The sequence below is a fragment of the Microchirus variegatus genome (assembly GCF_963457635.1).
Source record: "Microchirus variegatus genome assembly, chromosome: 17".
Taxonomy (NCBI): domain Eukaryota; kingdom Metazoa; phylum Chordata; class Actinopteri; order Pleuronectiformes; family Soleidae; genus Microchirus; species Microchirus variegatus.
Genome location: NC_139818.1, coordinates 10,145,316 through 10,252,958, shown reverse-complemented (window position 1 = coordinate 10,252,958; position 107,643 = coordinate 10,145,316). Strand labels below are relative to the sequence as shown.

The window sequence follows — 107,643 nt, the reverse complement described above, 5'->3', positions numbered from 1 at the left end:
TAACCTCAGCCTATAACCTCACAGGTCCATCTGCGCGAGGAGCAGATGATATTGTGACATATGGAGCACGTGGGGCTCGACAGACCCACCCACTCCCACTCTGATGACATTTGAGGCCCCTGATTTAATTAACTGCTCAAACATGCGCAATGACATCCTACTGCTCATCATAATTTAAATTAATTGGATGTATATTAGGTTCATTCATTTATTTCTCTTCACCCACTGGTCCTTGAACGCTTTTCATTAAAAAAAAAAAAAAAAAATAGACTGTGTTTTATGCATTATTGTATGTGTGTTTTGTGATATTTATAGTTATATATTAACATATCAGCTTATTTTCCTGTGATACTGTGTAATAAAGTGTTTAAAGCTGTAGTATGTAACTCACTCATCTTCTGCCACTTTATCCTACACATGAAGGTCGCAGGGGGCGCTGGTCCCAATCTCAGCTGACATAGGGCAAAAGGTGGGGTCACCCCTGACAGGTCACCAATCCATCACAGGGCCACACAAAGACAAACAACCATTCACTCTCAACCCCCACCCCTCACTTCACCTCACTTGCATGTATGCATATGATCACTCAGTAAAATATCATTGATATTGTTTATAAAAACTGATAATCGTTAGGAGTAAGCACTGGAAGTGAATGTGTATACAATTGAATGCATAATTTTAATCATTTAAATGGTAAACAAAAAAAATGGTGCATAAATTGTAAATGTGGTAGCCCTCCATATTACCCTTCAGGTAGCGCTCTTTGCAACTCAGTAACATACATTTTTCTCTTTATTCACCCGTTTAAAAAGGTGGATGTACCAAATGTTTTCCTGTTTTAAATACAAATACATTACAATTACAATCCATTATACCAGGGCTCTCAAACTCAAACGGCCTTGGGGCCACGGAGCATTTAGTCTGGGCAGTAGGCAAAAGTACTATTCAGTGGTGGTGGGCAATGATATTCTATCATGATATCAAAATACACATATTATGATCATAGATATTTTGGTTCTATGTTATAATTTAGTTTACAATGATAAAAAAAAAGCAACCAAAACAAAAATACAGAAATAACTCCATTATAACTTGACATTAAGGGGGCGGGCCACATGTGGCCTGTGGGCCGGGAGTTTGGGACCACTGGCTTAAAGTATTGTCAAATGCGTTCACACAATGTTGGTTAAGGATTGCGATTTAATCATGTGTGTGTGCTGCAAGGAAGTTGTAGCAGTTTAATGTCATGAGAGACATTGGCAATAGCAACTTTTCACTTGGAAAGTGAGCTGAAAACAATAAAAAGCTGCCAAGAAAAGGTTCAGAGGTGAATTCTACTGCTCAAAATCCCCCAGTTGTTCCACAGTTTGACAGAATAAAAACTCCTCTTGACCCGCTCACTCCTGCTGTCCACAACAAATACTCTCACCCTGACCATATGCTCTCCAAAAAGACCCAATTCAGACCAAATTTTTTGAATTGGTTATACTTTTATCATAATATGAGAATAAAATAATGAGTTTCAAAACTTGGTGGGTTTATCTTACGTTTTAGAGTGCCATCCGCCTATTAGGAGCAATTTAAGATTACATAAGAAAAGTGTAAAAATGCAAGAAAGGTAAGTATAGCTTTAAGTGATCCAGGTTCAATTTCACCCACAGTCCTTCACTGTGTTTTCCCCTTTCTCTCCCCTGCCTTTCACACTTCACTATTATCCTCCACCGCCAGACATACTCCCATACTTCTTTGCATTTACCAAAGAATTTCATTACACATGACACAAATATCAGGAAACGTTCTGAACTGAAGGAGGGATTCTTTTCCTTTTGTGTGATAAGCAGCTGTGGTTTTGTCCAGAGCCACTCGCACACAAAGTATCATGTAATTACAACAATCTATAGCATATAAGGTTATGCAACACGGCCTGGAGATTAGATATCAAATATTGTTTGTGTCAGCTGAAACCTCCGAGCCAAACGGGAGACAATGACCCAGTGTTGCCCTTGCCTCCCTATTTGGCTCTCACATACTCTACAGTGTCAGCATTTATTAAAGAAATGTGGGGGGAAAAAATGGTTCAGCATCACTTCAAAAGTTCTATTTTTGAAAGCATCGAGCAAGAAATGTGTAAAGATAAAACCATTTATTTAAAAATAATGTACAAGTTTTCACTTCAAATTTTCCTGATGTTTCTCTTTGCGCGATACCGCGTCGGTGATGTCATGAATTCAAAAAGGTGCCGTTATTTCGTTAGTATGCGATGAGTCTTTAAAAGCAACACTATGCAACTTTTGCTGGACATTCTCTCGCCGTAGCAAACATGCCACAATGGAAGCAAACGTTTTAAAAGATGTTTATCCTGAGTTTCTTAACTTTTTTTGATAACTGCCCCTCGACAAAACTTATATTTTACTCTGCCATCATCACCATGTGACCACATAAATACCGCCTGCTCTTCTAGGTTTTCTTCATTTTTGAAGATCTCCAAGTGTTGGCTGAAGGACAACATGAAAATGGAGGTGGTCAGAGAGAATATGAAATGTCAACAAACTAATCACCATGTTTTGCAAAATATGACAATGTTTTCACAGTACCAACAGATATTCTATAGAAGCATGACATGAGAGGGAAGTGTCAAGTGAGTAAGTAAGTGTACATTCACAAGAAATCAGGCTAAAGTGTCTTTAAATGTCCTTGCTGGGACTGATTCTCGCTGTTTAGACCATCATTAAGTGACACATCTCAGTGTTCCTGACCAGTGACTAAACTAACACAGTGCATTAAGGGTGCAGAGTGGGAATAACATATGCTTCTCTCCCTATTACAAGTAAGGGACCCACCAAAATAATGATGTAAAAGGTTAAAAAAAAAAAGTTGCATAGTGTTGCTTTAATGGTAACTGTAAGTGAACTTACAGATCAAAAACGGACAGACCATAAACCCCCCTTCAGCTGCTGTGCACGGACTAATGATCAAAAACAAAAGAAAAGAATCAGACAATGTTTGTCTCACAGGTTGTGCGAGGCTTCCTCTCCATCAGTACCTCGTCTCGTCCCCGTTTGACCATCAGCGCTGGTGCAGTTGGGATCTGATCCAGAAGATGCACTTACACTAATTGAGTAATGCCCCCTTCAGAAAAGCCTCATTAAATACTCAGCACGACCGTGTGTTCCCGGACATGGCTGCTGAAAGACCTCAGTCAGCACAACATACAGATATTGCTCGAGTTCTGTGCACCAAGAAGAGTTGGGGGATTGAAAGTAAACGTGATAATGGATTCTCTTTAAATTCATAAGCAACGTCCAACATGCACTTACTACCACAGAGAATAAAAATAAGCTTTTCTAAAAACAGCTGAGTATTACATTTTAGTTTGCACTAAATTTTAAATATTTATTCAACGTACACTTCAGTGGCTTATTATTATAGGGTTTAAGTGCTGCCCATTGCTTCTTGATGTGGGAAACAGCTGAAATGCCCAAGACTTAGTACTCCATTGTGTGCCTTCTATCTGTGGTTCTTCCAATTATTTACTTTACAAAAAAAAAAAAGATCAGTGCTGAACTTCAACAATCTGCACCACCGTCCTGGAGAACACTGACGGGTCCATTTCTATTGATGTTGCTGCCGTTGGCTGAAGGACAGTGTGCAGACACGACTCGTAGCTGGTGTCGTGTATCCAAGTGCATGGCTTGTGGAGGAGTTCCTTGTTAAGCTCGCCGCTCTGCTCAGTGGGCGACAGAGGTGCGGCTGAGGCCGTGTCCAGCCGCGACAGCAGGTCACAATCCCAGTCAGAGTCTGATGATGATGGTGAGAACATGGCCAAGTCTGGGATGATGGTCGAATCGATGGACACCGAGGTAGAGTGGGACAGTGAATGTCGAGAGTCTTGACTAGAAAACCCACTGCGACATTTTCCATTCTTGAACTGCAGCGGAGGACGAGAAGTCTTTAACTTTGAGGGAGAAACTGTGACAGACGTGCGACTATGACCCAAAATGTCCATTGTCTGCACAGAGGGAAGATATGATGAGGTGAAATCCTGTTTTAAATCATATGCTAAACAGTCGCCAGACTTTGCCATATTGTCACTTTCTGGCTTTTTATATTTATGCTCTTGTTCAGTCCATGTACATTCGTTAAATTTCACTCTTGCCCTCCTCCTCTTGCTGTGGGCACGATCAGAGCTGGCAGATCGACAGCGTTTTTTGGGATTTTGTGCTGTAGTCGACGAGCGAGGCAGAGATGGTGATCTACATGAATCAGGTTCCTTGTGCTTCACACCACTGCTAGAACTTATGATAGCACTTAATAAGGAAAAGCGATCCTGGTTCATTTGTTCTGCACTGGTCACACCCTCAGAGGAAAGAAGTGGGATGGAGACAGCTGGGAAAGACTCAGACAAATTCTCTGCAGTGTCCATTTCACAATCAACTCCTTCCACAGTTTCTTCGGCAAAGTATGGTTGAGGACTGAGGACAGGAGGGTCTGAGTACAGGCAGTTTGTCTCCATAATGTAGGAGGAATAAGGGAGTTGTGGGCTGAGGACTGGGGGTAGAGAGTAAGGGTCAGGGGATGAACAATGAGTTTGCTGCCGGTTGGCTGAGGTGTGGGCTGGTGGTTCAATATCCAATACAGGCATAGTGGGGCTTGAAGCACGAGGCTGGATATCAGGGAAATGGTATTCTGTGGGATTGATGTCAGCAGGTGGTGTGGCTGGCTTTGGGATGGGACACTGATCTCCTGGTGATGGGATGACAGGGGCAAGAGAATGAAGACCCCCAGTAAAAGTATTGAATGATAAACTTTGCATGCGCAGGGCTTGAACAGCACGCTCCGTCTCACCATCAGTGAGAGGCTCCAGCTCACAGACATCCGGGATAGGTAAAGGAGTCAGTGGTCTAGAAAAAAAAAAAAACTCTCAGTTTCAACACAAAGACCTACAGAAATTCTGATCAAGTGAAAGTTCCACTGCACCCACCTGAGCAACAGTTCTTCTAATTGTTGAGATGGACTGGGGTTGAATCCTGGAACCATTTCAGCAACAAGTTGATCGACCACAGTGTAGTTGGAAGGATCCAGCACAAACGCGCGGTGCTGATCAGACTGCAAGTGCTGCAGGGACCGACAAAGACTCAAATAAAGGCTCCGTCATGTAACGCAAAGTGAAAATGACACGATAATCTGTAATCATTTTGAAATTCTTTTTACCTCCTCCAGATTAGTGAAAGGTTGATGACAGCATTCACAGTACGATGTGTCCTTTTTGCGAGGCCGCCACGGTGAGGGGTTACAGTTGAGTGGGGTTTGGGACTTGTCCTGAAGACTACCTTCAACACTTTTCTTCTCACTAATAAACAAAGAAAATAACACTTGTGAGAAATGTTTATTTTTTATTAAATTATTATTATCATTGCAGCATCAAGTTTACCATCCTTACCTCTTAGTCACTCCTTCCTCCTCTGTGTGTTTTTCAAACCGGGGAGGAGGAGGGGATTCAAAAGGACTGAATCGGCCCAAGTAGCAAAGTGAGGGGAAAGTCACAGCCTGCATATACAAGGGCTTGTATTTCCTGGTGCGAAAACAAGAAAGAAAAACTGTATTGTTAAAAAAGTTAAATACTAAATATAAAGAGCGATCATTGTAACTATTATCATAAAAGCCATAAAAGGAAAATGCGTAATTTTTAAAAAAGCTCTGACACTTTGTCTAAAATGCCTAAAGATGAGGAAATAAAGTAGAGAAGAAGAACAGGAAGAGGAGCAGGCTCTGCAAGTCCTGATAAAGTAGCTCTGTTCATGTGCAATGTTGTTATACTACCCCTACAATGGTGAAAATGTTTCTTCTATACATGTTTCCGGAAGGTTTACGTTAATACTTTACCATTTCAGTGGAAAACAATTAATTGCCCTAATTCTGATTCTGCAAAAGTGAATATGAGATTGCATTAATGACTTTGACCCCAGCTCGCCGCAAATTCAACCGTTTCAGGTGACATGGGCTCAGTTTCTCTTTGTGGTGGCCCGCGCATTTAGCAGAGCACTTTCAATCAAGTAAATAAGAGGGCAAATGAAAAGACCTGTTAGCACACAGAGATCCCCTGCAGCAACTGGCACTGAAGCTTGTAAAGCCTCTCCCAGCAGCAATCGTATCCACCTCAGTGCTCGGCTCCTGGGGAGCAGCATCACCGCAGAAGGGGGGCTTGTCATGTTACACGATGTGGCTCCTAAACAGGCTCATTTAAGAAAACTATCTGTACTGAAAAACAAACCGGCAGTGCTCTGTAACACCCAGTGGGGTATGAAGGGCAAAATCAGATGGCTGGTTTCTTGGTTCACTATCATTATGCTTCAACTGCCAAAACATTTAATCTGATAATTATATAAACCCACGCAGAACTAAAACACACCTTCCAGGTGCTTTGAATGGAATTTAAAACAGAAACATAATAAAGATAAGGTTTGGATTGAACTGGAGAGGATGCATACATGGATTCTAATCACACTCCTTTGCTTGAGAGTAAAAACAAAAAACAAACAGCACTGAACGGGAATGAAGGGAAGAAACTCACTTGCTGAAGTCTTCGATCTTCAGATATGGAGTCCTTAAAGCTGCAGCTGTCACCCAGGAGGAGAGTAACATGCACAGAAAAAAACAGAAAAACCAATAAAATATTCATTCCAAATACTTTTACCAACAGAAGTACAGTTTTGGGGGAAATAAACAAACTGCAGCACGAAAACAAAAACCAACCTTTGACAGCAGGAGAACCTTGTTGTTTACTGCAAGTCCGCTGCAATGAAAAAGTTGACATGCTCATTCAGATGGACATTACATTTAGATCATTTTGATAGTTTTTAATGTTATTACTAATAACAAGTTTAAAAATGTATCATCCTAAAGACAAAAAAAATGGCACCCAGTAATGTACTTACTAGTAATACTATACTAATACTATAAGTATAAAATATCTTAATTTTGATGTCTGGTGAACTCTTACCTCTGGCCTCTTGTGTTTCACACTGAAGCTCTCTCGACTCACTTGTTTCAGATATAGAAGCACATCTGATAACACATTAAGGAACAATGAAAAAGGAACCAAATGGTGTTCTGTGAAATGTGACATTTCTGTGCTGGTGCACAGCAGACGTCATCAGATCATACAAACAATCTAACGCTGAGCAATGAGAATGAAAATAAGCACTTGTATGGCGCCATCTACTGTGAAAAAAGCTTCACAGCAGTACAAAGGTCTGGAGACCCAAGTCTGATAATGTGAGATTTACTGTATATCAAGTCATTTTATGATCCTGTTCATTTTAGACAAAAGGATACCGTCCACGTACAGAATCTTCACGCCCCATGATCGAGCATTGGCCAAAACATTGTTCCCCAGCAGTCGTTCCTATGACAAAGATCCATCGAAATAAAGTCAAGATTAGAAACCAAATCACTCTTAAATGCTGTTTTCTCCTTAAATGGTCGCATTAACTTACATTGTTGCGAATGGCTTTTTCAAGCAGAGCCTTTCCTCGACTACCACAAGCCTGAAGAGACAAATACACCACAGATATATTTCCTTCTTATAGTTCAATGGTAATATTCAGTTACAAGTTACAAATAAATTAACTAAATAATATTAAAGTAACATTTTGATTGTACATCAAGATAATAAATATAAATCGACATGCATACATACATGAGTTTCTTTAAAATACAGGTCAATTATTTTGTCTTATTTTTAAATACAAACAGCCTTTATAGCTTGAGAAGTGGCTGTCATAAGGTTTTTACTGTAGAGAGTAGCGATTAGTGTAGTGATTGATGAGACATACCACTGGTCGAGGGGTTCCTGGTTGCGGTTGCCTTCTTTCACTGCTGAGGATACACTCTCGCCGCTTAATAGGATGCTGGACTTCCCCATTTGTCCCCTTTGCCTGTCCTTTGGGATCAATACACTTCTCTTCCTTCGGACCCTCTTGACTTCCAGTCACAACAAAGTTCACATCCTTGTGTAGGAAACTCTCAATTCTCTTTAGTAAGGAAAAAATAAAGCACATACATTAGTTTTTAGTTAAATGTTGAGAAATGTCATTTATTTTGGCATGCAATGGACCAAGAATCCAGCGTTAGTGTGGATAATTGTAATTTTTTACTTAGAAGAGCAAACTTTAAGCCGTTAAAGTTTTCTTTTTGTGACCAGCACAACCAAAAAGGAAAAAGAGAAGGTGATGCTGAAAAGGAAACTTGAAACATTTGGTGGACATCTCAGCTCAAATTGTGTGATTTTGAGTTTATTGCAACACACAATCAAAAACTACTAAATGTCACACAGGCTAACATTTGATGCTTCATTCATGTTTGAAGAAAGTGGTGTCACATTGATGGTGTATGTAGTATAAAACAGAGCCTTGTAACACTTGTATCACATTCGAGCAACATTATAGTTTACATGCTTACCCCTCCTAGAAGAGATATGGCCTCCAAAAGCAGTGCTGTTGGGCGTTTCTTCACATTATCCAGATAGAAGGTCTTACCGGCCAGCTTCCTCTCCCCAGGACAAAGCTTGCCCAGAAGGCCTTTCCCCTCTGCACACTGCTGCTGGTGCATGATCCTGGGGCAGGATCCTACCTAAATAAAAAACAACAACAAATAAATAAATGAGATGTCAATGAAAGTGGGTCAGTCTATAATAAGGATAAGGATCATTTAAATCAATACGATATTGTATATAGTGCCTATAAACATTTGTTCTACTAAGAATTTCTAACTATTCTCCTATATCCTCATTCAATTCCGTAAATGTATACATGGTCAACAACATAGTGAACATTTCCCAGTTTTGTACATCCATCCCTCAAGCTATCTACATGTTTATCAAAACACTAATATTCAGCAAGTTACAGGCACAATTGAGGTAATAGTTAAAACACGAGAACAATTTTGCAACATAGAAATGTTCTACAGAAAAGGGAATGTTGCACAGGCCAACACAAACATTAGCATAGAGAAATCGCATTGCTTGCTTGGTTAGCATTGCCTGACGTTTGCTAGCTTAGCCTTTGACATGCCGGTGACGCTAGGACAACTAAATGTGCTTTCGGTTCATTTATATGAGGATTTCATCGGCTAGTAAACTTGTTTCTATCCAGTCGGGTAATTAAAAGTTCCAGAAAACAGAAACTTACGTTCTTTAATAACACTGAGGGGCTGCGGAAAAGAAAAAGTAGCTATCCATTCATGAAAAGGTGGAGAAGCAACCGCCGCTTTTTAAAAACACTGGCGTATACGTCAGCGTAACGCCTGCGTCACTTCCGGTTAAATGCTGGCTTCAGTATTAAAAAAATAAATTAAAAAAAAAAAAAAAAAAAGATAACGCTTAGTCTTTATCATTCAAAATACCGATGTTTTGTGATTTAAAGAAAAATAGATTATCGGTCATAGAAATAGAAAGTACTTTATTTGTGTCCACTATTTGTGATGTTTACACACACATACAATTTGACAATTTGAATTTGACAATAAACGCAAACCAAAAATAAATCTGACGAGCGCTCACTCACTGAACACAGATCAACCCACCTGAAGCTGACTTTGAACGCCATCCTTACGAAGGCGTTTAGGGTAAAAAAAAAAAAAAAAAAAAAAAGCCATAAGAATATTGACATCTGGTTTTTCAAAATAAAACACCGAGAGCATTGTATTTAGGGTGTGCGTTTAAAAGCACATAAAACATCCTTTATAATCCGCAATATGTTTCAGATACATTATATATATAGTTATATAGAGTTCTCTGAACTAGACTGATATGATGTGTTCAGCACATTGACATCCAGCATAGTTAAAGTCAGACATTTCTACTGTACAGAAATGAAATGTCCCATATTTGCAGTTCTTACTCAACCATAAGTTCTGGACAAGACTGACTAAGTTATTTTCAGGACATCTTATTTTATCTAGTTAAGGCATTTACTACTATATAATAATACTACAATATTGTTTTGTATATTTGTACATGAACCTACTCATTTAAACACCTTCAGGTCTTTTTCTATCTCGTGGAGTCGAGGTATTGGCCTTGAATGTATCCTCATTAACCTCTGATATTTCTAAGTCTCATGGTTCCAGTGCTTTCACCATAGCGTCCTCTCATTGAGTGTCTGCCTGCGGTCCTGACTCTGTTCATGACAGCAGCAGAGTCTGTGGACAGCAACAATATGGACATCAACCTGTGCCCCTCCGACCTCCTTGATACTGTTGCTCCAGTTTCCAATATAATTTGATGACTCAGAAAAAGACTTTGAAACTCGGGTGATTTCTTCAGCCACAATAAAGCTAGCTTTCACTGCCACTTTGTTTTTGGTGGGATTTTGCTGCGATCACGGTCTCAATCTCAATTTCACTTGTCGCGTGATACATATACAATGATGCACTGCGATCTAGTGGCGGGGATGCCGTCACTTTGCGGGTAACGCGATCACCATGCATTTTGGGAAATTTAGTTTATGGTAAACGCACGCCTTAAAGCAGCATAGAACTATTTTCACACAGATTTTTAAGACCAATTAATCACTCGTGGGCCACATAAAATGATGTGGCGGGCCACATCTGGCCCCCGGGCCTTGAGTTTGACACATGACTTGATAGGTTGTAAACCAACAAAGTGTATCGGTTCTGATGATCGGTTACAAGACAGGAAAATAAAGATTGGCTATGTACAAAAAAGTAGTGATGTTACGAGAGCATGTAGTCGAGTAATGAAGGGGCCGTTTCCGCAAAGCGCATATCAAGGCTTGCTTCATTTATGGGAGGAGCCAAAAATGATGAGTCCGAAGCCTCGCTGCCTGGCTGTACCATGTGATTGCTTCAGGAAGTGGTTCAGATTTTGCTGCAAGGTTTTACAGCTATATAGACCCCTCAGGCTCCATTCAAAATGTAGGTTTTTGAAGGAGAGTTGCGGTCAGTTTAGAGTTTGGATAGAGTTTGGATAGAGTTTTTATAGTTTGGAGGGTTCTTGTTGGCTAAACAATATTTATGCATAACAGCCTCATCTGTTCCATGTGAACGGGTTTTTTCAAAAGCTGGAGAAGTTGTCAGCAAAAAAATTAATTGCGAGTCCAAAAACAGTGGAAAAACTATACCATGACAGTCTGAGTTACACAAGCACAGTCCACCTGCACCTACTTTTTGTTTCTTAAAGCACACCCTCCCTCAATCCCAGATACTAGTCAGCATAATAATAATATAACATAATAATATGTCTACTGAATCAGCGGAACATATATTCAGTGTTTGTTGTCTACCATTTCACCACTAGATGTCACTGAAAAGAACCTTTGAATGAATTAACCCATGTTCAATACAATTGACAAAGTGGTTCAATACTGCTTCATTGCTTCATTTGAGCATCAACTACAAAAAAGTGCTTTGGTAAACAAAGCTTTGATAACAATACTTTGATGACAATTAACTTTAACACAGATTAAAGTTGCTGAAGAACTGTGGAAGGAGTTGTTACTAACATTGATGTAACCCATGATATCTTTGTTGATCAAAGCCATTCAAAGGATCAAAGCTTGGTACCCAATCAAAGACAAATTCATCTTCTACCGCTGTATCCTCCACATAAAAGTCCTCTATATTCGAATGTAGAAACAGTTCTGTCTCTTTATTTCTCACTGACACACAAAAGGAAGCAGAAACAAGGAACAGTAAGTTATTTATTTAGCTTGTCTGTGAATGTTTTATTAATGCATATACTTGCACAAAAGTAAACCATTTCTGTTCTTTGATTGACTGCAGTTTCTGTGCCACTACCATGGCTTGGGCTCTCCTGACCCATCTGCTGGAGGAAAGCCAGAACCACTCCACATTTGTGGGCAAGCTCTGGCTAACTGCGCTCATCGTGTTCCGCATCGTTCTGACAGTAGTAGGAGGAGAGTCTATCTACTATGACGAGCAGAGCAAGTTTGTCTGCAACACACTGCAGCCGGGCTGCGACAACATGTGCTACGACGCCTTTGCTCCCCTCTCGCATGTTCGCTTCTGGGTCTTCCAAATTGTCCTGATAACCACACCTGTATTGGTTTACCTGGGATATGCTATCAACAAGATTGCACGGCGGGAAGAGCACGTGGACGGCAAAGACGTGAGAAAATCCAAGACGCACTCCTGCATGTTGTCTAGAAATCAGCATCGGGGATGTGAAGAGGCTGAGAATGAACATACGGAAGACCCAGTGATCACTGATGGAGTAGAACTGGTGATTGATGGTGCTGGACCACCAAAGGGAGACAGTGGTCACAGTCAAACGAATGCTAGGTCGCGGCATGATGGGCACCGGTACATCAAAAAAGACGGTCTGATGTGCATTTATGTGCTTCAGCTCTTGGTCCGCACTCTGCTGGAGGCTGCGTTCCTGTGGGGACAGTATTACCTGTATGGATTTTCAGTACCTCACACCTTTTTGTGCTCAGTCGAACCCTGCCCTCACATTGTGTACTGCTACGTGTCTCGCCCCTCTGAGAAAACCATCTTTCTGCTCATCATGTATGCGGTCTCTCTCCTCTCTCTGTTACTCAATATATTGGAGATGCTTCACTTGGGCATCAGAGCGATCTGTGACATCACTGGCTCCTGCTGCGTGAAAGCCCTTGATGAAGAGGACAGTTTGACACAGGCAGAGTTGACTATTGAGGATACCAACAGATGCTCCAGTTCTCGTAATATATCCTCTTCATATCGGGAAAACATCGAGCATTGTGTGGTTTTTACAAGAAGCTATGACAAACAAGTGCCCATGACTGATCTGGCTAAAAACGAAAATGACATGCGGACAGAACCACATGAACATAGTCCAAGGGGAGAGACAGCAGCACACCATATATACAGACATCCTGGGCAGAGCAGGATGGGAATGTGACCCCCAAAGTATTAGGAATGATTTAAGTCAGAGCAAGAAGAAGAAGCCGCGAGCCGACTCTCAGGTGTTCTGTGAATCGCAGGGCCACAGTAACAACAGCAGGGCTCACAGAGAACATGAACACCAGTGAGTCAGCGAACATGCCTCCAATGCAGAGAGCAGTCACAACAACTCAGAGTGGGTGTGAAGTACAGCAACTTTTATTAGTATTAGTATTAAGAACTTCAAACTGTGATTCAGAACGTTGAACTGTGGAGGGCAGTGTTTCACCTCTCAGGTTACAGACGACCAGAAACTGTCATGTACAATAAATCTTCAGTTCATTGTGTGTGTGTGTGTCTGTGTCTGTTTATGGTCTTAGTTTAACAAGCAGCAGCTTGTATACAGTTTTCTGTATAAAAAAAACATTTCAGGATAACAGTATTGTTAGGTTTTTCATTCAGTTTGTACGCATAAGTAGACGTTTGACATTTTAAAGACCATCTAAAGCAAATTGAGCATCTCAACGTCTCAGAGCAGAGAATGAAGCTGAATTTTACATGAGTTAAAACCTTATTTTCAAACACATGGCAACATTTACATCACTTTACTGGGACTTTTAGTGCTGAGATATTGCACACTGACGTCTGCATCACTTCATATTTAGCTGTTCTCTATTGTTTCTTTTTTACGCAATGTGAATTAAGAGAAGCCTGGTGGACGTCACCTGAACTCATTAAACAGGGTTGACGGTGATATTTACACCAGAGACTGGAGGAGACTGAAGAATCACATAGACATGTCTTGTTTAGACAAACTGTGTTTTCATTAAAGGGATGTAAATACTGGAATAGACAGGAATACTGTACATGTATGACACATACAGCTGAAGCCAAACCCTGAGTGTGATCACTTTAACTGAACATAATAATTAATTATTATTTGTATGTATTATATCAGGTTTTTTTTTTTACTTTTAGTTTACCTACTATGCCCCACAAGAGAAAGTATGTTATAATATAAAGGAAAAAGGCCTCTGGTCAGGTTTCATAACACTGCTACAGCTTCGACTCATTTTCAAGTTTAAACAGTGTTTGAACTGTATCTGCATGGCTCTGAAACAAAGACACTCCTGTCTCTCCAGGCCTCCTTTGTTCTCCCTCCTCTGCGTCTGCCTTCGCCACAACAACAACAAGTCACTCAGTTTAAAGGGAAGAATTAATGAGACCTCTTCCCCGAAATAACCCCCCCCCCATCTTCAGAGGGAGAGTTGTTTCAGCACTCTAAACTATTGCACATTCCACGTCAGACAGCTTATCTTCCATTAAACTGCAAAGGTCACATACACCACACCATGTAAGTTCCTTCCACTCCTGTGCTGACACTGCTGTTACAGTACTACCCTCTACTGAGGAGGTTTGGAAATGAATTCACTTTGAAATGGTTTTGTGTTGTGAATGTGGAAACACCCCAATGTCCACTAGTCAGTATTCTAGGCACAATGGAAGAAAAACACTTGTTTTTATGATTTTGTTTTTGATGCTTTGGAAAGAACATAAACCAAATAACTTCAGTTTCAATAACTGGCTGAAAAGACTTAGATAGATTAATTGTTAATGAAGGGTAACCATGGAAGTAAGTGATGGAGTATGATTATCAATAAACTACTTGTCTGTGCGTCATGTGTTTTGATTTGTCTGTACGTGATGCTGTGTTCTATTATCTTCTGTGCTGATGTTGTTTACTGATGCAAAAACTGTCAATAAAATATAACTCACGCCATTGACTTTTCAAATCTTGTGGCTCCTTGACCTTCTGATCAATCTCATAGTGAACTGTTTTACTTATATCACATGACGTGCTCATTTCAAACACGTAAACAATTTATTATATATATATAATAAATTGATAAATATATGTATATATGTATTTATATAAATATATATACATATATATATATGTAAGCAAAGATAAGCTGTCTTATTGGGTATCTGTGCTACTGTTGATCTACTCAAAGAGACAGAAGAGAAAACCAAATAAACACATTTAAAATAAAATGTTGGTTTCCCAACAGAATAGGATTTGACTTTTTTTTCCCCACCTACGTACGTCTGCTGAATCAGGTGATTTACAGTGAGATAATCTTCTTCTGTGAGCTAGAAGAGTTGTGAAAGCAATTATGTTTATGAAGGGTTTCTGTCTGTGACCCCAAATATGGCTGTTGTTGCACTGGATCGACATCCAGCACTCCTGATAATATTTAAAAAATCACTGGCATCGTGACAGGACATGATCAGAACACATGGGGTGAGTCATCAGGGGCTTTGTCACACCTTTCACATCTATTTTAGAGTTGATTATAGATAATCTTGCTTGAGCATGATGTAAAACTGAATTATTCTCTGCACATGAGGTTCTGTTATTCACTCTTCAAGTGCACTATTCCATTTCCTCCTCTAACTCATTTGCCCTGGTCTTTGTTAGGGTCACATTCTTACCGGAGGAGACACAGTCATAGATGATTAAATCCTGATGATGATCTTTCTGACAAAAGCCAAAATGGGGAAGGTTTAATTTATGTGATAAATTGATACAATTTGCATACAGACACTTTGGGTTCACGTCTATACATTTGGCCACAGTCTTAGCAAAATATTGAATATTGGCTCTAATCTCGCTGCAGGAAAAGGTGACGATTGTCTACAGTCGATGGTTAGACGACCTTTGAATCCAAAGTGTGAGGCAGAGTCTAAGGTCGTCTTGTTTGTCTGAAATATGGAGCCTTTAAATGATTTTTTAAATGATTTGCAGCCCAGTAATGATAACAAATGTTTAGAGAAGCTGTGGTTTAGGCCTCTGCAGTAACTTCATGTGTACTATAGAGGTCATGCTATTCCATATAATAATAATATATTGTAATTGTCGCGTTAAAGCGGAACACATTAAAGACATTTGGGGGTATATTGATATTAATGCAATTCACTTTACATGCAAGGAAGTGAAGTGTATTCCGTCCCTTTAGAGCAGGGGTCTCAAACTCAAATGACCTGGGGGCCACTGAGTGTCTAGTTTGGTCAGTAAGGGGCCGCTGAAGTAAAAAATAGGCCTTTTTGAGAAAAATACATGGAAATAATAATATTTATGATATTATTTGACATCATTTCACATTAAAAGTGATGGTTTTGATATGGAACGAAAAAAAGGTTGACAATATAAACGTATTTGTGACATAGTAACGTAGTAACAATAACTCATTTAGAGCTGCAACTAATGATGTTTGTCAAACCTGGAAATGACAACGTTCTCTAATGTTTTGTTTTGTCCACAAACCAAAATGATTCAGTTTTTAACGACTTCTTTGTTATGTGGAGCAAAGAAACAAAGAAAATATTCACATTTAAAGGTGAAGTAAGTAGTTTATAGTGCCATCTAGAGGAGAGGCTGAAATTTACAACAAAGACATGCTCCTCTGCTCACCCCCTCCCTTCCCTGAGCGCTACGGTATCCGCAGCTGGTCAAAATTCGTCCTCGTTGTCTTTCTTCGTGTCAGCAGATGAGGTTCGTGAGGTGAGGGAGAGGGCGAGACGAGGCGGAAAGAGTGGAGGCGGGACTTCCGCTACAAGTAAAGCGACGCTTGATTTGTTCTCTTGCGTTTGTCCTTACAGGCTCCCGTAGAAACATGGCGTCTCGCTGCTAACAGTGGCTATGCAACCGCGGCCCGCGACCATATTATTTTACATGACTTTTTGAAACACTACGAAAATGAAACAAAAACTATTTTACAACGACTAGAAAATGCAGAAGCACATAATATGTATAAAAAAGTGGATTTTGGGTTATATAAACAAACAATCTCTATCAAAATAGCTGATGATTAATTTAGTAATGAATTAATAATCAATTAATCGATTAATCACTTCAGCTCTAAACTCATCATAAGTTGATATTAATTGGTGGCCCACATGCAATTGATTTGAGGGCAGCATGTGGCTGAGACCCCGGTTTTAGAGCTAGTTTGACCTATTAAAATAAAAACCAAATACCAAGTCATATCCAAATATTTAAAACCCTTTCTTGATATTTGAAATGGTGAAATAACAAGTTAATTTTATACCCAGAGAGAGAGAGAGATTCAAATCTTTGCAGTGTATTAGTAATATGACACTTACATGGCTTATTTCTATGTGCCGTTATATAAAGACCTTTATTCATATATGAGTCATATGTGTGTTAATACCAGTGAGTCACAGTCAGGAAGCACACAGCAACACCACATGAATTGGATAATGGCTTTATATTCCTGTTACATCGATGCATTAATACATTTTTTTTTTCTTATTAGAAACCCAAACAAACAAAACAGCTGAACCATAAAAGGAAAAGCCAAACGTATAATATGAATCAATCAGAGTCTCATTGTAACAACACATGACCTTTCATGACCGTCATTTCGAAAGGATACTAAAACACTATCGTTTGATGATGTGGGGGGAAAAACATCCACTGTACTGTCATTAAATCTCTGTTCAATCACGTCAAGTACACTACATGGAATTATTGCACAAACCTCCTGGATGTCTCACCATTTCACAGAAAAAGGAAGCGGTCTAAGGGTTCCTGCAGCTCCGGCATCAGAGCGAGTAAAAGCTCACGCAGCATCACTCTCCTTCTCAGGGTCAAACTCTTTGTTCCTCGAGCAGCAAATCTAGTTTTTTATAAATATATTACTATTCTGTTAACTTACAAGTACTCTCTGATATTCTCCCTGAGAAAATGACAACACTGCTTAAAGGAAATATTTGCTTTTTCAAGGCTCTATGTTTCTTTGAAAAGATGCACATGGGTTCATGAAACAATTACGATATAAAATTAATATAAATATACTCTTTTTTTTTATCTGGAGTCACTTGACAAGAACTGTGATTGTTCACTAATGTGCGCACATGCAGGGGAAACAACCTTCAATAGACTATTAGTGTGTACATGAGATTAAAAATCATGAACATGAATTAGAACAAAAAAAGAATAAAATGCTGAAAATAATCTCAAAGTGTTTCCTCCCTTATATGTTATAGAATTCATTTCCCAGTCCCTGTCATGAATTTCGTGAGGTTATGTGTTGAGTTAATTATGCAAATATAACAATACTGGCTGATACTGAGTGACACCATTCCTTCACAACACTCTACTTTAACTGCATTCAAACATAATAAAAGAATTCTCTTCCTAAATATAACAAATATGTAATTATTATATGGTTAAATAGGATAGAAGTTGACTTAGTTCTAAATACTGGATTTAAAATTTGCACCATGCTTTTGCCAGCGATAGTGAGGGCAAAGTGCAGGCCTATGGCTACGCTGTCCTCTTTGGATCTCATGCTGGTGTAGATTACTGCTCTCGTCCTCAAGTCCCAGATTACGTATCAGTACTGAGAGTGGGTGCAGGTACAGGTAGTTTTGCCTGAGTCTCTGTCACCGTATCCCCGCTCTATGCCATCCTTGTCCACGTCCGATACAACACATCTTTTGTCCCAGGTATTGCTATAACAACTGATCCTGCTTCCGTGAGTCAGACACAGAGACACTCCAAAGATGGATTCGATTAATATATCTCCACAGTTGCTCTCTCTCGCCTCTCACACAGAGTGAGAGATTCGTGTGCCAAGTCATTTAAATTGATGACGAAGAGGGTGATGTGTTAAATGAGCTCACTGTGTTGGATTAAGTTCCCCCAGAGCAAACTAGACCTTCAGCTTTTTGATCAGAGGCAAAGGTTAGTGCACCATCAATACTGCATATCTCTATTATTGACTCTGTTAGTGTCAACAGGGTTATTCATTTGCAATACAAGAAAAGTCTATTCATCACACTGCAACAGATACACGACCTACACGTCACATTAATCGAGAGAGTCGCTATATATTCACACGTTGGGGGACTATGCTTCATTTCTGTCTCATCGACTGACTCTCATCACACTTTTATGTGTCAGACTATTTCTTGATCAGAAAGGAGAAGCTTTAGGAGTCTACTGGATTCCTAAACTGCTCACTCTTCCACACCAAAGTCCACAGGAAAAAAAATCTGTGATTTCACATCATGGCACACAGGAGTTTTTAATCCACTGCTGCCTCCACCAGTCAGTGTTAGTCAATGTGTTATTTATGACTTTGCTTTGGTTTGAAATGCTATGGGATTTTACAAAGCAGAGGTAGACCAGCAGGTCTTGTGTCCCCTTGAAATAAAAACGCTAATTTTACTCCATGCTCTTTGGTTTAAGGGAGAGTAAGCAGATTACAAACTCAGGTTTTTATAAGACAAAATGGAAATCTTGAGATATTATAGAATCCAATAGCATATATTTTATAAGGTGAGGTGTGAGCTGGCTAGGGTTAGTTTCCTTGGTCTCCACTTGAGGCCATTTGTTTTCACAGTCTGTGTCTCTAAATGGGAGTCAATGCTGGGTATGCTCATGGCTCAGTCAGTGCTCTTCCAATATGCTGAACTATCCCTTTAATGAGCATGAGTGTTTGTGGTAAGCTAAGCTAGCCATGCAGCTGATGTTCTTATGTCCCCTATAAGAATGTGAAGACAGTTTCACCAGACAGATGTCACCTGCAACCAGGCAGCTATTGGATGATACCAGCTGTCAATCACACAATCACATGTGTGTTGTGCGTCATTGTCCATTTTCCTCTAAATATGAACATACGTAACAACACTGACATCACGTTCCATTGCAGAAGAGCTTGAAACTAGTGACCGAGACCATTAACTGACGGTTAACTGATGTCATTAATCAAGTTCAAGATCATTATTCCATGGACTTTCATTTCATTGCATTTCATTTACGGTCCATGCTCTAGTTTTAGAGCATTTAGTTTTATTTTTCTAAAATCATTTTTCCTATTCCTTTTAAAAATTGAGCTTAAAATAAATGCACGTCGTTTTGCAACATCTTTAGAATTTGTACCAGGCGTTGCTGAGATAAAATCATCTCTCTCTATCTCATCTCTCGCTGATTATGTTCTTCAGGCAGTCCACAATGTCCTCACCACTGGTCCAAGGCACCACATTTGCCTTGAACGTGACTTTTTGAGACTGCTGTATCCCCAGCAGCAGCATGTGCATGGGGAAGTCCCTCCTTGGGAAGGCTGTGTCCCTTGGCCCCAGAGCCAGAGAGGGACACATGTCATTGGAACCATCGCCGATATAGAAGACCCTCTCGAAGGGTGCACCGCCGCGCTCCTTCTGCCGACTCGCCAGATACTCCCGAAGAATCACCTGCTTGCACATGTTTTCAGGACAGCGGGGGCACGAGTGGGAGTGGAAGGGCTGCAGCACAAGTCGACCGCTCTCATCGAAACTGGCCGGGTTGGTGAAAATCTTTCGAAAAAGGTGGCGCACTCCGGCGCCCTCCAGCCACTTCTCGATGAAGTACATGTTGGCGTCGGAGACCACGACTAACTCAAAGTCCTGCTGGTGGTTTTGTAAAAACTGGACCAAGTTCAGGAGGCCAGGCGTTGGTGGGATCGTCGCTACTGCTGAACGGATGGAGTCCTCGGACACACTCTGATCCGCCAAGTAGGCCAGGACCTTCTGCATATACTCGTTGTATCGGCCGTCCCTGAAGCTGTTTTTCAGCCAGTCGGGAAGCTGCGGGCACGGCAGGGCACACAGCACGGCGTCGTCACTGTTATGGTTAACGAGGGTCTCGTCGAAGTCAAACAACGCCAAAAAGCGCGGTTCCTGCGGCGCTGCATAGGTGAGATTTGAGGGGGCAGACATCTTTGGTGTGTGGTCCCGCTCTAGGGAAAGGAGGTGAGAGCTGTATGTCAAAGGAAAATAAAACACTGGCCCATACGTGTGCACTCATACAACCATTTTTACCTCCCACCTAAACATGTACACTCTCTAAAAACTGCTATTAATGATTATATGTCTTATGAGCAACATCAAACTTAACCATTTATCTAAATCATGAGGATTCTTTTTTTGCATTTTAACCTTTAAATGTTGCTTTCTTCAAATACAATTACATAATTTTAACATATTATACATGAAGATAACATTATGTTACTTACTTTGGACGTATAGCTCTGCTGAGGACGTGTGACTGAATATCAGCAACCGTGTGTAGTGTCACTTTCTCTCAGCACTGAAAATGTCCCATCTGTACAAAGAGAAATTAAACAATTGTTATTTTTCTGATTAAAAAAAACCAACGAAATTAATTAATTTTCAGTATTTTTCTGCCCATAAAACACCCAGAATTAATTAATTTTCCGAAATAAGCCTCCACTGTCCTGCTGTTATACAACACTAGGAAATTTACACCAATGCCAAAGAGGAAAATGAGTCAAAACGATGACAAATAGTATAATAAATAAATATAAATCTGATGCCAGGACCTTAGAATGAAAGGACAATAATACGGGATGCATGATTTTATGTTCTAATGACGTATGGTGAAGTACATAATACATGTAATACATAGTTTTGCACACTGTATTATAGTCAAAGTGAAGATTTGTCAATAAAAATAATGACAAACATTTGTCAAATGTCATGATCCAAAAATCAACATAAATAATGATGAAATGAAAATACATAAAAAGACAAAACCTCAATTTAAATGGTGACCTTGAGTGTAATGAAAGGCGCCTCCAAATATAATGCATTATTATCATTATCATCATCAATTTAAATGTTGTTCATAGAACACATTTAAAAACAACTAAGGTTGACCTGCACAGAATGAAGTCAATAAAGATCAGTGTTATAGAAAAACGTAAAAATGTAAACATAAAACAACTGCATGAGTTCTCCTTATTAGGCCAGAGATTGTAGCGGCAGTAAATGTTTATATGAGTAAAGGAAAGTATTTAAACATGTAAACTCAGTGACAGAAAACAATGTGAAATGGCTTTTTATCTTGCTGAAAGTACAAATCACATGATGATGATCTGCAGCACATAGTTGAGCATTTCCTAACCCTAATTACACTCATTCCTGTAGGTCTGACTTTGGGGGAGGAAAACTCTATTTACATTTATGTGGCGCAGATGTGAGATCATGTGCCAGGTCCATATTTACAGATCCATTTATTGCAGGGTTTTCTTGCGGAGAAAGGCATGCTGTAACTTGAGTTGTTATGCTACAGCATATTTGCACCATAAGTGGGACAAACAGGGGGCACTGAGGACAAACCAGGAGTGGTTTAAAAAAAGACATTTACCTCCTGCTCTGCTGGACAAATCCACTCACTGCTTTTAAGGAACTTTCAATACCTTTTTAAAGCATCTTACTGAATGGATTAGGCTTCTTTCTTTATCTCTTATCTTAGGTGTTTCTACTAGAATGAGCACAATGAGTGTATTTTACTTTTTGACCAAGTGTTGACCAACTTATTTTTTTCCTTTCTCCCTCTCTAGAGGTCCCCCACAGCAGATGATCCACATATTAGATTTTTTTTTTTTTTACGCCGGATGCTCTTCCTGACGTAAACCCTCCAGGATTTATCCAGGCTTGGGGCCAAATCAAGAAGTACACTGGATGTACCCTAACCCCGTGGCTGAGTGTCCGCTTGACTACAGGCTGCCCTTTCTACGTTTTAACCAAATAATGTTTGCAAATAAACCAAATGATTACATCACAATTGGAGCAAAAAAAAACTGGTGACCTGTCTAATCTGTTTCACCCTATGTGAGCTGAGATGACCCTCACGTGGACGATACAGTGGTAGACAATGAATGGATTTGTTGCCAAATAACGATGTAATTGAGCATTTTAATAACTAACAGTGTTGGTTTAATATCGCAGCAGCTTAATCTAATCAAAGTGATAAATGACATGGTTCTGCCAACGGTCATTGCACAACGTGTGATGTTACATTCACTTTCCCTTTGCACTCAGTGGCTGTTTTCAGCCTATTAAACACGTTGTTGTGTGCGCAGGTATGTACTATAAACACACAGATGGGGAACAGATGTTTCACATGCTTTGGTGAAAAGTAGCTTGGAGCCTTTTAGTGTCAATCATCTACGTAAATAAATCACACTATCACAGGATATAGATATCTGGGGCCAAATCAGTTCAATGATCAAAACAACCTTTGTGCAAAATTAATTAAAGCCTAAGAGACGAGTTTGTTTGTTTTTTTTGCCTTTTGGGAGACATAGTTTCATATACAGTACTGATGCTTAAATTGATTTATTTAGAGATATATTTATGTTTAAGGGGCTTTAAATTATTTAAGGTGAAATTTTGGAATCATCCAGACCGCTTAGGTCATCGATTTGTCCTCCTAGACTCAAAGACAACATGGAGAAGCAGTGTTCAGTTTCTGTTCTGGAACCAAATCCCACACAACTGCAGGTCAAGACATAAAGACCTTCATTTCAAACACAGCATTTTATGAAATTATTACATTCTGCTATATTAAAGTAACACTAAAAGAGTTCATATCAACGCTTTTGAAAAATGTATGACACAAACACGTTTCATTCAGATAAAGATTCAGATCAAATCTATAATCTGGTTTTCAAAATAAAACGTTTTTCCTCGCACACCATTTTTATCCAGTGACAGTGTCATCTGATTGACAGTGGATGAGAGTCAAGCTGCTCCAAATGTCCGGTAAAAACCCGCAGTTTGTCCGCAAGGACGCATTAAGCCAAGTGAGTCCTTCACTACCACACAGCGCCTACATTATTAATAGCACACATTTAACACCCTAACTAAGCTGTCTAAATTTAACCCGGGAGAGCTATTCCCATATGAGAGAGGTGACCAATCAAAGTCATCGTAACGCGCCTCATCTCTGTCAGAAGACCTTCGCCACATCTGACCGCGTATTTCTCTATGACAATAATGAGAAACGGTTCAAATGCAAAACGGTATTAAAGCGCACTGAAGGAATCAGACAGTGAAATAAAAAAAGCCGGTGCGGGCTAAGACAGGAACAGGCCTACCGGTGCTGCAGCAGCTGTCAGGCGGGGATGGTGTCGGCTCTGCCCGGCTCCGGCAACCGCATACCAGTCACCATCAAGATTTTTTTTTTTTAAAGGAGACTCCTTCAGCAGCACAGAGGGTATTCCCGTTTAAGACACGGTGTCAAGCTTACACGCGTGAATATAAGTACATCCGCCGCGGCTTTTCAAATTAAAAGCACAGCAAGGGGAAAGGGGGTTGTATGAGAAACTGATACTACATTTACTCACGTTACTGTAATTGAGTAGGATTTAAGTTAAGTAATTGAAAAAAAAAAAAAAAAAATTAAATGTTACTTTTTTTTGAAAGTAGTACTGTACTTTGCTACATTTTAAATCACATCTGTTACTGAGTAAAACAAATGTTGAACTGGATTAAAAAAATAAATTCATGCAAATAAATTCATTAATTGCACGAAAGAACCCCAACCTTGTTAAAAAGTAACTAAGTAACTTTTAAACAACCTACTTTTTTACTTTAACATTTAGACCAACACACATACAGTGAGGCACAACACAAGGAAAAACTGATTTTTGCAACTTTTTTTTATAAAGGCTCATTTATATATATATATACATATATATATATATATGTATATATATATAAAAGTCTCTGCCTGTTTACTCTTTGACATCTTGTGAATGTTTTTACCTCGTCAAACTAAAAACTAAAGGACCAAATGACTAATTCTACCGCTGTTCACGTCGACCCCTTCTCAAGTTCTTGCCTGTGTAAACCGCTCACTCCCTGCACCAAATCCAATAGATAAATTGGATAGATAAATCAATAATGTTACACCACAGCAAAAAGCAGTTGTTGATCCACTGCCGCCTCCAACAATTATTGTCCTAATGTGTTCTTTTTTATGGAGGACGAGACCTGACATATAAATAAATAAATAAATACAGGAATAAATAAATAAATAAATAAATGAATGCACACATAAATAAACAAATGCTTTACATTAATTTCTTTCTGTATTTATTTATTTATTTATTTATTTATTTATTGATATGTCAGGTCTCGTCCTCCATACTTTTTGACTTTGGTGTTTTACATTTTTAATCAGATCTGACAAAAAAGTAACACATTACACATGTGAGGCATAAGTCTGTGCAGCGTCTGTGTCCTGTCCCTGCAAGTTAAATATGATAATTTTCTCTATGGTATTTGGTTACAGGAGAGTGAGCTGTATACAAACAACGTCAGTTTATAGTGCTAAAAGGCTGTCTAACTTCAAGAAAAAAAGAAAGAAAGAAAAAGCAGTTCATATTTATTTTTAAGACATTGTTGACTTAACTTGGAACATAGTTTATTAAGTGAGCCTCCATTGTGTCAGTACCTCGTACAACCACACTCCAGAAACACGACCAATCCCTGTTTAAGATGTTACATTAATTATATTCAAGTAGATCTAACCAGCTCTTTGAGTACACTGGTAGTTAACTGCTAATACTTTTGTGTTTAGGGGGTGTTTTCTTACGCACAATGCAAAGCATTATTTTACTGAAAATGAAACTTGTTATACAGTGGCGTTGTTCAGCTAATAACTTTTAACACAACAAATTAGAGCAAAGAGTAGCTTTTTTTTTTTTTTTTTTAAAGAAAAGAAAAAAAAGCCCAACCTTATTTCTTTTTCTCCTGTGATTTGTTGACATAGAAACAGATTAAACACGGATATTAGCACAGATTTAAAAGTTTTTCTTTGGCAAACATCCATCAGTCTTTAAGCTGTTCCACCACATGTTACTGGACACTGTAATTTAGTACAAGGTACCTCTGACAAAGGTTCAAACACATTTGTCACTTTGTCTCACGCTGAATTTCTCCGTCTATAAATACACTACGGCTCTTCTTCAAGCATGAGTCAGCAACAGTTAAAGGTCTGGCATCCAGTGCACTGCAGCTGTGTGTTACACAAGTGACATGTAACAGTTTCCCAAGACATGTAAGAAGTAAACTCTTTTAGTGAGGTAGCGATACGATAAACACTCGCAGTTACAGAGGAAGGCTTTACTGAGCATAATCTTATCACTGCAGACCATCTCAAGCTCCTCCACCCTTTGTAAACACGCTGCAGACCGATGTTTAGTGCAGCACTCCCAACGATCCTCGTTCATCTTTGAGAGCTGAATAAAACCACACATCTTCAATTTATGTTCAATCAAACTGCTCATCTTTGACGTGACACTGATCAAGGGTGGAGATTACCAGTAATCTGCGTACAGATTAAAGTGTTGTTTAGGTTTGGAATCATCTAATTGTTTTCATTTTATGGCATTTGTAATTCAGACCTTTATACAAAGGTCCATGGATGAAAAGAAAGGTTGTTTATGTGTCAAATGCAAAGATCAATCAGTGCACATGTAAATGGTCTTAAGTAACGCCTCTCTAGATCGATGACCACTCAACCACTTTGGCCATTCACCCATTCAATCACACATTCATACAGAACTTTTCCTATCACACATCGTTCATACCCATTCAAGCATAGACTAGCGCAGCGTGTGAAACTCCTTTGTTATCCAAGCATGTCAGGGAATCAGATGGGCTAAAATGCAAAATACACAGGAAATGCATGGCTGCTAGGTCCATTAGCTGCTGTAGAAACATGGCAGCGTAAGACGGTGGCCTCCATTGCCTAAAATACATATAAAATGTATATCTATAGAAAAACCTTCTGATTATACACTTATCTAAACATACTTATGGGTAGCATATTGAATTTCTGCAAATAAATCCTCCTTATGTTACACAGTGGACATTCAAACTAACACCTAAACATGGATTTAAGTGTATATTTTAAGAGTGTGAGGGGAAACATAGTTTTGAGCCGAATTACTTTAATTACAATTCTCAAGATACTTAATTGGTTAACTTAAAATACTACTATTTATATGGTTTATGTGTTTTTTTAGGGCCCACGGTTGGTGTAGTGCATTGGTTCTCAAAGTGCGGCCCGGGGGCCAATGGTGACCCGCAGAAACATTTCTGGCGGCCCACAATGAATTATAGTTGACAGTTTTAATCCAGGAGCTACTAAGCTTGTTAAATGTTTATTGGACATTACTGGAAACAGACCAATAAGTGTAAACAAAAATACTGGGTATTTACCTGGTTTGTATATGGTGAATTTTAGTGTATTATGGGTTATAAACTGGTAATAAGCAGGTAGCTACAGCCCCCAATTACTAGCTATTCACCCAGTAAATATATGGTAACAGAAATGTGTTACTTGGTATTAACCTGTAATTAGAAGGTAAGAACAATGGCCAAAATACTGGGTAATTACCCAGTAAATTATAAAGCGTTATTATATTAACGCTTATATTACTTAACGCTAAACTGTAGAACTGCAATCTGGTCATTAAAATGATTACAAATGGGATTTCTTTCTGGTTTTTTTTTCCTTTTTTTTTTCCTTTGGTGGCCCTCAGTCCAATGTTGGGTTCCTAAATTAGCCCTCAGGTATCAAAACTTTGAGAACCCCTGGTGTAGTGGTGAGCACTCTCGCCTTTGCAGCAAGAAAACCCACGTTCCTGTGTTGGAGCCCTGGGTGGAACAAGGGCCTTTCTGCATGGAGTTTGCATGTTCTCCCCGTGTGTGCGGGGATTTTCTCCGGCTTCCTCCCACAGTCCGAAAAAAACAATATCGGGATTGGGTAAATTGGTCACTCTAAATTGACTGTAGGCATGAGAGTGAGAGTGAATGGTTGTTTGCCAGATGGACTGGCGAACTGTCCAGGGTGCACCCCGCCTATCGCCCTATGTCAGCTGAGATTTGGTATTGTTTCCCCTCTTTTTCATTTCCTTTACTAATTATGTATTCATTATTTGTATTATTTAGCTCTATCTGTTTAGCTCTATGACGCACTGTTCTTCTATAATTGGATGAAAATGAGTTTTATGCTGACAAAAAACAACAACCTGGTTTTTGTTTGGCTACTATGATCAAACCTTCACTATGCCCCTCACTTGTGTGCTGGCCATGGGAACAATCTTACGAGGAATGGTTTTCTCATGCAGCACATGAAGATAAATGAATGAGAGACGCTTGAGCAGACATGTCGAGGTCAGACAAAGCCAGTGACCCCGTACATTGTTAGTGTTGTCCAGGAAGATCTGATTCTTCTGCCAGTGACTCATAGGATATAATCATTTGTAGCTTTAATTTCTAAATAAACAAACTGTGACGCATTCCAAGTACTCTCCAAAAGCTGGCATTTGGATATAATTTAGTTGTAGAATAAAATGATTTCAATTTATTTTCAAATGCTGCACTGACTACAGTGTGATGATAAGGTGAAACAACATGATTTAAAAATGTAATTGTTTGGGACAACTGTTCCTAACTACCACGCTCCCTCACTGGAAACCTCCTTGAGATGAACATAGCACTTTGGAAAAAGGTCATCCTGACCATGACCGTATCACTAGTCAAAACACGAACGCTGTCCAAAAGCCTTAATTGCACAACAGCTTTGTTTATCTTCAAACTGTTTGCCAATAATATGGTTAAAACACTCATTAGTTGGTACAAAACACATCAGATGTTTCCAGTCCTTAAGTTACATCCAAACGTGCTGGTTCCCAGACATTTTGACCTTCTTTCTAGAATATCTAAGTAGTTAGACATCTCCATTTGTCTTAATCATCTTTGCAATGTTTCTACACCTGGATTTGTGTTCTTTTGGTATATCAACACATTAGAAAGGATTTAAAAGGCTCATAACAAAATCCAAAGATTCTCATTCACTTTTCTTTGGAACTTGTCTCTCAACATTTTTCCTGGGTGTGCACCTGAACATCAAGGTAAAAGACATACTGTACACTTCATACCATCTCAGCTATTCAATGTTTTTCACTTTAATCGTGACAAAGCAAAGAACTAGTCTAACCTGTCTCTTGTTTCACTGAAAAAATTATGGCAACATTTCTATTTGTTACAATGGGGATTTACAAGATTATTTTCTTTATTAAGTTGAGCGTAAGGCTGTAATGTTGCTAAAGAGTGCACTGTACATATGGGGACATCTGCTGGTTGCAATGCATATTTCAACCAAATGGAGGCTGTTGTGCAGGGTTTTTGAATCAAAATGTTACTTTGGATAGAATGTGATCACTCTCAATTAGAATCAGTCATTAATAAAACAGTAAGCTAAAGGGAATTGAACTAAGCATCTTGTGATTTCAGAGTTTGTAACCTGGTCAGAATTGTGTAAACCATGGAGCTTAAAATGATGTGACCGTGAAGATAAATCCTCTTGCAAGAGTCGCTAAAAATCATCTCCCTGAAAACATGGCTGCCAACGGTGACATAAGAAAAAGCAGCTTTTAGCCATATATTAAAATGCTCTCCTAATAAAGATCTATGCCTGCTTACATCCATGATATCTTAAGAAGATGTTTACCTCTTTATCTAGATATTGAACAATTTTCCAACAGGAAACTGGTTTGTGTTGCTTTGCAAACCACTCACTCCCTGCACCAAAGGCTGTAGAAAAAAAAATTGGGATGCTTTTGGGATTTTTGGGACTTAAGTGACACAGACTTGTAACAAGGCAGCTGTAGACCAGCAGCTCCTGTGTCTGAATATTTAGATTTTTTATGGACTTTGGTGCAGGAGATTGAGGATTAAATGCTAAATCTCTTGACAGCTTTGTCCTGACAGGGAAGTTATGACATTTTCATAAGTTCCCTGTCAGGACAAAGCTGTCAAACTACAAGATCGAGTGGCAAACACACTCTTAAGATAATTGTAAACTCAAGCTGGCCTGTGTTTGATTAGGTTTTGAGTTTTGTTGCTTAATGGCTTCAATCTGTTATCTTTTGTGTGCACCGGCAGCCATGTTTTCAGTGAGAGTGAGCTTCTGAGTCCAAGTCTGACTATTGGCACAGGGAACTGTTTGCACCATGTGTCATTACCACCTGATACAACCACCTTTCAGAAAACCTGAGCTATTTTTAAGCATTATGGGAAAGCAGTACTTCACAGCTTAGATGAAGATTTGGTGATACTTTAATAACAGAGGTGGAAAGTACTCGATTTCATTTACTCGTACTGTAATTTGGTACATTTTAAATCACATCCACATCCGAGTAATATAAAGTGTCATACACTGTAAACTTGATGAGGAGAGGTGAACGATGAGGACAGGTGAAGGATGAGGACAGGTGAAGGATGAGGGCAGGTGAAGGATGAGGGCAGGTGAACGATGAAGACAGGTGAAGGATGAGGACAGGTGAAGGATGAGGGCAGGTGAAGGATGAGGGCAGGTGAACGATGAAGACAGGTGAAGGATGAGGACAGGTGAAGGATGAGGGCAGGTGAAGGATGAGGGCAGGTGAACGATGAAGACAGGTGAACGATGAGGACAGGTGAAGGATGAGGACAGGTGAAGGATGAGGGCAGGTGAACGATGAAGACAGATGAACGATGAGGACAGGTGAAGGATGAGGACAGGTGAACGATGAGGACAGGTGAAGGATGAGGGCAGGTGAAGGATGAGGACAGGTGAACGATGAGGACAGGTGAAGGATGAGGGCAGGTGAATGAATGATGAGGACAGATGAACGATGAGGACAGGTGAACGATGAGGACAGGTGAATGAATGATGAGGACAGGTGAACGATGAGGACAGGTGAATGAATGATGAGGACAGGTGAACGATGAGGACAGGTGAATGAATGATGAGGACAGGTGAACGATGAGGACAGGTGAACGATTAGGACAGGTGAATGATTAGGACAGGTCAATGTTGAGGATTCCAATGTTTTGATAACTGAATTGGAATTTCAAAAGTTGTAAACAAGGGGAAATGTTTTCTTTCTAATTTGGAGTCACAAGAGAATCCATGAATTACTGCAATAACTGTATAAAACACACATATGTTGCTTTCAATACAGTACATTCTGCTCATGGGCAACATTATATTATACAGCGTGAAGACACAGTTTGTAACTGGCCACTAGATGTCCCTCACTGCATTAGTGATTCTTAATCATTACTGACAGACTCAACATAATTGTTGTTTCACATTTTAGTCTTTTAATTTTAATTTTCCTGTTAAATTCAACAGTGAGCAAACTAGTATTTTTGATTTAATACCAAAAAGGAAATCTTGAGTCTTATCAATGAGTCATAAAAAAAAATCTGGAGAATTAAATCACTTGTACAGAAACAAACTCAACATGTTAAACTTGCAATTTGGTTTCCAGTGAGTTTGTGTGGGCTTATGGTTCATCAGTGAGTTTCACCCAAAAATTTACAATTATAAAAATAGAATCTCATACATAAACTCACACAGGGAGATTTATGACAAAATGAACACACAGTTCAGACTCCACTCCAGGTCTTACTTCCTCCTACGCGAAGAATACCTGGCAGAATACTCCGAAACTCCTCCAAGTGTCACAAAAGTAAATAACATGAAGAATGTTATGTGAATTTGTGTTATAAATAAAACAATTTATGCAAGAGAGGGTGACAGGAGATAAAAAGCAGGAAAAGCGTAGAGGGAGGAATGTAAGGAGGTGCTGTGATGGAGGACGGACGGACTGACGGAGAGGAAACTCTGGTGCTGTTGTTTTCTATGTCGCAGCATTAAATTACAGCCGCAGCTGGACTAAGCATTTAAATAACTCAAACTCCACCACTGCAGATGGAAATGTAGCAAACCTGAGATTCAAAATGAATAGTAACTGAGCACAGGAGCATTAGGTGGATGACAACAGTAGTTTTGTCCCAGTTTAATTAACGTTTTTTTTTTTTTTTTATTACCTACAGTACTTTCTGTATACAGTGTAGAAGTGGAAACATTAAGGAGGCCCAGGAAGTACATTTTTGAGCTTAAAGAGCCTATGCAGGCACAACATTGGTTAGGTTTTTATTTAAAAGGAAAGATAAGAGCAAAGGACATTTAAAAAAAAAAAATATAACTGCCTTGAAGCAGGTGATAAAAAATTGGGAACAACCATATACACCCAACACCCATTAAGAGGTATTAACAACAGAACACAGTTTAGCGATGGAAATACTAACTTTAATAAATAAGGAACAAATACCTATTTGGTATTAGTTATACTGTAAAGAAAGGCTGATAAAAAACAGTGGAAATATTTAATCAAATATAGATACATGAACATGCATACATGCACCACCTTATTTTCCCATTAATTTATTTTATTCTATTGTTATTATTTATGTATTTATTTGGGAAATACCAGTTTGCCTCATATATATTTGTCTGTTTACTTTACGGTTTGTTATTTACTTTGTGAATATATACCGGGGGGGACAATGCAAGGTACAATTTTGCAAAGGAAATGAAATGACTGATTATGTATGTGAAAGTAAGAAGCCTTGCAATAAAGAATTAAAAAAAAAAAGAAAGCAGCTCAACAACAGGACAAAGTTCAAGGAAACAACTCTGCTACTACTGTGAGTGTGTGTGTGTGTTGTTCCTCATCACAGTTTAATCTCAAGTGCATGACATTGTTTAGAAGAAAACCCAGGAGCCTTTGCCAAGGCGGGAAGTTCTGCTAAATGTTTCCCTCAGTTGACTTGGTCAACGTTGTAAAAGGCTGAAATTCAACATAAACATGTGAGAAAAGAGCAATGCAGACGTGATCATTCCCTACAAAGACTATAGAGTCTGAAAACAACAGAAGAGTAAAGCATGTAAATATGCTTTCTCTGTGTAAACACTGATAATTAAAACACAAAGAGCAGTTAAAGTACTTTTTATTTACTCATACAGTCTTATATTTTCATGTAGACAGAGGCAGAGCCAGTATGAATACACAGTGTAGTTATATGTATAAAAGATACTACGAGTATATTTTTGTAGTCATTTGGCTTTGATTTAGACAAATAAAAAAAAGCTCCTCTCCTACAAAAATCCTTCTAAAGACAAGAAAGTTAATTAGTGCAGCAAGAATCTTATCAAATGTTTGGATTATTATCTTCTTATTAAAATGCCTCAAACTACATAAAGCTGATAGTAAACCCTTTTAGGAAATCAGAAATGTTTGGCAAGACTTAAAAACATTACTCAATACATGAACTAACTTGGGAATAACATTACAAAAAGCAGATATTGATATTGGCAACATCACTTTCAGCTAAATGTCTCGTGTCAAACGTGTGTTTTCCTGAGCAGGGGCAACAATATTTCACACCTCAGGTGATGTGATAGAAAACAATGAGCATTTATTTAAAATCTTATCTAAAGCATTACAAACACATTCTTGACATAATATTGCACGACAAAACTTGGAAAATACTGATTCATGGCATCTCGCTCGCCTTCTCATTTCTCTCCCCTTTCCATGAACATTTTAAAAACAATGGGATACCTCGGTGAGGAAGTGTAACGCAGATTAAGAACTCTTACTCAATCATTCTCTGCTTTAACTTCCTGTGCGACCTTCTCCTTCTTGTTGTTGGCGGCAGTTTCCGTTTTCTCCACACGTTCTCCCAGCTCGGCTTTGGACTTCTTGGGTTCAGGAAGGAGGATGACTTTCCCAATATTTTGGCGCTCATGCATGCGCCTCATGGCATTGACGACCTGAAGAGAAGGGATGTGCATTAAAGGTGACTTTCCACTCAAAATAAGAGCATAGCTCTCATTCATATAACATAATGTGTGCACATTATAGCCATTACAGATGTGAAAAAGCAAAAACATGAGAAGTTAATTAATGAAAGTGTTTTTTACCACTGTTAAAAATGTCTTTTGTGCCGTTATTGATCAATACTTCCATAAAAAAACATTCAGCATCATGTAAATCAAGTGACCTGAGAGAGAACAACACATCTGCACCTCATCTGGCCTAATCACAGAGCACTGACTGGCCGTTCCGCATCCAGCAAAAATGATTGCTACTGCAGCAAAGAAACTTTCTATGATGCAAAAACTACAAAAAGAAAAGAGTTTAAAAGAGGGCAGGGTTCACACACCTCGATTGACATCAAATTCAGGGAATTTTCTGGACCGATTTCCTCAAACAACGCAATAAAACACATGTCACTAAGGTCAGAGAGTTACAGAGATAACGAGATCTAATCTGTCATATAAAACAAGCATGTGTGCCTATCTGCGTATCTGATGGGAGGAGATCGCGACGGAGTAGTAGTAATCCTCTTATTAATATCTATCTATAAAGCAAGTTGTGTCTGTCTGTGTGTCTGTGTCAGGCATATTATTAGTCAGATCAACCTAAGACTTTGGATATGGATTGAACATGACCCGATGGTGTGCATCCTTGATTTCCAAATTTTTTGGAGGAATTTTAATTTTCACGGATTTATCACGCTACACCAGGGAGGCAGCGGCTCATCAGCAGGGGAGGTGGGAGTGAAGAGGCTGTCCTCACGGTGGGTGAGACATTTTCACACGGTTCACCACAGAACATGGTGTAATCCTGAAACAATGAAGTGTCCATTCACCAATACGCGGGCACATATTTATTTTGCATTAGCATGCTACTACTTTGGGGCTAACTTGGCGAAGCTGTTTCCAAAGGTAAGCTAGCGAGGCTATGATTAGCATTAGCGTAGGGCTAACATAATACGAACACTGTGCAACCTCATTAGGCACAGCGCAAATGTTTTCGGTTTTGATTAGCATTAGTGTAGCTAGCTGTTGTGGCTGTCAACCATGCCAGTGGCTGAATTGCACAGTGTTTGCATTATGTTAGCCTTTATGTTCCTTATCATGTATTACCATAACTGAAAAATCTTCAGCTCCCATTATAGGAATGCATAGTTCCTACGGGCACTGTACTAGTATAATATATATATATAATAATATATCACAGCATATGAACTATGGAAGAGGGGAATACAGCAGTAGTGCAGCAGATTGTCCATTATACACACATACATATATGTGTGCAGCAAATCATATACAGTCTAAATTAGTGGAGGTAAAAAGCCAAACAGTTCTGTCTTTCATGCTGCTATACAAGTAGCTACTTCATATTAGAAATGTAGAACATCAGGCGAATTGTTAATTGTTAAATTTGACACCTACGTCCTCAAAGTGATGGCACGAGTCAATGTGGGGCTTGATCTTTCCCTGATTGTACAGCTCCAGCACCTTGGCCATCGCTCCGCTGAAAAGTTGGTCATCAGTTATGTAACCGAGGTGGAAGCCACCAATGGCCTTGTTGGTCGTCATCAGTTTCAAGGCGGTGAGAGAGAGCTGGTTGTACCAGATCTTTGCCAAGGCCAGCAGGCTCCTCTTCTGACCTGTCACGCAGTTAGCTGCACCTGGAATGACGCGAGAAAACATCTTGTTGTGGTTATAGCCCATTGGAAATCAACAGTCATTAAAGTGTCTTCTTTGACATAGTGTTTTAGCAACACAGATCACCACCAATCCAGACCTGGAACCAGCTTTTCAAAAACATTAGCACTGCACATGTGCCTGATTTTTATCTCTGCACTTTCTGACCCACAGTGTGTAACTGGATGTAAATGATGTGTGATAAAAAACAAATGCAACATAGAGATGTGCTGTATGAACGTGCATGAATGGGTCTAACGACAAAACTGTCACTTGTCACGCGTGTAAAGTGGTAAAACTGTTTTTTTAACACAGGAAAATTAACTTTAATTCTAGTTAACAATTCTAATTCACAGCCTCCAAATTCTGTTTACGTTCAAATGCTGGAAAAGGGGTATACGTTAAAAAGTCTAGACATATTGTAAACAATGACTGATACAGAATCACAACTTAAAGGGACACTGTGTAGTATTTATGGGTTTATATGACCCAAAATCCACTTTTGTATACATATTATGTGCTCCTTCATTGTCTAGTCGCTGTATAATAGTTTTTGTTTCATTTTCGTAGTGTTTCAAAAAGGCATGTAAAATAACATGACCGCGGGCCGCGGTTGCATAGCCACTGTTAGCAGCGAGACGCCATGTTTCTACCGGAGCCTGTAAGGACAAACGCGAGAGAACAAATCAAGCGTCGCTTTACTTGTAGCGGAAGTCCCGCCTCCACTCTCTCTGCTTCGTCTGCTACGCCCTCTCCCTCACCCTCACGAACCTCATCTGCTGACACAGAGAAAGACGACGAGGACGACATTTGACCGGCTGAGGATACCGTAGCGCTCAGGGAAGGGAGGGGGTGAGCAGAGGAGCAGTTCTTTGTTGTAAATTTCAGCCTATCCTCTAGATGTCACTATAAACTACTTACTTTAATTTTATGTTATTTAAAACATTAAAATTTAAAAAGCCTTGAGTTTATTTGGCAACCCCCCCTGCCAAAATAAACCTACCATAACCCATATGTGGGTATAACTGAGACTGAGAAACACAGGAACCAACACTGCATGGCTGTCGGAATATAGAAATGTGCAATACAACTGTGGGAAGTCCGACATAAATACAAATAAATGCATGAAACGTGCTCTCATGTCTCTCAAATGTCTTACCAAAAACTATAAGTGATCCCATGGGTTTTAACAGATTAAAGGATTTCTGGGTGTCTGAGCCACCAAGTGGGTCAAGGACAATGTCCACACCTGCAGAGAGACACAAATAAGGGGTGAGAAACTGATGCCTGTGTGTGTCTCCAACAAAATATCATCTAAGATCTAAGCAGTACATTAAATGAATTGTGTCTTTTCTTACCCTTTGGGCTAATGTTGCGTACTTCCTCCGCATAATCTTTGTTACGGTAGTCAATGGGGTGAGTAACCCCGCCTTGGGAAATGGTCTCGTGTTTGGGGGCCGATGCCGTGCCGAAAACAGTCACGTCTGGCACCGTCCGACACAGCTGGGTGGCAGCGATTCCAACACCACCTGCAGACATGAGAACAGAGGCTGTGACTGCAGGTTCAAACTCTGTCATCTCTCACTTAAAATTATCCACAAAACAAACCTGGATTGAAATGCTGATTTAGCCCAAGCCAAATTAACACATATAGGGCTTTGACATACAATTATCTGCACATCATTTCAAGCAAATACACTTGTTTTACTTTTATGAAAAATGTTTGCTTCATCCCATAATAAGAAACATGTAGGCCAATTAGCTGGCCAGGGTTTTAATGACCTGTTATGACCTAAGGCAGCCATTCCAAAACTTAAGAGTGACGGGGCCCGTGTTGAAATCTGAAAATCCTCTGAGGACCAAACCATAAATCACTTTCTGATCTCTGATCAACAAAGAAGACTAAGATAAATAATATATTATTGTTTTCATGTGAACGCAAACATTCAGCACAGATGAATAGTCAGTTGCATATCTTTAAACAGATGCATGTGGTTATTACAGCTGGACTCCATGTCATATTCAACAGATTACTCTAAGTCATTATCCGTCAACATAAATAACAATTTAACATACTAAAATGATAGGCCTGTGTGTTGACTGGCTGACACTGGATACTTACACATAAAATGTCACAATATTAAACCCCAAATCAAAACACAAAGAAGCCATGGAGAACCAGAACATAGCATTTGAATGTCTCAAACTCAAAATTAAAAACATATTTATTTATATTTAAATATTTAAAGGTGCATTATGTAATAAATCTAAAGCAACTGGCCATAAAATCCTCCTAAAATGTCACAGAGACTCAGGAATAATGTTCATATAACAAACTGAACTCACCAACAACAACATTACAGCCAAAATATTTGCATTAAAAAAAAATGTTTTGCAGACTGCAAATCATGTTTATGTTTTGAAATCATGTTTTGGCATGTGGCGCCACCTACCGCCATCTACCAATCATTGCAGTCAGTAGAGTCTCCGCTGCCGAGCAACCACGGGTTGCCAGTTACGAAACCTAAAAGACCTTGGTATTTTGAATTTAAATGCAGTAACCGTTTTTGGCCACATTCTTACATATGGCACCTTTAATGACCTTTGTGCCGTGGCCCACACTTTGGGCATTGCTTACATAAGGGAACCATGTGCATCCTTGTAACACAAACCCCTAGTGGCATGGAAGAACAATTACATAAACAGAGGAAATTTGGCTCACACTCCTGCTCATGCATGACCTCGTACCATTGTACTATCCCTTCCTGTCCCTCGCGTCATATTAGCCTTGCGTTGTGTTGTGTTGTCAGCTGCAACTCGCTCAAGGCCTGACCTCTATGTTCAATAGTCATCTCACTTTTAACAGCATTTCTTAATGCTTTAATCGTGTCTTTAAGAGAAAGAGAAGACATACACGCTACAGGCTTCTCTGCCGTAACACAAGACGACAAAGCAGGCTTTTATTTTGGAATGTGACAGTTAACCACGATCACCCTTTTGGACATTCTGTACATTCCCAGCCACATCTTAATTATTATTCATTTGGACCTTTAGCTATTTTAAAAATGTGTCACCGGCTGTGTGATTGTTACACCCTCAAATGAGAAACATCTGAGGGAGTGTCTCATTATACTATGTTATGATAAGAGTGAGATACAAGGTTAATCAGAGACATTAAAAAAAAGCAAAAAACAAAAGAACTCAAATTAAGTTTCCCCTTAACTGCCGACTGGGAGGGGACAAATCTGTGTGCCAACTTCAGCGTCGTCAGCTTGTTTATTTTACATGCTTTTATTGTGGTGTGTGGGCGTTCTCTGGAGTGGAATGAGCGAGCGAAAGTTCATGAGAAAGTTGAAAATGCAATGCTGCAGGTAAAGCCCTCAGGGGTATTGGAAGGACCAGATATAGTGTGTGTCCTGGTCTGCTATAATTACCTAATCCAGGGTTCCCACACCTTGGTTGACATCAAATTCAAGGACTTTTCCAGGACCAATTCCTTCAAATTCAAGGACCAAATGTGCTCAAGATGGGAGGGCAACTTGTAAAAGCTGTTTCGCCGATGACGTCTTGGCATGCATGCTCTACATCTGGACAAGCGATTGTACTTGGGATCTTGGTCACAGTCAGTCTTTGTAATTTTGTTTGGTGAACCAGAGATCTTGGAATTTGCATTTCCCAGACATCACGTAATTTGCTCTCTCTGGCTTAACGCTACTCGCTCATTGTTCTGCGCGGGAGCTCACATCAACGGTGGAGAGAGACAGTGGATGGTGTCCACGACACAGCAAGAGCACATGGAACAGTAGGTGGAGCCACATTGGCGGTGGGACACTTTTACGTAAATATCAACTTGCACTTTCAATGACCCATGTCTATTTAGGACGATTAAAAAAAACAAAAAAAAACAAAAAAAAAAACCTTTAAAGGATTTCAAAGACACATGGGAACCCTGTTAATCTCTGTGGATTTAAAGTGCACAGTGAACTCTTAGAGCTTGAAACTGAGTCACATGCTCTGTATTACTACTTTATTCAACCATGTAAAGTACTGTACGCGTCTCACCTGCGGCCATGTGTATGAGCACGCTCTTGCCTGGCTTCAGGTTGGCCATGTCAAATAACATCATGTAGGCTGTTAAGTAGTTCACAGGAATCGCCGCCCCTTCATCAAAGCTCATCTGGTCGGGCATGAGAAAGGTGCGCTCATTGGGCACAACAACAAACTCCTGCCACATGCCGCTGCGGCTCATTGCAATGACGCGATCTCCCACCTGAGAGAGGAGAGAGGGGAGGTTACTCTGGGGATCAAACATTACAAACACACTTCCTTTGTAGCAAGAATGTGGATCACATTTTGGTACATGAGAAGTTACAATTCATCAGTGTCTGGGAGCCAAAGCATGCAGCATAATGTTTGACTGAGATCTAACAGCGCTCGTGATTGGATGTCTCGAGGCATGCAGGAAGTTACGAGCAGAGACAGAAGAAAAAGACATGTGCATAACACATAATATGTTGTATTATATTCAATACCCAGCAATAAATGAGAGTGATTTCTAAAATGTATACTTTAAAATACTTTACACACTGATTAAGACTGTCACAAAAAGAGCCGTGAATGTCAAAATATACTACATAATGCATATTCCACAGACGATTCCAAGAGGCATCATGGGAAATGTTGTTTCTGCCTTGTGTGCACTGTTTCCTTCCACTGCAAGACATTGTAACACTTGCCAAAAAAAAGTGAAGCTCACAGGAAAGTCTGATCTGATTGTGAATGCTCAACTGCTTCCTGTCACATACACCCATGAAAATAGATGTTGTTGTTTTAACAAACGTGCATGCATGCAACGGCAAACCTACACAAACGCAGCAGCATCATTTCATATTTTGATTCTGTGAGTGAGGTTTATGTTTAACTATCTCCACACTCCACTCTGCATGATATCTCAAAAGTGTGTCAATAATGTGACAATTTGAATCAACTTCTGGTTCAACACGATTGATCGTGCAGTTTTCCTGCAGTCTGGATCGATGCCTTTAAGAACATTAAACACAGCGACACAATGTTTTACACACTTGTTAAAAACAGACGTGAAGTAGACGTGCACAGATATAGCAATGAAAAAATACTCTACTGCATTCAGAATCCTAATTTATTGAAATGTTTAACGTAGTAGTTCAGGTTTCTAGGTGTGGCTTGGAAAACAACAACAAACAGGAGGAACAACAAACTCAAATGCAAAATCATCTTTTTTAGCTTGCGTGGACACAGAAGTCACTATTTTGAACTTGCTTAAGAACTAGGTCGCATGATAAACCTTGGAAGCCCCCGAATACTAACAAGCCAAAATGGGATGTTTGGCCCCCGAGCAGCGCAAAGGTGGACACACTTCATTCGGTAAATCTGTTCTCCACTTGTGCTTGCATACGGAAACAAGGGCAGTAATCCAGTCGAACAGCATAGTTGAGTTACAATCATAGCATGACTTGCCTGGAAATTTACTGCAAGTTCCGGGCTGGTGCTTAGTGCACGAGGCTGTGTTTCACATATCCAAGTTACCCTCATTGCTGTCATAAGTTCCATAATGAGGAGTCATGAAGTAGTGACTAGATACAGCGTATCACTAAATGTATCTTGTGGGTTGGAACAATGATATATTGCCATATCAACAATAAAGAACCCGTAGGTGACGTCTTGTAACCAAACCAACAGCATTTCGGCAGGAGGTGACAATGTTTTCATCCATAGACATGTATAACATGTATATAAAAGTGAAGATGGTGGGTAGCTGTTGTGCACCAGGATGCTTAGATTGTTAGATTATTGTATTCCTCATGTTATTTCTTAATAAAGTATTCTGATTCTGATATATAAATCCAAACAAATGCCCAAATCTCCAGAGTGCTGGGATGTAAAATCTCTTACTTTTTTTGTGGACTTTGGTGTGAGGAATGAGCATCACAAACTTCCAGTCAGAACAAAAACAAATAGGCAAAGTAATTCTTAAAGGTGAAGTAAGTAGTTTATAGTGCAATCTAGAGGAGAGGCTGAAATTTACAACAAAGAACTGCTCCTCTGCTCACCCCCTCCATTCCCTGAGCGCTACGGTATTCTCAGCCGGTCAAATGTCGTCCTCGTCATCTTTCTCCGTGTCAGCAGATGAGGTTCGTGAGGCGAGGGAGAGGGCGAGCTACCGCGGCCTTAGGAGCAGACGAAGCGGAGAGAGTGGAGGCGGGACTTCCGCTACAAGTAAAGAGACCCTTGATTTGTTCTCTCGCGTTTGTCCTTACAGGCTCCGGTAGAAACATGGCGTCTCGCTGCTAACAGTGGCTATGCAACCGCGGCCCGCGACCATGTTATTTTACATGACTTTTTGAAACACTACGAAAATGAAACAAAAACTATTATACAGCGACTAGACAATGCAGGAGCACATAATATGTATAAAAAAGTGGATTTGGGGTTATATAAACCCATAAATACTACACAGTGTCCCTTTAAGATGTCAATGATTTGCACATGGATGTAGATTTTATTATTGTTAGCACTCTTGCCGTTGCAGCAGCTTGGGATCACAAACTGTGACCCCAAGTCCCGCGGTAGATAATGGATGGATGGATTGGAATTAGGCAAATTGGGCACTCTAAATTGTCCGTGAGTGTGTGGTCCGGTGATGGACTCTGGACCTGTCTATCGTGTTCTCCGGCTTTCGCAGTATGTCAGTTGGGATTGGCATCAGTGATCCATAAAATCCATAAAATATGAATTTATGGTCTTTTGTTGGTTGGCTTTAATCAATTTCGCCGTTGTTTTCAGTGAGAATGAGCCTCCAATTGAGCAGACGGCAAACACTGCTCTGAAATAACGGTGAGACAACATCGTTACACATCACATCCTCTCATCACATACCATAAAGGTGATGAAAGACCACTTATGTGCAGAACAGATGGCGCGTCACTTTCCAAGCCGTCCACCGTGGGTGAATCCATCACAGAAATAACTGCTTTTAGCTCCACATAATATCATTCAAGGTGTCGGGTGTTGAAAACAGACTGCGCTCAGTGACAGGGTAATGCAGCGTCTGGGATCTGAACACACTTACTGCAACTGGATCCTACAGAACACATGTGCTCTTGGCTGCTGCTTCCAGCAGACTCTTAGAAAACATCCACACCCTTTTGTGCTGAACTGGAGAAAACCACGCTGCTCGGTCTGACCGGTCAACCTCTGGAAACACCGTGGCTTCCTTGTCTGTTCCTGTTTGCTGCATCTAACTGCAGCCCCACCCCACACTTTGGATTACACTAAGCCAAAGTACACATCTTTAATCATAACTGTTTTATTATACCTTTTAGGCATTTAAGATTAGTTGCCTGAAACCAGCCTGGATCTTTCAGCCCATGCTCTATTGAGTCTGGTGTTTTGTTTTTAGAGAGCACCGTTCCTCCTGTAAGATTCTTGTCCTCTGAAAATGGAGACATGGATGGAGGGAGGAATGAGAAGTGGGTGGAATAAGTGACAGAGGAGGAGAATTCCATACTGATGCTGAGAGGGAGGACAGGGAGGAGCTTCGGTAACACACACAATGTTAAAGCAATGATATCCTATAGTGCAATATGATGTAATCACTGTCAGAAAAGACTAGTTAGATTGTAAAAAGACTGGCGTCCGACCTCAGAGTTACACAGAGTTACATAGCCAAATATGGCTTTTGTTTAGTGTGTTAGGGCTCACTGCTTAAATGAACATTAAACTGGGAGCAACAAATAGCAATAAAACATCCTACTTGGAACAATAAGTCATAACAATACAAAGTGCAATGCTATAATGCACTAAAAAGAGTTTGCTTACTTGTATGGATAAACATAGCTGATGTCACAGAGCTCAGCATCTGAATTTAGTTCATGTTGGACAAACTGAGCAAAAAGTGACAGGTTTAAAACATTTTTGTGAAACCGACGGCAAAGCTCTTTGACTTGAATGTATGCTTTGTTTGAAGGGTCAGGACACACAAGAATAAACTATGAAAAACGCTTAGCCAAAAACACAGGCGAGGATAACAGATCATGGTTGCACATACTTTGATCCACAAAGATAATGTGCTAATGTGTTTGACAATGACATAAATAAAACACCAGCATTCCCCTAGGTTTCCTGGCTCAGAGTCTAACGTGGCTGAGATCTTATCATCCCAGTGGCATGGCTGAAAAAGCCATGTTGATCACTCAGAGTTGAGCGTTTTCCATCTGTATATGCAGGAGTGTACACACACACACACACACACACACACACACACACACACACACACACACACACACACACACACACACACACACACACACACACACACACACACACTACACTGAACTCACTGAAAACAGAGCTGCCAGTGGGGACATGAAGAAAAACAGATGTTTGCCACATAACAATAGGCTCATCTAATACAATTACGATATCTGATCTGAGCCACTTTATCTCGCCATTAAACAGCATAGTATGGCTTCAAACCTGTTTGTAAACTGCTCACTCTACTGCACCAAAGTCCATCGAGAAAATCTGTGTTTTTAGCTCACAGGGACACAGGAGGTGCTGTTATACTGCTGTCTCTGTTGATGAGTTTATGCCACTTAGGGAAATCCTACAGTGGCCTGAGGTGCAAAAAAAAAAAATAATCAAAAAACACAAACGAAATTCAAAAAAACACAAAAACAAAACAAAAAACACAAACTCAAATAACAAATCACAAATGATAATCAAAACCAAAAGACACAAACGCAAAACAAGGAACACAAACGCAAATCAAAAGACGCATATCGAAACACATTTGCGTTTGTGTTTTTTGTTTTGTGTTTGTGGTTTTTTTGATTTTCATTTGTGTATTTATATTTTCGTTTGTGTTTTTTGATCTGCGTATTTTGTTTGTGTTTTTTGATTTGCGTTTGTGTTCTTTGTTTTGTGTTTGTGTTTTTTGGTTTTGATTATCATTTGTGTTTTGTTATTTGCGTTTGTGTTTTTTGTTTGTGTTTTTTTTATTTTCGTTTGTGTTTTTTGAATTTCGTTTGTTTTTTGATTTCCGTTTGTTTATTGATTTGCGTTTGTGCTTTTTGTTTGTGTTTTTTGATCTGCGTTTTTTGTTTGTGTTTTTCAATTTGCGTTTGTGTTCTTTGTTTTGCGTTTGTGTTTTACGCCTCAGGGCCACCGTAAAATCCAATGAAAAGTTTTCAAACACAGAAGTGCCAAAAGAACACATTTGAACTTAATGACAGGAATGATGACAACTTTGAGTTTGAACTGTGTGCGTTATGATGTAAAATAGCTGATTTTCTATATGGACTTTGGTGTGGGTAAGTATACAAAGTGACAAAAACTACGTTTTCCAGGAAGAAGTTTCCATTCAATGGAAGGGGGGTGGGGTCGACTTAGGCAGGGGTAGATTGTTGTGATACAGTTGAGTCTTAAGTTATGTTTTTTTTCTTGGGTCGTTGCAGGTTGCCATGTTTTAAAGTTTACACATCTCAAGCTGGGTTATTGGCTAAAATGGCATGCACAATGCAGTCAGCATTGTATGCAGTCAGCATTGTATATCAAACAACCAATCTGAAACTGAACTATCCCTTTAAAGGAGGCATGGAAACATATGATATAAATATCCACCTTTATCAGGCCTAATAAATTTAAACTTCATAAACTTGACCTCTGGAAATCTCTTATCAGGGCAAAGGTAGATCTTGTCTTCGCTCGTGCCAGAAGAAAAACAGCACAAGGACAGAACGTAAATTAAACACTCACCTACTCAAACTGGCACAAGGTTACATTTAACGGACACATAAAAATTTATTTCAGCTTTCATAACAGTCTGCATAGAGAAATCCTCAAAACAATGTCTTTGTTGGTAGACACTGGCTGTCAGTCATTCAAAAAGGAGATAAAAACATCATCTAAATGACTTGTCTCTTGTGTCTTTGAAGAACAATACACTGCTCCAGCTGTGGTTTTCATTTTGAGTCCAATAGTTTTTCTTCATTTCTCTACGACTTTCTCAACAGCAGAGAGGTTTAAACAAGGTCGACAATGTAAGCAACTGCCTGAAGGCCCCGACATGGCTGAGCACAATTCCTGTAAACCTCTGTTTATAGAAATGCTTCTATTAGGGGCAGACCACGGCCAAGCGGAAGGGATTTAGGCTCTTAACTGGAGGGTTGCCAGTTTAAATCCCCATCATATCAAGGGCTGCGGGACCCTTGAGCAAGGAACCAAAATCCCTATTGCTCATTGCTAATTTGACACACATACAGTGTATTTCTAGTGCCAGTTACAAGTCCAGATAAATGGGAACAGTGCATCAGGAAGGGCATACTATAATAATATCTGCCAAATCAAATATGCAAATCATCCGCTGTGGCGACAGCTAGTGAGGGAGAAGCCAAAAGAAGAAAAAAAACAGAAATTCATCCAAGTCATTGAAACATTTGGTTAATATATGTAATGTTGTACTTATAGGGCGGATATCATCAGTAAACCTTTTACCGAGGAGTTAATGGTATCTTGTTTTGCATTTGTCATCCATTTAGAGGAAAATAGACAATAACATGAGTGGATTGACTGGTGTTGCCCACTGGAGCTTTGTTTGCAGGTGATGCAGCAACATCATCCATCCATCCATCCGTTCCTTATCTACTGCTTTATCCTCGCACATGACGGTCACAGGGCTGCTGGTGCCAATCCCAGCTGACCAAGGGCTAAAGGCGGGGTACAACCATTCACTCACACCTACAGGCAATTTAAAGTGTCCAATTAACCTCTGCATGTTGGAAAGAAACCCGGGGGGAGAAAACCCACATGCAAAACTCCGTTACTAGCCACATGTGCCACTGTGTTGCCCGTGCAACAACATCCATTAAAAAAAAATGGCTGCACAGGCCCCCAAGGATACTTTCATCTGGGGCCCCAAACACCTTTGCAACGCCTCTGTACAACAGAAGAGGAAAATTAGACCAGAAAGATCTGGAGAAGTTTACTCACTTTCTTATCCTCCACATCCTTCCCGACCGCCTCTATAATCCCAGCTCCCTCCATTCCCATGATGACCGGCGGGGGTGGGAGGGGGTCGTACAGTCCCTGTCTGCCCATCAGCTCGGCAAAGTTGAGCCCGCACGCCTTGACCCGCACCAACACTTCTCCCGCCTGCAGCTGCGGCGGACTCAGCGGCTTCACCTGCAGCTTCACTTTGTCGTAGCCCCCGTAACCAGTGAGGAGGAGAGAGCGGCAGGAGACGGGTTTGTCCCTGGCTGCAGAGCTGCTGCTCCCGGACGCCTGCGCTGCTGCAGATGGAGCTTCATCCTTCATCTTCTCCTGCACAGGCTCTGCTTTCATTTGTGTCTGTTCACTTGACATGGTCACTCGTCACTTGTGATGCGCGTAATGATCTGCTTGCTCTGTTGGTTCTTTATAGTCCAGATCAACAGCTTCAGTCCTTCACTGGGCGGTCCAGATGACACATAGACACACAGGCAAGAGTGCAAAAATCTGAGAAAAAAAAAGTTTGACAAACAAACAAACTGTTTAAAATGAGGTCAAATGAGATTCCTCAGCAAAGACTTTTCCAAAATGAGATTTTGAACGTGTGGTTTCCTGTGTGCGCTTTGCTCTCAGCTCAACAAGTGACCAGTGTCAGTAAAATACAGTCAACATACAAAATCCGGTCTGGATTTTCACAATAAAACCCTCCAGGCGATGATTTTTCCAACGTTAATTCTGTAATTGTATGATTCTACGTAGTGATTAAAAAATATGCTAATTAACAGAATTATGTTATCTGTGTTTTTTTTTCTTTGTCTTTTTTGTCTCATAAACATGAATGCATACTGTCTATTCAAGGAAAATTGCCTAAATGTTGAGGTTCTTACATCAATGGATTTAATGAAAACAGTGAGGAAAAAATCTGTACATCTAGAACAGTGAGCAACAAACACATTATCGAGTAATGTTTCACATATTCTGAAAAACACAACTCTGACCAATTGTGAACACAACCATGAATTGAATAAACCATGAACCAATTAAAATCACTGTCACTATTAATTGACAAAAACAATACATGTTTTACTTGTCTAAAGATTAAAATGTAAGACATGTGATAGGCCTTTGTAAATAAAAACACTAACATAAATATATCAGAAAATAAAAGTTATGTTGATGTAACCTTGCATAATACCTGCCCTAAAAATCTTCTGTTGTCAACAACGCTGACTCGCAAAAGGTTTTATTTTGAATGTCGAATTGAGGAAGCTTCCTGTAAGTTTGCAGCTGTTGTCAGGTGACTTGACGCAGGTCGCAGAGAGAACGTCCCGCTGTGTTGGCGGAAAGCTCGGAGATGTGAGCCAGAGGCTGCGGAGACTTTGAAACCGCGGAAACTGGAGCAGAGACGGGATCATGTGAGGACACAGCTGGAGGAGGAGGAGGAGGAGCCACGTACACATGTGCTTTTAACGTGAAGACTGTTGTGTTTGGTTCATACAGACAAAAAAGGAGCTAATAATAAGCTTTTTTTTTTTTTTTTTTGCTCTAAGTGCACACATTCACATGTGAAATAACACAAACAATCGTCACAGAAAAAGTAACAATGTCTTTTGTGAATTATAAGTACAAGTATAAGTGGTTGCTTGACAAAATAAAATCTAATAAAATAAAATACAAATATTTATTCATTTATACCAAAATTATACCAAAATATACCATACTACAAAGCAAATCAATATTTTTTAAATGGTCCATTAAGAGAGGAATTATTAGGATATTAATCTGCCAAAATAAAAAGGGATTTAACATAACAACAGCTGATAATAATATGCACATTATGCGCTCACATTTTATGAATTGTGGTTGATTCTGACACACAGGAAGTGTACTTTTCTCTTACCCTGTGCGTGCGTGTGTGTGCACAGAACTGTATACACTGTTAAACACATGACCACACATGATACTCTGAGTAAATTTGGCTGATTGTACTCTGTACTTTTTGTTTGAAATGTCATATTTTTCACTGTGATATTCATAGTTTTAAGTGCCAGTTTTTGCCATTCACCATTTCACACCATTTCACTCACATATTCACAGTCTTGTATAATAAAGTACATGAAAGTGACACTTGAGTAAAAATACAAGTATCTTTACAAGACAATGACTTTGGTAGAAGTTCAAGTCACTTTTTAACGATTTTACTTAACTCTGTAAACTCCAAACCATTAAATAATTGACAGAAAATTCAAATTCTTTGAAACTGGAGCCTTCGTTGGTCGTTCTGAACAAACTGAAAAAAAATCAAATATCAATTTCCATATAGGAGTTTTAATTTGTATCATATTTGATACAGTGGCTCACAATGCTCAAAGATTCTTTTTTTTCTTGAACAAAAAATACACAAACACATCCAACAAAAGCAATGCAGCAATGGAACTGGCAGGGTGGAAGTCTGGAGGACATTACATTTCAGTTATTTTTACTCATTTTGCGGCTCACAACCTTTTTATTTTGAGTGATGGTTGGCTTGAAAAACAGCATTTCTCACAGTACACATGGGCAAAGTGGCCTACGCAGTGCTTGCATATCTGTCAGGTTTATCGGTCGGGTTTCCCATAATTTTATACATGTGAAGCGGAAAAATGGAAGCAAACTGACATATTTCATATCACATTTTATCCCATTTTACTTATCTATAAGAAATGAACTCCAGCGTAACTTAAATACATTTCCATGCTCAGAGTTAGAGTGACTAAATGAGAAAGTGGGTTATTTAACAACAATTTTAGAGAATCACTACAGACACTTGAGGTCAGCAACATGATGTACACAGCAGTCGATGTGCCTATTGTTTGTCTCTGATTACAGTATATTTTCTTATTTAAAAAAGAAAAAAGAAAAAAAAAAAGAATTGGCTTAAGATTAATTATGATTTGATATAATATGATATGAAAAAGATTCTCTTTGTAAAGTGTAAGGACTCCAGCCCAAACTCCTCTGGATTGCCTGGCTCTCTCTGACCAGAGGATGGCGCTATGTCACGTGTCAGAAGTTATGTGCTGCCTGTTCATTGATATGAAAGACAAAACAAACAGGCTGTGATAAAGTGACTTCTGGAGTGAAATGAGCATTTATATGCTACCACACACACATCTCTATACCACACAGCACAGCATGACAATGAGAGTGCATTTGTTTCTCACCTCTGAAGAGAGAATGGAAGATTACTGAGAAAAACATGTGAGTCATTAGAGAAGACAATCACCACACTGATGTGTTAGTATGCTGACTTGAGTCATAATCTTACAGTCAATTATAAGCTATAATGTCTATCTATCTATCTATCTATCTATCTATCTATCTATCTATCTATCTATCTATCTATCTATCTATCTATCTATCTATCTATCTATCTATCTATATAAACATATCATGTATATATTGCTTCTGTGGACTGTTTGGTGTTAATGTTAAAGTTCACTGAGGAGAGAGAGAGAGAGAGAGAGAGAAAAGCTTGTCACCTGAAACGCAGCATGACTATACAGTATAAAGTCAACCAGAAATAGACAGAGCGAGACCGGAAACGTGTAGGTGTTTCCTTCAAAGTAAAAGCATGACACGCAGACGACACGATAGCTACACAGCAAAACAAAGTAACAAAGTGCACAATAACACAGTAAGTACCACTTATAGACTTTCTAATCCTACACCGTGACTTATTTTTTTTATTTAGGACTATTTATTGATGTATTATTTAGTATAATACTTTAAAGTATAATACTTTAGTATAATACTTGACACAGAAAGTGGTAGTTTGTATATTTTGTGTTGATGTGGTTGCATTAGTTCATGTGATATATATATATATATATATGTATATGTATATAGCGCCAAATCACAACATACATCATCTCATAAAAGGGAATAGAGAGCCTGTCAGTCTGACCTTTGCAGTTCTCTCTCTTGGTCCTAATCTTGGACTGAGTGATTGTTATAGTTCAGGTTTAAGGTTTAAATTATGCAGCTCTCTCGCTGCCTGGGAAAAAATAACTCAGCAAATTAAAGTCGCCATGGTAAAGTTAAGTTTGAGAAAGCAGGATTTAAATCAATTATGCATACATTTTTGACCATGACACATCTTTCCTGTTAACAAAAAAGAACATCAAAATTATAAATTAATACTTATGAATGAAAATGTAACTGTACTAACATATTTACATTGTGGCTCTAACATAGTCCTTTGAATAAGGAATAAGAACCTCAATAAATTATTGGGAGGCTGCTCTGCCTTTGACTTTTTTATTTTTTTTTTATTTTGAAACGTCTAACAGGAAGTCAGTGTTGAATTACGCGGGCTTAACAGGTGTCCTCGGTGCCACCGGTGGAGCAGGGCAGCGCAGCAGTGCGCAGAGCGCAGAGCATGTAGCCAAAACCACACGAGAGTGAGCAGCAGGAGTTTCTCTGTGTCTTCAGGAGAACACACTCTTTATTTTCCCCTCACAGTTTTCACGGCGTGTGTGTGTGTGTGAGTGAGTGACAGAGAGTGTGTGTGTGTGTGTGTTATTGTGAGTCTCACCCCACTCTGACCGCAGCTCAATGACAAGCAGGAGTGAGACTCAGTGATACTTGATCATCACGGGGCCACGAGCGATGGAGAGCAAAGGATTACTCCGCTGTAAGATCGTGGTGGTCGGGGACACGCAGTGTGGCAAGACGGCTCTGCTCCATGTGTTTGCCAAAGACTCGTATCCAGAGGTGAGAGACTGTCATTTCGTTCACAGATAAATAAATACATAAAGAGACTTAGTGTAGTGTGCGCACACATGAGTGATGACTGCAGCGCAAAGTGCGCGCGAAGTCTCCGTCTTCACTGACATTTACAGCAACTTCTGACACAACTATTTGTCATAATCAGGCGTAAACTGACACATAACTGCCGTCATATGTGATTCATTTATGAATTTATTTATATTGATTCCCTTCTTAATCTTTATGTCATGAGTATTTGAGGAAAATGCACAATGTGATAAGACTTCGACTTTCTTTATATTATTATTATTATTATGACGACTATGATTATGAGGATTATTATTATTCTCTGTGGTGTCTGTCACAAAGTGCGCTAAAAATCTCAGCCGTCGGGTGATGTCGCCTCCCGGAGTTGCCAGGTCATTTCAGCAGTTTGACCACAACAAACAAACAAACAAACAAACTACGTATGAGGTTAGTGGAGATTATAGAAGACACCTTGGCATCTATATATATATATATATATATATATATATATATATATATATATATATATATATATATATATATATATATATATTTATGTATACAATTATCTGTAAAGATATGTTAAGACTAATTCATTTACAACTTTGCCAAATAAAATACATACCCTATGCCTGTATTATATGTATGAAACATACATCTATCATGATGATTATGATGGATAAATATTGAAACTCATCACTATTTGAGCAACCAAAGCTCACAAGATAAGAGGCTCTTACTAGTTTTAGCCATGAAAACAACACAAGATTATTTATATTTTTCAGGAAGTATTACATCATGTTTAATGTCCTAAATGAATATTTTCAAGCCTGCGTACATGATGTTGTTCAAAGAACGGCTGGTTGTGGAATTAAATGCATTTAGAGAACAATTTCCATCTCTGCATTAGTCCATTTTAGTCCTAAAACTTAATTAGGTCTGTCTCATTAGGACCAAGTTTTGGTCTCCATGAGGACAAGTGGTCCTGACAAGGTCAGTGTTTATGCCAGAAAAGGCCCTAATTACAAGAACACAACAACATAAAACAGCTGATTCACCTCAGCTTGGCTCCACCTTATTTTCACATCTTTTCATTTATGTTGTTTTTTTTTCCCTCACAAGACTTTAAAAGTTATGTGCGTTCAAACTTCTGTCTTATTTTCGCCTCTGTGTCGTTTCAGAATTACGTTCCCACCGTGTTTGAGAACTACACAGCCAGCTTCGAGATCAACAAGCAGAGGATCGAGCTCAACATGTGGGACACTTCAGGTGAGACGCACACGTTTGTCTCTGCTGTGCTGTACGTGTCGTGTGTGTGTGTGTGTGTGTGTGTGCGGCAAGATTATCATGCCAATGTAATGAGAGGTGAGCTGCATCATGTTGACTCCTCAGAACAGCGTGACTGAGTCAAAAACATAGTACAAAGCACATCATTTTCCAATAATCCTAACATTAGTCTCAGGTACACAGGTCTGACAGACGTGACGCTGCATGCACACGTCTGTGTTTCTGCACACGTCTGTGTTCATGCTGCGCTTATGTAACTCCCCTGCTGTCAGTCAGCACCTTTAGAGCCCATGTGACGGCGGGGTTTGTTTTTTCGACAAGTGTATTTTATCAGCCCTGCGAGGAGAACAAGTCATCTTCGTTCTATAAGTACCTGTCACGGAATAATCAACCTTTCAAGAGGAACATCAGGTTTTTCTGAAGTGCGGCTGTTTGAAGTGACTGATGCAGGCTGAGAACCAGTCTGATACGCAGAGACGACGTCGCTCCTCGCTGAAAACGTGGTCGTCAGCAAGAAAACGCAAAAGAAAAAACTGATATCAGCCGCTTTACGAAAAGGCTCAATCACAGAAGTAAAACGTGTTTGTACAGCAGTTTAAGCTAATGATATCTGAATAATTAATTTCCTGATTTGTCTCGTCGTTGGAAAGCCTTTTTTTTTTTTTACTGAGATCGTATGTTTGTAAACTGCTCACTCGCTTACACCAAAGTCTACTCTGTCCCTGGTCTACTGCTTAATCTTGTCGTAAGTTTGTGTCACTATAATTAGTCTGAAAACACAAAGAAGGACAACAAAGGATTTCAAATCAAAGCACAAAACAACACATTTGAACTCACTGATGGAGGCAGTGGTGGATCAACAACACAATAACTCCATGTCCCATGATGCAAAATCAGTGTTTTTCTCTATGGTCTTTGGTGCAGGGAGTGAGTGCTTTACAAAGTGAAACAAACTTCAGTTTCCTGTCAGAAGAGACTGTTTAATAGTGAGACAGAACAGAGAATATACTCTTTAAAAGTCACAGACTTAAGTGGGTGTACACTCTTAGAAATAAGGGTTCCACAATTCTCCTTCTACAAGTGCTGAGGTTCTACCTGGAACCATTTGCTTCTGAAAAACCCTTTCCCAAAGAAAGGGTTTTTCAAGGGTTCTTGGTAACACTAATGGTTCCAATAAGAACCATTTTGATCCAGGAAATCCTTTAAAACCCCTTTCCCGAATAAAGGGTTTTAAAAGGGTTCTTGGTGGAACCCTTATAAAAAGGTTCTACCTGGAGCCAAAAAGGGTTCTCCTATGAGGACAAGCCGAAGAACCTTATATGGTTCTACTTAGCACTTTTATTTCTAAGAGTGTACAATTCTTTCTTTCTTTAGTCTTTTACTAAGTGGCTAAACTCAGTTATTCCTTGTGTCTGACTTTGTGTAACTTCAACTCTCTCTTTAGTGCTGAGGCTCTTTGGTGAACATCAGCACGTCTGAACTATTAATGTCAAGATTTTCCGACTTATTTTGCAGTTTCAGTCATTTTCATTAAGTCAAAATACACGATCCGTCTCAACTGTATTTACGTTAAAATGTTGTGTCTGGTTGGCTAATGTCCTCTCGCTGCGTTAATGTGGTTTTGAGAAGCTGGTAAAACATGCTAATATGAGAACTGCTTTCCTAACGTCCTCACACAGTCATAATTTATGTTTCTATAATGAAAACGAGTGTGAGTGTGTGTGAGGCTCCAACAGCTGTGTCCTTTTCAGCCTCCAGCGCTGAGGCAACTTTCTCCCTTTGTTAACCTTTAGGCCGTTTTTCACATTTCACTTCCACCTCCGTAACAACACCCAAAAACCAGCTCTCGCACGAGCAGAGAGCGGCTTTAGTGCACAGCGTTCCATTATCCTCCACCCATGCAGTCAGACAGTCAGACAGACAGAAAGACCAGCTAGACGAGCTGAGGATTAAGAGCTGCTGCTGCTGCTGCTGAGGCTGGTGTTGCCTGTTGGTCTGCACTGGGTGAGGCCGCTCCACTGTGTTTGTACAACACCCATTTAAAATTACCTGTTGTGTCTCACACACACAGGTTCATGCAGCTGTCCTCTTAAGGACACTGCACTGACTTCCATTCATGCGGACAGCCTGCACAGATCATTAGCCCTAACTTTTACCATGCCTAACCATAACCTTAACTCAACCACAATTCAAATATTGGCCCTAAACTTAAAGGTGCATTATGTAATAAATCCAAAGCAACTGGCCATAAAATCCTCTTAATATGTCACAGAGTTCAGTACAGCCAAAAAACATTTACATTAAAAAAAATATTTTGCAGACTGCAAATCATGTTTATGTTTTGAAATCATGTTTTGGCATGTGGCGCCACCTACCGCCATCCACCAATCATTGCAGTCAGTAGAGTCTCAGCTGCCGAGCAACCACGGGTTGCCAGTTACGTCAGAAAAACGAAACCCAAAAGACCTCTGTATTTTGAATTTGAATGTAGTAACCGTTTTTGGCCACATTCGTACATATGGCACCTTTAATCGGTTCCTCAGTAAATGACGTCCTGCCTCATTAGGACCAGGTTTTGGTCTCCGTGAGGACTACTGGTCCTGACAAGGTTGACAACTTGTTGTGTGCCTAATCCTAACTCTCAAACCTAACCCTAACCCACACCTAAACCCAATCCTAATCCTAGCCCTAAAACCAGGTCTTAATCCTGTTGTTGGGCCCAGACAAAATATTGCTATAATGTTTTTTGGACCTCTCAAAGATATAAGATCACCATAACCATTACAACTAAGTGCCTAACTCTAACTTTAACACACACACACACACACACACACACACACACACACACACACACACACACACACACACACACACACACACACACACACACACACACACACACACACACACACACACACACACACACACCCTTAAATCATTGGAAAAATGGGTTAAGAATTTACTCCACCACATGAAACAATTCATGTGTCATTCACAAGCTTAATATGTCACATTAATGGCATCTCATTGTAAGTCAGATGTGGAACAGTGACCAAAGTGCTCAGAGGTGTGAACCTTTATAAATACTTTTTAAGGGTGTCATTAAATACAAGTTTGTCTGCTCAGCAAAGCCTCACTGGAACATTCTATATGAGTACGTTTAACATTCACTTTTGTACACAATACTGTATATAATACTGTGCACCTGTATTTTTTTTTACAAATAGTGTTCTATTCATATTTATTGTTTCAAACTTGAAGGAGGAGCACACATAATTCCAGGTATCCCAAATATAAAACTTGTTTTTGTAATATAATGAATTCAATGTCAAACAGGGAATTAATATTTAATGTGAGTGACTTGTCAATGTTCCTAAACGTTATATACAGAGACCCATTTAAAAAAATAAATAAATTAAAAATAAAATAAATAAAAGGCTACGAACGCCTCCGAGTGAAGAGATATCTGTGTGATAAATGAATCACAACTTCATTTAAATGCACGTGTTGTTTGATAAAATGAAGTTAAAGGCTGGGAATAAATATTCTGCCTGAACCCAGTCTTTGGAAAAGATCAGTGTCAACGACATGCAGTCCTAGTGATTTATTTCGACGTGCAACATGAGTGGGTCTGCCTTTTTCCAGTTATTTCAGAACCACATGATGTATAATTACATATATATGTGTGTATATATAATAGATTGTTCCTATCACCAAAGTAATAAAAACAATTAATTAACTAATTCACTGGGTTTTAGAGCAATTTTATGATTTTTCTAATCATACTATGAATTGTGAACCGCCGTGACAACCAGACGTTTGAAAGATTTAACTGAAGACAGGTGATCCATATTTGACTTGTGCTGACTTCTTCCCGCTCTCTGCCTCAGCTGCTGAGAGCAGACGCGTACGTTTGCCTCGCAGTGTTCCTGCCAGCTATTCCCGGTGTGTCTCAGGAGACAGGTGCACGCTTGCACCAACACAGCTTTAATCCATTTTCCTCTAGTACCTGCTTCTTTATACTAATGACTCAGACGGAGGGGGGGGGGGGGGGGGGGGGGATTACACCTGGTCCTGTTTAATGTCTGGTCTCACCTATATTTGTTGTTTCTTATGCAATCACAATCATTGTTGTTATTATTTTTGTCAGAACGTCGATACGTTTGCTGGTGCATGCGTGTATTCACAGACATGTGCAGGCATGTGTAAGAGACAGTTGGGCAAATGTCTGCAAGCATTGAGTTCGCATGCCTGTGTGTGTGTGTGTGTGTGTGTGTGTGTGTGTGTGTGTGCGTGTGCAGTTTGCACCGGAGCCAAAAGCACTAAGCATGAAGTAAAGCAGCAGGAGTGAGGGCAGTGACCGAAACTCAGACATCAAACAAGCATTATGAGGAAATCTGTTGTGTCTTCATTGCCAAGTATCAGAGCAGAGTTTGAAATGACAGCAGCTACAATCATGAAGCTGGTTTCCAGCTTATTATTTCCTAATAAAAACCAATACAGAAAGTCCCTTTAAAAATGCTAACTCTTTTGAAAACATAAGAAATAATCTATTAGGGATGAGCCGATACCCAGTATCAGTGTTGTGGTGGTAGAAATCGCTTCTGATGCACGACCTCGGACACATCATCAGTGTCGTTTCCTGTGATCATAGGGTGTTTGCGGGTTCTTACAAGTGAATTGGATAACTGTGAAATAAAATTCAGCGCGGTTAATGAGTCAGAAAAAATATGTAAATACTTCACGAAGCACAATCTGGAGATGTGCGTCGCCACTGTCACGTGACCAGAGCGAGTGAGGGTTGCACACACGTCTGCCGTGCTGTACTCGTCACGTCAGCTGCGACTGCGCTAAGACACCATTTTAAATAAAAGGCATATTTATTTCTACTTATATGGGAGTGGGAAGTAAATAGCAAAGTATTGTGTATTTCCATGTTTGTACTTTAAGAGTAAAAGCATATTTGACTAAACGGCATATAAGTATATTATAAATTAACATTACATATAGTATGTACTCTTGTTATAGGCACATTAATGTCATATATTACTTTTTGGGCACATTATGTTTTTGAAAAGGTTAGGTTTAGATAAGATAAGATAAGATAGTCCTTTATTAGTCCTGCAGTGGGGAAATTTCCAAGACAATAAAGATAAGGATAATAAATAATAAACATGCATTACCAAAAATAAATACAATATATAATGTACAATGTATAAAGATATTAACACTGACTATAAAAATAGGTTTAAAAATAGAATGTAGAATGTACATTATAACCGGTCTGCAGAATATACACAGTATGCACATGGTATTTACAGTATAAGGAAACAAGGTTGAGCTATTAAATAAGGATATGGATATTGCACTGATGAAAAAAACTACAATATAAAACAATTTGACAGTATGAAAAATGACAATATATTGCACTTAAAAAATTTACATTATGAAAAATATACAGGCTTGGTGGTATATAATGTACATCAGCACAAATGTCTTTTTAACAGCTATACGTTGTTTAAAAGCGGTCAAAACCAGTATCGGACTGATATCGCTATCGTAGATACTCAGGGTTGTGTTATCTGTATCGATATCTGACACAAAGAAAGGTGGTATGGATTCGTGTTTGGGTTAACTGCAGCAAAGATAAGTTTAGTTCAAGAGCAGACAAAAAAAACAAACAAAACAAACACAGACCTGGCAACCCTGATGTACAGACCCACAGAGAGGAGCGAGTGTTGGGTGAAGTGCCAGGATGATCTTGACAGAAACAAACGGGGGGATTTAATTAATCAGGCACTTGCTGTGTGACCAAACACTTGCCCCCTGTCTCCTTCATTCTTCATCTCCCTGCACCACCCACTGCCTCCTCAGCCTCCTGCCTCCTTCCCTCACATCCCAACATGCTCACCCTCAGACTCCCGGCCTCATAGGTTAAACTCTCGCCCTAGTTTTGCTTTCTGCCTGCCAAACTAAATCCCTCCCTTTTCTCTTTTGTAGCAATCTCTGTTTCCCCTCATTCTTCTCTCCATCCCTCTGCTGTCTCCCTCTCTTTCCTGTTCTGTCTCTCACGCGACTGCCGCGGCACAGAGTGAGCACCGAGATCAGAGCGATGTGAGTCAAGATGAGATTAAAAATTCATTCTTGGACTCAGTTTGACAAATCAGCCTCTGTCAACGTTCATTGAAACGCTGTTCTCGTGCAATGGCTGTTCTCCACTCAAAAGGGGCAGTTCAGGATTCTGGAGGAGTGGTTCACGCACTACGTGGACGCGTACTTAAGAAAAGACTAACATATTATAATCTACACCTGCTCAAGTCTGTGATATCTTAAAGGTCTAGGGTGTAACATTTAGGAGGGTTCAATAACATTGATCAGTTTGCATTAGAATAAACATTTGATATGTACTTTTCTCACTAAGCAAACTTACTGTGCAAATGAATCTAAAGAGCTCCGCCCATATAAACCTGATGCATAAACCAGTTGTTGTTCAAGTTGTGCAAGTGTGTTCATCCTTCCTAGTATGTAAAGACCGATGTAGTTCTCTGATGCACTTATGGAAGGGAAGGGTGAGTGGAGGAGTCATCTGTTGCAGTCTGCTAGATGTCACTATTCCCATGTTTCATCCCAGGTTTAAACTATTTTCTTACCAGTGGAGGAGGTCCATCAACCAAAATTATCAGTCCCTGTTTCTGACCTATTATACAGTTCTAGCACTACTCACTTCTATTGGGCTTGACTCTACTCAGTTTGGTATCAGATACATTGTTTTCAATTACTTTAGTAATGTCGTTTTCTACACGTCACGACACAATCTAGTGACGAGCAAATCGGTTGTTTTCGGTGTAACTGAATCAAGAGTCACTGAACTGAAACATGTCTGAATGAGTTGTGATTCTTTCAGCAGTGCTGTCGCTAAATACACTAAATAAATGCTAAATGTTGGAGATTAACACGTTTTCAGGATTTTTAAAGGTCCCATAATATGAAAAATCAACTTTTTAATCATTTAAATCCTTATATTTGGGACTCTGGAGGTCCTATCAGTCGGCAAAGTGTGAAAATGATGACTCACTCATGTTTTTGTGGTCCTCCTCAGTCTAAGTACAGGAGATAAAACACGCGATGTTGACTTCCGCGCTCATTGGGACGTGACAAAGCGCCAAATTCCTGGAATTGTTGTCTCGCGGAGCTCCGCTTTGTCTGTAAAACATGCGAGAGTGCTGGCGAGGGCAACTGTATCCAAAGTCCACGAAAATTTCTATTCTTGGCTCCACAGTGCAGCACAGAGTCCTACACAAACTTCCAGCCTCAGAGGATTTATCTGTATCTGTATGACGGCAATGTGCCTGCTAGAGCCTGCAAATGATCACTTTTCCAAATGCTAACTGCTGTTAGCTCCCAGTAGCCTCTGTGGCTGATGTCATTTCCTGTCCCTTAAGTTTCGAGTTACTTTATTTTTTTATGTTTTTTTAATAAATACTAACTAACTAAACAGAAGTTGTGAACTGGGCTGTTTTGGCAGGGTGATTGAATTTCTGTGGTGCTTCATCCTTATGGTATTTTGACCAAAGCATGTCACAGACATGTTTATTAGGACACCACTAGGTGAACTTAGGGTATAATATGAGCCTTTTTAACAGATCTACAGTTCAGCATTGTTCAGTTTGATTCTTGTGTCAGACATGGCGTCATGACTCTTCCAGTGACGACACTCTCTGACCAATCAGTGACAGACAGTCTGTCGACGTCACATTTTAGTATCGGCTCAGGTTGCTTGGAACTTCATTAGAGCAGGTACAAAAAAATCACATAATGGTTAAGGGGAAAAAAACAAAACAGAGTAGAGCCGAGCCGAATTGTATGTGCTTGAATTGTATCATGAAAAAGTGCCAAATGTGTGTCGAACCAGCTTCAAGCTTCTGCTGCATAAAATGAAAGAGTGTGATTAGAAACCACACCAGACCTGTGCCAATCAATCCACTGGTTGCAGGAGTGGGTGAGAGGGCATGGGGATTTATTTAATTATTGTAATATTTTACTGTACAAACAACACAGTGCCTCACCTCACCTCGCCTAACCCTACTTAACCACTATTTGTCTAGCAATCCTGTCTACAACAGCTTTAACACAAGGCTCACTTTGCCCCAGATTAAATCAAAAGATTTCCCAGACAATCCTTTTCCCAGACAGTTATATTTATTTCCTTATCACTGTTTTCTTATTGCACTACAGCCTTCGCTGCAGCTTTTTTTTTTACTCTCTATTTTTTGTAATTGTGTATTGTATGTTTGGGTTACTGCACGCCTGACCATCCAGGGAGTGGATCCCTCACCTGTGGTTCTCCCTAAGGTTTCTACCTATTTTTCCCTGTTAAAACGTTTTTTCCCCTGGTAGTTTTTCCTTGGGTCTGAGGACATGTAACCAACCCTGTGAAGTCCTGTGAGACAAACTGTGTTTTGTAAACTGTGGCCTATATAAATAAAATGTGATTAGTTGACTACATATTTTGAAACCAAAAGCCCATTTAGAATCATTACAATCTCTTCTCATAACAACTTCTTTAAGTCATGACTTTTCCTTTGTAAGAAGATGCTGCAATATGTTACAGTAATTTCCTTTGCACGGACCCTTTGAAGTCATCAACTCGGGCTCACTGTTGGATGAAATCACCATAAAACAAACACAGGACCACCATCATTAATGATTATGATGACACAACATTTGTGGGGTTAAGAGTTGTTGCTCTCTTGATACAAAAATACAAGACTCACGGCCTTCGCAGTGAGCCTCGTATTGCAAAAACACCATTTTCATTTCTCCGTTGCTCTATTCTTAATGTGTTCTCCTCTGCTCTCTTTAATTCCATCTCTTCTTTCTCATATCCATTCTGGCTGCCAACCTCTCACCAGTCCATTTCTCTCAAGGTCAAGAGTCGCACTGTATTGGGACAGTGCCCTCTCAGCACTCTTGCTCTTGATTAGCTTACCCTGCGTTTTTCTTTGTCTGTCTCTCTCTCTCTCTCTCTCTGCCTTTTATGTCGCTCCCTCACTTCTCACTCAATCTTTTTCTCATTTCTTCTGAAAAATCCCAGCGCTCCTCTCCCCCTCAGTGCACCTTGGCAGCTCAGATATACTACAGCACAAATGGCTCACTCTAATCTGCCTTAAAATGATAGTTCAGGTTTTATGAAGTGTGGCTATGTGAGATACCGACACATCAGCCAGATTAAGCCTGAGACACGGAGAGGCACGCGCTCGCTAAAGACATGGTCGCCAGCAGGGACGCGGAGAAAAAAAACGGATTTAAGCCACTTAACAGAAAGCTCACTGAATAAAATCTACACCTGATTAAGTTGGTAATATCTTAAGATTACTGCTTTATCTCGCGTCGGACAGCCTGAAGACAAACTGAAGTTTGTGTCGCTTTGTAAGCCGCTCACTTCCCAGCACCAAAGTCCATCAAAAATCAGTGATTTTATATCATACCGCACAGGAGCAAGGGCCAATTCCAATTCCTATCTTACCCCTCAATCTTAACCGTCAAGCTCAACCCTTAATCTTAACTGGCCCTCAAAACCAAGTGTTGAGGGTTATTTTGTCACTCAGAAATGGGACACCCCTTAAATGCAGATACATCTTCAGACTGTAGGGGGCAGAATAACGCGAAAGCTGCTTCCAGTCTGTCAACTCCAAAAAAGAAGAAGAAGAACACATTTACATCACGATTATTTATTACGATCCGTTTGTCAGTCAAGTTATTAGGTTGTCAGTTAGTTATAAGATGATACTCGTACAAATACCACAACCACGGACATATTCAGCTGACAGTTACCACACACCACGGCTTATTGAAAAGTAAACCATAGCAAACGAACGTGTGTGCGCACCGGCCGGCTATTGACAAAAGATCGTAAAATAAAAATAAATGTTACGCAACAATGACGTCAGTAATCCATAATATGGGCCTAAACTAAGATAATACAATGGTTTTCATCATTTTTATATCTCTATTAACAAAGAAGATACTTAATTTGTAGTGTACTCGTTTCGCTGCTTTCGGCGCCATCTTTGTTATGGCAAAACATGCAATGCATTCTGGGTAGCCCTTGCTCCCAAGGGTGGTCTCGGAAAATCTCAATATTGAGGGCGATACAGCCCTTAAACTCGCCCCTCAACTTAGTTTTTCTGAGAATCGGGACAGCACTTGCACTAGAGGGAGCGCGCATTTTTGAGATTGAGGGTTAAGATTGAGGGTTAAGCAAAGGATTTGGAATTCACCCTTATATTCACTGCTGCCCCCTTTAGTTAGTTTGCATGTGCTCTTTTGTGGCTTCACTGTTTTTGAAATCCTTTGTTTAGATTTACATAAATGACACAAACTTACTAAACAAGGCAGCAGTAAGACAAGGCGCTCATGTGTCCCTGCGAGCTAAAAATGGTAATTTTCTCTCTGGACTTTGGTGCAGAAGGGTTCGTTCTTGGCACGTCGTCCGACCAACATATCAAAAACTGATCTTCATGCAGCATGTGCCAGCCGATTGTGGACGTCGGTCTCTCTCATCAGGTCTCTTATCTACCAGCGTGAGTTTATTTTTTTTCTACGAGCAGCTTTCTATTGATTGCTCTCCGTGGCTGCGTAGAGTGAGAGCTGCTCTGACACAGAACCACAAGCATCTGCGGCGAGTAATTATCAACCAATTTGCCAGCGTGATGCTTCAAAACGTCATAGCTTGAATAAATATACAGACACCAGGGGTGACCTTTACATTGATTCTTACTTAATCACCTGGAGCTAATTATAAATATGCTCTGACTGATTGCCCTTCTTTTAAGTATCCAAGCTAATTCACACCAACAAGTATATAAAGAGATGGTGTTACAAGCATTTGAGTGCAAAGTACATGACATCATAGTAAAGGGACTGAGTGCATTTGTAAAGTACAGTCATTATAGTACGGAAGCGTATTGCATTCACTTGAAAGAAAAAAAAAAAGTCCTGTTTTTCTGATTAATTAATTTTCTGTTTGTTTTTTGAATATTTTATTCCCCAGTTTTTCTGTAAATTGTTTTTCCTGATTTTCTGAGTAATACTTTTCACGCCATAATCACTTGTTTATTACTTGGAGGTACATTACTCCGAAAAACGGACCAAAAAATAAATTACACCGAAAAACAAACCTAAAAATAAATTACTCCGAAAAAACAGAAAAAAAAATTACTCAGAAAAATGGGAAAAAAATTAGACAGAAAAACTGGAAAAAAAAATATTAGTCAGAAAACAGAAAAATGTATCAAAAAACAAACTAAATTAATTACTCATAAAAACAGGAGTTTTCTTCCATATTATAGAATAGAGTAGAATAGAACTTTTGACTTCAGCTCAACAGCACTAAACCACAAAAGGAGACACATGCAGAAAGTCATAAAAACAACAGTTAAACTAAAATAAGAGGTAGTCATAAAAACATGAGATAGAAATAAAAACAATAGTAAAAGACACGAGAAAGCGAACGAGAGAAAATAATAAAACTGACATAGACAGGGTTTAATTACATTAAAAAACTGTTCTTTACTGCAGCTGTGGAATAAAAGCGTAGTGGTCACTTTGTGTAGTTAAGAATACATATTGCATATTGCACTAGGAATGAAGGATTTTTTTCCTATACATTTTGAGTTGCCAGGGGAACTCTATAGCGCCTTCCAGAGCTCAAAGGCTCAAACTGACTGTACTGGTTTGTACGGACTGTTTGTTCTGTAAAAAGTTGAGACAAAGCTTTCAGTAGGAGGTATAATTAATAAATTAATAAATTAATTAACAAACACTGGGCAGTAATTGTGTCCTATAGTGTATCGTGTATCCATACGATGTGTTTTTACCGTAGCGTGTTCACCAATTAGCAGAATAAAAACTGTTATTGTTTGTAAAAAAAAAAAAGAAATAAGAAAAGTTAATTATGCCGTCTTTTTTGCAGCACAAATTCACATTAAAACTTTAGTCATACAGCAAGTAATTAGACTGACTAATTAGCAACTTCTAAGACACATAACAGGCTTTGAAGTTTCATTTCCACTTATCTTTGTTGCACTCATTAAGAACCAGTTGCTGTGTAAGGAAATGAAGTTTTTGGTTTTATTTTCCTCCGTGGCTGGCTGACGACGGAAAAGCAGGTTCATGCCTGCAGGACACCATAGCCACAAAAAAGACATGCACGCTTGTGAATGTGGCCTAACCTGCAACATCGCACTGAACTCTGTTCTACAGGGACTCTTCGTTCACTGGCATGTGGCCTGATTTTTCTCTAATAACTTCCTTCAGGGTGTGACGAGTCAATGAGAATATGTCCCGACATGTTTTTGAACACGCACACTCACTATGACACATGCTGCTTTTCCTGCCACACACTGGGCAGACATTTGCTTGCACTGTTTTCCCTTTGATGACCCTGTTATAACCCTTCCTCCATCCGTCCGTCCATCTATCCAAGGTCACTAGAGTCTGTTGCTGAGATTGCCTTAAAAAATACATCATTCATTTATGAGCATCTGTGTTTGTGGAAGCTGGCTTCATGACAGATATGAGCAGAGAAAACATCTTGGTGCAGGGATCTCGTGCATCTGTATGAATGCGTGTGTGTGTGAGTAAGTGGTCTGACAGAAAAATATAAATACATATTAGAGAGACAAAGGGATATAGTGTCAAAGCTGGGGTTGAAGTGCTCCGAGGAGAAAGTGAGGAGTAAATGAGTGTCAGTAGGTTTTCATGGTGCGAGCCTGCGCTCCAGTCAGTCTACTCTCATCCTCTCCGGCTCGTGCAGCCCATTAGACGACCAAGGGTGCATTGAAAATCAATGGTCCAGATGCGTCTCCATTCTAGCGCCCAAGAGACAACCCCGGCCTGTCTCTTAGCTGCTGCCGCATGTGGAGCTGAGCCGTCTGTCCAGAAGAGACACAAAGTCTGCATGTACTGTACATGCACAGACAAGGCAGACAAACTAACTTTCAGATGAGAGGCACAAGAAAAATACTTGAGACTTGTTTACTTGAAATTAAAATACAGGTCCAGCAATTACTGGGGAATTTTCAACTAATTTAGCAATTACAGCTCAACCAGAAAGTCCATGTTACTTAAGCTTTCTGATTTTATTTTTTTAAAAAGTAGTTTCAGAGGTCTTTTTTTATTTACATTCTGAGCGGTTGCTTGTTTATTTGATTTCAAACTGGACCTCATCTCTGCAATGGACACACAAATTTCTCCTGCTACATCCTAAATTCAAGTAATATTTTACCCTTATGGCTTTAGTTTTGGATACATAAAACAGCTGTATGTTATATAAAGAACATAGATTATAGTTATAGAGTCTGGCATTTAGTGACCACTCGAATCAATCTAAGTGGGCCTGAACAGCAGAGACATGTAAGTCAACTAAGCCATTAACAGATGGGTCATGACTTTATTTGTGCTCATTTTTGAGTTCAAATACACAATCAAATAAATTACCTGGCCAAATCTTTGCGTTTTTTTGTGTTTTAAGTGTGGTGGTGAGGTTACAAAAAAGTTTGGGGCCCCAGGCAAAAGGGTCTTGTGGGGCCCAACTTTAACCCCAAAATCACCCCATAGCTCATACATGTGCTGTATTCATTATTAGTTTAGACTGTTTAGCTGTTTAGTTTAAGGAGGTTCTCAAGAAGGTTCATTTCTGTGGTTTAAAGCTGTTCCCACATGAAGCTCAGACATTTTTCTGAGTTCTGAAAGAGTTTTTTTGTTCAAATATGACGAATGCAGTGGAAGACGATGCGATCAGACAATGGATGCATTCACAGCACCAAGAGAATGCCCCAAATCCAGAACTTTGACTTAGGTACAAACCAGAAGATGCTTATATTTGTGTACTCATATGCTGCCCGAAAAAAGCTTAAGCCCGTGGTATACCCATGGCATGCGTCGCATATTGTGGACCCTGGTATACTCTCGTGCCAGGTTACTGTAGTATCCCACTTCACCATCGGGTGGCGGTACAAGTCTGGACGCAGGGAATGGGATACATTTCTACCAAAGAAGAGCGGCTCGCAACTGAAAGGCCCGTCGGGCAGGGGAGTCAGGGTGTCAGCTGGTTCGAGGGTCGCCAGCACGAGGCCGGGATGACTATCCTTGGCGACTACTTCTTCTGTTGAAATGTTTTTTTTCTGCTTGGTGAGCAGAGTTTAGTACTCCACCTACTGGTGGGGAAAAAATAAATTGTGCACATGCGCTGTCTACGCGCACCCAACGCACTTTTTGCACACAGTTCCAAAATCGAGGGTAGGAGGGCCTTTACCAGGGACTTTACGGTATACTAAACACAACTGCCTGGGTTGAATTGCCCTGCCAAATTGTCCTGCTATGCCCCAAAATGAGAAAAAAAAGTATTATGACATAGTTTTACATAAACAGTACAATGCACATAATAGCTTACAGTCCTAAAGGGCACTTGTACAGTATGCCAGTAATGACACTTTTAGTGTGGTAGATTAGCTACCAGTTAAATCTCTTAATGCTCCCCAATCAATGCAGTCTAGCACTGGGCCTGATTTAATTATACCACTTTACTTTGTCCAGTTTAATTGCACTGGAGTGCACGCCGCTCGCTCCATTGCTCAGAAGTCCATATTCTGTTAGTTGCAGTAATTTATACAGAAATCATTTCTTCTCTGTGTTTTTCGACCCTCCATTCATAAATATTGTGCTTGACTGCCAAGAATGCAGAGACAGTAAAAGTGATGTGTTTTCCTTCCGCATTTACATTCTGGAGTTGTTCTCCCCTGGTAAATATTTGATTACACTTTAAATAATTCAAAGCCAGAAAAACACATTTAAAAGTAAAACATTAGATAGTCCAAGCATCGTCATAACAGTGGTTTCATGCTCCAACACGTAACCGATTACATTTGGACAAATACTCTCTGAACCACCACGGAGACGATAAAGAAAGTAGTTAAAAGTGGAATAGAGGAAGCAAAGGGATGACAAAAGACATGCAGACGGTGACAAAAAACCTTCTCCATTTCTTTTTATGATTAAAAGTGAGGGTCAATAAGAAGAACATACTTATTAAAACTGACATTTTTTTAAAACGGGAAAACAAAACGTGAACATTTATCAGACCCAGTTTTGTGACAAGGTAATTATATTTGTGGTGCACTTAGTTTAGATACAAACACACACCGCAGAAAAGTGGCTCTCCACCGTCCACTTAAGACTCCCTCTGTCCCTTATCTATAATGCAGGATATGGCTTTGACCACATTATTCAACCCCCAACACATCAGCTGTCACTGAGAGAGCTGTGACAGCTGATGTCACAGCTGTCACAGCTGTGTCATCACAACTGTGGTGACACTAATTCTACCAAACACTGATATTCTGTTGTTTTTCTCTGTCAAAACACACAGTGTGTTTATTTTTTTTTTCCTCCTTTATTTTTTTGTTATGATAAATACATATTTTATCACAATGCTGAGGATTCACTGGTCCCAGACTGACCTTGGGGTGAGGTCACCATGGGAACCGGATCAATAACGGACGGCTCGGTCACTGGAAAGAAATGAATGAATGAAAATCTACTAAATTGATAATTGATTGATTGTGCAACAGAATTCAGACTGAGCAGTTTTGAGTCCTTCATTACCGTCATGTTTCAAATGTCTCGCTGTGATGTACAGTACATCTATCATATTTGCACTGCTTAGTTTTCTAAAAACAACCAAGCAATTATATCATAAATGACCTATTTGGTAACACTTTATATTACAGTAATGACATCAAATGCCTTTATTGTCATTACAGGATATACAATAATGCTGATGGTAAGGTGAAATTTTTTTTAAAAGGAGGAAATATAATGGAAATACAGTCTTATTTCCAATAACAATAGTAATTGTGTGGTAATAAGGATATATTATGTTATTCCCAAAGTAATATCCTGATAAATGACAATGACAATATGTTATATTGGTGTAAAACCTTTACCTTTCATCATGAAAATATTTGTTAATCAAATTGATAATAAACATATCATGAAATTCCTCCAAGTTCTTACTTGGTGATTATAAAGAAACAAGATGATATTATTACCATAATATTACTATAATATTATAACATAATTGTTATCATACTACTACCTTCTGGTTTGCGTTACTTTTATGTTAAGTGTTGCCTACATTTATATTCATGCACATTATATATTGTAGCTTTTATACATATTTGACTCTGTTTGCCTTTGGAGCCTCCACTCATGGTGAAGTGTTGTTGCAGCAGGACGTGAGTGTTTTGATCACAAGGTTCATTCATTTATTCTGTGCAAAGATTTGCGTCACAGTCATGGCTGCACACAGGCTGCACTGCATGCAAACTTTACAGCATATCAAATCACAACGGGAGGTGGGAGGCTTCATGTGAAGGGGAGATGCCCAGATGCCAGTCGCTTCCCTCCATCATTAATTTTAAGGGATCCTGCAGGATTACTGCTGCAGCAACTGTGCCCACTGAGTTAGAACTGTGCCAGGACATCACTGAGATTTTTTTTTTCTTCTTCTTCTTCTTCTTCTTTTTTTTTATACAAAAATCCAGTCTGGTACTCTGTGAGTAATCCCTCAATGTATGACAAACTTTCAACACTTTTGCTCAGACTTATGTAATCAGAGTGAAGCAATGCAGGGAAACGGTCACCTGGGAACACAAACAAACAGTAATTATATAGACAAACCACAGATAGATAGATAGATAGATAGATAGATAGATAGATAGATAGATAGATAGATAGATAGATAGATAGATAGATAGATAGATAGATAGATAGATAGATAGATAGATAGATAGATAGATAGATAGATAGATACACATAATGATTAGCTGCACACAGGCTGATTGCTCCTCTTTTTGTTTAGACAGTTGTATTGTCCCCACATTTCACTCAGTGGGAGAGCGGTGGTAATGTTTCATCTCAGTCAGTCGCATTATTTATGGGTTCAGGTGGCGGATGCAAAATACATTAATCAGCGGCATTAAACTGTTCTGCCGATCGCGCTCTGGATGAATTTCAGGAAGTCAGAGCGGCATGAAAGTGGTAAAAAAAAAAAAAAAAAGGCACTATTTCTTCAGAAGGGCATAACCGGGACAAAGAGGATTTTAATATTAATGGGCAGTGCTGAGCAGTGATGGAGGTTGGCAGACAAAAAAAATGCCAAAGGAGAGGATTAATAAAGATTTTCTGTTCAAAAATCTCAAGGTGTGTGTGTGTGTGTATGTGCCATCTGAATCAGCACTGTGGGAGACATGACGTGGAGGCTGACTGTCTTCTCACTTCACAACTTTGAGCTCAACTAACTAAAAAAGAAATGTCCCATAATACAACAGTGGATGTTTAAATAACCAGTTGAGAGACATGAGAATAAGAAGATATCGCTATAGATATGTCTTATGTTGATATATGAGATCGTCAGTGTTTAATATAGATATATATCCCTTCATTATAGCCCAGTGGGGCTTGTTGTAATATGTGGAACATACAGGAAACACCTTAGTACATAAGTGAGGTGTTAACTCACTAGAACACGTGGAAGAATTATTTGGAGAGAAAAAAACAAGGTTGTAAAGAAAACACCGCACAAGGGATTAGAGACGTAAAGACTCCATGTGTTTTCCTTTAACTTGGCAATTTGTGGGTGAATTAAGACGAGGCTGCAAGGATTTATTGAATATTCATCACTTACTAATTAATTGAAGTTCTTGGAGTTTTGAGCTTCTAAAATGTTTTCCTTGCTTCGTATGAAATTAAATAATTAAAACGGATTCATTTTGACATTTCACAACATTTTTTTTATCATATTCTAGTTGTAGTTTTAAGAAATCTTAGAACTCTAAGATACAATAATTGAGCTTTTTATATGCAAGCAATAAGTATACAATAACCTGATTGTTTTTCTTTACACTCGAATAAGACTTTTATATTTATATCAGGTGGCAGGTCAGGCCTCATGTTTTTACAGTAGCCCACAGTGGACAAACTAAACATCTTTGGAGTTTTGATGCTAACTGGAGGCTACATAGGTTCTTCAACACACTTGGAATAGAAAAGTGAAAGACTGAAAACCCTCAACAATAAATGTTCCACATGGTACAAAAACTCCTGAAGCACCACATTTTTTGGTCAGCAGAATTCACTTTTTTTTGGTGAGTGCTACCTTTTTGTGTAGAGCCCTAGTCCAACCTGTTTGCTTACAGTAAGTTGTGCAATGTTTCTGTTGTTCCCGTCTGTCTTGACATAAAATGAATCACTTTCCGTGTGCAGCGAGAGGGAATGTGGCTCGGCAACACGAGATTTAAACAATGTTAGTGTGAGTGAGAAACACAGAGAGTCGTGTGCATTGTGGAGCTGATAGACTTAATCAGCATTTGGTTCGAACTTATTTGACTATAGTTTGAATGTAATGAACATTTATTCATATTTGAATTATCTGCTCCTCAGATAACGTCACTAACAAGAAATGCAAAATAGGAGCAGGCGGCGCCGCAGCCCTGTGGCCATTTAAAAAGATCACCCCCTTGTGGATTTCTATCACGTCAAAGTGTGTTGATCGTTTTGGCTTCTCAACAGTTCTTTTTCTGCGAGAAACCTGGCGTGACCTTTGCGCGAGTCCTCTAGCGACGCAGACACTGGTTTAAAGCAGAACACAAGTGGATTACATCAAACTTTAAAAGGGCACAAACGCTACATCCCTTTCCCACTGTGTTGTTGCAAGCGAACAGACAAACAGAAGAAAAAGAATGCAGATTTTTAGCGAGCGTCGAACATCAAAAACATTACAACCCCATGTGGCGTCACAGCACGCCGTTGTTGTTTCCCAGACTGCTGTGCATCACAGTTTTGTGCCAACTGTTGTACAGCTGCCAGCAGAGATTTCCCCCCCAAAAAAAACTGCTGAGTGCCAAACAGAAAAATGTAATTCGAGGCTATACATGACTGGTGGTACAAATGCAAACGTAAACAAGCTGTGAACATGGTAAATGACAGGATTATTGTTCTGTGATGTGGATAAATACGTTCAGCAGCCCAGCAGTTGCTCTTACATGCGCCCATGTTTGTTCAGAGGGTTTTCGACAGAGACAGATGGACTGACGTTTTTCTTTTTTTTTTTTCTGCTGACACGACAGCAGGAATTCTCCCCTGAGGGGCATCGTACTACAGGTCCCAGAGAGGGACAAAAAAGCTCTCAGATCAATACACATTAGCCGCCGCTCAAGAGATGAACATGTTTAGTTGACATCATGGAGTCATACAGTTCATGTATGTGTGTAGTTTTAATTACAACTTTCTGTACACATATATACAAAAAATACATCTAAGAACACTAATTAACTATCAATGTAAGAGCGTTTTTTTAGCAGCATACAGAGTTAATAGCAGGTTTTGTTTTTTTAATTCCCCACATTTGAAGTATATTTTAAGCCTGCATCAGACAACTGTTTGTCACATTGTCAAAAGTGATTTCAGAGTATAATGGTGATAGGAAACACAACACCGTCTGAGATAATATTGATCCCCTATAAGCCTCGCTTTTACCGCGTTACTCTCTTACCCTCCGGGAAGGGGATTTGGCTGAAAAACGGCAAATTGATTTACGATACAAAGGAACTGTGGTATTCAGTTTTCGAAAAACACTGCAGAGAGAAGCACAGGTTTAAAAGCTACACACACACACAGGGATGCTTATCGTGAGGCAACACACCACTGAGTAAAAGCACCTGCGTCTTACCACTGCTGCGTCTTTTAGGACAGTGACCAAACAGGAAGCATCGGGGACAGGAACGTTGTAAAATATCTTTTCTATAATGGCCTCAAATTACCTTTCCTCCCACAGTCCAAAGACATGCAGATTTGAGGACTAGGTTAATTGGACACTCTGAATTGACCGTGAGTGTGAGAGTGGAGGATTGTTTTTCTCTGTTTGGCTCTGTGATGGACTGGCAAACCATCCAGGGTGTCCTCGGCCTGTCGCCCTATGTCAACTGAGATTGGCACAGCGACCCTCATGTGGAGGATATAGTGGTAGAAGGTAGATGGATGGATGGATGGATGGATGGATGGCCTCATATTAAAGATCACTGTTTTCTGCAGAGGACCTAACTTTATGAAAATATAATGTGACACATTGTGGAAGCTACACGTAATTCCTTTTCTTCCAGAATTAGAAAATAGGATCAGTGTCATTCACACATCTGTGCATTAAATATTTTGTGTGCCTTATATTGTATATAGAAATAAAGTGTGACAATGCGAGATTGGACAACATTATGTCTTAAGTTTGTCATTGAAAACTGATTAAAATGAATGATGAAAAATTACACCATTTCGCTATGACCCTGTTTAGACCTATTATCAACATCCGTCCACAGTGACCTGCCCATGTAAACATAATGTTAAAGCGGACCTAGACCAGAGGTTCCAATTAACGCTGTTTTTAGTGTGTATCTGCATCATTACCTTGTTTAAGAAGCCCTGAAGGTTCTAAACAAACAGTTCAGCCACTGCTGAGAACGCTGTGTTTTATTGTAATCTCGGGCTCAGCGAGATCTCTGAAAAAACCCAGTCCGGTTACGTAAACACCGGTTCTTCGGAACAGCAAATCGTCCTGCTCCGGGCACATCCGGTTGCGTACATTGAACCGCAGAAGAAGAATAACGTCCGTTGTGGAGGTGTTTCACCAGCGACAGTGTCTTCTGACTCTGGGTCTGACTCCGGGTCAAAGTCATAAAAGGGACTGCGACGGAGAGTCGTGAAGAAGCTATTTTTAAACATTGTTAAAACAAAGTTTTGAAAATGAGTAGCAGTGCATCCACCGTTCCAGAGGAAGGAGCTGTGCTTTTGAGAGCGGGTGTGCTGAATATACGGGCCAATCACAAGACTCAAGTCTCGTGGCTGGGAAACACCATCAGATAAGAGGATGTCTATCGGCTCATTTACAGCAACTAGGAGGTTTTTGACCATAAAAACAAGTTTATGTATGTAAGTAGACCTCCATAACTATTATGTGCAAAAGGACCACTCTAGGTTTGCTTTAAAGGGCCACTTCACCCAAAAATATACCGTTTTTCTTTTAGCCAATGTCCAGAGATAAATGTGTTGTTTGATCATCAGACAGATGAAGTTGAGATAGAAATAAATAAATAAAATTGACAAAAAAGAAAATAAAAGACCTACACCCTACACACAACTGTGTTTATGTCAAATGTTATGATCTGATAAAAATAAAACAAGTTAAGGCTTAGGGGTATAACATTGCATGAATGTAATCTGTCTTTGGTTTGTCTCAGAGACACTGTATCTTCAGCACAACACTGATCACAGTGTGATTAATTTTTTAATGATTAAAATTGTTTCATGTCACAGCCGCATGGGTAGAGCTTCACTCAAGCTTTGGCGGTCTTCCTTCTCTTTCTCTCTCTATTTTTCTACTTGCAAACATTCATGATCAGTCAGTATGTATTGGAATAAAGAGCATAATCATGTGTTCACAGTCGACATTTTAATGGCAGGTGTGAACAGTTGTACTGAAGCTTTTTCCATATTCGGCAGCTGTAAATACCAGGTTTAAACAGGGCCTTTGTTACTCTCTACTCTAGAGTTTTGGAATGGAATCATTTACTTGTTATTCTGCATTCAAAACACTTCAGAGAAAAGCTTTCACTCTGCAGTTTGATTCCAGGCAGGTGTAATGAGCAGTGGGTTTTGAGTTTTCTTGCCTCCTGCAGCCAGCAACACAAGAGAAGTGAGTTTGAACCATAACAGGGAGGAGACTTTGCCAGAAAACCAAGTGCACTAAAAGGTTTTAAAGCACCACCGAGCTGAGGGAAAGTGCAGAGTCAGGATATTATTCTCTGTGTGAGCAACCGCGTTCACATAAAAGTAGACATGATTTGGTATTAATTTGAAAATAGCTGCTTTAATCGCTGAGATCAAAGTGTGATTAATCTCGAGAAGAACATAAAGAAAGCAAATATGCCGATTTAAACTTAGCATCTGCATCTGTGAAGTGCTTCTTACATCTAAACAATGACCTGAATGTCAGGATGGCTGATGATGACACAAACCAAGAGAAAGCTTCATTTACAATTAGGGTTTTCTTCAAAGCTGACGTTGGCAGGCGTGTGTTTGTGGATCCACTGAGCAGAGGACGAAGAGGAGGGGAAGTGCAGAGGGACCGAAATCTCAGGAGGATCTTGATGTTTGTTTATTGTGGCAGGGAAACGTAAGACTACACAGAGGACGACTTGGCAGAGCAGTAAACAACTAAAAGGCATTTCTGAGGAAAGACTATGAACTAACTCAATACACTCGAGAGAAGCAATCACCTACACTTCCCAGGCACACTGATAAATAAACAGCCTGCTTTTTTGTTTGTGTTTATGGGCATGGAGACTAGGATGAAGCAGTCCGAAGGCAAGTGGTGTTTCTCAAAGTCAGGGATTCTTCCTTGTTCTGTAGTTTCCCATTCTACATCCCACAGAAGGACAGGCTCCTGCTTCATTCTGGGAACACACCAATGGAAAAGGACAGCTAGTCAGCGTCATTACATCATCGAGAAACTGTGTATACAAAGGAAAATGACATATTGCAAATTTAAACTTCTGCAACATTTACCATAACATTTCCATTTACAATAAATATCGTTTTTGTAACAATGGACCTGAATCCTCAACAGATTTTTGTATTTTGTGGTGCATCTATTACCACAAGGTGGCAGCAGCAACAGCAAGCAATTAGTGGACTGAAATTTATACGGTTTATTGAATGCATCTTCTAGCTGCTCCTCTAAGCTCTCAACGACATAGACCTCACCAAGGTGATTAAATTTACCACAGTCATTGAATGCTTCTTGTTAAGATGCTCCTCTTAGATCATCATGCACTGAGACCTGCATGACTCTCACTGGCTCTCATGTGATGGAGTTTGTTGTTGTTTGTTCTTGCGAGATTTTAAATAACATTTGTACATTTAAAACCTACATGAGGTTTGTTTCCTTGACATATGCGCCAGTTGCAGAGAGGAATCAGCACCTCGGACAGCTCTTTGCAAATCAACTTGTAAAAAGAAACATCCATGCATCAGCCTGTAGCAGCCATGTTGTCTGCATTTGTCGCTTTTAACAATGAACATTAGATTTCCACTTCCATTATTTCTGCTTGAAAACATAGGAAGTAACTTTTAAAATTTACATCAAAGCAGAATGGAGTTTCATGTTTTTATTCTTATGCTCTGCCTTGTTGTTTTTGTTTCTCGCCATCGGGAAGTTTGGAAGGAATTGCATTATCCTGAAAGAACTGAAGACACTCAAATTCAATACTAGTTGTTTTTTTTAGCTGTAAGAAAATACATGTACAATGACATTACAAAAAACAAAACTTAAGATTCAGTTGTTACCTTTTTTGCAGAACCTTCAAATACTAATAATTATACTAATAATGATTTTATTTATTTATGTTCAAACTGTGAAAAAATCCTATCTCATGAAAGTGGCTAAGGGATGTGGTTGAACACACATTTAAAAAAAATAAAAATGAACCTGATTTCCAAGCTCCAATAAAGGCAGGAATAAGACAACAATATTGCTCTCAAATGTAAACCTGTAACTTTACCATTGTATTCAAATGCAATTTGAATTAAGGTCATCAGTTCCACAGAACTCTCACTGTGTTTCTCACTACAGTCACATTTAGATCATGAGTCACCTGGTGACATTTCCATGATGCACACAGGAAGTGATTTGTGCTATTTTATTTTTAATTTTTTTTCTAGAATTAGAATTTGTCATTTTTGCAAAGACAAACAAACCAGGCACCGACAATTATCTGTGCAGAGAGCATTGGGGGACTGCAGCCCCTTGACCCATCTTGATATGTGAACCAACAACCCTCTAGTTCTAAGCCCAATACTTTTCCTCTTAGCCATGGGCTATTTCAAGACACGCACAGACAACAACAGTTCCTAGTAAAGTGACATGGCTGCAAACAGGTTGGAGTATGACTGACACAAAGAAACACAAAGAAGTGACTCTCTACTTCACAACACCAGCTCTAATGAAAATGACCCTGATTGGCATCTTGCTTCTGCTGCATCATTACGACAGCGAGCAAACAGGAAGCGCTAAGGACACAAAAGTTGTCTTCCCCCCCTTAATTAACATCATTAACAAACAAATGTATTCATCCATTTATTAAAGGGACAATGTGTAGTATTTCTGGATTTATATAACCCAAAATCCACCTTTTTTAATAATGGTACCTGCATTGTCTAGTCGCTGTATAATAGTTTTTGTTTCATTTTCGTAGTGTTTCAAAAAGTCATGTAAAATAACATGGTCGCGGGCCGCGGTTTGCATAGCCACTGTTAGCAGCGAGACGCCATGTTTCTACCGGAGCCTGTAAGGACAAACGCGAGAGAACAAATCAAGCGTCTCTTTACTTGTAGCGGAAGTCCCGCCTCCTCTCTCTCCGCTTCGTCTGCTACGGCCGCGGTAGCTCGCCCTCTCCCTCGCCTCACGAACCTCATCTGCTGACACGGAGAAAGACGACGAGGACGACATTTGACCAGCTGCGGATACCGTAGCGCTCAGGGAAGGGAGGGGGTGAGCAGAGCAGCAGTTCTTTGTTGTAAATTTCAGCCTCTCCTCTAGATGGCACTATAAACTACTTACTTCACCTTTAAGTCATTTGACTCTCAAGTGCAGGTGGAACCTGTAAATGTGAGAATTACAAACACCTCGTGTCTAATGTGGGTTGTTTCTGTACAAATACATCATTTGTCAAAGTATTCTTGCATAGTCGGCATGAGTGCTAATGATAGCAGCTGACCAAAAGACATTACTCTGCAGGCCCGTAACCTATATACGTACACATGTAGTCCACTTGCAAAAGTGCTTATTGAGCAGCTCTGCAAACGACTTGTTTTACAGCGCCCCGTTCTAGGCTGAGACTATAATCTCTTATGGTTTCCATACTATTTCCATTATGCTCAGCATTGGCTTGAAATAAATTATTTAAAGGAAAAGAAAAAACACTTTGAGGCACTCATTCCTTACAGAGAAAGACTTCTTTTTTTTTTTTAATGCCACAGCTCATGGCGTTGTTTGATGCCGATGTTGAAGCTGAGGGTAAACACTTTTTTAAAACCACCGAATAGTGTGGAAACACTGTGCAAACATTATTTTGTTCTCCACTTTAGTCCACTCATAATTGTTTTTTGCTTTAACTGAAACAGCATGAGGTAAAACAAATAACTTTTTTTTTTTATACTACCAAGCCTGGATAAATGAGAACGTTGCATCAGGAAGCTCAATATTATTATCTGCCAAATCAAAAATGTGGATCAGCTGATGATGAGCCCAAGAGAGGGAGAAGCAGAAAATCTTACGAGTGAGAGTGCGAGAACCTTTACCTTATAAAGTGTTTTGTACATTGTAATAGACATTTGACCTTTTACTGTCAATTCTTGGGTTCACCTGCAAATCACTGTGTTTTTCAGTATGTAATTGGATTATTGAAATGCAGTTACTGCAGTTTATAGCACAGTACTGACCACAGGATATGCTTGGATTTACTGTACAGTATTCATCTTGTATAATGTTACCGCAATTCTTCTATTGGATTTAATTGTTTTTCCTTTTAACCCTTAGTGCTCACACGGCACGGATCTCTGCTGCAGGAGGGAATAATACACAACTCCTAGTAGTACTGTGTTGGTGCAGAAGACACAATATAGAGCATTTTTATTTTATTTTTGTTCATTAAAAACAAGCCAAGTGAACTTTGAACTGTGACATATTTTCAAATTTTGCAAATTCAATCCCATTTTAAACATTTTGAGTACTTTTTGCTCAGGTGTGTTTATAAAGTTGGTGAAAATGACTTTTGTTGTGCTGAAAAAAAGGATATACTGTATGTTTAAACATAGTAATGGGATAAAGCACCCGAAATGCTCTGTGTTCTAAGGGTTAATGAGGTTTAACAAGGGAGTTGTTCTTTCTCTGGTTTCACATCTAACGTTTGTGCCATTTGGCAGCATTTATGTTAATTTTCATTTAAGATGGACTATAAAACTTAAAAAAAAAAAAAGAAGAAGTTTGTTTTAAAGTCACACTTTGTTTTAAAGTGACTTTGTATTGCAAGTCAGAGTGTAATCCAGATTGTTCAAGGATTTAATTTGGTGGATCAAAAGTGAGGGCACATTCATAAGTGGATTTAAAATGATTGATAAATCCCTGATAAGTTCATACATGTGTATATACAGCTGTGAGTCGCTGCAAATGTGTTTTTTAACGTGTCACGGGAGAATAAGCATTTATGAAACAATTTCGCAGCATTTTTTTTCTCACAGAGAAGTAATAGTTTCCGTATTTTATATTTAAAATGTTAAATTATTTAAAATATATATTATATGAGACATGTAAAGATTGTGGGTTGTTATGTGTTGCGGGTTTAGTCGTGAGTATGGGAATTTTCTTTGCAACCTTTTGTGTTTTTGTTAAGTTGCCATAGCTTTGTGTTTGCTGGAAAAAAAAAACACGTATAGTGGGCTGGAGACAATGAGAGACGTGGAGAGGGAATGCTGTCCCCCCACCCAGAATGGAATGTGTCCCCTTGCCCAGGTCACAATGCTGAATTCAGCCTGGGCCCCACAGCAAAAAAAAACACATGCCATTCTGAAATACCAGGTGACACTTTGTGTGAGCCATTCATTATATCACTGTCACACGTCTGCTGCTTTATTCAGGACCGTCCAGAGGTTGTGGACGAGGTCCCTCTGTTCGTTTCCACGGCACTGAATCACACCCACGCGATGTCGTTCGCAGGGTGGCTCAGTTCGTCATAATTATATTTAATCACTGTCATTATTGTCAGAGTTTCTCTTTAATGACTCACTGTGAAATAAAAAGAAAAAAGTTAACTCTTCTGTAAGGAAACTATAAATAACATAATGCACCTTGAGAAGCTGCTCATACATGTGTTGTGTGTGTTGTGTTTCGCCCGCAGGTTCATCCTACTACGACAACGTGCGGCCGTTAGCTTATCCCGACGCAGACGCCGTTCTCATCTGCTTCGACGTTAGCCGCCCAGAGACACTGGACAGCGTGCTGAAAAAGGTCAGTGTCACGTTAATAGAAGTGTGAATGTGTCCTCGGATGGTTTTTTACTGCGACAGAGTCAAAGACAGGTGGAAAGGAATTGGGCTTGGGACAAATCAATCACTGAGCAAGGCATTCGCTCCATGGGAACAGAAAAGTGCTTCCCACTGCTCTTACACCCGCCTTGTGTGTGTGTGTGTTCACTACTGGTGTGTAATTAGGATGGGTTAAATGCAAAGGTCAAATGCACTATCACTTTGCTGTTTGTGTAAAAATTAACTAATTATAATTTAAAGATCTCCTTCTATCTTTTAGTACAGGTCAAGAAAAGAGTGTTTTCTCATATTTCTAATATCCATCCATCCATACAATATCTACTGATTTATCCTCCACAGGAGGGTCACAGGGGTAATATCTCAGCTGACATAGAGCGATATAGGCGGGGTACACCCTGGACATTTCACCAGTCCATCGCAGGGCCACATATAGAGACAAACAACCATTCACTCTCACTCTCACACCTACGGTCAATCTAGATCTGACCAATTCACCTAAACCACAAATCTGCATGTTTTTGGACTGTACGAGGAAGCCGGAAAACCTGGAGAAAACCCACGTACACACAGGGAGAACATTTATTTCTAGAGCCACACAGTTGGTTTCTAATATAATATCCATATTTTCTTCTCGGTTCTAAATGTGAAGTGATTTCTTCACAGAATAACTACAAGACACAAAACTAAATCCTCAAATCTGTGAAAACTGTCAGTGTTTACAGTGTGTAAAATTTGGCAAAATGTATTGATGAAGTTCCAGCTGAATATCCCTCACCTCACTCTTCCTTTAAGTGTGTTGGAGAACGTGTGTAGCCTTCAGTAAGTAAAATTAATCAAAACAGAAGACTTATTTTATTGTGTCCATATTGGGCTTCTTGCTATACTCCGATAACCTGACTTGTAAAAGTCCAATCTTTCATTTCCTCCCTGCACCTGCACCTTTAGATACACAGATTACAGTGATGCAAAACAGTTGCAAATGGAAGTTGGAAGCTTCCAGATTATGATTCTTTAATGTACAAAGGGAGTCAGCGACACTAAAAGAGAAAACCTTTTTTTTTTTAACTTTCATGGAAAATGAAAATAGACAAAGAAGTCATCTGCGTTCATCGTGTTTGCTACAGCAACAGCATGTCCGGCAAAGGTCACATAGTGCTGCTTTAAGGACTTTTTTTTTTTTAAAGTACAGTGTGCATGTGAGGAACGACTGCAATGAGCAATACTTTTTGACAGTGTGTATAGGGTGTGTAAATATTATGTTAAGAAACTTTAAATTCTGTCCTCTCACTGCATGAGCTACAGTTCTTATAAATGGGTCAGTGTGAACAGGATGTTTTTTTTTTTTTAAACAATTAAATAAACTACTATTATTTTTAAATACTGGTAAATCCTAATTATTACCACCACTGACATCGTGAGAGTGGTGAACATCAAACGTCCACACACACACATTCCTCCCGCCCTCACCGTCATTCATTAAGGACACGATCAATGGAGCAAAAAGAAAAACCTTGGTCCATTATGGCGGGCGTATTCTCAGAGATTCATGGGGTCCACTTGAGAACTTACTTGAACTCTGACCCTCTGAATGGCCTTAAATACAAGGACGTGACAAAGCATGTGCAGGATTCCAGAGTGACACGTTGACGGGATGGCTTTATTCACACTTTAGCGGCAGAAAACCCTCACCTTTTCAGTCAAATTCAATTTTCAAAGTCTTGTTTCAATTTACTTTGAAGTGCACTTTATTAAAGCTTTTTTTTTTAAATGACACCCTTGTAGCACATAGCACTTTTCCTGATGCCACCGCACCTTTCAATTTTTTCCTTTTCTTTCTTAGCATCGCTAAACTACGTAAACACTGCTTCAGTCTTCACCACTTCTCCCTGTTCCCCATCGCATCTTTTTGTTTGCTTCCGTCTAATCTGTCTTCAAAGGCTCATTCACATCTCCCATGTTATAGGCCGTCTGTACCTCCCTCTTATCTACGATAACCCGAGCTACGATGTTACCCCAGTCGCCGCAAATGCTCCAACACTCGCTTCACAGCTGGCGACGTTTTTTTTCACCTCTTCCCTTTTTTTCACGCCTCTCTGACTCGCAGCCTGCCAACACTGCACCATCACCACCTCGCTCTTATCTTCCCCTCCGTTTCTGTTCTCACCCCTGATTGAATTATGTTATCATTTTTGTGTGTGTGTGTGTGTTTCTGATGATGAGACGTGATGAGGTCATTTGCACATCTAACACAAACAGCTCTGAGGTTTAGTAAGAACGTGTGTTGTTGTAATCGCAGGTTTGCAGGTACAGTTTCTGATGATGAACGGACACAAAAATGGCTAATGTTTTGAAGCACGTTGACCCATCCAAGATTGTTCCTTTATCATTTCAAACTACGTTTTAGTAAAATATCTAAAGTTATATACAGTACTGTGCAAAAGTTTCAGGCACCACCAGCTCTGCTGTTTTTTTCTGTCTGTCAAATTCTGTGATCATTGGAATTTGGAATGAAGCGATGCGACTTAAAGCTGGTCTTATATATAAGTGAGCTGTCAATGAGTTTAACTCATGCAACATGTGCATGTAATGCTCAAGCATGTCTTGAATAAACCTGGTGTAATAATGTTTTTTTTTTCAAGCATTTATTTCTTTAAATGAAATAGTAGAACAAACACAGGTTTTACCAGTAACTTTAATTAAGGTTCCATTCCAGTATTAACAGAGCTGTGTTATTGTTCAAGTGTAAGGGTAGATCACGCTAAATACTTGACACCTGTAGAGGATTTTTTTTTTTAATTACATTTTTTTTTTAATTAAAAAAAACTACAGAGCTCCCGAAGTGACATGAGAAAAAAAAAAAAAAGACAGAAAAAAATTAAATAAATTGAAATCTCGAGTTTCCAAAAACAATTATGAAAAAAAAGAAATAATAAAAAATAAAATCATAATTTTTTGGAAAATCGAGATCGCGACTTTGAAACTCAATATTTCAATTATTATTGTTTTTTGTCTTTTTTTTCCCTCATGTCACTTCGGGGGCTCCAAAAAAACACAACAAAAAACTGCATACATATTTTCTGGATGTGTTCCAGTAAAGTGAAATAAAAATAATTATCCTGTATAGTTCAAATCTAATGGTGGCCTAAGACTTCTTCACAGTACTGTATTTTCTTAGCAAAAACATCTACAACACTCCTTAAATCCTTAAAAATACATATTTTCTGTTCAAGATAAGGGACCATTTTATTTTGTTTGCCTTTTAATGACGTCCTCCACCATCTGTGGTATTGGACATGACCATGGATGCTTTTAGAAAACTTAGAGGACTGAATTTAATGAGCGACAGAACAGGCAACATTATGTCCAGGGTGCACACACTCAACTCCTCTATACACACTCTATTACCACTCCACTGTGTATGACTCATCATGACTACCTTTAAGAAAACGTTTGTATACGACCATGTAGGGAAGCTATAAACTCCAGGGAGCGAGCAAGGAAGTGATTTGTTGTCTGGCATTTTGATCAAGACTTCTCATTGACATTTGCTGCACGGACAAAAAATCCCAAGATTTCGTGCATGTACTTTTAACTTAACATCTGAAATAGACAACTTTTAAGCTTTAAATACACATTAGGAAACACTCAGCTGGGTTAACTGACAGTGTACGACTCAAAGGTGTGTTTACATCAGGGTATAAATGCTTTAAAATGAAAAGTTTCATCACCGTTTTCATCGCTTTAGAAAAAGCCTTTCACAGCAGCATCAATGTGTCTTACTGAATTTAAAAAAAGAAAGGAAATGTTTTAGTAATATTATACACAAATTCATGATACCATGATTTTTCGAAATCCATTGTGGTCAGGTGAATGGATATCTGCTGTTGGCAAAAGCAGATTAAAATGGTTAAATTGTTCAAGAAGAGAGAAGAAGATAAGAGTGGGGACTCGACTAGACTTCCTATCCTAAGAGCATCAGGAAATATGGTCAACTAAGACTATCAGAAAGGATGTTGTTCTTCTTCATTTGCAAATAAGCTTCTGATTCAAACTGCCAAACACACTCTGACTAGTTTAGGGCTTCTGTAGAAACACGGTGGCGCCAGCAGGCAACATCAATAAAAGCCTTGTTCTTTTCATGAGTAGTACATTTCTGCCAATAAACCTTCCTATGTTACACACTGGACCTTATTCTATTTTAATTCATAACAATGATGGCCCACATACAGGTTCTTCCTGAGATAATAACACAAATTGATACAAAAACACATTACCACTTCTGTTATGTTATTATTTTAAACAAAAATTCTGACCATCCAAGTACAAGATACAAAGAAAAACATAATAATACAAACTAATAACCTTTTGGATGTGATGATCAGACGACAGAATATATAAAATAAATAGAAATGGCTCTCCTTTGCTTCAAACAAATCTACAGTATATGGTATGTTATATACAGACCATTTGTGCATCTTTTCATGAATTCGGCTTTCTGTGGTGACAATGTCATTTTTTCCATCTTGAAAATGTCATTAATAGGAACGTCTGGATTTAACCCATGGCTTTCTTGTCTGCTACACCTAAAAAACAAATATATTATCTGAATAAATGTGTCTATTGTCACAAAATAGAATGCAATGTCTAAAAGGAAAAAACCTCCTGAACAGCTTCATGGACCAAAAATGTCATCATCTATATTTAAACTGAATTGTCAGCTGAAGTTTTTAAAGAACAGCTTTTGAGGACTGGTCAACAGCTCACATTCTGCTTTTTTTTTTTTTTTTTTTATCAGGAACAAAACTCTCACTTGTTCTGAACATTATGTACAAAAAAAAAACCGCTCTGCCCATGGTTCCTCTGTGACTCATCTAAATTGCTCCTATTCACCAGTTGCACGCTGTTCAGTGGAGAGGCACGCTGAACTGCAACTACTCGCTGCCGCACAACAGAACAATGTGCCAGAGCTGGAAACGGCAGCATCTGGAGGGAGAAGAAGAAAAAAAAAAAAACTCTTTGAGAGGGAGAACAAACAGAGCAACAGCGTTCAAAGTGGCTGTCTGTGTCGTGGTTTTGACGAGATAATGAGAGTCTCTCAGAGAGAGGAGAGCGATAGAGGCGAGTTGAACAGTTTGAGTCATGTTTGTGGTCAATACTGAGTTGTGTCTCTCTGAATGTGTGTGTGTGTGTGTGTGTGTGTGTCTCCTCTCAGAATCTCTGATCTTCAGCACGATGCTGTTGTGTGCGTGCGCTCATGTCGGAGCAAACAAAGGAGTTTTTCTGTGTTTGGTCGAGGTTGGTTTTCATCATGTCTGGACATAGTTCTGTCAAATTATCATATTTGCTCGTAATGTGCTGTCAGTCCAGAGGCCAGAGCTTTAAGTGCTGCTTCCTAGTTGAGTTTAGGTTGCTAAGGTGTGTTGCCATGGGTTACGGGTGAGAAAATGAAAAATAAATTGGAAAGTCTTGCATTATTTGACACAAAGTCAGAGCAACTTCTAATTGTCACAATATTTATCGCTCAGGACTCCTTTATGACAGGAATGATTTCACTTTAGGCAACGCAGGACATTTTAACCTCAGACAATAGACATAATTACGCAACAGCCTGTGCTATAACGGTTTCTGAAAGCTGAGCAGTGGTTATTAACGTCACTCACGCTGTTGCAGGAAGCCTCTTTGTCACCAGAGAGGAGAGAGTTGGAAAAACACCTGTACATAGTTTCCATTTTTTGGCCTGTTTTTGGACATTGACACAAATGTTATTTGAAATATGTGTCATACTGTTCATATTTCAAATTTAACACAGAAAATATGGTGTTCATGTATAACATACGTGTAAAACATTTAGATTTTTCCTACATTTTAAATTGTTAATATACTATTTTAACATGCAGTAAATTGTAAATAACCAGTTATTGAAAGTTATTCTGGACATTTTATGGCTCTTTAAGGGTTTAAGGGGACATATTATGCTTAATCAACTTTTTAATCAATTAAATCCTTATATTTGGGACTGGAGGCCCTATCAGTCGGCAAAGTGTGAAAAAAGATGACTCACTCATGTTTTTGTGGTCCTCCTCAGTCTAAGTACAGGAGATGAAACAGACGATGTTGACTTCCGCACTCAGGGCCTGATTTACTAAAGCTTTGCGCGTGCAAAAACGTGTGCAAACTGGATTGCACACGCAGATTAGCGTTGATGATGATCTACTAACAGGGCGCAACGAGGAGCGCATCCCTCAGGCGGGCAAACTAGCACCCGCAACCCATTTAGCGTTCTTGCCTTAATGCATATGCAATATGGGGCGTTTACACGCTATTTTGCGTGTGATGGGAGGAGAAAATGTAAATATGTTATTTTAGCACGCGCAAAGTGATTTATCAAACCTGAAACTAATTGCGGTGTTTATTTTTGCGTCTATATTTAGCACGTTTGAAAGGCAGGTCTTAACTGGCACAGCGGTGCGCGGCGCGCACATGGCTGCGGTTATTTATAGTTATATATATTTGTAAATCAGGAAATTACGCTTTTCCAGAGCATGTTCAACTACGCGTTCACAGATGACGCACATTCATTTCTTATTTGGTATATCTGAATAAATTAAACATAGATATTCAGAGGAGAAATGCGTGTTTGTACTGGTATGGGCTTACCTTGGTCTGCAGATTGTGGTTCAAGGAGGGGTCGTGTTCCCCGGTTAAGACCGGAGGAACGGGGAACCCCGCTTTACCTTAACGGGTCCAGCTCTAACCTGGTCTACTCTCGGTGCACGGCGAAGCGCAGGTGGCACAGTGCGCACACGTCAACAAAACCTCACAGGCAGGTTACCCTAACTCTAACCCTTCCAGTTCCAGACACATTTAAATGCAATAAGAAAATCACAATCACTGATCACTATTTAATGTAACTATCTGAATCAGCTATAGATATGTAATCTATATCGATTGCCCGTCGCCTCTGACGTCAGATCATAGACTGTTGGCACGCGTAATGGAAACTCAGCCTGACTGAATGAACACAGATGAAACAGGGACGGACTGGGACTAAAAAGCCGTTGTGATGATCCGCTTTATTTATTTATTTACTTCTTGATAAGAAAGTCACTCATCCATTAGATCCATAAAAACAGCAGAACTCGCTCCCTGGCAGCTGTCAGTGAGCTGCAGGTGAGTCAGGAGGAGAGCGCAGCACCTTCTTTTTTTTTTTTTACGGCAACTTACATAGTCCATAGTTTTCTTTGTTGATACGTCAGGTAATGATGGAGCTGTCCAAAATACCGACGCAGGATTATAATAATAATAATGATAATAATAATATAAAAAGGTCCTATGGACCCGGGAAACAATATGTCATATATGCCTCGATCCCAGTTATCTGCTCATCGCAGAACGTCACTTTCTGTTCAGTGGCTTCAAATTTAATTCAGCGCTTCCGTTGAGTCTGCTCTTTCTCCATGTGGACAACTCTTGACTCGCGCAAAATCCTCATTTAAATAGGGCGGTCTTAACCACGTCTGCGCCTGTAGTCAATTGCGGCCGCAATCTTAGTAGTTCACCCGCAAAACGTAATCCAGTAGCGGGCGCAGTCTTTCTGCTCGCGCAAGCAATTTAGCTCTCGCTATTTGGAATCTTAGTAAATCAGGCCCTCAATGCGCTAAAATCCTGGAATTGTTGTCTCGCGGAGCTACGCTTTGTCCGTAAAACACGCGAGAGTGCTGGCGAAGGCAACGATATCCAAAAACCCGTTGCGAAGTCTGCGAAAATTTCTATTCTTGGCTCCACAGTGCAGCACAGAGTCCTACACAAACTTCCAGCCTCGGAGGATTTATCTGTCCGGTGGATACATTTTATATATGACGGCAATGTGCCTGCTAGAGCCTGCAAATGATCACTTTTCCAAATTCTAACTGCTGTTAGCTCCCAGTAGCCTCTGTGGCTATTGGGTGATTTAACTGCTGTGCTGCTTCATCCTTATGGTATTTTGACCAAAGCATGTCACAGACTAGGGAACTAGGTTAACTTTGAGAAATAGGGTGTAATATGCCTCTTTAAAAGAAGTCCAAATGGACAATTTGAGGCTTAGGTGTGAAAGAGCATTATATAAATAAACTGGTGCGGTGTACACATACTGTTTGCTATAATTCATACGGGCCTTGTGCACTGACCTGTGCCTCTCTTTTAATTCACAGTGGCAAGGTGAGACGCAGGAGTTCTGCCCCAATGCCAAAGTGGTGCTGGTCGGCTGCAAACTGGACATGAGGACGGACCTCAGTGTCTTACGAGAACTCTCCAAACACAGACTCATCCCTGTCACCCATGAACAGGTGAGCCACTACAGAGAAGACACTGTAAAGCCACGCTCACTTCATTTAGCATTTTAATATTGGAAATATCCATGACGTATGGTTTTAAAGTGTGTGACACTGTGCAATTTTCCACTGCGGTGACTTTCATTTCCCTGTGTTAAAACCCATTTATGTGTAAATTTAATGGCATCATCCCAAACAAATGACTCCTATTAGTTTGTCCTATTGTGCTCTTAAACAAAAACCCATGAAAATTAATTTGATGAGTGACAGTCGCTTCATATCATAACTTCGACAAATTTGGAAACAGGAGGAACCATAAAGGACAAAGACGGAGACAAACGGCACAATAATGCGACTGTACTATTGTTCCGTTTGTGTCTTGGAGCGATGAACAGAGGCAGGCATGAATTTTAATAGCCTATTCTCATGTTAATGAGAATGAGAATTTCAACTCCTTGGCAGCCTTTTGTCAACAAATTAATATTTTCTCATTGTTCTGACAAAGCAAAGGTAATGACCTTCATTGTCGGTAATGGAATGAAAACGGATCCAGCCAAGACCTTTAAACCAAAACATGTAATATGTAATTGTAAGTGGAGGCACAAATATTTCTTCATCTTTTCCTGCCTTGCTGTGTTTGTTTGTCTGCCAGGTCATTTAAAGGACACCTAAAATGATGTCTTATATTATCCATCTTGTATTTTTAACCAACAAAAATAAGATGTTGGATAAATGGAATGGTGGAATGTGCCCGCGATGTGATTCCCAGACAACCCACGCAACAAATAACCTGCATGTAATCTGAGCGATCTTTACTGTCAATGCCATCAAAACAGACATTGCATTTACAGTCTAGATTCCAGAGTCTGTGAGCTGCATATTCCTCTTACCTCGAACACTGAGAGCTGAACACCGACACGGTCACACAGTCTAAACGTTTCACTGCCAAAAAGAAATCCAACTGATCATGTACAGAGACAAAGAAGAAACATGAGAAAGATCACTGCAGTAGCAGTTCCAGAGAGAGAGAGAGATAGAGAGGGTCATCATGATACTATACCTGATTCCTTTAAGCTCCTTAAAGGAAGAGATCAGGTTGTTTTGATTGTATGAGGTACTGACACATAATAGTCAGTGCTCACCTCATGGTGCACGCCCCCCCTGCACAGAGAAACTCCCTGAGACTTATTGACAGCAGACGGACACAAGGAACTACTTTATTTAAGTCTATGATATCTGATATATGCATATGATTGTCAGTTTATTTCACAGTTAAACAGCCTTTTTCTGCCTGGAAACTGTAGTTTGTCAACTGCTCACACTCTCACGCCAAAGTCCTTTAAGAAAATTAGCATGTTTGTCTCACAGTGAGCCGTTTGTCTACTGCTGCCTCTCTTTTTAAGTTTGTGTCACTTGGGTAAATAAAAATGAAAGATTTCAAACACTGAAGTCACAAAACATATTTGTTATTTACCGATGGAGGAAGCAGTGGATCAACAACTCCTCTGTGCTGCTAAAACTAAAATTGTTGATTTTCTCCTTGGACTTTGGTGCGGGAAAGTGATCGGTTTAACAGTTAGATAAAGTGGTGACATTATTCTTTAGGCAGTGTAGACGTAAGAAGACATAGATATAAAACCATACTTCAATTAAACGCATATCTGTTTTTTCGATTTCAGACAGCATTAATGACTAAATGACCGAATGCCAAAAACTCAATTTCCCCAGCGCACACTTGAATGCAGCGTCTGTGTTGTCAGAGAGTTCAGGACGGCAAAAACAAATCCAACCATGCCAGATTTAAGATCGTACTAATCACTGGTGGGAATAAGCCCGAGCTTTTACACTCAAGTTTTATCGTCACACAGACAAGACTTAAATATTTCATCGCTGTGTGGAGGGTCTTGGCTCTATCTGTTCCCCCTGGTAACCTATAATGCTTTTGAGAGTGCAGACTTTTTATTAAGTGAGTGAGTTTTTTATGACGCATGACCAAGCACAAAGGTCTGATTCCCACAGATGCAAGATGAGGATAGCATCTTTCATTTTTACCGTCGTGTAATAAGCTCTGGTGATAATAATAAACCGTAAGTGCGTCGGAGAGCTAAGTGCACGTGCATGTATAACTATGCAACCAAAAAAATTAATGTTTCCTCCACAGTCCCTCTCTCTATAATACAGAGGCAACTGTATGCAACACTCAAACTTAAGCCTCGGAGTGGACGAATGCTTACATTTTAAAGCTGAAAGAAGACGCTTATAGTTACGAGATCCCACAGAGAAATGTGTTTTCACTCAAGAGTCAACTCCAGTTTTCTGAGGACCCGCTCATAATCCTAACACCAATTAACCACATGCCTACTATCATCTGAACTTGTAGATGCAGTAAAAAGCAACAACAACAACAACAACAGGGAAACTCTGCAATGTCAGATTTTCCCTCTCTCAGTATGTCTCTGCACGGCTCAAATGACCTCTGCACAACTTTACTACAAATAGAGCCGTCAACACTTCCCATTGAAATTTCATCATTTCAATCCTACAACAGCAAACAGTATCATAAATAACTGTCTTAAATGGGACATGTTGTGCAAAATCAACTTTTTAATCATTTAAATCCTTTTATTTGGGACTCTGGAGGTCCTATCAGTCGGCAAAGTGTGGAAAAAAGATGACTCACTCATGTTTTTGTGGTCCTTCTCAATCTAATGTTGACTTCTGCACTCATTGGGACGCCACAATGCACCAAATTCCTGGAATTGTTGTCTGGCGGAGCTCCACTTTGTCGTTAAACACGCGAGAGTGCTGGCGAGGGCAACAATATCCAAAAACCGGAAGTCCGCAAAAACTTCTATTCTTGGCTCCACAGTGCAGCACAGAGTTCTACACAAACTTCCAGCCTCAGAGGATTTATCTGTCCAGTGGATACATGTTATATATGACGGCAATGTGCCTGCTAGAGCCTGCAAATGACCACTTTTCCAAATGCTAACTGCTGTTAGCTCCCAGTAGCCTCTGTGGCTGATGTCATTTCCTGTCCCTTAAGTTTTGTATATCTTTTTTCTTTTTTTTTTGAACTACTACTAAACAGAGTGTTCTGAACAGGGCTGTTTTGGCAGGGTGATTGAACTGCTGTGGTGCTTCATCCTTATGGTATTTTGACCAAAGCATGTCACAGACATTTAGGACACTTTAGGACAGCAGGGAACTAGGTTAACTTATAAATAGGGTATAATATGTCCCCATTCAATTGATACAAGAGAGTTAAGGTTTACATCATGCTACATATAGCAGTTCATCATGTCCAGTTATCTCTCTAACAAAATGAACTGCGCTCAACAGTGAATGATCTGGTTCTTCGTCTTTGGATGTGCTTGCCGATGCAGCAAACAGTATGTCACCGTAACAGACACTTTTCTCTCTTGCCTCACCATTAAATGTCAATAATTGTTACAAACTGGACCTTTAAAATAAAAAGTGTTCGTTTTTCGTAGCCTAAAGGTCTTTGTACAACAGACCGTGGTCAATTTCCCCGAGCATCCTTTTCTGACAAATTCCCATCTAACCAATCAAAACGAGTGTTGATGACGTACAGTCCAAACATTTAATACGGCAGCAGATCCCTAGATTGTGTTTGTTTCCCAAAAACCCTGTTCTTGCTGAACGTTTCAGCAGCAGCTGCAGTGATGTGATTGATTTTCACCTCGTCCTCATAAGTTTTTGATTTCTTCACATCTCGCTTGTGTATCTTAACGTGTCCAGTGTACAAAGACCTTTAAAATAAACATTTTGTATGTTCTTTAGGCAGGGGCCTTGCTTTACGGAGGCCACCACCTTGTGCAGCCATGTTTCCATACAGCAGCACACATGCACGATTCATGTTTTTAAGCGGAAGCAAATGAACATTTCAATTCACGATAATTTAAATGTGGAAACCGATGCGGAAAAAGGGAGGAAATGGCGAGAGAGTAGGAGAGTTACAGAGAGAGGTGAGATTCTTCAGTAAGTAAAGGCCAGCACTGGTGTGATTCTGCCGTCACCAATTCTTTACATGCTGGACCTTTAAAGGCAAAGTGTGTAAAATTAAGCAACGTTAATTGGTGAAGGTACATCCACTAACTCGCTCTTGCCTTTCAAGTGTGGTGGAGAAACTATGCAACCTTCAGTTTGCATCAAAACTCAAGTGCTGCTTATTTTGTTCATTGAAAGCGGTTATAAACATAATGGTTCTAAATGGCAGTCGCCACAGAACGCTCATTCTTGAGTATTTAAAAAAAAAAAAAAAAAATCTTAGATGAAGTGATAGAACACTTGAAACACAAAAACTCTAAGCATAATTATTTCATCCTCATTTGCCTCAATTTGTACACCGCACTTGTAAGTCTGTGCTGTTAATTCATCCTCTTAACCAATCCAAATGCTTTATGTGTCTGTGTTTTCAGGGCACAAACTTTGCGAGGCAGATCGGAGCCGTCGCCTACACAGAGTGCACCTCGAAGTATTCAGAGAACAGCGTCCGTGACGTCTTCCACGTCACCACGCTGGCGTCCGTGTCCCGCATCCATCGGCCCCAGCTCAAGCGCGCGGGCTCACGCCGCGGCCTCAAGCGCGTCTCCCAGCAGCCGCCTCGGACTGAGATCCACGAGCACCCGCCTCCCATCAGAAAGGACCGGACCAAAAGCTGCACGCTGATGTAGAAGCAGGAGTCTACCAGTGACCTGGACTGTGTGTGTGCTGATGGACATAAACCGTGCCACACATGAACTTAATTTATTGGTGAATTCTTTGCACTTTGCACTGTGGGTTCTTAAAGGAAATATTTGTCCATCTTGAGCAAAACTGTACTTTTTTTCTCTCTGTGACTGTGTTTATTAGGGAGGGGGGGGCCTTGCAGAGGCTAAAAAGCTATTTTCTTTAATGCTTTTACTTGAACTAGTGAATGGAAATGGGCTTGGACCCAAACAGGTTGTGCAGCAAGTAAGAAACAAAAAAAAAAGTCTGATGAAATGAAAGGAAGTAATGATTTAAAAGGTCACCATGCAGGAACCAGCAGTAACAGTGCTGGTCTTTTGGCCTCTATTATCTTGTGTTTTGTTTTGAAATGCTATCCTCTCCTTACGTGTACAAGAAAATGAAGCACAATACAATGCACGCAAACTGTTCTGAGTAATCCGTAAATGTCAGGGAATGAACTCCGTCGTTTCACGTCATACGGCAAGTTGAGAAGAAAATGTGGACACAAAAAAAAAAACATACTTGTGGGCTGAGATGACTAACTTTCTTAAAACCACAAGTGCTTTTAATATTGAAAACAAAAAAAGGATCACTAACCACATAATACTGAGGCTGTTGTCGTGAAACTGATAGTGTTCTTATAATCCACACTGGGAGGGAGAGTCATGTAATGTTGTACATGTAATATGAATAAAAAAGCTCAATGTAAATGATTCATCTGACTGTGATTTGGAATTTTGGCCAGAATGTCTCTTTGTGGTCTAATCCACTGACGGTGGTGGAGCCAATCCCCGCTCACATTGGGTGAAACTCTGCACATGTGGCCAGTCTATCATAGGGATGTATGCAAAGCCAAACAGGCATTCATCCATCCATCTTCTACCGATTTATCCTCCACATGAGGGTCGCTTTGCCAATCTCAGCCGACATAGGGCGAATTGCAGGGTAGATCCTGGACAGATCTCCGGTCCGCGGTCCATCACGGGAACACATGTTTAGACAAGCAACCATGCACTCTCACAATCTAACAATCTAGAGTGTCCAATTTACCTAATCCCCATATTGCATGTTTTTGGATTGCGGGAGGAAAACAGAGAACCTTGAGAAAACCCACACACACACACACACACAGGGAGAACATGCAAACTCGAACCAGCACCTTAGAGATAGTTACATTACAAAGAGAAATGTGATTAAAATATGATGTAATCACTAATGAATGAAATGGCACATATGTAACAACAGTGCTTATAATTCTCTATTTTTTTTTTTTTTTTTTTACCAAGACTAAGTTTTCCATTTCACCGTCATCACCATCATTTTTAATGTTTGGCACAAAGGCTGAGTTTCTCAGCTATTTCATCATAAGCACCTCAAATTGTGACCTGAATATCTTGCCAAGTAAATTGTTAAAGTTTTTTTTTTTGAAGTGTGGTTGTTACAAGGTACTGACTGAGCTGTGTGTGCCCCCTGCTGGCCCCCCATGCTGAGAACCAGAATAAGACAAGGATGCTTGTTTTCACTGAAAACAGGAACACAGATTTTAGCCACTCATCTAAAGTCACACATTATAAAATCGTACAATATCTTAAAGAGGTGAAGGGTGAAGAGCCTGGGGAAGGTTTCAGACTGCAGCCTGAGAGACACGGCAGCCATCCGTTCTACCAACCAAGATATGGGGACTTAACTGGCCTCAGTGGACAAATCGGGTTCCAGGTCAGTTCAAGGCCTGGATTTACCAACATGGTATCCTCCCAAGGAACCTCTGGCCCCTCTTGGTCTACAGAATCCCAATTTCCACAGTTGAGGGCTTTGAGAGGAGTCAGTCGATACCTGCGTAGGTGGCTGGGCCTACCTCGGATCTTGAGCAGCAACGCCCTTTATGGACAGAAAAACATCCTGAGGCTCCCTATCAGCAGCCTGAATGAGCAGTTCATGGTGAGCCATACAAGGGAGGTGCTGCAATACCCAGAGTCCTCTGAGCACAAGGTCTCTCAGGCTGGGATCGAAGGCAGAGCGGGCCTAGGTAGCGGGTACAACACCTCGCTATGACAAAGTAAAGGGGAAGGACAGGAGAGCACTGGTCCAGGAAGAGGTGTGAGCATCAGTGGAGGAGGAGCGGTACAGCAGAATGGTTGGAACGTGGCAGCAGGGAGCCTGGATGAGATGGGAGCAAGCGTAAAGTCCCATGGGCTGAGCTGTGGAAGGCCGAGCCCATTCGAATTAGGTTCTTAATTCAGGCTGTCTACGATGTTCCAAGTCCATTCAACCTGTTCTGCTGTGGGAAGGTGGACTCACCAGCCTGCGCTCTGTGCCAGAGTAGAGGGACCCTGGAGAACTTTCTGAGCTGCTGTCCAAAATCCCTGGGCAACGGATGCTACCGCTGGCATGACCAGGTCTTGAGGGCCACAGCGAACACCATCTACAGTGGAATTGACGAATGCAAGCGCCGCCGCCCAGTAAAGAGGAGCATCGCTTTTGTAAGGGCCAGGGAGAAGCCAGTTGCAGTCAGAACCTCTGCTGGCCTCTTGGTAACAGCACAAGATTGTGAGCTCAGAGTTGACCTGGGGAAGCAACTGCAGTTCCCCAGAAATGCTGCCACAACAAATCTCAGGCCGGATGTGGTCCTCACCTCAGCAACATCAAGGCAGATTGTTCTCTTGGAGCTCACTGTCCACTGGGAGGAACGTATTGAGGAGGCTAACGAGAGGAAGAGGGTGCCAGCGCAACGGGTGGAGAGCCAGATGCCAGCCCATTGAGGTGGGATGCAGAGGCCAGTCCCTCTGCAGGGCTTATAACACGCTGGGCGTCACTGGAGCCAGAAGACAAAGGGTCATTAAGGAGGCCACTGAAGCAGCAGAAGTTGCTTCAAGGTGGATGTGGATCAGGAGAGGAGAGTGGGTGGGTTAGCTCTACCTGGACGGCTCCTGGACGAGAGTGTATGATGTTTGAAAGACCCGAATCACTCGAGGACTCCACTTCAAGGATGTGTCCAGATTGCACTGTAGTTGGTGTATGTCACAAACAAGATTAAGTTCGCTACTTCATCTTAATGTCAGACAGCCTTTATCTGACTGGAAACCAGAGTTTGCGTTGCTTTGTAAACTCTCTGCACCAAACTCCATAGAGAAAATCAGTGATTTTACTGTAACAAAGCACAGGAGTTATTGATCCACTGCTGCCTTCATCAGTAAATTCAAATTTGACATATTGTGACTTCGGTATTTGAAGTCATTGGTTTAGTTTTACTTTAGTGACACAAACATACTTCACGAGACGAGAGGTCGAGCAGCTGACTGGTCTTGTCCTTGCAGGTTAAAAACATGGACTTTCTATAGACTTTGGTACGCTTTATAAATATAAGTTTGAGGCAGAAAACACTTTGAGAAACGATGAAATAAAGCAGCATAGATATTCTTGAGATATCATAGAATTAAACAGGTGTATGTTTTAGCAGATAAGCCTTTTGTTTAGAGATAAAATATTTTTTTCAAACTGGCTCTCAGTGCAGTCAGTGTCTCATTCATCCACACTTAACACATCCACTTGAAACCATCCCTTTTCAACCATACCTGAGCAGTTATACCATCAACTTCCAAATGACTTTAATAGAAGTTGCTGTGAAATTATCATGGAGTAGTTGAGACTGTCAATCCTGCAGACTTTTATATCTTTACAGATTATAATACCCCGCAAAGCTGCTGCTGTCAGTTTATATATATAATCTCTGTGAGTGATCTGTCCCGTCCTCCTTTACAGTCCAGACAGAGCATCACCAACAGAGTGATTGCTTTTGAAAGCGATCCAGCTCAAATATATTGCACACAGACACTAAAGAAATAATTCAAACATAAAACAAACCGAGAATGTGTGGGGTTAATAGTCAACATTCCTCAGTGCTGTGATCAAAAACTTTCATTTATCTGCACTTATTCAGATGTGCAGAGGCGTATTCAACAACATCAGATACAAGCGTATTTCTCTTGGGTTAAAAATACAGAAACAGTCGAGCGTTTCAGTCTGACCTTTAACTGCCATGGACGAGGCCCGGCAGCATCACGCTGCCTCTCTAAGCAACAGCAACGTGACATTTCACAGCATCGCTGCCACGTTACCATGCAGGGAGCTCCAGGTCGCACCACGTGCCCAAGGCAACACCGCAGAAGAACTTACATCAGAGGGGAGAGGATGTCTGCACAAGTGGAGCAATAATAATCTGGTATATATATATATACATACAGTGTATGACAACACCTGCATTGTAATGTAATTATGAGTGCGAGTGTTGATTAAAAATGTTTGCTGCTTCTTCTTCTTATCAACATACAAAGTCATGTTCTTTGTTATTGTCATGGAAAGTAGAGCTGTCATCCTAATACTGAGTTTCAGCTGTTATTATTGTTATTTTGAAGTGTCAGTACAGTGAAGAATACGGTTGAATGATTCATTGTTTTTAAATTAAAATCACAGTTTGAAACTATCACAGCGGCTGCAACAGAATCATTTCATTTTGGGACTGCTCTATTTTTCTGTGCCAGTTGAAAAAAAAAAAAAAAAAATGAAAATCCTTGCATTACTATTTCATCTCATGTGGTAATGCTTCCAAAACAAAAAATATTGAACTGAAGGGTTGCATATCAAAGTGCAGTTGCAATATCCGTGAGATCAATCCTCTGTTTTGGTCTCTGCTTTGGTGTAAAAGTGCTAACAGTGCAACAACATAAACTTCTTTCACAGATGTCTCCCCTTTAGTTGACACCAGATGATCTGAGGCTTCACGTGACATCTTTTTATGTGCAGGTAATGTGTCTATAGAGACATCAGAACAGGTTATGGTGTGCACACTCAGCCAGAGGCACTTACTTAGAGTCTTATATATACTACTAAAGCAAACAGGAATGTGTTCCTGAAAACCTTCTTGTCACTACTGACTGACCATAAAGAGAGAAGACGGAAGGAAGCAATGAGAAAATGCTGTACTGTACTGATAGAGAGATTTTCTAGTCTTGAAAACCACTCAAAGGGCTTCATAGTTTTGCCATTCACCCTCTCACAAGCACATTGACACTGACTGCACAGCACTTCTTACGATCTTACACAAACTGCCAGCACAGCCTTTCAGCAGCACTGTACCAGAGGTCACTTCAGCACACAGGCTGCAGGAATCAAACCACACAATTTTACTATTATTTGATGAGCCACTCTCCCTCCTGATCCACAGCTGCTGCAACAACAACACTACAGCTCAGTCGAGATGCAGACTGGATTACAGTTAAGAACATTATAGGTTGAATATGATGGGAAACAAAGAGCAACAGGCAAGAAGAATGTCTAAAAAAAAAAAGCTTTTCATCCTCAAAGTGAATTCAAGTGAACTTAATGAATGAAATAACAATGTTAATCAGTACAGACGTTGACAGGGAATTAATGTATGACAACTTAATGAATTTAGTTGGTGGAAATGTGTTACTAATGTGCTGAACATTGACACATGACTGAAAGGTTCCGGGTGTAAAAATGTCAATATTCAAATTCCTATTCCTGTTCAAACGTGGCAGCCCCTGTAAAGCATGCCGCTTGCCTAAAGCATGCATATAAAAGGCCAAATAAAAAGTGTATTCTAAGGCCATGAAAGCCAATAAATGTTTATTGTGAAGCAATTAAACACTTATACACACACACACTTATGGGCAATTTCTATCAATAAACTCCCCTAAATGCTCCAAATGCCTTGAGACGTGCAAAAGATTTGCAAGCATCTGTTAAAGGTGCCATATGTAAGAATGTGGCCCAAAACAGTTACCACAGTCAAATTCAAAATACAGAGGTCTTTTAGCTTTCGTTTTCTCCGCCATTGTAGCTCAGATGTAACTGGCAACCCGTGGTTGCTCGGCAGCTGAGACTCTACTGACTGCAATGATTGGTAGATGGCGGAAGGATGCGCCACATGCCGAAACATGAGAATTTTTTTTTAATGAAAATATTTAGGAAGGTGTTGATGAGTTCAGTATGTTATATGAACAGGATTTTATGGCCAGTTGTTTTAAATTTATTACATCATGCACCTTTAAATGTACAAGTTACATACAAGTCTTTTTATACTCATCAGCCACTTTATTAGGTACACAGGTCTTGTGATGGTGTGTTACTGTTGCCTTTCTATCATTTTGGATTCAGTCTCTGATCAGATAACTGTCGCTCAGTGGGTAGTTCCTCTTTTTTGGACCATTTTCTGTGAATCCTGATTGTGATGATTATGTGTGAAAATCAAAGTCCATCAACAGTGTCTTAAAAACCTGTACCTCAAGCCTGTTCAGCACCCAGAACCATGCCACATTCAGAGTCACTGAAATCCCCTTCCTCAGCAGCTCCTCTGGACCACTTCTCCACGCCTAAATGCACTGATTTGCTCCAGTTTGTGTTCACAAGCTGTAAAACAGGGGTACCTAATAAAGTGGATAGTGTATTTCTCCTTGTGTTTATTCTCTTTATGTAAATACGGCCAGGCTTGGCTGGCAGGCAAAGCTGTCTGTGGTCATTAGTAGTTTTTAGTTTTGTTCTTATAAGTTTCTCCCTCTCTTAACCTGAAATATGTCACAGAAAAGCAAATTCAGACTACAAAGAGTATGGGAGATAAGACACCTTCATGTAAAATAATGAAAAGGCGCTCGGTTGTATAAAAGGTTTGCATATAATTATGGTAATTTTAACATATAAAATTAATTATGGTTGTTTTTCTTTTCTTTTGCGCAGCAAGGACGTTTGTTTTGGCACTTAAGTGCGAGACAGGAATCTATCTGGACGTACCGCCTCAACCGCATTACTATTATATGTGCCATTATCTTGATTCAAACACACTTTGCAGGGGGTCCACTTTTCATTTTAATTCCACTATAAAATAGCACTGATCAGTGACCACCAAGGCTCAACCCTTCTGCATCTTTAATGCTCTTCCTGCTTGCACAGTGTCAGTGGCCATAAAACTGCAGCCTAATGTTCTGAGGGTGGAAAACGGCCAACGGGACGGCTCTACTATCTGTTCAGTGTCGCTCAAATCCTGGCTTTTAACATCACAAGCAAATTTGGTGAAATAAGACGGGCAATAAGCATCAAACAGCCAGCACGAGCGACACAGTAGTAATGCTCGGATAATGGTTGCCGTGTCAGTGGGAGAGAGTGAGCCATTAAAAATTCAACACCCATTTATACAGTATGTAAAATTGAGCAGATTAAAAATATATGTGTCCTACGTCCATGAGGGGGCGAAGCCTCTGCTTCTGTGTTCTCTGCGCACAACAACAGTGAGCGATGGCGGCAAATTTGTTAGACAAAGAAAATGCTCACGCAAGTGGTACACACAGGCCAACACACACAAAAGAAGCAGTGCGTCCAAAATTGGATTTTTCAGTGCAGTCAACCTGGTAATAAACAAAGCTCATAGCGGAGAGTTCGAAGTGTTAACTTTCATTGACCTTCTCCGTACGTGAGACGAAGTTTGGAGAGCAGCATCTGGACTTGTCAGTGCAAGGAAACTAAACCGGTTAGTTTTGTAAATAGTTTCCCTGTGCATGACCCCGGCCTCAAGGACCTTGATGAAAAGACACAAGCAGACAGTGTTTGGTTGGCGTCCAAAGGGTGTGACCAAAATTACTGTTAAAAAATACTTGTGAAGGCTTCAGGCCAGTAAATAATGAGCATCACAGCAGCAAAGTGAGAGCAGCCAGGGTCGTCATGGACGAGTGCACACACATTATTCACACACATCTGACATGGTGCTGAATGTAATGAGTGTGTGAGCATTTGTTAATATAACACAGATGAAAGTATCTGGATGATTGTGATTCACCAAAAGAACAGCATGAGTGTTTTTGGGCTCATCTGTCATATGTCATTCCACTAGCTCTAGGGCTGCAATTAATGAATGAACTGCTTAATAATTGCAATATTGAGCAACTATTATATTGTGATGATTTTTTTTCAGGTTCTCTGGTTTCAGCTTCTTAAATGGGATTTTTATTACCGGTTTCTTTGTTCCTCTGTGATTATTATCGATAGGTAGATACTGTGGATAGAATTTATTTCAAACATACAACGCATTTCCATTTCTATCAAAGTAAATTCAAAGTAAATGATCAATCAGACTTGGATCTGTCCCCAAAGCATGCTGGGAAGTGTAGTTCTTCAAGAGAAGCAGTTTTGTTCCTGTGGAAATAACTTTTTTTGATAAACAACAAAGGTAAGACAACATTTCCGCTTGTATTTCTTGAAAGTCAGTTGTTGTTTTGCTCTTATTTTGGGGCTAGGTCCGTGAATCTTGTTCGTAGAGTGATAAAAATCTGTGAATTCTCCGATGTGTACATAATCACGCTGACCGGTGCTGCTTTTCAATGTGTGCGCTGGAACGGGTTTTTTCCGCTCTTGCGGGTTTGATCCATCGGTGTTTTAACTGTGTTTGGTGAACATAAGAATGGTTTATATGAGCTTTTAGCTGAGTTTCTGACCTTTCTGTGGGTATGGATGGATGTGCCCGCACTAGTGCCCGGAGCAGGAGGATCTGCTGTTCCGGAGATCCGCTGTTTACGTAACCGGACCGGGTTTTTTCAGAGATCTTGCTGAGCCCGAGATTACAATATAACACAGTGTCTTCAGCAATGGCTGAACTGTTTGTTTAGAACCTTCAGGGCTTCGTAAACAAGGTAATGATGCAGATACACTCTAAAAACAGCGTTAATTGGAACCTCCAGTCTAGGTCCGCTTTAATGTAGGAAAAATCTAAATCTATAATGAACTTTAACACTAGCAGCAACTGTAATTTTTTGTTCTGAACACATGAGTCAGAATTAATGCTGTAGAGGTTTCAAGTGCTCAAAACAGTCCAAAACATATAAGGAGAAGGTTATGAAATCACACACAAGCAGGGAATTGTTGGCATCAGCTGCTGAATGACAACAAAACATCTGCATCTTTCTAGTGGCTGCTACTGTTGTAGCATCTCCTGTAAAACAGCTCCGTGACTGTTGTTTACCTCTTGTGCACGTTCTCTTGTGTGGCTGCAAAAACAAACAGGAACAATCGCTCTCACTGCGTACGCTGAATTTTGCTGAAAGGGGAGCGAAGGTCTGCCCTCAGGTGTTCCAAACGCTCCTCGTACATGTTTGTGTACATGGACACAGATGTGCATATCTTCACAAACGAGTGCACTGAAACCCTCCAGATGGCCGAGCAGAATGTTTCCTGCTAATTTCCCCTGTGAAGCATATGAAGAGAAATATCTTCCGCAATGTCCCTGTCCAACGCTGAGGCAGTAAGACTTAACAACAGCAGGCATCTAACAAGCAACCTACTTTGTACACATGCAGCCAGACCATTACTCTGTGTTAAACGGGGTCAAATACAAAGAAAACACTTCTTGCTGCCAAAAAATATCTAAAAATAGATTGTCAAGAAAGTAACATCAGCCTTGTTTCTGGGAAATTGTTATTATTATTTTTTTTTTTTTTTGCCAGAAAAGAAAAATAATCTTGACAAGCATGTTTTACCCTGGAAAAGTAATCCAGCTTTAAGAAAAAAAAATAGATATTGCACCTTAATTTAAGCTTGAATTACAAGCTAAAACAATTGTTTGCATTAAATCCGAATAGAAAAGTCAGTTAAATCAAGTAAAAGACGACTCTTAAGTAAATATGTCTTACTTGACATGTGATAAACAAAAGTTTCTTATGGCAATTTTGTCGAGTTTTTGGTCTCTATTTTAGAGGACATTACTAGCATTACTTAATGACGTAATAGGGCCAAGTTGTATCTGCACCAGGGACTCAAATCTCATAAATCTGCAACTTTTAATCTCGTAGATTTGCAACTTTTAATCTCATAAATCTGCTACTTTTTTCTCGTTAATTTGCCACTTTTAATCTCATAAATCTACTACTTTATTTTCTTGTAGATTTGGCACTTCTGATTTCATAAATCTGTGACTTTTCTTGTAGATTTGCCAGTTTTAATCTCAGAAATCTGCGACTTTTTTCCGCTTCACCGTGAATCTTCACCAACACAAACTTAATGTCTTTAAGGAGCTCAACATTCTGGCAGCTGTCACTGACGGAGACGGTGTTTGACACGAGTCTCTGAGTCTCAGCACTCTGACAGTAAATTTAAGAGGGAAACGTTTTTTTCCCCCTCAAAACATTCACCCATTCAGGAGCCGGAGTCCTCTCCGCTCATTTGTTGTGAACAAATGCCACATTCATGCGGTGACAGCGGGAGGATGGAGGGGTTTTTGTGAACAGTGAATAAACAGCCGTCAGACGTCATCGCTGACTGCAGGTGCAGACGCGGGCAGGTTGCCACAGGCGGGCAGTGGGGATCACTTTTGGCAGAACACACATTTTCAACATCAGACAATCTAGTTCTTCTGAAGATAAAATTGTCTGCATGATAAAAGAAAAAAAAAAGTCCTACTAAATGTTTAGGTTTATTTTTAGCAGAAGAATGTGCTTTTGGAACTTTTCATGGGTGCTTCTTGTATGAAGTGTCTTACTTTACTTACTGGAGCGTGGCAATGACACCGCAGCCAGGAAAACAAAAACACTGAGAAACGCAGAGTCACGTGGAGCTGAAAGGCTTCATCAGCATTGTGTGAACTCATTTGGTAACGACAGCTTTAAGCCAGTCTCGTCACTGTGTTTCACAGAAGTTAATGTCTCAGCTGTAAGATGCAAATCTGCAAAACCTACATAGTAAAAACCAAAAAAAAAAACTAGCTGTTTTGATTTTCTGGGCATGTTGGATCTAAAAACTAAACTCTAAACTCTTCTAAAACAGTGATCTAAATACGTGTCCTATTCCTGAAAAATACCTTCCGCCAAACCTTTGACGACCACAACACTTGCTTCAGTCATTATAACAATTTAGACAATTGTAAAGCAAGGCAAAGCAAACAATGGGAGCTTTCACTGCGTATAACACTGTGACAACCCCATCATCACAAAGAGCTGATTGCATGCTCATGCTGCAGCGTTGCACTGAAAAAAAAACAACAAAAAAACAAACACAAGAAAAAATCAGCTGAGTGGAGGAAAGCAGTGTCCTGGCACTGTGGCGTCTGGTGCCACAACATCTGGCTTTTAAAGAAAAACCCTTGGTGCAAACATGCTGACATTACTGTTTCCTGTGGGCTCCGTCTCTATTTTCAGCAACCTGCTGGTTTTTTTTTTGGTTTTTTTTTTACATCGTTTGTTGTCCTAGCAATAACTGACACTAAATCCAGCAACCTGTACTTATGCTGCGGCCAAAATGTCACCGAGAGAAACAAGTAATTCATATTAACTACTTATTTATATTTAAATTCTCATCATTTTTTTTATTTTTAAGTGGCAGTTTCTGTATTTTTGCAAGATCTTCTCGTCGAAGCCATTCCATTCACTTGTAATATATATATATATATATATAAAAACAATTAGTCATAAGTTGGCATTGCAAAATCTTCAGAATGTGTTTATTGCAAGAAATATAAAAGAATTTTGCATCATATGACGTGAAAATACCCGTACATGTAAACAAAAACGTAAACAAATATGTATCGTTGTTCAGAAAGTTGACCTGATTGAGCAAAACCAATGATTTTTGGATTCAGCACATCAAAATTATCCTAAATCAGCTAAAAATAAAAAAACCTTAAACAATACATTTGCTGTTGGCCAGTGTAATATATCAGTCAATATGGGTCCAAAGTCACAAATGTCACTCTTAATTAGCACCAACTCACCTGTCCTCATCATACATCATACAAAGACTTGGAAGAATTTGGAAACAGTATTTTAGTCCATGGATGCAGATTAGAAATGACCTCACTACTGCTGAGGGTGGGGTCATAAAACGTCATTATCAGCACTTTGGCCTCAAAGTCAACATCTATAGAAGGTTGCTCTATGGGTGCAGTCATGAACGTTGCGCTCACTCTGCTTGTTGTTCAAAGTGGCTGCAGAGGCAGTGACTTTTTTTTATTTGTTAGTTCAATTAAATTTTAGTGCCATATCAATTTTGTATAGTGCCAAATCACAACATACATTATCTCAAGGCAGTGTACATAGTAAGGCAAAAACCTTTACAATAGTATAGAGAGAAAAGAAACTCAACAGTTCACACAAAAAGTAAAACACTAGGCACGAATGGAGAAAAAAAAGAACCAGACTCAAATATGTGCGGCCATCTGCCTCTACCATTGGGGTGAAAGGGAAATGGGGGAAAGAAGGGGGGGGGGGGGCAGATATAGAACAGTTGTGTCAGTTAGAGGTCAGTTATTTGAATGATGAGGACAGGTGAATTGGTGCTAATTAAGAGTGACATTTGTGACTTTGGACCCATATTGACTGATACATTACACTGGTCAACAACAAATGTATTGTTTAAGGTTTGTTTTTATTTTAAGCTGATTTAGGATCATTTTGATGTGCTGAATCAAAAAATCATTGTTTTTTGCTCAATCAGGTCAACTTTCTGAACATTTTGTTTACATGTACGGGTATTTCCACGTCATATGATGCAAAATTCTTTTATATTTCTTACAATAAACACATTCTGAAGATTTTGCCAACTTATGATGAAGTGGTTTTTTACAAGTGAATGAAATGGCTTCGACGAGAAGATCTTGCGAAAATAAGCCTGACGTATTCTGCTACATCTGTGGTGAATAGACCATTGTTCCTAACAGGAATCTGTTAGAAAACTTTTTTTTTTTTTGGATGAGAAATATTAAAGAAAATCAACTGATAATGTCACTAAAATGTAATCAATTTAGTCAGAAAATCGATTTTTCAAAATCAAATTAGCAAAAAAAGCGACCTGACCTGATTGAGAAAAATTAATGTCATTTTTGGATTCAGCGGTGCTTAAAATTTTTTTTTGTAACTTTTACTCTTGCTAAACAAGCTACTTTTTTACTTTAACTTGAGTGCATTTTTAGTACTTTTACTCGTACTTCAGTAAAGTTTGATAAAAATAGTGGTACTTTTACTTGATTGGAATATTTCAGTACTCTTTCCACCTCTGGATAAGTAATTATACCAACATCAACTTTAATTCTAGCATAATAATAACGACAATAATAATAGCTTAGTTTCCCCCCCACCAAACTCACTCATGGCCATGTCGTTTCAGCGTCTTGTGTTTCTGTGAGATTTACCCATAATATTCGCTCTGGTTATTACCATCAACACTGTGCAACCCCAGGGACTCTGAGTTAGTGCTGTGAGTAGAAACATGCATTATTAAAGCAGAGCCTTTGCCTGATACAGAGAGACATTGTTGACACAATGTGCATGGTCTGGTTTTTTTTTATGAATGTGAGGGAGAGACGAGTGCAGGTTGTGAATGAATCAGTGTACATTCACCGTTCAAATGAATAGGCTGACAATTTGAATGTGAGATTTGCACTTAAACTTTTTTTTGATGAGCAGATTTAATATTTAATTTGAATCTAGGACAGGCAGCTTGCTCGCTGAGCTGGACACAAAGACCGTCCAGTTCATTTCCTGGCTCTCAGAACTTAAGATTGAAAAAAAGACTGAAGTACAACCCCTGGCTTCTCTCTCATCCCTGCACAGCTGGCCAATCAGATCATGACATGGCTGTAAAGATGCGTGTGAGGGTGGAGGAAGAGTGAAATTTCCCTAAACAGCCCCTGAGTTACAAACATATTTCCCAAAAGGGACTTTAAATGGGATACTTCAGGTTTGTGTGTGGTTGCATGATGCATTTCCACGACCCCTGCACCAAGAACAAGCCTGAGACATGGAGACCGACTCTCACTGTGAGGACACACAACACACTCGCCCTATAGTTCTACACCTGCTTACAACTCGTCTGCCACTTCATCTTGCTGTTAGACCGTCTTTTCTGACTGGTAACTACACTCAACAGCAGAGGCAAGTTGGTGGGCGTTCTGGGGAACTGGAACCCGCTGGCGGACACGTCTATCCAGAACATCACAAAGGTGTTCAATAGGTGACATGTCTGGTGAATACGGCGTCATTCAGTTGTGTTGCCACAGCTGTAACGCTCAACCCAGCACTCAGCATGCCAATGGCACGCTCCCTCATGATTTGTGACATCTGTGGCATATTGACAAGTGACAAAAGTCCACATTTTGGTGTGCCCTTTTATTGACCAGACCATAAGGAGTGTCTGTGTACTGGTAAGGCCACGTAAAGCACATATTGACCACCACTCTGCCATGCTCTGTGACTCTCGTGAGTTGAAATACTCAATCTGAGATTGTAGTCAATAGGAGTGGCCAAGTGACACTGGACTACTGTGTTTGAGCAAAACAAATCATTCCATAAACAAATGCATCAAGAATCATCTGAGCAAATGTCATGTTGACATTCTATTTCAAGTTTGTGCGTTTATATTTTTGTCGAGTATACATTTTGTAAACTGAAGTTTTTCCCATGCAGGGACACTGGAGCCTCTGGTCTACTGCTGCCTCGTTCAACAAGTTTGCTTCATCAAAGTAAATCAATATGAAGGATTTCAAACACCAGAGTCAAATATCACACTTGAGGAGCAACTGTGTGACTGACAACCGAGTGACCTGATGTTAAATCAGCGTTTTTTCTCCCTGGACTTTGGTGCCAGGAATAAACGGTTTAACAAAGTGACAGAAAACGTCATTTTCCCGGTCAGAAAACGTCGCCTAACAGGTTGTTAATTACGATGTTTTCACCGAGAGTGAATGGGATGTGCGCCAAGCTCAGCTAACTCCGTGTCACACTTCAAATTCAACCTGAACTTTTATTTTCCAGCCCCAGTTCCTCTCTATTGCATTTGATAGCTAATTGAACTATATATGGCTTTAAGATACTCGGAGGACAAAATTAGCTAATAAAAGATATGCTGGACATAAGAGAGATTGTGTAAATCTCATTTAATTGACTACATTTGTCAAGAAAATTGTTATTTTCAGCCCTAATTACAGCCCCATCTCAATTTAATTAAAGAAGATCCCAATCCGCTTGATCTGTTTTACCTTTCGCTTACAAACCACAATGCACAAACATGATGCATGATGTCCCTCAACAGTATTTTAATAGGGGCCTAACCTCACACACACCT

The 107,643-nt window shown here is 39.8% G+C and overlaps 4 protein-coding genes across 4 annotated transcripts; 2 read left to right on the top strand and 2 right to left on the bottom strand.

The window, feature by feature from the left end:
- Nucleotides 1-11,818: 11,818 nt before the first annotated feature.
- LOC310938900 (gap junction gamma-1 protein-like) lies at nucleotides 11,819-12,922 on the top strand (the record flags this gene model as incomplete). The annotated part of the gene is made up of 1 exon (XM_083903528.1): nucleotides 11,819-12,922. The coding sequence occupies one exon, from the start codon at nucleotides 11,819-11,821 to the stop codon at nucleotides 12,920-12,922; it is 1,104 nt and encodes a 367-aa protein (XP_083759654.1).
- A 4,263-nt stretch (nucleotides 12,923-17,185) lies between these two features.
- On the bottom strand, nucleotides 17,186-24,015 carry LOC310939161 (putative phosphatase phospho1). The gene is made up of 3 exons (XM_083903833.1): nucleotides 23,877-24,015; nucleotides 20,988-21,076; nucleotides 17,186-20,711 (listed from the first exon to the last, which is right to left on the bottom strand). The coding sequence occupies exon 3, from the start codon at nucleotides 20,689-20,691 to the stop codon at nucleotides 19,912-19,914; it is 780 nt and encodes a 259-aa protein (XP_083759959.1). The 5' UTR covers nucleotides 20,692-20,711; nucleotides 20,988-21,076; nucleotides 23,877-24,015; the 3' UTR covers nucleotides 17,186-19,911.
- An 8,680-nt stretch (nucleotides 24,016-32,695) lies between these two features.
- LOC310938817 (synaptic vesicle membrane protein VAT-1 homolog) lies at nucleotides 32,696-46,793 on the bottom strand. Its single transcript, XM_083903439.1, has 6 exons — nucleotides 46,214-46,793; nucleotides 39,248-39,455; nucleotides 36,544-36,714; nucleotides 36,345-36,434; nucleotides 34,931-35,169; nucleotides 32,696-33,463 (listed from the first exon to the last, which is right to left on the bottom strand). The coding sequence occupies exons 1-6, from the start codon at nucleotides 46,583-46,585 to the stop codon at nucleotides 33,290-33,292; spliced, it is 1,254 nt and encodes a 417-aa protein (XP_083759565.1). The 5' UTR covers nucleotides 46,586-46,793; the 3' UTR covers nucleotides 32,696-33,289.
- A 3,826-nt stretch (nucleotides 46,794-50,619) lies between these two features.
- Nucleotides 50,620-93,145, top strand: LOC310939142 (rho-related GTP-binding protein RhoN-like). Its single transcript, XM_083903808.1, has 5 exons — nucleotides 50,620-50,965; nucleotides 52,168-52,255; nucleotides 79,339-79,448; nucleotides 87,679-87,813; nucleotides 92,241-93,145. The coding sequence occupies exons 1-5, from the start codon at nucleotides 50,861-50,863 to the stop codon at nucleotides 92,493-92,495; spliced, it is 693 nt and encodes a 230-aa protein (XP_083759934.1). The 5' UTR covers nucleotides 50,620-50,860; the 3' UTR covers nucleotides 92,496-93,145.
- Nucleotides 93,146-107,643: the final 14,498 nt, after the last annotated feature.

Bases quoted from the DNA above. Each gene is read 5' to 3' on its own strand.
- LOC310939161 (XM_083903833.1), bottom strand. From the start codon at position 20,691: ATGTCTGCCCCCTCAAATCTCACCTATGCAGCGCCGCAGGAACCGCGC.
- LOC310939142 (XM_083903808.1), top strand. From the start codon at position 50,861: ATGGAGAGCAAAGGATTACTCCGCTGTAAGATCGTGGTGGTCGGGGAC. The intron at 50,966-52,167 runs GTGAGAGACTGT...GTGTCGTTTCAG, and splicing joins CCAAAGACTCGTATCCAGAG to AATTACGTTCCCACCGTGTT. The intron at 52,256-79,338 runs GTGAGACGCACA...TTTCGCCCGCAG, and splicing joins CAACATGTGGGACACTTCAG to GTTCATCCTACTACGACAAC.
- LOC310938817 (XM_083903439.1), bottom strand. From the start codon at position 46,585: ATGTCAAGTGAACAGACACAAATGAAAGCAGAGCCTGTGCAGGAGAAG. The intron at 39,456-46,213 runs GTGAGTAAACTT...CTCCTCTCTCAG, and splicing joins AGGATGTGGAGGATAAGAAA to GTGGGAGATCGCGTCATTGC. The intron at 36,715-39,247 runs GTGAGACGCGTA...TCATGTCTGCAG, and splicing joins GCTCATACACATGGCCGCAG to GTGGTGTTGGAATCGCTGCC.